General features: G+C 42.5%; 2 protein-coding genes across 2 annotated transcripts; both read right to left on the bottom strand.

Annotated features, from left to right (window-relative positions):
• Nucleotides 1-434: 434 nt before the first annotated feature.
• ccm2l (CCM2 like scaffold protein) lies at nt 435-23,374 on the bottom strand. The gene is given in 12 exon segments (XM_039801845.1): nt 435-939; nt 1,822-1,969; nt 7,963-8,101; nt 8,782-8,938; nt 10,507-10,570; nt 11,647-11,776; nt 15,060-15,256; nt 15,259-15,690; nt 17,025-17,208; nt 18,001-18,084; nt 19,487-19,654; nt 23,110-23,374. Coding segments are annotated over 12 exon segments (1,866 nt in total). The 5' UTR covers nt 23,140-23,374; the 3' UTR covers nt 435-806.
• Nucleotides 23,375-37,455: 14,081 nt separating this feature from the next.
• On the bottom strand, nt 37,456-142,181 carry xkr7 (XK, Kell blood group complex subunit-related family, member 7). Its single transcript, XM_039802013.1, has 4 exons — nt 141,542-142,181; nt 46,837-47,036; nt 40,467-40,686; nt 37,456-39,011 (listed from the first exon to the last, which is right to left on the bottom strand). Exons 1-4 carry the CDS (start codon nt 142,144-142,146, stop codon nt 38,204-38,206), a joined length of 1,833 nt encoding a protein of 610 aa, XP_039657947.1. The 5' UTR covers nt 142,147-142,181; the 3' UTR covers nt 37,456-38,203.
• Between the last annotated feature and the right edge of the window lie 1,998 nt (nt 142,182-144,179).

The raw sequence follows: 144,179 nt of genomic DNA, 5'->3' as shown, positions 1-144,179 counted from the left end.
AGTAGGTGTCACATAGATTCTATGCTGCACTGATCGTTATACAACACACTACATTACAAAACAATTACACAACTCAATATAATACTTAACAGTTTTGTACAATATAATTACTGTACGATACTAAACCAATGTGTAATGCTGGGATCTTATAGTGGTGAGTCCCTCAGGTTGTGGCAGGCAGATACATATTCAGCTGCCAGTGTGGAGCTGCTGTCCTTTCTCCTAGGAGAACGTCCAGCTTCTCTTCTCTTAATATTGGGAAATTTGCTTTTTTGTGAGCTATTTTTCCAAAGTGTAAATCCCTTTTTTTCACAGTGGAGGAGTCTTCCAGTCTCCACTGAGCCTGTATATAGTCAGTTTTCTTTTTTTTTTTTTTTTTTTTTTTTTTTTTTTTTTTTTTTTTTTTTTTTTTTTTTTTTTTTTTTTTTTCTCTGTTTCCCTTTTTCCTCTTATCTCTCCATCAAGGCAAGGCAGCTTTATTTGTATAGCACAAGGCAATTCCAAGTGCTTTACATAAAACATGAAATAGCAGTTAAAACAATTAAAATCATAAAAGAAAGTTAACATTAAATAAGACAGATATGAAATACAAGAATGAAAGTTACAGTGTGGTGTTATAAAGTCTTCCAGCCTGATTTAAAAAGAACTGAGCGTTGCGGCCGACCTGCAGTTTTCTGGGAGATTGTTCCAGATATGTGGAGCGTAAAAACTGAACGCTGCTTCCCCATGATTGGTTCTGACTCTGGGGGGTGAACAGGATGCAGAGCTGTGAACAGGACGCAGAGCTGTCCCAGACCACAGAGATATCAGAGGTAGTAGTCTTCCTCCTCAATGTCTCCGTGTGTGTCCTGGAAGCCCAGCGCCTGGATGTCGTGTGTGATGTCAGTCATGCGTCGGTTGAATTCCTGCGATCCTGAGGCCAGAGAGCCGTTATCGTACCTGCTGGGGGGGGGGGTTAAAATGTTACCTCATCTTTCTGACTGCCTGCTTATTAAAATGTCCAGGTGAGAATGAAGCAATTTTACAGGAAATGCACACTTATTTTACACAAAGAAATGATTTTTGTGTGAAACCATGACACGAATGCTTTTAGTTCTATTTAGAACAGAACATGGGCTATGCTGGTGCACTTCAGCCTCTTGTGGCCGAAATTAGTATTACATCAACAAAACACTTGCGGGCTGCCGAAGACGATTGTGATTGGTTTAAAGAATTGTCAATAAACCAGAGCACGTTTTTCTCCCATCCCAGAATGCTGTGTGGACTAGCCAGACCTTCCTCCGCGGCGCTGTGGAGGAAGGTCTGGCAAAGCGAGACTATCAGGACAAAAATAAATAGTTTTTACCTGTTCTTAAGTCGAAAACCCAGGAGAGACAACAATAATAATATCATTTATAATAATAATTTGCTTTTTCAAATAGAAATGCAAAAACTTTCTATATCAGAACTATGACGAAAAAACGCTAAACAAAAGTGACAACAAAAACCCATCAAAAACATCGCCAAACGTGACAAAAACTTGTTAAAAAAAATGTGACAGAAAAAATGGAAAAAAGTGAGAAAAAAATATCGGAAAAAGTGACAAAAATGTACAAAAACATAATAAAAAATATGACAAAAAAAAGTGACAAAAATATTGGAATAAAATCGACAAAATGTTGAGATTTCGACCCAGAAAAACACAAAGTTGCATGGTCGACTGGAAGACAGCACAAGGGTTAGAAACAACATGGCCTCACAGACCAATCAGAACTGAGTTTCAAACCGAGCATTGAGACAATCACAAATCAGGAGCCCCGCCTCCTGACCTACGGTACCTACCCCCTCATGGCCGTAGCCGACGTGCTGCTCATGCTGCGTTTGATGCGTCCAAAGCTGTCGGTTAAAATGCCTCCCTCCCGGATCCCGATGCTCTCCAGGAAACTCTCAAACACCCCGACGTCCTTGTCTGGGATGAACGGACGCATGCCTGGGAAACAAAGATAACCAGTCAGCTATTCATCATAATTACATCATGACCTTAGTTGCTTGTTTTTTTCAGTTTTTGCCCTTTTTTATAATTATAAGTAAGCAAAATGGTAATATTAAAGTGCCCATATAATGCTCATTTTAAGGTTCATAATTGTATTTAGAGGATGTACCAGAATAGGTTTACATGGTTTAATTTTCAAAAAACACCATATTTTAGTTGTACTGCACATTGCTGCAGCTCCTCTTTTCACCCTGTGTGTTGAGCTCTCTGTTTTAGCTACAGAGTGAGACATCTCACTCTGAGAACAGACTTCTGTTCCATCTTTGTTGGGAGTCGCACGTGTGCAGTAGCTAGGTAAGGACTACTAGCCAGTCAGAAGCAGAGTATGAGGCAGAGGCGATTTCTTTAAGACTGCAAGGGAAGCTCAGCTTCCCCTAAAATGTAAGATATGTACTATTGTGTTAAAATTGTATTGACTAAAAATGCGTTAGAACACGTCCATCTCAATGACGAGTTAGTTCAGAGTCAGCTACAGGTCGGCTGACTCGATTTCCTTCTCATACATTCCCGTAGCGTCTCAGTGCATTTCCCCGTTGAAGCCTAGCGTCCGTTGACTTCAATGGGGCTGCTTTGAGCAGTTTTTTTCAGTGCTTCGAAACTAGACGGTCATTGGATAAATGCTGCGATTATGTCCCGCCCACGGACGCTCAGCGTCTCTGGGGGTCAATGGAGCAGTGGGCTGGGCTGGACGCTGGGCTTCTGCGTCGTGATTGGAGGGTCTTTCGAAAGACTGCATCTCCTTTTGATTGACAGCGATTTTGTACAATAAAAACTCGCTGAAGCTCTTCGAGCAGTGTTGTCAATTTGCCGAGTTTGTCGCTATACTTAGCCAGTCGCGACTTTTCAGACCCCCTAGCGACTCTTTAAAAAAAAAAAAAAAAAAACGACTAGCGACTTTTTATGGTGTTATTGGAGACTTTTGCAGAATTGTTCTTACTCTCTTCAACGAGCAGCTGCCGTGGGCTACTCCTACCACATCTGAAAGCACTACATGCGCACACAGCAGTTCCTTCCAGCTACAGCCAGAGCAGGAGACGTTAACCCCTCCGCGACCAGACTGAAAATGAATCGCGCATGCGCGTCCAGGAAATCCCGCCCAAAATGTTAAATGTAAAAGTTCTTTGTCTAAAATAAATCACTGCAAAAAAATAAATCACTGTCTGACTCTGACTGCAATTCGAGCTCAGTCCCATCGCGGATTTTGCAAGTGTAGTCGAAAGACAAACTGCTGCAACATATTTCTTGGTATTTGGCAAAATTGCTACCCAATTTTCATCATACATTTCATAGAATTATACACCACATTCCTTGTTTCAGTTTAACCTAATTCCCACATTTCTTCTGTTGAGTTTAATATCGTTTTGTTAGATTGTTTGTTCATTCATACAGTAGGCTAGGCTAGTGTTGTAGGGGTGAACTAGCCAGCTAGCAAACTGCACACAATGGCAGACAATGCTAATATTGTCGACCTGATTTTGGCAAAGCCATTTGAAAGTCTTCCTTACGAGGAGAAACTTAAAATTAAACAGCAGGGCAGATCAACACCTAAGGTTGATTTAGTGCAAAAGATCGGGAAAAGTAACAGGTCTTTTCAGCTCTCCTGGTATGATAAAGTTAGCTGGCTGACTGGAAGTGCTGTGACCAAGAAAATGTACTGCTGGCCATGCCTCTTGATGAAACCTTCTCACGGATGTGTTGTTTGGTCAAAGGTGGGGTTTGGAGATCTGTCTAACTTTGACAGGGCATATAAAAGGCATGAAAAGAGCAATGAACATGTAAGTGCATGTGCAAGATTAAGTTGCATGGGCAAGATCAGGGTTGAGCATGCGATCAATGAAGGTGCTTGCATTCAAGTGGCTAAACATAATGAAACAGTCAAACAAAACAGGGCCTTCCTAAACCGCCTTATTGATGTGACATCCTTGCTTGGCCGGCAGGAGCTGTCATTTAGGGGACATGATGAGAGTAGTGAATCATCCAACAAGGGGAATTTCAGGGAGTTCACAGAAACATTAGCTAAATATGACTCTGTCCTGTCCACACAATTCGAGTCCTCAACGGTGTTTTCTGGTATGTCCCATACTATTCAAAATGACTTGATTTCTGCTCTTGCAGCCACAGTTTCTGATCAGATCAGAGATGAAATTCAGGATGCTCCCTTTTTTGGATGGCAGGTGGATGAAACAACTGATATATCCTGCCGTGCCCAACTCTCTGTCATTGTTCGCTATGTGGATAGTGCAGGTAAAATTCAGGAGCGCTTTATTGGATTTTTTTTAATGTTTCTGGGGGGTGAGATGCTCAGTCTGTTTTTGATGTATTAAATGAGAACATGCAGGGCTACAATTTTAAGGATAAGCTTGTGGCACAGACCTATGATGGGGCTGCTGTCATGGCTTCAGCGCTCAATGGTCTGCAGGCCAAAGTGAAAGCAATAGCCCCCAGTGCAATGTTTGTGCATTGCTATGCACACAGACTGAATCTGGTGATGTCACAGGGGGCTAAATGCGTGCCTGAGTGCAGAATTTGTTTTGCATCACTCTCTGGGTTTGCCACATTTTTTTCAAAATCCACAAAGAGGACGTCTTTTCTGGAGTCTGCAGGCTGTTCAAGGTTGCCCAGAAACGCTCCTACTCGATGGAATTTCACATCACGGATAGTGAGCACTGTGGCAAACAATTATGATGGCCTCCTGCAGACATTTGATAACATCATTGCAGATACGGCAATGGATGATGACACACTGGATTGTGCCAAAGGCTTTGTGAGGAAACTGGAGGATTTTGAGTTTGTGTTCATGTTGTACACATATGAACAAATCTTCTCTGAGACTGATGTGGTCTTTGATATTGTCCAACAGAGGGCGATGGATGTTCTTTACTGCAAGAAAAGAATTGAGTCTCTTCTTGCATTTGTCAAAGAGAAGAGGTCAGAGGTGGCTTTCCAAGCTGTTTATGCCAAAGCAGCAGATCTCACATCAGACCCACAAGATGAGCCCATGAGAAAGCGCCGTCTGACCCAATTGCAGGATCCCCAAGAGCGCTACAGAAATCTGTACATGGCCATCCTTGACAACATCTTGGAGCAGATTCCTCGACGTTTTGCAAATTTGGAAAGTATGCTCTTCTTAGAATTAGTCAATCCAGGTAAATTTGATGACATGAAACAAGTATTTCCAGAGGAGGCCTTCCAAAGCGTCCTGAAAAGTTATGGCCATCACTTTGATTCAGAGAGACTGAGGTCTGAACTTCAAGTCCTGTATTCAGATCAGGACTTGCAGGGTAACAGGGGAAAGCTGTGTGATTATTTGTTGTTCCTTAAAGACATGGAGTTGGACAATGCAATGCCTCAGCTTTACAAACTGTTCTCATTAGTGGCAACAATTGGAGCTACATCTGCAGGTGTAGAAAGGAGCTTCTCCTGTTTAAAGCGGCTCAAGTCCTACACCCGTAACACAATGGGCCAAGGCCGTTTAAGCAGCCTAGCTCTGCTGGCCATTGAGAGGACACTGGTCAAGTCACTGGAAAAGATGCCTAGTTGGTACGACAGGGTCACAGAGCATTTTCTTCAGAAGGAACGTAGAGCAGAATTTACGTATAAATAAATGGACAATTTTCATGATGTAGACCGAAAATGAGCTTCCCCTCTTTCAAAGACCAGCAGCCGCCACTGGTATGAGGGCGTGCCACGCTAGCAGCTAGGCGAGCATTATAACGTGTGTTACAAAGTGACCACGTTTGTCTCTGAAGTAAAGGCTGGACTACAATAGAGCTGTTTGGAGCAGTTGGTGAACAGTGTTTTCTGTTGGAGATGGTAAGTCCCTTTGGGGGGGACTTTGGGCTTTTTCACTTTGTACACCTATAACATGCATACAAAAGATACACTGTATAACACAATAAAGGAAAGGGAAAAAGCCAAAAAGCATAATATGAGCACTTTATTGAAATAGGGCTGCCCCCTCTCAGTCGAGAGGGGTCTTTGTGGAGAAACTAAGTTTTACAGATCTGTCCGTTAAATCAACTTATTGATTAGTCTGCAAAATCATATGAGTGTTAGTCGACTAAGAGTGTATTTATTAGAGGACAGCCCTAAAATGAAGGATGGAAAGGGAAATCATTACAAGATAACTAATGTATATTTTTAGACCACCTGAACTACAATTTGGTTAAATGTGAGGGAGTCTGTGGACACAGGAGCCACAAAACATAAAAAAATAAATTGTGTGAGGCAAAAACAGGGGATATCTGTAGCCTATTTAATTAATACCAATGAAATATCTTTGTAATAACATTGACAGCAATTAAGTGATCCCTTTTGTTAGAGAGTTTTATATATATGTGTGTGGTAATGTGTGTGATCACTTTGCTTATAATAAGGTTTAACAGTAGAAGGCTAGGCAATTTAAAAACACACTGTAGTGATGGGATCGGCTACCTGCATCAATTATGTGACCCCCCAATCATTCATGATGTGTGTGCAATGCATTGTGGGAGGGACTTGGAGGACTGAGACAGAGAATATAACCTTACATTTTATTTACGAATCTGCTCTTAGGAGACAATGTGTGATAAGTGACCACTAAACCACTATGTGTAGGAATTGAACATTTCTGACAGTGGCGACCTCCTAATGGGGATATATGAAAAAGGTCCCATGTGGCTGACAGGAACACATGCTGCTCCATTCATTTTCAAAAGAATTGTCCAATTTTTCTAACAAACAGAAACGTTAGTTCCAACTTGAATATCCCTCTCATGGCATGTTCAAACTCATGCACTCTGAAAAAAAGAGAAATTGTATAAAATCAAGGACTACTCGGCAGTTAAACAGCTTCTTTCCCACAGCGATCGGATTGCCTAACCAGAGCATGTGAACTGCTCCTCTAAAATATTTGCTCAAACTACTACTTTTATTGTATTTTAGCCTAATCTTAGTTTGTTTAAGTGCTTTTTATGTATTCATGATCTTAGGATGTAGGCCATTCTGATAGATACAGCTGACAGAATGAGTTACCCTACATTTAACTACATTTCTAAAGGATGTAGGCCAGTCTGATAGATTCCTATCCGACTTTAAACTTGATTTATGTGGACGCTAGGGCATTCTAAAATAGATATTTACCACCTGACAAAATGAGCTACCCTACTTTTAACTACATTTATAGAGGAGGTATGCCATTCTGATAGATATTTACCACCTGACAGAAAGATCTACCCTACTTTAAAGAAAGTAGTGGGGAACATTGAAGAAATAAAAGAAGTGTGGATAGACTGTACACATATTAGGTTTGGAGTCCTTTTCAGTCAGGTAATTCATTATTTTTTGTCAGATTTTGTGCAAGTATATGAAATGAATGACAGAAAAAAAGGTTTTCACTGACTGCAATGCTATTTAAATGTGATTTACAGTTTAATAAGTCCAATATCAGTATAACATAATAAGGGAAGACACAGAAGGACATCTATGGGAACCTGCACAAACTCTGTCTGTTGTTTGATGTATGTCTGGTTGCTTCGTCCTATCCCGTTCATAATCATAATCGTGATTATACTGCAGCACGCTGAGCATGACAGGGCGTGTGGAGAAAAACACCCCTCTGTCTCTCCCTCGCCCTCACTCACGAACAGGAAGTTGTGGTTTCCTCAGTGGAAGTGGGGTCGGAGCTGAATGTGTTGCGGTAAACACACACATTCTAAAGACACTCACACATACAGTAAACTCGTCCGCACGCACACACGCATGCGCACACTCGCACACACACACGTCTATATAAAGGTCACGCACAGTTTACCACAATACCAGCATAAATAGTAGGTCATGGGTTCCTGCAGAGTTTCAGTTAGTTACAGTAATGAGCTATGTGTGTGTGTGTGTGTGTGTGTGTGTGTGTGTGTGTGTGTTGTGTGTGTGTGTGTCTGTGTGTGTCTCACCCATCAGCAGGAACTTGCGGTTGTCACCATACAGTTGCAGCAGCTCGGAGCAGAAGTGGTCGATGTTTGATCCCAGTCTGTATTCTCTCAGCAACACGGCAAAGTGCTGCAACTCCACCGGAATCAGCTTGTTACGCAGCTAAACACGCACGCACACACACACACACACACACACGCACACACACACGCACACACACAATATTTTTGTCTTCATTCGTTTTGATGCAGACTGTCAATAAAATGTCGCTAACTGATTGTTCCTGCCAACCAAACTCACAGGCCATGGCATAGTAACTCTACTTTAAAGTCAGGGAGAATCGACAAAACAACAACAAAGAAAGATAGCCTGTACAATTTTCATTTAATATTTTTATTATTATACCAATTGGTACGTCTGATAAATGACAGTGCAACATTACCACCAGTCTTTTGGTTTTCCGTGTACCGTGTACCTTGGTCTCTTGTTCTGTTATGCCACCAACAGAAGCTGAAGCATACAACTTTGCAACCCCACTTGCTGACTTAAGTACCTGTTCTTTGGCATGATGCCCTTTGCTTTTAACAATAATAATAATTTAGCCACAAATTGGCTATATTACTAAATTACCTTTTGAAGTTGATTTCTCTTGTGACTGAATGCGCTGGATTTAATCAGCAGAATACTGGGAGTGAACATCTACTCTGCTGTTTCCTCTGTTGTGGATAATGAACACTATTGATTATTGGCTACCGAAGCGGTGCGCACACACACACACACACACACACACACACACACACACACACACACACACACACACACACACACACACACACACTCACCGTGATCATGTACTCCTGCATCAGCAGCAGGGCGGGGTTACTGTCTCCTCCGTCACTGGCTGAAGCCAGACTGCGATGGGAGTCCTGCAGCGAGAGAGACGAGCTCTCACTGTACGTCTCACTGTAGTAGAGCTCAAAGGCATCCTGGGAGCCATCACTGAGAGAGAGACAGAGAGAGAGAGAGAGAGAGAGACAGACAGAGAGAGAGAGACAGACAGAGAGACAGACACTCTATTATCACATCATGGACAGAATCTCACTATGACCTGACATTGACAGAGTAATAGATAGATGGCGATCCAAGGTCAATCACTCAGTAACACCCCCTTTCCCACCGAGGGCTCAGTCAGGGTTATACCCAGGTCGACTGGGTGTTTGAAAGGGTTAACCCTCTTTAGAACCCTATTTTATTTTACGTGTGTGTGTGTGTGTGTGTGGGGTGGGTGGGTGGGTGTGGGTCGATAAAATCAATAAGGATTGAGTGAAGTATACTATATCAAAAATAGAGATGAAATTTTGACGAAACTGTTTTTGATGAAATTTTGAAATCTGTCTTTATTGATTTATTTTCTTTTTTGTTTATTTTTTTTATTTGTTGTTTCGCCTTGTTTGATGTATTTCCTGGAACCGGGTTATGGTGACCCACAGAAATGAATAAAAATAAATTCTAAAAAAAAAGAAAAAAGAAAAAAAGGAAAGGGTCAACCAAGGGGGTAAGCGAGCGTCTGGAATGCGTAGCTCCTATGGCGCCATTTTGATGCTAACAAGAGATCACCCGCCGTTAGCATTCCATTGACTGCCATTCATTTTGACGTCACTTTGACAGCGAATAACTTTACATCTGAAGCGTTTAAAGACTCCATTTGTCCATTGTTTATTTCTAAAGAAACACGACAATGAATAAAAGGCTCCATTACCTTGTACCTCACGTTATGGCTCCGTAGCAGACGGTTTTGTAAAAATAGGCTAACGATTGTATCATAACCATGCGACTTACTGTTGCATAGTAGAGGAATTACCGTATAGTACAGGAGAAGGTTGCAGGCAGTTTGGACTTACATTAGCTGTTTAAGTTTAATTACTAATGTTAACTAGCATGTTAGTTAGCAATAATTAGCCTGTGCCCATGTTATCTCCTTTCCTACGCTCTCCGTCTCTGTAAGATTGGGAATGATTGAGATTTCTCTTGGCACAGCTACCAGAAGACTTCCAACTTTCAGACAGGTTGCTCACGTCACATCTACGTTGTCTCTCTCAGTTGGAGGCTGCTCAGTAAAGCAAGAGATCACCGGAAAAGTGCTTCTAATAGCCTTCACTGGTCTCCGTCCAGAGCAACGGGGTCTGTTGGTCCAGTTTATATACTGTCTATGGGGTCAACCCTCCTCGGTCGACTCGGCTTCGCGACCCAGGTGCGTCCGACAAGCTTCAGGACGTAATCGCCGCAAAAACAATCATAAAATAAGCTTGATTCATCTCTCCCTACTGCCCAATGACCAATTCACGTAGCTACAAAGCAGCGGTTCGGCTGGTGTACAGGTGGACCGGAGTATGTGATGTTAGCTGTTCACTGACTAAGACGTGGAGGCCCCGCCCATTTCTAGAACTTAAAGTAATTGTTGTGCGTTGGTCCCGGGTTGTCCCAGGTGACCTCTGAATTGTCGTGTCCAGGGATGTACCCGTGCCAGTGTGTTAATGTGGAGACAGTCAGGGTCAGATGGTACTCACTAGGAGCTGCAGCAGCTAAACTCTGGATCATAGCCATAGGACATGTCAGTCAGACAGCTGTCACCTGCACAGAGACAGACAGAGACAGGCAGAGACAGACAGACACACAGAGACAGACAGAGACATGGCACAGGCAGAGACAGACAGAGACAGGCAGAGACAGGCAGAGACAGACAGACAGACAGGCACACAGAGACAGACAGAGACATGGCACAGACAGGCAGACAGACACAGGCAGAGACAGGCAGAGACATGGCAGAGACAGACAGACAGACGAGCATACAGAGACAGATAGAGACATGGCAGAGACAGGCAGACAGACACAGGCAGAGACAGGCAGAGACAGACAGACAGACAGAGACAGACAGAGACAGGCAGAGACAGGCAGAGACAGGCAGACAGACAGAGACAGGCAGACAGACAGACAGAGACAGGCAGAGACAGACAGACAGACAGACAGAGACAGAGCACACAGAGACAGATAGACAGACAGAGACAGGCAGAGTCAGACAGAGACAGACAGACAGAGACAGACAGACAAACAGAGCACACAGAGACAGACAGACAGACAGACAGACAGAGACAGACAGACAGAGACATGGCAGAGACAGGCAGACAGACAGAGACAGACAGACAGACAGACAGAGACAGAGCACACAGAGACAGATAGACAGACAGAGACAGGCAGAGTCAGACAGAGACAGACAGACAGAGACAGACAGACAAACAGAGCACACAGAGACAGACAGACAGACAGATAGAGACAGACAGACAGACAGACAGACAGAGACAGACAGAGACAGGCAGAGACAGACAGAGACAGAAAGACGAGCACACAGAGACAGACAGAGACAGGCAGACAGACAGAAAGAGCACACAGAGACAGACAGACAGACAGTGAGAGACAGACAGCGCATACAGAGACAGACAGAGATAAAGACAGACAGAGAGAGTGTGATGAGCTGTTGCGTGTAGTTTCTGTGAAAGTCAAATCAGAGTATCTGAAAAAGAATCAACGTCTAGCAGAGATTAGATTGAAATCACTCATATGGTTCATGAAAATGAAAAAAAAAAAATAATTGAATTTGAATTTGTTCTTTGCTCTACCTCTGACATACAAAAAGCCTACGTGTCACTCACTCCTCTGCAGCCAATAGCGGTCCGGCATGGAGTGATGAAACCCCGCTCTGTCCACACACTCGATGGTCTGATGGCCGTAAATGATCTGGAACATCTGACAGATCAGGGAACAGTACTCCTCTGCGGCATCCTGCACACACACGCACGCACACACACACACACACACACACACACACACACACACACACACACACACACACACACACACACACACACACACACACACACAACGAGGCTATCATCACACTGAACTAGTTAGCACATCAATTATATCTGTGACCTCCGCTGAAATTTTTCTTAATCTTTTCACTGCTCTATGTTGCATGCGTTAGCGCCTTGTTCAAGGGCACATGTTCAGTAATAAGTGTAAGGATTTGAACCGGAAACCACCTAAAGGCAAAGCCAGCAGTCTGTTGTTGAGAGGAGACAGGACTGGAGTCTGTGAGCTTCATCTCAGCCAGTTAAACGATGACACAACAGTGATGCCAATCGGCACACAACTATCGCTCCGGGGACAGACAGAAGATAACAATGACTGAGGATACACACACACACACACACACACACACACACACACACACACACACACACACACACACACACACACAAAAAAAAAAAACACAAAAAAAAAAAAGAAAGCTAATCTCGATAAATATGTAATTTTTTTGAATGCACACTCTGCACTGGTTTATTTCCTGTCACTGTTATTTTCTGTTATGTCCACAGGGATATTTTTTAAGTTCTCAACTATGAGCGCGCACACACACACACACACACACACACACACACACACACACACACACACACACACACACACACTAACTGTTTTTTGTCTCGTGCAGCCCAGCTCCAGGGATTGGGACTTCAGATGGTACAACATTTGAGTCCAGAGTCCACATTTTGTCAAATGTGTGTATTAGCTAGTTATATAGTATTAGTTAGTAAAGTAACTGTAAGCAGACCAGAGCTGTTTTATAAACTGTTCCCAATCATAGTAATAGTCCACTATGTGGTGTTCCAATTCATTCACTACATAGTCACTATAAAATACCCACAATGCGCAACTAATTTGAGTGTACATACGATGTACCCTACATTTTACTCCCCGTATACCCACAATGCAATGCGGCCGTGTTTTCCCGAAGGAGAAGAAGAAGCAGAAGCACCCGCAAAAAACTGAAAAGGAAAAAAATGGAGCAGGCTTTGGTTTCTAAACCGTAGAAATGTAACACGCAACATACAGTATATAAAACCTTTGACTATTCTCTAGTGCTCGGTTAGTTTCAGGGACGTATTAGAAGTATTTCTGTTTCGGTTTGTTTACATGATGCTGGGCGTGCCTAGCCTGGATAACCGCCAAATTTAGCCCCGCCCACAACATTTGAGGTCGGGAAGTTCGGTCTGGACTTGATCCGTTGTGGAGCGACTATTCTCCAACCAGAGCTGTTTGGACCAATCAAATTGTCAGGGTGGGCTTTATACGATAATGGACAGATGATCAACAGTAACGTAATCCACCCCGTCACCAAAGAGCGCTCGGGTTGAGTTTTGTTTTTGTTTCAGGCAAAAATCCTTGATTATGCGGCACGTTTTCTTAAAAAATGCAATGGAATATGCAAGATATTTATGCAATTTAATGCGATGAAATTGCGGGAACTTGCAAAAACTGTGGTTTGATGAAAAAGAGAAAAAAAAGTGATTCCCCCCCCAACACCCTGCTTTTCGATGATGTTCACGTCGCGTCATTACGTCACTTCACAACGTTCCCATGGCAACAGGGTAAAATGGCTGCTCTTGTGTGAAGTAAACGCAACATTTTTCAACTTTCTGCTAAGATATATGTGACTTTTCTTGCAACGAAAATGTTGGGGATTATGAAATCATGCATCCCCGCATATTTTGCGCAGAAATCGGCAATTTATGCGGCGAAAGTGCGGCGTACTTGAAAAAATGTGGACTTTGGCTGATTATGCATTAAATTATGCGATCGCATAATTGCGTTTTTCTGGAGGGACTGGTTATAGCGTGCGTGCAGTTCTGTTGACAACTATGCGTCGCTCAACATCCGTTGCATCTGATTGAGTGCAGAAGCATTTTCTTTCCCGGTTCGGTTGAAACACGCCCCATAATAACAGCCCAATGGAGCAATATCAGACTCAGATTCAGAATCTGAGTCTGACCATGTCAGGCTAGGGCGCGCTCGCCTCCGTCACACAAATAACCGGCGCATCTACTGACGCAGCCATGTTTTCAGTGAAAATCAAGCTTGGTCGTTCCCTATATAGTTCACTATTTAAAGGTCCCATGACATGGTGCTCTTTGGATGCTATGGATACTTCTATCTGAAGTCTCTTTTATATAGACCTTAGTGGTCCCCTAATACTGTATCTGAAGTCTCTTTTATATAGACCTTAGTGGTCCCCTAATACTGTATCTGAAGACTCTTTTATATAGGCCTTAGTGGTCCCCTAATACTGTATCTGAAGACTCTTTTATATAGGCCTTAGTGGTCCCCTAATACTGTATCTGAAGACTCTTTTATATAGACCTTAGTGGTCCCCTAATACTGTATCTGAAGTCTCTTTTATATAGACCTTAGTGGTCCCCTAATACTCTATCTGAAGTCTCTTTTATATAGACCTTAGTGGTCCCCTAATACTGTATCTGAAGACTCTTTTATATAGACCTTAGTGGTCCCCTAATACTGTATCTGAAGACTCTTTTATATAGGCCTTAGTGGTCCCCTAATACTGTATCTGAAGACTCTTTTATATAGACCTTAGTGGTCCCCTAATACTGTATCTGAAGTCTCTTTTATATAGACCTTAGTGGTCCCCTAATACTCTATCTGAAGTCTCTTTTATATAGACCTTAGTGGTCCCCTAATACTGTATCTGAAGTCTCTTTCCTGAAATTCAGCCTTGGTGCAGAATTACAGCCACTAGAGCCAGTCCCACAATGAGCTTTCCTTAGGATGTGCCATTTCTGTATCTGTAGCTATTGAGGAGGAGAGAGGGGTGGTGTGGCCTTGACCAACTGCCACTTTGCTCGTTTGAAAGCCATGATGTCTCTCTTCATGGGTTGACCAAATTCTCTGGACGGGCAAAGCAGAGAAAGGGGAGGTAACCTTGCTCCTTAAGACCTCATAAGGAGAAGATTCCTGATCGGCCCATCTGAGCTTTCATTTTCTCAAAGGCAGAGCAGGATACCCAGGGCTCGGTTTACACCTATCACCATTTCTAGCCACTGGGGGACCATAGGCAGGCTGGGGGAACTCATATTAATGCTAAAAAACCTCATGAAGTGACATTTTCATGCCATGGGACCTTTAATACACACTGCATAGGGAGTAGTGAGTGAGTGAGTGAGTGAGGGAATGAGGGAATGGTTCCAACACAGCTCAGGGGTCCCACCCTGTTCTCCACGGCCAGGATGACCAGGTTGCAGTAGGCGTCGGGGCAGGGCGTGGGCTCCAGCGGGTTGTGGTTCCTCCTCTCCCAGCTGCCGTAGCTCTTCCCCCGTTCCCAGCTTCCTGTGCAGGCTTGCCGCCGCTCCCAGCTCCCACCGCCGCCGCCACCACCTCCTCCCCTCCTCTCCCAGCTCCCCCTCCCCCACCTCCCCCGTGCCTCCTCTCCCAGCTCCCTCCACCGCCACCCCCTCCCACCCCTACCCCCCAGCTCCCGCTCATGGGTCTCGCTCTGCGGTTTTCCCAGCTCCCTCCTGTTTTGCGCGTTTGCTGCCTCCTCTCCCAGCTCCCTCCCACCCTCTTCCTCTCTAAACTGCCTCCTCCTCCTCTCTCCCCCCCGCCTCTCTCTCCTCCTCCTCCTCCTTCCCTCCTCTCCACATTCTGGTTTTTGTCGTGGCTGCTGCGGGACAGCGAGGGCCTCCAGTCGACTCCGCAGATGGTGTGCCGCCGCTCCATGGTGCCCCCTGCGGGCCGGGGGTCGGCATTGCAGCTCATGGTTTGACGTCGGCCGTCTATGCCCGTTGGCTTCTTCCGGTCCAGGCTGTCGTCCCCGGCAACCACTGTATCCACATTCAGACCTGTGGAACGAGGGTTCAAAAATGTATACACTATCTTTTTCATAGTAGAAGAGACGGTCAATCCTATCTCATGTCACAGATACAGAGCAATGTGTGAATGGAACTTTCTCCCAAATACTACCAAACCAGAAGTCCAAGAGCAAAGATTAAGGAATGGATTTATCTTGCGATAAATTTGCAATAGACCAGACAGGCCGAAACTTTTCCCTAACCCTAACCCTAACCCTGACCATTGCCTAATCCTAGTTCTTTCCAGGCAGCGCTGCCTGGAAGCTCATATTATGCTTCTTGGCTTTTTCCCTTTCCTTTATTGTGTTACATATCTGTTTTTGTGCACGTTATAGGTTTACAAAGTGAAAAAGCCCAAAGCCCCCCCCCCCCCCAAAGGGACTTACCATCTCCAACAGAAAACACTGTTCACAAACTGCTCCAAACAGCTCTATTGTAGTCCAGCCTTTACTTCAGAGACAAACGTGGGTCACTTTGTAACACAACGTTATAATGCTCGCCTAGCTGCTAGCGTGGCGTGCCCTCATACTCTGCTTCTGACTGGCTAGTAGTCCTTACCTAGGTACTGTCAGAGCACGCCCTCATACTCTGCTTCTGACTGGCTAGTAGTCCTTACCTAGGTACTGTCAGAGCACGCCCTCATACTCTGCTTCTGACTAGCTAGTAGTCCTTACCTAGGTACTGCGGATGTGCGACTCCCAACAAAGACGGAACAGAAGCGCGATGCCTCACTCTGTAGCTAAAATAGAGAGCTCAACACACAGGGTGAAAAGAGGAGCCACAACAATGTGTAGTACAACTAAACAGTCAGAACTAAACAGGGAGAAGCAGCATGCTCCACATATCTGGAACAAACTACCAGAAAAGTGCAGGTCCGCCCCCGACTCTCCTTTCTTTTTGATGATGCTTTTCGTTAAATTTTTATACTGAACAGTGAATTTTAGTCTTGTATTTTATCTTGTATTAAATTTTAATACGGAACTGTAAATTTAATTCTTGGATTTTTATTCTCGTATTAATTGTTCTACTGAACTATGATTTTTATTTATGTATCTTATATGGTATTAAATTTGTATTCGTTAATATTTTTATTTTTAATCTCTATTTTGCTCTTTGCTTTTTAATGTTTGATGTTTTGTGTAAAGCACTTTGAGTTGCCTTGTGCTGAAATGTGCTATATAAATAAATAAAAATATGGTGTTTTTTGAAAATTAAACCATGTAAACCTATTCTGATATAACCTCTAGATACCATTATGAACCTGAAAATGAGCATAATATGAGCACTTAAATGCCCGGCACACTTCCTGGGGGCCCGGTCCTCACCTGTCTTGAGGACCAGCAGGTGCAGCGCGTCGTCTCTCAGGTAGGAGGCAGCAGCGATCTCGTGTGTGGGAATCCTCACCAGCAGCTTCTCGTTGTCTCTCCACGTCAGCAGCAGACAGCGAGCGGACAGACTCAGAATGCAGTCCTGGTCCACGCTGGTCTTCAACGGCAGCACCTTCAACTGCTACTGACCAACAGGGACACCGATTCAACATGAGTGATTATTGATTAGCAGTTTTAGAATGTCATTAACCCTTTTGTTGTCTTCCTGTCGACCATGCAACTTTTAGTTCTTTTTCGCCATTTGTCACTTTTCCTGGCCTTTTTTGCGTTGTTTTTTTTCCAAGTTTATTGTCACTTTTTACGATGTTTTTTTCGCCACTTTATTGATGTTTTTCGCTGCATTTCTGGAGCTTTTATCTGGAAAAGTTCTTTTGTCATTTTTCTTTTCAAATGCTATAAAATTGAACAAAACACCCAAATTCAATGAACGTAGTGAACTGATCATTTGTTTTACTTCTGAAGAGCGTTGTAGGGAAGCATCCACGTTATTTTCTTTGACAATTTGGTTGAAAGAAACACACATTTCTGATGTAGAAACTTTTTGAAAATGGTTCAAATTATACCCGAGGATAACAGGAGGGTTAAGTACATCTACTCAAGAACTGTACTTTAATGTTGAGGTACTTGTACTTTACTTTTTTTTTCATGCCACTTTCTACTTTTACTGCGCTACATTTCAGGCATATCAAAATGTTACTTTAAATGTTTACTAGCAGTAAAAAGACATTTTTGAATGAGGCTGCTCGCAACACATGCAAAAAAAAGGGAGCAGCATTCTAAACTAAAAATTATAGCCTAAATAATAAATATCTAATAGAAAAAGGTGTAGGTTGTCTAACCTTACAGTTAGTAGTTACAGTGAATGCTTATTATGACTGACGTGTGATGTGAATACTAGTTATTGATCACTAACCCTGGCTGTGTCCAGCAGCTGCAGCAGCTCGTCTCGGCTGGAGGGGTTCAGGGAAACCGACACCCAGGTCAGGTGACCGAGGAACTGAGGGGAGAGGTGAAAGGTCAACTAACTGTTGTCATCAGGTCACTGGTGACTTTAGTACAGAGATCTTCAACAGGGGGTCCGGGATAATTAATCTTTTGAATGTTTTTCTCAAAATTAGAAATGTCTAAGTGGTAAAAACCCCAAGAGGGGACAGGACTGTCTTGGAGAGGGATAGCAAAGGTGCAATTCTTATTTTTTCTTCTCGTATTTATGCGTATTAATGGCTTTGCTGGAGGTGCCATGCATTGTTCTGTACATGTGATACTGTCTAGCTCTTATAGTGTAACAGATGTTTAAATAAAAGTTGTAATGTGCTACCTATAAGTGAGAAAGAGAAAGAAATAAATGTCGGTAACACTTTACTTGAAGGTATCTACATAAGAGTGACATGACTCAGTCATGACACATGAACCCTAATCCTAACCATAACCCTAACCCTAAACATAACCATTTTATTTATATTGGGACACCAGGCTTTTTATATTTTTATAATTTTATTTATTACACAACTGTATATATGTATGTAGGCATGTGGGTGTTTTTTATTTTATTTATTTTTTTATTATAAAAAATCTTTTTTACCTTGATATTTCTCTGGGAGAGACACCGGAGTAGTTGTGGAGTTGACCTTTTATTTAAAGTTTAAAATTCCTGCTGTCCTTCCTTTCCAGTGGTTCTTTTAACCTCCTTTTAATATGTGGCCGTTTTTTAAACAGCCCCGTCTTTTTTATTTTTTAACCGAACCTGGTTTTTAAGGAGTTCTTTAAAGTGTTTTATCCACACCAGTGGTCCCCTTGTGCCCGTGCGCTGCGTTTGAACCCAAACCTAAACATAACCATAACCATAACCATAACTTGTCATAACAAAAACCGAATGACACTTACTAAAAGCAGCGTTATGTCATAAACGTTTATGACTTGTTTATAATGGTTATGACACGTTCATGACAGTGTCATGTGTTCATGACAGTGTCATGTCACTCTTATGTAGATACCTTCAAGTAAAGTGTAACCAAAAGGCTTTTACATGAATCCAGCATATTATTAGCAAATATAAACCAGCCTACTTTGTGAAAAGACATTGTTTGCTGGCCCTTTAAGAGACGTGGTCACTAAGGTAGCAATCCACACATAAAGTTCATCCTAAGGATTCCATGTGCCACATGTAACATTAAAACAGAATTTTATAAAATCATGCCAACAATTATTGTTTTATTCTACGCACTAAAAATGTTATGTTATTGTAGGCCCAGTTTAATATGCCACTTCATTTCAGAAATGTATGTAGTAGGGGGTCCCTGCTCCGTCTCTCTTTCAGATTAGGGGTCCTCGGCTTAAAAAACGTTGAAGGCCCCTGGTTTAGTATATTTGGTTGCATTATTGTGTATTTCAGGTTCTACCTTGACCTCCTTCTCTACGTAGTCGAAGATGAGTCTCTCCGGGTGGATGAGGTAGTCGGGGGGGTAGAGAGGGACGGTGTGCAGCGGGCGCCGGTAAACGCTGCCTCGATCCACCGGCCGGCGAGTCGATTTTGACCACACCAGCCGCTTGATAGGAGAGACAAAACTCTGGGGAGAAGGAGGCACAGGGGTAGGCATGGGGCCGGAAGATATACGACATTAATAATAAGACATCTTTTTATGTCCCCCGCACAGTACATTTTCAGGTGACCCATCTGTCGATCCAATTCTTTGGTTCATAAAAAGGTATCTGAAGGTTTTAATGTTGTGTGTATATTTATGACCCTGAGAGGATGAAGAGTTTGCTGCCTATAGCCCCACCGTTGGGCCAAAAAAGGGACCATATATCTTGAGCACATTCTTACTCCCGAAGGATGAAACCTACCGATTGTAAAGACCCAAGGATCTTTCTTCTAGCCACAAGGCAAAGAAGAGATAGTTCAGATATTTTAAAGTGTGGTTGTATGAGCTACTTCTTCATAGTCACTGTAGCTAACTCGAAGAATGACTAAATCATTAGTATGTCGTTTATTTTGTCCATCGCTTTAGTATTGTGGCTGTAATTATCACAGCAGTCTCTAGCCAGTGGTGGGGTGTTTGGGGTTTGAATTTGAACTAGAATATTATAGAAGACGGTTCATTTGTGCGTGCATGCCTCAGTGTGTGTGTGTGTGTGTGCGTGTGTGTGTGTGTGTTAATTCAGTACATCCCCTTGGCTGTTCAAACAGTGATTGACAGGTGAGCAGTGATCTCTGACAGCTCCCTGCTGACACTCACTGTCAACACAGCACACACTGTTAGACACCCACTGACACGCACACACACGCACGCACACACACACACACACACACACACACACACACACACACACACACACACACACACACACATGCACACAAGCAAGCAAGCACGCACGCAGGCACGCACACTAATATACTGTGGATGGAAGGCATGGCTGTTTTAATGCAAACACACACACACACATGCAGGTACATGCAGGTACGCAAGCAGGCACGCACACTAATATAGAAGGCATGGACGTTTTAACGCACACACACACACACACACACACACACACACACACACACACACACACATGCAGGCAAGCACGCACACTAATATACTGTGGATGGAAGGCATGGACGTTTTAACACACACACACGCGCACACACACAGCGAATAGAGAGAGGGGAAATTAGCTTTTTTTAGAGTCAGAAACTTTTCCTTTCTGTCTTTCTGAAGGAAACAAGGACAGATTTCTCCGTAGCGGGTGTCTGATGAACATCTGTGTAGTCAGCTGAAATTAATCGTAAGACAGAGGACGGTTTAATGAGTTTTGGTCTGCGTCTTGTTCCACTGTTTCTTTGAGGAGAAATAGGGAAATAACTGGATTTTGTAATGAATGTAACAAGTTGTCCAGGTCAGACCTATTTAAGAAATATGTTTTCTTATGCTGTGTTATTCTGAGTTTTAGAATCTATGGAAGCCGTCTACAATATGCTCCTTATTAGTGAGAGCATGCTTTTAACCCTTGTGTTGTCTTCCCATTGGTTGACCATGCAGCTTTTTTTTTTACTTATTTGTCACTTTTTCCAACGTTTTTGAAGCTTTTTTCAACGTTTTTTGTCATATTTTCCCCACGTTTTTTTGTCACTTTTTCCGATGTTATTGTCGATTTTCCCGCTGCTTTCTTTGACGTTCATGTTGTGTTCTTTTTACAACTTTTTTGATGCTTTTTTTTACAACGTTCTTTATTCAAATGCTATAAAATTTAATAAAACACCCAAATTCAATGAAAGTAGTGAACTGATCATTTATTCTACTTGTGAAGAGCGTTGCATGGAACCATCCACGTTTTGTTTTTTTTGAGTATTTGTTTGAAAGAAACCCACATTTCTGATATAGAAACTTATTGAAAATGGGTCAAATTCGACCTGAGGACAACAGTAGGGTTAAAGAATGAGGTGAATCTCCAGGTGGTTTTGTGTTGGAGCCACGGTCGCCACCAGAACGATGCACGGAGAAGTTTATCCGTGTGTGTCCTCAGGAAATGCAGCTAATGATTAACAGACAAACCAGGAACGTACTAGTGCTTATCAGTCACACTAGCTCTGAGGGGTAATTTCTATTTCCCCTTTACTATGCTGCTCACTATATCAACTAAGGGGAAAACAGCTCTTTAAGCTATAGCCAGACTGCTAACTGTCGGTTAGTTAGGCCTACAGTTAGTTAGCTCCTTAGCATGGTCACTTTAGGGACAATAAATTCACAGGCTATTCCAGAGTGATATCATCATCTCCTGTCTTACAGCTGACTGGAAACCATTCCTCTTTTGTGGTGGATGAATAAAACTGCATGGTGCAAGTAACGATTGTGTCCTCCATTTTAGACTCTCTAGTCTCGCTTTGTCCGGCTAGTCCACACAGCATTCCGGGATGGGAGAAAAATGTGCTCTGGTTTATTGGCATTTCTTTAAACCAATCACATTAGTCTTGGGCAGCGATAAGCGCCAGACGGAGCCACGGTGCCTCTGCAAAATAGCCTCGGGAAGGAACTTGTTTTGGTGGAACGTGTACGTTCAAAGGTTGTTTTAGTCGTGCAACAGAAAACTCTGATTGGACAGATAGTCTAGCTAGCTGTCTGGATTTACCCTGCAGAGATCTGAGGAGCAGTTAACCATAGTCCTCAGAAATCCACCGGAGGTTAGAACGCCAACACAAAGGAAGAGGAAGGTAACGGACATCCTGGCGAAAAGACACGCATCTGGCAGAATTTCCTGCGGCACCGGAGCAATCCCGGAAGTGGACAGCGTGATTGTAGACTATGAACTCTGCAGATCACATGTGTCAAACTTAAGGCCCTTGCAAATTTTGATCCGGCCCACATTTCAATTTAGGTTCACAGCAAATTTTTGCCCGAATAGTTGTGCACCACAACAACAAAAAAGTCAGGGAACTGTTTTTCACACAGTAATTATGTGACACTCAAAGCAGATTTTGACAGATTTGCCGATTTGAGCCTCAGAAATTCCCACACAACCAGAGAGTTTACATATTCAGGATGGGAAACAGGTTGTTGCGAGTCGGTTGTGTGGTAGGCTGCTTTTAAAAATGTTATCTTTGTTTTTTATGATTTGCTAAATTCTACGATGGCTAACAAACTTTTGTTGCCGACTTTTATAGGGCTTTATGTTGACCAAACTGTATGGGAGAAAGCTATATGAGACATGCACTAATACAAAGATGTTTGACTTTTTCAGTTAAATAAAAGCATGTCAATATACATTATACTATCCAGTGCTAGCCCCCTGCTCTAGATCTTGTCATATTCCTTTTAAAGATCAGCCTGTCAAGAGAGACAGTTTGCTATTGGTCAACAGTATAAATATGCTTCAAAAGATTCACACTGACTTACTTCACGCCCACAAGTGAATTCCCAACTCTTATCTCGGATGATAAAATATGAGAAAATGTGTTCTGGAGAAAGTTCGGGGAACAAATCAATCCCAGTCCAAATGTCTTGAACAAAATCGAAACTCGGAGACAGAACACAAGCTACTCTACCTTCCTGGACTTCTTGGGTTCATAGTCCATCGTGGGTAAGTCTCCCTCTGTAATTGTCCTGTTCTGGGTCAGATGGGTCCTTGTCCTGGCCACTCGTTGCTGAATGGGATTTTAGTTTTGTTTCAGTTTGTCTTTTTTTGTCTTTTTGTCTGTCTTACAGTTGTTTTTTCCCATCGTTCCTTCTTTGTCGCCGTCTCTCTCGGTTGGAGTTATTTCAGCTTCTGTCCAGGCTGCTCCATTCTTGTTCCTTTTGTTTCCACACTGATTGTCAGACCTCTCCTGACACACACACACACACACACACACACACACACACACACACACACACACACACACACACACACACACACACACACACACAAACACCTACACACACACAGAGACGAGAACAGGAAGCAGAGGAAGCCCACTTCCTGTCCAAGAGGAAACTCCACCAGAGACTGATAAGGCCCATTCTCTCTGCACTGATTAGACAGACTCCAACCTGCATTTAAACCTACATTTTACCCTTCATTTTGAGTGATTTACACTTAAGAAAGTTCTTTTTCACAATCCTGGTTTTCAAATTTGGTTTGGGAGTTCAAGCGTCTTCGACCAACTGTACTTACAATCGACAATCCTTAATCTTGGACTGTTGATTGTTGACTGTTGATTAGTTTGCAACATAAAATTTGAGAACCCGAGAGGAAATACTAAATTGTCTAACGTGCCAAAGATAAACATTGCTTCAAGGAAGACTGGGAATATGCAGATTACCAGTGTGTGGAAGAAGTACTCAAATCTTTTACTGAGTAGAAGTAGCAATCCCACAGAGTAGAATATTTTGTTAGAGGCAAAAGTCCTGTATTCTAAAGTTTACTGAACTAAAAGTCCAAAAGTGTTTGTGTCAAAAAATATACCTTAAGTACCAAAAGTAAAAGTATTTATTATGCAGAATGGCTAATTTTTATGCACTATGCATGTTACATCTGATAAAGGTGGATCTTATTTGAATTACTTTATACACTGCCAGCTTGCTGTACTTGAGTAAATGTACTTAGTTACTTTCCACCACTGCAGATTACAGTGTACTGTAATGTGTCTGCTGTCTGCGGCGCTGATTGAAAAAAGGGTCACATTTAGAGGGAAATCATGAGTTCAGACAATAGCAGTCTTGAATTTATTTTCCTCAGTTTTCAGGGGCACAGGGGACTTCAATTAGACAGCTGTACTAACTGCTCTCTGAGAGGAAAAAAAGGTCATACTTCTGTAGAAACGTTTCATTTCTGGTCACACCACGGTCAGCGACGTTGTCATCCTCTGTGATTCACAGATGGCTGGTTTACTCTTTGGAACTAATGGAGTCAAAATTATTTAGGACTTGTCTTCTGTTGCAGTGAACGGGTTGGACCACAGTGAGGCAGCGCTGTTACAAAGACCAACTGGAGGAAGGAGGAGACACACACACACACACATAAATGCACACACACACACATGTACGCACACACGCACACACACACACACACCTATTGTCAGGGTAACCACTCCATGGTGACCAGAGGACTAATGGCTCAACGATCGTCCAGTTACCTAGGCAACGGGAGACAAAGATGGGGCATTTATCTTTTGAGTGCTTTTTTTCTTGTCCTTTCTCTCTCTCTCTCTCTCTCTCTCTCTCTCTCTCTCTCTCTGTCTCTCTCTCCTTCTCTTTCTCTCCCTCTCTCTCTCTCTCTCTTTCTGTGTCTTCCTCTCTCAGCCCTGAGAAACTTGACATAACTGTATCAAAATGAACAGAGCATAAATCAAAAGACACAAGCAAAGTGATAGATCAACGTGATAGATTTTTCAAAAATCAATTTCATTCTCAAAGAAAAATACATAACTCAGTCACTGGATCCCAAGACTGAGAAAAGTTAGACTTTTTGCAACAATTTCTAATAAAAAAATAAATAAATGGATCAAACTATTTCTGGGCTTCTTTCTGATAACGCTGTCTAAACCTCTGAGCCTCATGAGGGTGGCGTTTCCCACGGCAACAGTTGACTGACATCTGACAGCCAACGTTGCTAGGAAACGTTCCTGCGGTGCACTACTGACTGGAGAACATGAAAATGTATAGACTGTTGCTTTTTCTCTTTTACAACAAGTCAAGGTTGCATTTCAGAGAGAGAGAGAGAGAGGGAAGCCAGTTAGCCTGCACAAAAAACACATGTAGTTTATAAAATCTGATGTTCAATTATAATGAAACTAGCCGACAATATAATGGCCAGCTGAACTGATTAGTCTGTTTGGATCCTTTTCCAGTTTAGAAAATGGAAGGATTGTTCTTTTACTTTTAAAGGGATGATAGAATGATTATATAGGGTATTTCACACTGTTCCTTATGGTCTCCTAATGGGGTATGTAACATTAGTTGGGCTGAAAATGGCCTGGTTGATATTTTATTGGCCCTTATGCATCCCTGTGTTTTGGCCCTATCTGTAACAAGAGCTTTTCTTCCAAATATGGTATGGTCATGAATATTTAGATGAGCTGTGCGCTGCTTGGATGAGCCTGTTCCCCGTACACACACGTAGAGACGCGTGCTGATTGGTTGAGCGAATACACAATACACAATACATTCTATCACACACAGAGACGCGACAGAATCTCATATTCCAGACACTGCAATGTTTCCTTACCAAATTCACTTCTGAGACTTTTTTATGCGAGAAATCACCTATATAAAGCTCAAATATGGGCCATTTTATGAAAATGGATGGCTAATTGCAAATTTGGTAAAACTGTGTGTCGGAGTTGAGCGGCCGGTGCTGCCTGTGTTGCTGCCTCGCCGCCCGGCCAGACTTCCTCCACAGACCCCGGCTTGCTGTGAGCTCGATTGAGCTCCGGCACGGCTGCTGCAGCCCACAGCACCTCATACCTGCGCAAAGTCACCGTTTGGGCTAATGGACTACTACCAAACGCCGCTGTCCTGACAGAGCTCCAGGGCCTGCATCTCCTCTCTTCCTGCTAGCTAAATGGCCCGTGTGTGAGAGTGAGAGCACGGTCAGCGAGCTTGTTACACCAGCAATCTCTTACCACATGTTACACACATGTCACACCACTTATACAACATCTAACTAAATGTCTTATAAAGCTAACAACGGTGTCCGATTTCAAGTTAATGAATATTTGTGAAGACTAAGTGTTTCGTTAGCTGCGACTGTCCCTTCAATCCTATCTATGTGTAGCTACAAATCACGGATAGTTAAAAAAAAGAAACTACTGAGAAAGCATATCTGTTTGTGTTTATTAATATTGCCGTTATGGGGGTTTGGAACATTATAAGATCTTATTTCCCCCTCTGAACTGTAAGGGGTTCATTAGCTGCAACTGTCCCTTCAATCCTAGCTGTATGTAGCTACAAATCACGGATAGTTAGCTTCATTTTCGCCGTAATTTGAGTATATTTACAGTTTGAATTTCGTCACGCCACATATACAACATCTAACTAAATGTCTTATAAACCTAACAACGGTGTCCGATTTCAAGTTAATGAATTTTTGTGAACTGTAAGGGTTTCGTTAGCTGCGACTGTCCCTTCAATCCTATTTGTACAGATTGCGGCTAGTTAGCTTCATTTTTGGTCGTAATTCGAGTATATTTACAGTTTGAATTTCGTCACGCCACTTATACAACATCTAACTAAATGCCTTGTAAAGCTAACAACGGTGTCCGATTTCAAGTTAATGAATATTTGTGAACTGTAAGGGGTTCGTTAGCTGCAACTGTCCCTTCAATCCTAGCTGTATGTAGCTACAAATCACGGATAGTTAGCTTCATTTTCGGCGTAATTCGAGTATATTTAAAGTTTGAATTTCGTCACGCCACATATACAACATCTAACTAAATGTCTTATAAAGCTAACAACGGTGTCCGATTTCAAGTTAATGAATTTTTGTGAATTCCAGAGGAATTCTAAGAGGAGACTAGCTAGCTCTCATTGATAGAGCTCCATCCAGCCGCAGGCTCTATCAATGAGACTCATGGACAAGCGGCGTTTATTTCCCCAATCGTTTGTTTAAATAACTCAACACATTATAATTACACACATTAAAAGAGTAACTGGAACCTGTGGTAAGAGAATGCTGGCGTAACAAGCTCGCTGACCGCGCTTTCACTCACATACACCGGGCATTTAGCTAGCAGGACAGCCCAGTCTCACTGAAAAGCGTACAAATACCACGGGTTTCCACCTGTGAAATACGTGCAATGTGTACGCGAAATTGAAATTGTGCGTACAGCAGATACGCGGAGCGCTCCAATTACAGTAATGGAAACCACTGCGTTTATAGTATGAAGGGACGTGTGGCCGCGTAAGGAGGTTGGTTGGGGTGGTGGATGGGTAAAACACAGGACTTTCACCCAGGAGACCGGGGTTCGCGTCCCGTGTTTGGCGATTTTAGGCCGTTTATTAGCGTGTTTATGTGGCGCCTTTTTGCGACTTTGTAGTGTTTTTTTGTTAAGCCTTTCCCAATGTTTCTTCCCTAAACCCAACCGTTTATTAGTGTGTTTTTGGCGCGTTTTTGCGACTTTGTAGTGTTTTTTTGTTAAGCCTTTCCCAATGTTTCTTCCCTAAACCCAACCGTTTATTAGTGTGTTTTTGTGATTTTCTTGTGTTATTAAAGCCTTTCCCTGCATTCTTTCTCTAAACCCAACCATATCTATGTTTTTGTGTGTGATGCTGTTCTCGCGATAACACACAACGTGGAGCCGCGAGCTGCGTGCATATAAAACGCACCGGTCCCCATGACTTCAATTGGAGCGCTCCGCGTATGTAATGCACGTAGAATTTCACTTTCTCGTACACATTGCACGGTAGAAACCCGTGTTATTTGTACGCTTTTGAGTGAGATCGGGTTGAGCAGGAAGAGGGGAGTTGGAGGCCCTGGAGCTCTGTCAGAGCAGCGGCGTTTCGAGTCCATTAGCCCAAAACGGTGACTTTGCGCGGGTATGGAGTGCTGTGGGTTGCCAGCCGTGACTGAGCTCCATCTACCTCACAACAGGCCGGGGTCTGTGAAGGAAGACAGGCCAGGCAGCGAGGCAGCTACACAGGCAGCACCGGCCTCTGAACTCCGACACACAGTCGGACAAAATTTGCAATTAGACATACATTTTCGTAAAACGGTCCATATTTGACCTCTACATAGTTGATTTCTTGCATAAAAAATTCTCAGAAGTGAATTTAATGGTAAAGTAGCAGATGAACAATTTATACAATTTCTGAGATCTGCACGACCTAGATTCAGAAGACTAACTGATCTCAGGTCAGTTGTGTAGCCTATGCAAATGTTGGGGCGTGACAAACACAGACTAGAGCCAAATTAGGAGGAGCCGAAATAGTTGACGTCAACTATTGCGGCTCGTTGAGATTCGCCCGTTTTCAGAGGCAGTTTCAAATAGTGAGATTTGCAGAGAAAAGAGATGTCAATGGGATTTAGAGGTTCTATGTATGTCCTAGTTACCCACTAAACTGTCATTATTCAACTATGACAAGGTAAAATCAGTTTTGCATTCTATCACCCCTTTAATACTTTAAGTACATTTTCCTGATGATGCTTACATACTTTTACTTAAGTAGCATTTTCAATGCAGGCCTTTGACTTGTAACAGAGTATTTTTATAGTGTGGTGTTAGTACTTTTACTTGAGTAAAGGATCTGAATACTTCTTCCACTACTGATCCTGCGTTCTACAAAGGTGGAGATCTACCTAGTTAAGGCCTGGTCACACATTTCAAATCATGGCAGTGGTATAGCAAAGCAGTTCATTTAAAAAAATGTTACCTGGATTTTAATTCACAAACACATGTACGCAGGCAGGCCAGGCAGGGACTCGAGCGTGCACGGACGCACACGCACGCACGCACGCACGCACACACACACACACACACACAGACCTGCTCTTGATGTTCGCTTTCTCTTTGACACACACTTTCACAAGCATACATCAATCACTGAACTTCAAAGTGCGTCATACTTTGACATGTTTTGGTGCTGCATCAACTCTATATATGTGTGTGAATTTATGCATGTACATCTGTGTGTGTGTGTGTGTGTGTGTGTGTGTGTGTGTGTGTGTGTGCATCAGCGACATCAAAGAATCAGCATCCTTAAAACACCCCACGCTTCAAAATCACACATGAGGTCTGACACAAGACGAGAGGAAAAAAATGAAGAGAGGAAGAGGGATGGACAAAAAGGTGAAAGATGTAGCTCAAGGATGTGGAAAGAAAGTGGAAAGTAGAAGAGGGTAGAAGAGGAGATTAAGGTCAAAGATGAGGGGACGAGGCAGACAGGTGTGAAAGGAAGGAAAGGAAGAAGAGGAAGTAGGGTAAAAAGGAAGGAAGGAAGGGAAAAAAAGGGAAAAAATAAAGGCAGGAAGACAGGAGAAAAGATTAAGAAAAAGGATGAGGAAAATAAGAAAAAAATGTAAAAAGAAAAGAAAAGGGAGAAAAAGGGATAACTATCAGCTTTATCCATCCGGCATCTGACTTCTGCGAAGTAAAAAAAAAAAAAAAAAAAAAAAAAAAAAAAAAAAAAAAAAACAAAGGGGGAGAAAGAGGAGACGGAAAACTGAAAGCAAAAAAAAAAAAAAAAAAAAAAAAAAAAAAAAAAAAAAAAAAAAAAAAAAAAATGTTTGGTCGCTGGATCTCCCGAGACGCCGACCAAACAAAAACCAAATCCTCAAGATGGAGGGATGCCGATGCAAGGGAGAGATCAAAGGAAGTTGGTTTTAGGGAGAGAGTTTGCGCTGTCGCCTCAAGAGGGAAGACAGAGGAGAGCTGAGAGGAAACGAGAAAAACAGGTAGAGGAGAGGTTGGTGGAGCTCCAGAGCAACCGTGGTCGGTAAGAATCAGCCAATCAGATGGTTGAGATTCTGTCCCAGTGGAGCTAATGGCAGAATTAAGGCTACATTTGCATTGCTACTGTAGAAGCTAAGCCCAAGCTTTAAGCCCCTGAGGTGCTGTTCCACGGGTAGAGTAATTGACCCCCTTTTTACCTTTTTGATCAATGAAAGTCTGAGTCGTATTTGCAGTTAAAACCTTTGGTTCCATTTATTATGAGATCTTAATTGGGTTTCCAGACAAATCAGTGCTTGTATGTATGCCTATGTAGTGTTATGTAGCTCATCGTAAGTTCTTACAAGAAGACTTCAAATTTCTTCTTTCATCACTCCTAATTGATCAGCTGTTCCGTGGCATTCGCTTGTCAGCAGACAATCGGATTCAGCGGTGTCATTGTTAGTTAAACCAATCAGATTCAGCCATGTATCACAAGCCAATCACAGCATGACATCCTGTTTTAAATCTTCTTGTCAGTTGTCGTTTCAGGAATAGAGTGCGTCCCACCTCCTCCCCTTCATCCACCGGTCGTCTCACCCACGTACTCAGTGGATCGTCAGCTGAATGGCAATCTTGATTGGTTCCTGGGCGCCTTCATCACCGCCACCACCAGTGTCTGGACTCCATCGGGGGATGTGTTTGGGTTCACTACCCCTTTTATAACATATGGATTCGATGGAGTCTAATCTCCAGAGACTTTGCACATTTCATTTTCATATTCTGCCTTGTACAATAAACACGTTCATAATTGCAAGGCAGTCTCTCCTGATTTAAGTGGTGTTGGTGTGCGTGTGGTCAAAAACTGTATGTGCTTCCGTGCTGCACACAAGGAATTTTCAAAGATTGGTTCCTATTTATACCAAGGGCACTAATTGGCTGTTACAGCTACCTTTTGCTTTGAAAACGATTATCTTTTGCTACGTTTAAACCTCACATTCCCCCTGCTCTGGCGTTTCTGAGCCCCTAAACCGGAGACATTTGAAAACACTTCTGACCCGTTTTGGTTTGGAATCAGCGGGGTTGTGTTGCAGTCCCAACGGCTGCAAACGGAGACCTTTGGCAACACCGACACTGACGCCAATGTTTCGCCGCCTGATTGGGTCTTATCGGGCATGACGTCTCTTTCTCTGAGACTAAGCTACTACCATTACCATGGCAACTACCAGCCTCCTGTGAATGCCCAGTATACGAGAATGATTGAGATGAGATGTGCGGTTTGGGCGTGTTAGTTTCAACGGAGATTAGTTCTTCTACTAAAAACCCTTGTGTGCACGAAGATCGCTTTTGGCTCAAAACTCTGCTTAAAAACGAAAACGTAGCAATGTAAATGTAGCCTTTTGTTAGAGGTTTTGTTTAAGTTGTTGGATAAATTCAAAAGTCAAATAAAAAACTAAATTTAGCAGCTGTGGTGCAGTGTTGCTGAATTTGTGTGATTGTAACACAGGGCTGTTGAGGCCTGTGGGTACTGTAGTATTTAGAGTCATTCAACACAAACTGACGATTCTTGACTAATTGTTACGACCAAAGGCTAATTTGAAAACATTATATTGAGCTATTAACCTTAGGCATAGCCCTATTCACACAGGACTAGTGACCTGGGGAACTGTAGTAATTTGCAATAATTACGGAGGTCATCTGTGAACTAAATCCCGTGCGAATCTGGCATGTCTGCAATTTGTCAAGTAAAGATTCCACAGCAAATTACCCACCATATTTCACCAAACACTGAGGTTGTGTGATAATATAAGTCCCGTGTGAATCAACGTCTGTGATTTGGCAGGGTCGTATATCCGTTTTTAAGGTTTTTGTATCCTGTGCGCCTTTTCATCATTCTGGTGAAGACGGATATGGGATCGTGAGGGGCTGCGGACACCACCTTTCATGACGAACTTAGCCTGGACCGCTGTCTGACAGGAGACCCCTCGGAAAACCTCCGTCCCCATGTCTTCGCACTCCCTGTGGCTTCATCCGAGGGCTGACAGTGATGCTGTGTGGGAGCCGCCGTGGCGGGGATAGGGTAGGCGCCTCTGATAACCTCTACCGGGCCTGGCCTAAGAAGATACAGAACCCCAACCCAAGTGCGTTGCGGCGGCCTCGCCTCTAGCAGTCCTCCTCGCGCCTCCAGGTACCCAACTCTCGGAGTACACATAAATCAGTAAATTCAAGTAAAAAGCAGGCTTGGCTTATCCCATGTGAATGCGCCACACGAAACTCAGATGTGTGGGGCGCGGGAATTTTAAAATCACACGAGGTCCCCAGATGATACTAATCCTGTGTGAATAGGGCTTTTGTAATTCAGGGTCGTATTGGCTGCCTTGGCAATTATAAATAAGCCTTGCCAACTTATCTGGGGGATAATGTCCGTAAATTTGAGTAAAATACAGACTTGCTTATTCCCTGCGAATGTGCTGCACGGAACAAAGACATTGGGGGGTCACTTCTAAATCACATAGGGCCCTGTGGTAACACTAGTCCCATGCAAATATGGCTGAAGTAAGATGAAATGTTAAATATTTGTAAAAGCCACAGACAGACATAAAGGTTGACCAATTAAAAAAAGTTAAAATTACGAAATATGGAGATACTAGATTTCTGCCCGACAGGGACGATATGTTAGTAAATAGTTACTTTCTAGCTCTAACGGCGTAATAGAAAACCCAGACACAGCAGTGTATTTGGCCGGCTGTTCAGCCATGTTTACTACAGTATTGGTTCCATCTACAGTTATCAGCACAGCTTGTTGAGCTCTTTTTTAAACAGCGTCATAGATATTTTCACCACTGTTTTTATTTTTCTGCTCGTTCACTCGGAGGATGTTTAAGCAGCATTATCAAAAGTTAACCCTTACATACATACTGTACATACAATATACACATACAAACCAAAGCACACATACTCATACATACACGTCCTAGTATAGCGCCACTCTGGTATATACAGATATATAGAATGATTAAAAAAAAATCTATTTTCAGTTTTTACATCTTAATATAAGAGTCATACCAAAGACATGGCCACCGAGTGAGTAAACAATAGATAAATAGATATAAAACAAATACAAAAATAAATAAACATAAATACTTGCATTAATTAATAAAAGATGATTTGAGTTTTTAAACTCAGTTACTTTTTCACGTTTTTGTTCATGTCGATATATAACCAGCGCACCACTTTAAACTGTTATTTTACCTCAACGACAAAGGACTGATTCATTGCCCGAAAAAGCTTCGCCCTTGGCCCACAATTGGGTGCTTGACATATGCATTATCTGTACATATCATGTTCAACATGACATAACCATTGTTGACTTAGAGTTGTTGTTTTCAGCACCATTAGCATCGCAGTGACTGACACCACTGTACCGACATCCAGAAGTTCAGGTAGGACACAACACCGTCAGGCTAATACAACTGTTATTACCAAGTTATTACCAATATTCCTTTTTTTCAATTTGTATTCCTGATTTTTGATCTTTCCATTTCGACCTACCAGAGTAAATTGACACAAGAGTTTCCCTGCAGAGGAGACACACATACGTCCAAAGAGCGCTTATATGGACACTTTTGTTATTAGTGTCTTCATTGGGAATGAACCACAAACCCTATGAAGGTCAGAGTGCTTATGTACTTGATTTTAACAATGAATATGCATGTGCATGATAGCCACGCTGGGTACCCAGTCAACGAATTCTCATACATCGTTTCGTATGATATGCTACGAAAACGTATGTGCAACGTTTCGTACTACATCTTACGAAATATGACCATTCTATTTAACCGGTAAGTGACTGTGATGTTTTATGATGAGTAAGTTAGTTAAGGTTAGAAAAAAAGGATCGTCCCTAGTACAAACAGTGAATGAGGACAGCATGACCCAGTGATCCTACAGAGTGTTAATTGTTCATGCCATCAGAAAAGAATGCAACTCATCTGCAAGACGCAACTAGAAACATTAACAGGGTGTTGTCTGACACCCTCTGAACAAATGATAGCAACAATGTCGGAGTAGCTTCCTCGATTGTTGCCATTTTCTATTTTTACTTTATATAAATTAGACATTTTCAAAGACAATATTCTGGTGTCAGCCAGGGTTGATTATGCCCTGATCTGCCCCCTAGTGGATACACTTTTTATTCCTCCAGGTAGACACAAAGTATGTGGGCAGGTATATGAACAATGCTGCTTGCATCTCAGCCACTTATCTATGTGGACACATTGTTAAAAAGCCAATATATAAGCACTCTTAGTGACTTGCTCTACCCATCGACGTAAAGAACACAAGGTTGGAAATGCTTCCCAGAAGTCCATTCAACACTTCAGAATATACGCATGCATCATCAGCATAGAGGAGATAATTGCACCCGCACAGGATAATGCAACAACAAACACATTTTTGTTGGCCCCAGGTGGCAGCAGGAGAGAACTGTTTGAATTTTTCTACCCAAAAAAGTCAACAGTACATTGCTCCAATCTACAGTAAATGTTTTCTTCTGAATGTGCGTGAGTGGGGATGGTGAACAGGTTCATACATGTTGAACAGCTTTCTCTGGATGAAAAACTTGTTAAGTAGATATTCTTTTTTACACTATTAACATTTTGACGTAAAATGTTGATGTTAATACAACTGCACCCGCTTAAAAAAGGGCAAGGGAGGTGCCAAAATGAAAGTTGAGATGTCATTTTTAGTCACCCAAAGCTGCTGCTTGTCTTGCTTGGTAAAAACTAGAATCTAAATAGCTTTGAAACAAGTTCATAGCAGTTTAATATGAGTTTTACTCTTCAATAATATTTTGGTTTTTGTGCTCGTGTCAGTCAACCATGAATTGGTGACCCCCTGAACATTGGCATCTTCTAAATGCCAATTGGGTTGTAATGTAAAATTCTTGGTATTACAGGTACTAAGATTAAGTAAAAACAAACAGTATCGTAACCTGGGAGTCTTTATCACTTCACAGTATCTCAAATGCATCTTCAAATGGGTTTTGATGAACATGCTTTTTTGAGATGAATCAGGGTCACATAGGGAATGAAATGTGTTCAAGAGAAATGCATTTAAGTGCATTGCTTAAAATTCTTATACTGTCTGCTGCCTTTATCTAAAACAATCACAACATTGGTTTAAATGTTTCTGGGATGGACTTAAAGAACTCCCACTTCATAACAAATCACAAGTCACCTTAAATGCACGGACTAACCCTAAAGGCTCTTAACGAAAGTAAATGTATTTTAGAAGAACTTCAAAGATAGACTGACATATGAGAGAGGACAGAAGTTAGCTTTGATGCTAGTGTTTTTTTTTTTTTTAAACTGTTCTTCAGGTACTGTTCTTCAGGTACCATGCGCGACTTTCTCAGCATCCATCCAGCTGCTCTCTAATTGATAGTTACACATTCACACCTGGGAGCTGCTGCGTTTAAACTTGGACCTCTGAAGTTAGTTCAGCTCTGCAGAATTTGTTCAAGTCGTAGGTCCTTGCTTAACGTCCTCACAACAGCAGCTTTCAAGAAGCAAAGACCATTTCATTTTTTTCTGTCAGTTTTTTCTGATGATGGCACTCAGTCTAAACCTGAATCTGCCAATATCTAATTTGAATCAAAGGCCTGTACATGGTTTGTAAACAACGCCACCTTTTGAAAAGTCCAAACCCCTGTCAACCTCCTATCTGTGTCAAGAAACAGCAGCTTTTGCTGCAAGTCGCCGCCTGAAACTGCCTCAAAAAATTTTTTTTTTTTTCTTTTTTTTTTTTTTTTTTTTTTTTTTTTTTTTTTTTTTTTACAAAAAACCTGATACTTTGCATTTTTTGGTTTTGTTTTTTTTTTTTTTTTCTATATTTTTTTTTTTTTTTTCTTATTACTCTCCTGGATGCATTATAGTGTTTTCACATTCCAACAAACTTTCTTTAAGGTCTGTTGACAGGATGAAGAGAGATTTCTCTTTAGCTACTGTTCTCTCCACAAACCCTCAAAAAACACTGCAAAATGTTTTCACAGCATAGTGAACCCCTATTATTTTATGTATTCCAAGACAGATGGATGACATTTAGACTCATATGAGTAAATGAAGCTTCTTCATCCAAAAGTCATTCATCAATTAACTACAGCTTATTATAATAGCTTATATCGGACATCTGCATTTATTCGGCTGTACATCACAGGCCTGTTTGTGGTGACTTACAGATGCAATATGGTGGTAGCCATTGCAGAAGTCGTCCCCCTTACACCCTTACATCCAGTCCTGATTGATTTTTCCAAACAAGTCCGTTCTCAGGTGGAATGTAAACAGTGGGACTTTTGCTATGGCTGTTTTTGTATCACATATGGATGGGTGACTGCTGTCACTTGTATGTCAGGCTTACATTTCAGAAACCATCTGGAGTTGTGAGTCTACATTTGGCGCGTCCTTGTGTTGTCATGACTGACTGGAGCCCAATGTATGAGATTATATTTCTCTTTAGACGCCACGGACAGAATGCTTACAGCTACCAAAGCTTGTGAGGGACATGCAATCTTCTGGAAGCATTATAAGTACCTTTTCCACTGTTATCATCACTGTCTCATTGCTAAAACAAATTACCTCATATTTACTGTATGTGTACGCTGCATCATTGCATTTCTTACATTATGAAAAATACTTAATTAGCATCAAATTGATGATTTGGAGGTAAAAATAAAATCTAGATGTCTTGATTAAAACTGGGTTAAATGTGGTTAAAAGTGAGTTATCTACCTTATAAACAGACATTTTTTCATTGTCCTTCACTGAAATATATTAATTTCAGTGCTGTTGAAACATCATATTAACCTTTTTATACTTAACCATGGGCGATTTTAGACCCTTTTTAGGGGGGCTCATGTTTGTGCTTCTAGATAGTTTTCAAACTTGTCTGTAAGTGACAGAGGACAAACAAGTACAGGTTCAAAGAGCTTGAAACAGGTTTAATATCCTGTGTCACTGTAGCCAATGCTATCCACCTGTAACCCAGTTAAGGAAATGGTTAACAGAAACGTAGTTTTGGCCAATTGGAGGTGGTTCTTAGCCTGGTTGACACCAGACCCTTCTCAGTTGTAACTGAGAGTGGGTATGGGCAAGCTTCATTGACAGCCCATTTCCAAAGGGGCGTCACCAACGGACGCCGCTCAAATGCCTCTGGGCGCAATTGGTTAGACCTAAAACCAATCAGACCAACGATCCGGGTGAAGTAGCAGCGACAGCGGCATCGACATGTTTCTGCGCTTCGGTGGCCGTCTTGTTGAATGTAAACAAAAAGCTGCTTGCTGTCGCTGCGCTATCGTCATTGTGTAAAGCCCGCGTCAATGATTGTTATTGGTACGTTGATTTGGAAAAATTGGAAATGGACTTGAATGGGCTCTTGGTCAGACTGACTTTCAGAGCAAATCTCAAATTTGCCGGAAGTTTTTCAGGGTTTTCCCAGGCTAGGTGGTTGGTAGGTGGGGGGGTTAACACTTTTGCAAGGCACTGTATCCGTGTCACATTCTCATTAGGGGCTGAGTCCCCCTAAAGGTCTGATCCTAGAATCGCCCCTGTATGTAATCTAGATTTAAAAACCAACAAAAACATCATTTTTCAGCCAAATTTAACTCAGTTTTAACTGAGGCATCAAGTTATTTTTTGCCCTCAAAAGAAAATCCCTTATGCAATATTTATTAGATAGTCTCCATTCTCTGCAGTGTCTAATTTGCTACCAAACCAAAAGATTGCATGTCCCGTGCAAACTCCAGTCTTTAAAAGTTCCCTGTTAAGTCTTTGTTGAGTCTCCGGGGTCCAAGTCTCAAGTTCATGCAGCAGACTGTTTCTCAATTATCTCAAACTCCGCGACTTCCTCGCTCTCAAATCCTTTTACTTCCTGTTCTGACCATGCAGGATGAAACTAAATCTAACACTCCTTGGTCCCAGGATGAGAAATTACATTTCTCAGCTCCAAGCATTTTAGAAAAGACGAAGATTATCCCAGTTCAGTGTTACTCCATTAACTTCCCACGGCTCATTCATGCTACGTACTCCTGGACTGCGCCCTAAGGGGAGAGCTTTGGTCCCAGATTGCGCTTCACATTTTACAATCAAGTTTTGACAACCTCGTTTTTTTTTAGAGTTGGCTGACACTCGGTGTCTCCTTTCCATGTTTCTCCTGGCGTAGGTAGTCCTGGGATGAGAACTGATCTCAGGCTGAGCCTTGGTTCCAGACTGCACCTTTAAATTTAAAATCCCTTTTTGGCTTAGACAGTTGTTTCATATTCTAATACCTCTTTGCTGCCCATCATGCTACTCCTGTACTGAATCCTGGGGCTGACGGCTGACGTGGTCTCCAGAAGCAGAATGGTCTTGCGGAGGCGGCGATCGATAAAGTGCGCATCCCAGGCTGGGTATCGCTTCCTCGGCAGGTCGATCCGGATCACTGGGCCCTCCTGTGCGCGGGATGACGATGAGGTCCTGTGAAGGAATGCAGGTGAGGATGAAGGAGAGGGACGAACCTGGAACACGGGCAGGCAACTGTCCCTGTCTCTGTCCTTGTCTCGCTCCCCGGGAACCGGCTCCCCCGTGTCTTTAGTCCTGGGGAGAGTCCTCGGAGGGCTGGTAATGACCATGTCCGTTTGGGACCCTTGGGATGGAGTGAGGCAAGCGTCAATCACTCCCACTACCCCTCCCGCACCCACCACACCCTCATCCACACAGCCTCCCCACTGTGAGCCCAGAACCGGCCCGTCAGGGTGCAGCCAGCAGTAGTACACCAGCATGAAGAAGGTTCCCAGGGCAAAGCTGCAGGCCACCAGGCACACCACCACTACGGCGTAGGAGTCGGAGGTGGGCGGGCCGCGGTAGGTGTACCAGGCGGCGGTCAGCGCCACGTTCTCGGCCAGTGTCACGGAGTAGTAGACGGTCATGCGGAAACGGCTGGGGCCCTCCTTGACATTGAACCAGCAGAAGATGTAGATGATGCCCACCACCATGTTGTAGATGATCTCCTCCCACTTGGACATGCAGAAGTCGGTCTCACCTTGGATGATCCAGAATGTCATGACACACCTGAAAGACAATAAAAAGTTAGTAACAATACTATGCCTCCTGTGAATTTTATGATGACTGGTACTAAGAAGAATGTGGTGACTCATGAGGTAACTTTTTTTTCAACCTGGACAATATTTCCATGAATGCTATTTGTACCCCGGTGCACACAGCAATGTGTTCTATTAATACCCCGTCTGGTACAGATATCAATGTATTCTATTTGCACCCCTGTACATTTACCCTGGCATAATAATCACACAATGTAATAAAAAAAAATAAAAACAATATCCATACTACTCATGTATTACACTTTTTTGGAATATTGCTCTGTGGCCTAAATAAAATCGTTGCAGTGTCCAATATTTATTCATCAGGCAAATTAATGCACACAAAACATGCATTTTCCTGATCAAGTTCTAGTACCAATATGTTGCCAAAGTCAGACAGTGTGAGGGAGTTTGTTTGCAACTTTTGTGTGAGTGTGTGTGCAATCACGGATAGCTTGTATCACGTGGAGGCGCCGACAGTTTTGTCGTCATTACTTAGAATTCCTCATGGGGGAGAGAGAGACTACGCACTATAGCTTTAAATCAAAGATCTGGCTATAAAGGGATATTTCACTTAAAACATTTTAAAAAACGACAAATGGATGCAAAAATGACCCAAAGTCAAATCATGACAAGTTAAGACATCGATATTGAATCTCTGAGACCACGTCCTTTTTGCACCAATGTCATCAATCTATAAATAATCAGAATTAAAAGTGTCCCGCCTTGGTGGAAAGAACCAGCAAAGTGCAGAGAAAGCTGTTTTTTTTTAACCACATGGTGTGATTTAATACAGCTAAAAAGTTTGTTGCTGATGAAGTCTCCTTTAGCGTCTACTCTAGTCCTTTAGATGCGTTTGGTCGGGACTCTTGGCATCTGCCATTTTTTGACGATCTGGGTCAGGAACGCTTTTCCGTCATTTTTCAACATGCAGGGTTAGTTAGGGTTAGGAAAAGATCGTAGGTGGGGTTAGAAAATAAATGTTTAACTGACATGTGGCACAAGAATGGGAAATTTAGGTTTAGGAATAGATGGTGGGTGGGGTTACAAAATGAACGTTTCAGTGACACGCGGGAGGAGAACGGGACACGAACCCCGGTCTCCTGGGTGAAAGTCCTTGTGTTGTTTGACCCTCCATCCCCCCCCAACCTGCCACCTTACGTGGATTTTCATACTACTCTCTACAGTTGTCTCTCTTAAAACTACTTCATCTTACAGTGCTGCTGCTCTGCCCGGTGCGTTCCACACAGACGCTGAAGGGGGATTGTTGCGTCCGTATCTGACGCTGAGAACCACTGACCAAGCGGCAGTATTTGACAACTTGGGAAAAAGAACGGGCTGAAAACTATTATTAAAAAATCAAATTTTCAAATGCTAAGCTTGTGATTGTGGAGCCAGCCTCTTTGCAGCAGGCGATGTGGCACACCAGTGGCTGACGATGAATATGCCGAAGTAGAGCTGGAAGACGGAGGCGAAGAGGGCAAAGGCCACGGTCCGCGCCCCGATGGTGAAGAAGTGCCACAGCATCTGGGTGATCACGGCCTTGTAGGACATGGGCAGCTTGTCGTCGCGGGAGTCCCGGAGAACCTTCTGGTAGGAGGCGATCATCCAGGCAAGAGAGACCAGGGAGGCCGAGGCCGAGAGACCTGGAGGGACAGAGGAAGAGAGAGAGACAGAGAGAAAATATAAGAGGAAGTGGAAGGAAGAGGCACAAATAGAAAAACATTTGGGTGATGAAAATGAAAGAAAGGGAGATGAGTGGCTACAATAAAGTCTACAATAACAAACTGACATTAAACACCAAGAAAGAGTTCAACAGTGTGGTTCTGAAAGTAATCATCCCGTTCATTTTCTTCATAAGGATTTTGATTATTAGCCATAATGTTTAAACCATCCTGAGCTGAGATTGTGAAACAAAAGGTTTCTGCCCCTGTAGAAGCCACAAGTCTGTATGAAATTAACCTTATTTTAAGAAAAACATAAAACAAACGTTTTATTCACAATTGTATGGAGAAGTACTACACCACCCACAATCCTCAGCACTCCAGCAACGTCTCTGGTTGCTGGAGCTCGCTGTTACCATAGAAATCTTTACAGAACCCGCAAACGGCTAGTGAGCTGTTACCACTGAAGTCTAGTTTCTGTACGCAGTCTTATACCTTTGCCTGTTTTGCGGTATTCAAAATGTTCTTATGGGTGGCATCCAATGTTTTACAGTAACTGTTCATCTTGTAGCTGGTTGGCTTTGTTCCAGGCCCACAACTCTTCATATAAGCATTTAATGAAACGTCAATGGAGACATTGAACGGGGAAAGTCACTTCTGGAACCAGAGCCCTTCAAAAAGTGGGCGGTCACTGTTGACTCTATTACAGTCAAATCAACTTGAACTTTGGTTGCACAAGTGTCTCCAACGTGGAATCGATTGATGGGCTCTCAACTCACAACAGTGATATTGTAAGACTCAATTATAATCCACCCCTCCAACGTATTGCAGATATATCAGTAAAGAATGTACTAATATATCTGCAATATATATATTCAAATCTATGTACATTATTGTCCACTGCATCCTTTGACAGCTTACCCTCCATCAAACATCGTTGGGAGAGGGACTTGGGCATATCTCTGACTAATGTAAAGTGGGAGATGGTTACTAGAAACACAACAGCTTTATCTAAATGTGTAAGATAGAAAATTCTTCAAATTAAAGTACTACACAGAGCGTATGTAACCCCAAGCAGACTTAACAAAATGGACAACTACCTCTCACATCTATGTTGGCATGGTTGCAGTGAGACAGGGACACTGTTACACCTCACGTGACAGTGCCCCGCAGTGAAGAGTTTTTTTGGAAAGAAGTTATATCTAGATTGTCTTCCATTCTAAATGTAAAAATACCACTCTGCCCACTTATCTGCCTTCTAGGCAGTAAGGTAGATAATATACAGTCACAGCCCACACAACGCATTATCGCTTTGGCCTTTTTGTCTGTAAAGCAAACTATTATGATGAACTGGAAAACTCATAAACCCAATTGCTTTTACACAGACAATTGGTTAAAAGAATTTCTAGACTTGCTGTCAATGGAAGGGGCCTGCATTAGGGGCTGTGGCTCAGTGGTAGAGCGGTCGCCTGCCAATCGGAAGGTTGGTGGTTCGATGCAGTCCGAAGTGTCCTTGGGCAAAACACTGAACCCCGAGTTACCCCCGATGCTGTACATCGGAGTGTAAATGTGTGTTTATGTGAATGTTTATCTGATGAGCAGGTGGCACCTTGCATGGCAGCCTTGGCCACAGCGTGTGAATGTGTGTGAATGGTGAATAGTTCCTGTACTATGTTAAAGCGCTTTGAGTAGTCGTTAAGACTAGAAAAGCGCTATATAAAAACAGTCCATTTACATTTACATTAGCCCTCTATGAATTTGACCGAGGAGAAGGACCCTGGATCTCTATAAGGCTGTACTTGGAAAAACTGGACATATAAATGAATGCCCCCCTCACCACCCCTGTCTGTTGTACGTTGAATTGTAATTTTTTATGAGTTTGTGGTCTTGTGTTGAATGTGTATGTGGTCTGTGATTGTTTTGTCAGAAAAGAAAAAAAAATATATTGATGTACTGTATATGTACCAATCCACCGATTAGGTAAATAACTAATTGCAGTATAGAAATACCGAATGTATTTTTAAGGTAGAGCATGAAAGGAAAAAGTAGTATGAGAAATAATCTTAACTTAACCTTCACTTACTTTAGTGTAAAGCTTTTAACCATACCTCACAACAAACATTTGGTAGAAAGCTTTAAAAAGAAAGCAAGTAAGTCGCCCTTGACTTATGTTGTTTTTTTGTTAAATGTTTAAGGTAGTTCAGAAACAGTGACTGACAAGTTTATTTCTAAATTGTACGTCCCACTGAGTACTGTTTACAAGGACCACTAAAAACATAAAAAATCATTTTCTGGGGATCATGAATATTTATATCAAATGTAATGGCCAGTACCAAATTTGGCAGGTATTTGTTAAGATGTATTTTTCCTGGACCACAACAAATTAATCAATTGCTAGTGAAAATCACACAATGGGACCATTACTTATGTGATCCTCCAGTGCAGACAATAGATGGCGTCATGTCTCAAAATGATTGAATTACTAAAATGCCATTATGTAGCACCTTTAATTGTTTTTCCCAATAGCTCATTCATGTGGACCAGAATCAGTTTCTTCTGAAGTCAAACTATGTAACTGTGAGGCACACAGCGAGCCGCCCCGAGCGTAGTTTGAACACATTAAACATTCATGTGTGTTAATCATGCAGTCTTGTCTCAAATTACCCATGAATCACACTGAGAGGGCATTAAAATTTGAGCAGAGAGAGAACTTCTCCGAACATTTTAATGGCATCGATGTGACCAACTTGCACATTCCTCTCATGTAGAAACGTACTGCTGTTTGAGTTAGATATTTACAAAACTACAGTAATATTAGTGCTGTTAGAAAAAAACTATCTGCTTTGAAGATGACTCAGAGTTGCAGTTTTTAGGTCCATACGGTCACTGTTAAAGGGACAGTCTGCTTCAGTATGTTCCGAAAAAACAACACAGGTAACTAGATCAGCCACAAGGGGCGAATGTAGTCTTCCACAATGCAAAACTGCATTTGGGAGGACATCATTCTCCAATGTGGCACTAAATCAGTGGAATACTCTTCCTACAGAGCTAATTTCATGCACAAACTTGCATCATTGGTTGTTAACAAAGCAGACTTGATCCCACCATTGAACTGATTAAAATAATGTATGACGATGTATCTGTATGTAAAAACTTTTTTTTTGTGCACTGTCCCTGTTCAAATAAATAAATTACAATTACAATCCCTCTGCAGCATGGTACAACCCTTTTAATCCTTTTATAAAATCAGAAAACTTGTCATATTTTTTTTCATTTTCCTCTTAAATCAACTATCAGTCTCACTTGTATCAAATGGCTTCAAAATAATGCAAGACTTTGTGCTTCATTACATTCACATTGTACTCAATTGCTATGCTGATTGCTGTGTTTTTATTCTAATCCACTTTTGTGTTTGTTGTAGTTGAAACACCTTGAACGCCAGCTCATGGTCTTCAACAATAAAATAACAACAATGATAACTGTTGTGGCAACAAAACACAAAAGATACAAAGTGAGAATGTTAACTTGAGTTCTTCAGTTGTGGAATTCCCTCAGTGGCGGTTCTAGACCATTTCAAATGGAGGGGCCAGGCTGGGGCCACATGGGATTTTAGGGGTACCAAATATATTAAGCCCAAGTGTTACTATAGCACCAACCCTCCATAGGTTTGCTTCTACAAAAGACTAAAGATATCCATATAACAAGAAACACAAGAATACTCATTCAGTGTCAACCTCCATTTATCTATCACTGCACATGGACAATATCCCCTCTTTGGGGATGAAGGTGGGGTAACAAATATTTGAAAATATTTGCCACAGTTAAGCGTCAGGTAAAGTCAAGCGTGACACCGTGCGCAGGCCGCCGTAGATGGCGCGCACGCTACAAGCACTCATGTAACGTGCGGTAGTTTGAATGGTTGTCGTAAAAGTTTTCTGCTGAGAAGATTCAAGATGGCTGACGCTCGTTTCGCTTCGGAATTCTTCGGAGAAAGACAACAGTCCAACCCCCTGTGGGCGGGTTGAAAACATGCGGAAGTAGCTCCTACTATTGGCTGTAGTCCATTGCCTCTGGGCAAAAAATCTTCCGATGATGCAAAAATTGTCGTTTTACGTCAGATTTTTTTTTCAGAGCCACAATACAGAGATCTCTCGTCTCAGGGGGACATGAGACGGGAAGTGTGTTTCTACTGATACAAAGCTTAATGCTAAATCGGTGAAGTATCCCTTTAAATTCAGTGTGTTTTGAGAAGTGTTTTTTTTCTTGGTTGTATGTTTTACAGTGCATTTTAGCTGCAGGAGAGGTTTTCTGAATGTTTTTCATACCAACATCCTTTACTTGATACATTTTGTCCTTTTATAAAAACAAAATTGAATGCGAGATGAACCCAAGCTGACCACAGCCGTGACCTAAGGAACAACCACCTCGGGCTGATATTGGAGTTTACAAGTCAGACCAATGACATGGCATTTCCTGGAATGCAGCTTAAGAAAAAAAGACCAAAGCAGCTGCAGAAGAAATGAACCCAAAACAAAGGGGACTATGGGTAGAAAGAGACAGATGCCGTTTGGGAAGCCCAGGAAATCCCATACATTTGCGAATGTTCGGGGAGTTGTACTTAACAGATGACTCGAATGATTAATTGGCAGCACTGACAGCTGATCAGTTTGATTGGTTGGCTGATGGATGAATCAATAAGCTCTATCAGAACAAATGTGAGCGGCAGAGTCTGGTATGCATAAGTGGCCACATTTAAAAACATGAATGCCTATTAGCAGACGGTAGGTTACCCAAAATAGACAGAAGAGTATGTGTGTGTGTGTGTGTGGGTGTTCTGATATTTGCATCTTTATGAGGACTTTAAACTTTGAGAGAGAGAGAGAGGACATTTTGTCTGCTCCTTTACTTCCAAACACCATGCACAAACACATGTGCGGGACTTGAACCGGCCACCCTTGGGTTCCCTAGCCCAGTCCATGCGCACTGAGCTGATGCTGACCAAAAGATAAACTAATTAAGACCGGCTAGGTAACGGAGGCCGGCAGGTAGATGCCGTTGGACATGAATAAGAGATGACTTTCTCGTCTCTGGCATCAAACACAACACAAGATATTCAGACCTTCAGGGTGATGTTGACTTTACCACGATTAACTATAGCAGCAGGGCTACGACTGTGTGCTGGCTTTCCCTGTCACACACGCCTCACACGTCGCAGGCCGCGCACCAAGATGCGATCAAATTCATAATCTTGTCTTTCCAGCAGAGAAACTGAGAGCCAGGCACGTCTTTCACTGTCCTGTGTCCCGTCATAGAATTTGAGTGTGGACTAACTTGCAAATTTGGGAATGTACATCACTTTCTTGTTTGTCATTTTTTTTGTTGGTCACGTGTGTGTGTGTGTGTGTTCTTAGGTTACATGTGTGTCCCACGACTGTGTTTTTTCAAACATGTGTCTGACTTCGCCTCTGTGTCGCCTGTTGTGTGTGAATGCTGAGAGTGTGCAATGTGTGTGTGTATCTGAGTCTGAGTAAGTGAGTGAGTGAGTGTGTGTGTGTGTGTGTGTGTGTGTGTGTGTGTGCAAGAGAGAGTTTTGTTTTATTCATCAAAGGCCAATCTGCTTCTTGTAAGAGGTGCATGAATAAAGCATAGATTCTCCTATTGATATCTGCCCTCAACACACACACACACACACACACACACACACACACACACACACACACACACACACACACACACACACACACACACACACACACACACACACACTTATTTAAACCTTACTCTCTCTCTGCAGTAGCCTTTGTAACGATTGATAAAAGCCAATGAAATAAAATAAAGTCCAAGTCCAAATGATAATTCTAATTAAATCTTATTTTCATAGAGTTCTGTCTTCATTGCATTGTTTCAATCAGTAATAAAAAAAAACATTGTACTCAAAAAGTTTACTGTGGTAAATGATCTGGCTTGTTTACAACCCTTCTTGCTCAGTCTTGCTGAGTCATAATAGCGATATTGCTGTGTCCCAAACGTTTTGCACATAACTTGGTGGGTACAATGTTATAATATTAATCAAAGGCAATCTGTCAGTCAAACTTTAGAAAATGGTTGAAGCCGGAGGTTGATCTCACTCACCCTGCAGAGGGAGGACGGTGTTTCCGTGGATCATGATGCTCAGCTGGAGGACGAGCTGCGGGGCCGACTTCAAGAAGGCCTCCAGGAGGCGCAGCATGGTGATGTCAGCGCTCTCAAACATCAGCCGCCAGTGGAAGTGGCGACGGGGCCCGTTGCTATGCAAACGGCTCTGGGCGCCCAGGTAGAGGGCGTGGATGTACCTGCAGACGAGAGGCACAGCAATTTAGAATATTGATTTTTGTTGTTTAATCCATCTTTTTCTTCTTCTTCATTTTTAATTAAAATTGCCATTTGTTCTTGCTCCCACAATGTTTATTATTTATATTTCCTGTTGCTGTGCGTTATTTCAACCAATCGTATCTTCTTCAGGCACAACATGATATTATACAGTACATATCTCAAAATGATGGCAATCTGCAGCAGGCGACCAAACTGAAAAGCCATTGGCAACCACACATGCATCTTCAGAAAGCAATGAAGTGATCAATCATCACAGGTTTCAAGACAACATGATAAACAGCCAGATACTGTGTAACCTCTGTGGGGCTTGGCCAACGCCCAAATACAATGGAGGTGAACATGATTCTGTTTCGTACTCTTGAATGATGATGTCCTGCATGGTGTCTATAAACCAGCGCTGTCCTGATGACTCTGGATAATCCACAGCAGTGATCTCACATACGCAGATAAAACAACAAACAGTGTGTAAAAGAAAAGAACAATTTAATGTTTAATGTTCTAGGATGTTTAACAATGTTTTTTCTCATTTGGCAAATCGACATCTTACTCTCCTTTAAAAAATTACATCAAGTGTGCACACTATGCTGTATGTCATCACTCACATTCAAATGTGTAAAACAGGATATCAGTCAGCGATGCTTTCCGTTCACACTGGAGTGTTTTTTTTGGGGGGGGGGAGGCAGTAATCGCACCGCTTCCCAGCATTGGACGTTTGATGGGCTTGCAGGCAGTTATACATTTTTTCTTCAATGACCACTGACAGGCAAAGAAAACACGCTACACCATCTTACAACCGCGATGGCTGCACCTGATTGGACGAATGCTTTAATCGTTGGGCTTGTCTGCTTCCCGATTTCTAACCGGACCAACATGGCGGCTCGTTTGGAAACTTTCTCTTACTTTACGAAAATAGTTCCCTGACATGTTTCTGAAAACATTTAGGCTATAAACTACGCAACTGCTCAATCTGTCTTCCTTTTAGATCGACAACACTCAGTTGAAAAGATTTTCGGGAGTTTCAGGAGTTTCGAGAGGCGGAGATTCGCAGTGAGGCCCCTGATTTGCATTAAAGTAGCCTAGACCTCCACTTCATGCAAACGAAGGAGGGTGCAACTCGACACCCTGTCTCTCGAAACTCCAGAATGCATTGCGCGGCTGCCTACATACACAGACAAATGAATGGGTAGCATGGAAATGATGCTTCTGTGGACAGGTGTTGGGGTATTAGGCGGCTGCATATATGAAAAAAACCCACCTAACCCTAAAAAAATTCTAACAAAAGGTTTCTCAGCTGTTTTTTGTAGTATTAGGTGTCCTTAATAACATACTAAAAGTTTACCAAAGTTTGACCACTATAAAAGTGTAATTTTCAAGATGGCGTCCAAGATTGGCAGGAAGCCCTCAAAATATCCTAACTCCTTCATTATTTTACCCAGCCAAGTAATCTTGGTGTCAAACCCCCTGTTTTCTGGGTCTATGAATCCATTGGACTTGTCTAAATTGCACTGACATGATGACATACTTATGGAATACATTTTTTGAGATTACTGTAAGGTTTTATGTTTTTTGGGGTGAACCAGAGATGTTAACAATTTAGCCGATGTCATGTAACTCCTATTCAGTACACGTTTTTGGACACATAGCCTACCCTTTCTTTGCTAAAACATAGACTTAACATTCAATGTAAAAGTTATTCCACCCAAAAGTAACTTAAATTACTTTTACCACCACCACACCAAGGGCTGGGCGATATGGAGAAAATCAGATATCATGATATTCTTGACCAAATACCTCGATATCGATATTGAGGCAATATTCTAGGGTCGACAATTGGTGCTTTAACAAAATATCTTCACACTTAGATTTTAGATAAATATCATCAGTAATGTTGACATAATGTCTAAGTGGGGAAAAGGCAAATAATAGAACAGCTACAACAGTCTGGTAAGTTCAGAAAATGACATCACTTTACTCTAATGCAGCCTTTAAAACAAGGAAAACACAACACTTATGCCATATTACGATATCCAAAATCTAAGACAATATCAAGTCTCATATCATGATATCGATATAATATCGATATATTGCCCAGCCCTAACCACACCCCCTGTCTCAATGGTACCTGAACCTTCAGAACTCCTATATTACGTGTGGTGGGTAAAAAAAAAAAGAAAAAAAAAATATACACTACCGGGCAAAAGTTTTAGAACACCTCAATTTTCCCAGGTTTTTATTGAAATTCATGCAGTTCAATGTCTTATCGTACTCTGAAAATGAAAGAATAGAAAAATTAACAATTCAAGTTAAAAGAGAAATCATGGAATCAATTAATAAACCTAAATGTATTCTACATTTTTGACTCATCAAAGTAGCCCCCTTTGGCAGATATAACAGCTGAACACACTCATGGCATTCTTTCTACAATGGAAATCAAATATTCTTCAGACAGTTCTTCCCAACTCTGTTGCAGAAGTTCCCATAAATGTGTGGCACTTGTAGGTTGCTTTGCTTTCACTTTTCTGTCCAGTTCATCCCAAACAAGCTCAATGGGGTTTAAGTCTGGTGACTGTGCTGGCCACTCCATGTTTTTAAGCTTACCATCTTGTTCTTTTTTGCTAAGGTAGTTCTGGCATACCTTGGACTTCTGTTTTGGGTCATTATCTTGCTCTAGGATGAACCCCTGACCAACTAGGCGCATACCAGGGGTACTGCATGGCGCTGCAAAATGCTGTGGTAGCCGTTTTGGTTCAGGGTGCCTTTCACTCTGAACAAATCACCGACCCTGGATCCAGCAAAACAACCCCAGACCATCATGCTTCCTCCTCCATGTTTGACAGTTGATGTCACACACTGAGGAACCATCCTTTTGCCTACTTGACGGCATAAAAAAATCCTGTGTGATGAACCGAAGATTTCAAATTTTGATTCATCAGTCCATAGCACCTTCTTCCAGTCTTCAGTAGTCCATTGACAATGTTGACAATCTTTTTCTTATTCTGACGTTTTTAGCAATAGCTTTCTTGCTGCAACTCGACCCATCAAACCTGCAGCTCGAAGTCTTCTCTTTACAGTTAAAACTGAGACTTGCTTATTACGACCACTATTAAGCTGTGCTTGAAGCTGTTGTCCTGTGAGCCGCCTATCACGCAAGCTGTTGACTCTCAGAAACTTGTCTTCTGATTCTGTTGTGGCTTTGGCTCTGCCAGACCTCTTCCTGTCAGAGTTTCCCCCAGTTTCTAAGTGCCTTTTGATGGTGAAGAATACTGTACTCACTGACACCTTGACTTTCTTCACAATTTCTCTGTAGGAAAGACCAACATTCTTAAGTGTTATGATGGTCTGTCTCTCTTCCATTGTTAATTGCCTTTTTCCTGCCATTTTTATAGCAACACACTACTTTCTGCATTACAATGCTGTTCATATAATGCTCACAAGGGTACGGTACCACAGTGTGTTCCAACAATACTTTTATACAAACAGAGGGGGTTGTAATCCAGACAAGTTGGAACACCTGTGGGAATTGGTAGCACCAACTTTCAAAGCTTGATCAACCTCCATTGCTGCAGAACAGCTTTACGTTGGTAACCCATTTCTTGTTCCCTGAAAAAGGCCTTTTTGTAAAATTCTGAAATGTACATTATTTTTCAGTTTTGGGTAACCTTACTTTTTTTAACCTCAGGCACTTCACCATTTACCTTTGTACCATTTCAAGCTATTCATTGGACTTGAACTGCTAAAATTTCAATAAAAAACTAAAAAGATTGGGGTGTTCTAAAACCTTTGACCGGTAGTGTATATTACAGCACAAATCTCTTATTCTCAGACACATGATCAGTGTCATTTTATGGGGGTGTCAAAAGAACATTAGAAAGATTTCTAACACATGACAAAGGCCAACAATGTGAGTCTTTTAAGAGAGGATGACATTGTTGGATTAGCTTGAGGAAAAAGTACACTCCAAATGCAAATTTGACCATGAGTCATATTGTTGTAAACCAAGAAACTTGCCCCATTTGCTGTAAAAACTTAAGAGATGGCTCTGATGTGGTAGCGGTTCATCAGAAGGGAGCTGATGGACAGAAACCACCAACACTAGGCAAAACGATATGAGAAATATGCAATTACTTAAGGGAAATTTTATTATTAAATTGTAATTGTATTTGCCCTTATTTTTTGCATAAATATGCTTGTAACCAATTGCTTTAATATATATAATTGTGCTTGTAATCAGTTATTTATCATACAAATATGCTAATTAAGATTATTACATGGCTAAAACATGTATAAGGTACCAGTATTCATGGTGTAATAGGAATACAAAGGAGTAATGGTCTTTTTAAGGACCTGGCGGCCGCCATTTTGAAAATGGGGCCTTTCTTGAAGTCAAACTTTGGTAAACTTTTAGTATGTTTTTAAGTACATCTGATACTACTGTAAACCACTGAAATTTTTTTGGGGTCAAGCCATATTTGCAGCTGACTATATAATGAATTGGGTTGGGTATCGTTTGGATTATTATGATTCCGATGACAAACCGGTACTTTTAAAACGATTCCGATTCCTAAAGCGATTCTTGAAAAACTGAAAAATGACATCAAAGAAAGGCTCTTTTATAGAGTTTGTTTTAATTGAAAATTATTTAAAGGTCCCTTGGCATGAAAATGTCACTTTATGAGTTTTTTTTAACATTAATATGCGTTCCCCCAGCCTGCCTATGGTCCCCCAGTGGCTAGCAATGGTGATAGGTGTAAACCGAGCCCTGGGTATCCTGCTCTACCTTTGACAAAATGAAAGCTCAGATGGGCCAATCTGGAATCTTCTCCTTATGAGGTCATAAGGAGCAAGGTTACCTCCCCTTTCTCTGCTTTGCCCGCCCAGAGAATTTAGCCCACCCATGAGAGAGAGACATCATGGCAAAGTGGCAGTTGGTCAAGGCCACACCCCCACCCTCCACCTTGACCCCCCCCCCCCTCTCCTCCTCAATAGCTACAGACACAGAAATGGCACATCCTAAGGAAAGCTCCTTGTGGGACTGGCTCTAGTGGCTGTAATTCTGCACCAAGGCTGGATTTCGGGAAAGAGACTTCAGATACAGTATTAGGGGACCACTAAGGTCTATATAAAAGAGACTTCAGATACAGTATTAGGGGACCACTAAGGCCTATATAAAAGAGACTTCAGATACAGTATTAGGGGACCACTGAGGTCTATATAAAAGAGACTTCAGATACAGAATTAGGGGACCACTAAGGCCTATATAAAAGAGACTTCAGATACAGTATTAGGGGACCACTAAGGCCCATATAAAAGCATCCAAAGAGCACCATGTCATGGGACCTTTAAATTTAAAAATATATCAATGTTTGAAAGTACTTTCCCAGAAGGAAAATATGGCATTTTAAAAGTAGCCTACATTTACGGAAGCTAGCTATGGGTAGACTACAGAGAAAGTGTGATATTTTTACATCCGTTTCAGAGCAACAGAGGGAAAATATTTCAGTCGACACATTAAGTGGAACCGAACTGAGGAACCGAAATTTGCGTTCTAATCCGGTCCGATTCCTACCGGTTGCGTAGGAACCGGTTCCATAGTGGAACTGGGTTTCGGTACCCAACCCCAAAAATGAAGGCAGTTAATAATGCTAAAATAACTCAGTTTTGCTTCCAAATTTAAGAGCAGCAGTCTTCATTTAAACACAAGCAAGTACAAAGGTATAACAGTATAAAAAAACCTAAATGACATCTTCCAGGAGACAAATGTGAACCCCTCAGCACGCTGTTCTCCCGGGAAATAGACACCTCAGAGTGTTTACCCTCACCTGTCACTGTTCAACTGGGAATGTGCTTTTGTGTTAGCTGTTTCTCCGTGTCAGTGATGGTATTGGTCGCCAGGTTGCAGCGGGTCAGCTGGCGCACGCCGGAGAGTAGCAGAGACATATTGATGTGAGGGGAGGAGGGTGCCGAGCTGTTCAGCGATCAGAAATGCTTCTGTTTGCCGGAGGTTTTATTTTCACCTGCTGGTGCAGCACGAGGTCTGCATTAAAGAGACTCCGCTGTCAGCCGGGAACAGGGCTGGAGTGTGACGGAAAAACAGAAGATAACTTTTTTGGAAAACAGGTTTCTATTATGATTCAGCGAAGTTAGAAGGCAGACGCTGTTTTGTGCTGACGGGGAAAGTGAACACAAAGTGTACTGTATTTTGCCGTTGTGCATCCAATGATAAATGCTGACAGCAAAATACAGCATCGTTTATGTACATAAGTGGAAATCCTTATTTTATTTGTGTGTTCAGTTTATAGTGAGTGGTGCTGCTTAAAACAGAACTATATCTGTTGGCCCTTGATACATTACAGTTCTTAAAAATCTTGAGTCAAATGATCACGCTACTTGCGGATTCCTGCATGTGTTTTAGTATAAGATGGAGATTTGCAACACTGATGATCAAAGTTTTATGCTAGAAAATGATGTTTTTTAAAACTCAAAAAGGGGGTACTTTCACATCTTCAGGATTCTAGAAATCACGGAGGTAATATTCTGTGACGAGGGGGTCACATCTTAGATGGATTGGGTATGGGAGGAAGGAGTGATGCATCATGGGAGAGAAGCGGATGGCAGACAGTCGTAGTAGTGCAGCAGGACGGACGAGATGTGGAGGAGAAATGGAGCTCGCTTGAGGAAAAGTGAGACGACACTCACTTCCTGCGCTTCTGCATCCCCAAGCAGATTTTAAATAGAGAGGTAAAAATAACCCAGACGTGTATGCGCACGCACGCACGCACGTCAGCCCATATGATGCTGTTCAAAATACAGACTAGCATGGATACGTGTGTGTGCACGGCACACGGCATTTCTACACATGTAAATACAGACACACCTACGATATGTCTCACACACACTCACACACACACACACACACACACACATACACACACACACACACGTCAGCATATATGATGCTGTTCTGTTTAAGCCTGCAAAATATAGACTAGCATGGATACATGTGTGTGTGTGTTAGATGCACACAGCATTTCTACACATGTAAATACAGACACACATACGATATGTCTCACACACACACACACACACACACACACACACACACACACACACACACACAAACACACACACAGAGACAGACAGGCAGGAAGGCCAGCGAGGCAGCCTGCTGGAAATCTGTAGCTCTGCAAATAATTTGCTGTCCAAGCACTGCTGGCACTCTTCCATTCAATCCTTTAGTCTCTCGGTCTCTCTCTCTCCATCTCCACCTCTGTGACTCTCTATTTGTCTGTGTCTGTTTTTTTTTTTTGCATTTCACTCTTTTATCTCTTTTATATCTGATCTCTTTATTGATCTTCTCCTTTCTGCTGTTTCTTTTAGCAGGGTTTGGGACGGCAGCGTTGGTGGCTCAGTGGGGCAATCCCTTTGCTCCAGACGGAAATAACTCAACAACTATTTGATGGATTGCCATGACATTTTATACAGACATTCATGTCCCCCTCAGGGTGAATAACAATGCTTTAATGTTTCATCTTGCGCCATTTTCCCCTCAAATTTTTCATTTGTCCAACACTTTAGGACCAAACACCTGCAAAATAATTATTATATAGGCTATTTCACACTGTCCCTTAAGGTCTGAAAATGGGCTAAAAATGGCCTCGGTGCCGTTCTATGCGCCCTAATGCAACCCTGTGAATTAGCCCTAGAATGAAACGAGAGGTTTTCTCCCTTTTATGCTCATGGATAGTTAGATTAGCTGCGCGCTGATTGGTTGGTTTACAACGAGTGAAGCTGGAGACATTAGGCGTTAAATCGTATATGTTTGAGCCTGAATCAGAGGAAGAATCTGATGTAGAGGAGCAACCAGTCGCCCATAGATTGGAAATAACTACGTCAGAGTGGTACGTTTTGTCATTTAGCATTTACTTGCACCACGACCACGAGTGGCAGCTCACGGTGCTCTGTACCCAGCGCACAGTCACCTTTTCTGGGGTAACTAGACCACCAACTATACTGCTGACCTGACGGAGCTCCACGACCGGCAGCTCGCGATGAAATGTGAAAAGTGTTAGCCTTCCCTGTATAGCCTGGAACACCGCATTTTACGACCGTGGTTCATTTTCAATATCCTTGAAAAACTTCCAAACTTTTTTCTTTGTAATTCCCGCGGAAGTACACAGACCAGCACGCAGCTAAACTAGTGTCTGAGATCTACGCTCACAGGTACAGACCAGAGCCAAATAAGGTACAGCCACCGAGTTGACTTCAACTATTAGCTTCGTTGGGATTCGCCCGTTTTCAGCGGCAGTTTCAAATTGTAAGATTTGCATAGGAATGCAAGTCAATGGGACTTTGAGGTTCTCTGTATGTCCATTTTACCCACCAAACTGTCGTTATTCAACTATGACAAGGTAAACTCGGTTTTGCATTCTATCACCCCTTTAATGAATTAATGCAATTAAGGTATTTCAAACATCATGAGTTCTGATTCATTCATGATGTTCACGTCTTCTTCATTGCGTCACCTTCCTAAAATAATTGCCTAAGTCATATTTTCATGTTTTTCAGAAAACACAAAAAATAAAACTGCCTAAGTCACATGTTTGACATAGGCAATTATACTAAAGGTGTAGAATCACATGACCTGTTCAACTGAGGATTTAGTCAATTTTACCAGAGATGGCCAGCACCATGAGGAGATGATTTAGGCAACAAAATCATTTTTGTTAAAAGTCATTTTTTCAGGTTTTTCGGAAAACAAAAAAATTAAGCGGCCTAAGTCACATGCTTGACATAGGCAATTATACCAAAGTTGTAGAATCACATGACCTGTTCAACTGAGGATTTAGGCAATTTTACCAGAGGTGGCCAGCACCATGAGGAGATGATTTAGGCAACAAAATCAATTTTGTTAAAAAATGACTTAGGCAATTATTTTAAGAAGGTGACGATTGGTAAGTCTGTATAAAGTGACAGGCTAAAGAAACCATCATGAAATCATGATTTACTAAACATTGCTTCTTCATGACCATCATGTTTGTGGCTGACCTGGTCCATCTTGAACATTGATACATAAGACGCATAAAGCCATGCATGAATTCATGATAATTCATGTACCATTATTATAGAGTGTTACCCACGTCGTTAACGTTGAAAAACAGCTGCAGTCTGGTCAGCTTTAGGCACCAAAACTACTTAGTTAAGTTTAGAAAGAGATCAGGGTTTGGGTTCAAATCAGTATATGTGTTACGTTATGTTACCTAACTCTAAAGACCCCCCCCCCACCCCTACCCTCCAGGCCTTGGGCCCCCCTCCCCCTCTGATGCGCGGACCTGCCTCTGGCTATTTATCTGTTTTCTCTTTTTTCTCTCACTTGTCATCTGTCACAGTTGTTGAGTATCTTTCATCCTCTATCTTTCTTTCAGTGTTTTATTTTTCTCTCTCTCAATTTATCTTCATCTGTCTGTTTTTTCTGCCTCCTTTCCTTTGCTTGTTATCTCTCATTTTGTTTCTCTCTCAATCCAATTTCATGCAGCTATTGTCTCTCTCTTTCTCTCCATCCAATTTATTTTCCTCTTCCCTCAGGCGTTCTCTCTGCCTCGAGCCTCCAATCTATAAAATCTATATGAATCCTCTCCTCTCCACTCTACTCTTTCCTCCGTTACTCCTCTTTACTCCTCCGCTGTATTCTTACTTTATCCTTCTCTACGGCCCAAAGTCTACTATCTACAAGGCCACAGTTGGACCGCTGAGACCCTGAACATTTGTGAAAAGAGCTGAAGTGTGTGTGTGTGTGTGTGTGTGTTGTGTGTGTGTGTGTGTGTGTGTGTGTGTGTGTGTGTGTGTGTGTGCAGAGAATTGCTGCCAAATGTGATGGTGTGCCAAGAATGAACCCGAGGAGAGAGAGAGTCACACACAGAAGAAATTAAACTGTTACACACACTGCATTTTAATCCTCTTTTAATGACTATTACAGGTCAAAAGTGGAAACACAGCGATCAGCAGCGAAAAAGGAGACAGAGTCAGAGATTTGTAATTTGACTGAAATCCCCGGAAGTATAGCAGCGCTTTCACCATCAGCGCAGTCCAATCGAGCAAGCTGTGGGATTATTGCGTCCCTAAAATGAAACTATTTGCAGCATTATTTCAGAACATCTGAAGATCTGGAGCGTTAACTATGTACATTTACTCAAGAACTGTACTGTACTGTACTGTTGGTTGGACAAAACAAACATTGTGAAGGTGTCACTTTGGGCTCTGGATAGTCTCGCATTGCCAGATCTTCCTCCACAGCGCTGCGGAGGAGGGTCTGGCTAGTCCAAAGAGAATTCCAGGATGGGAGAAAAACCTGCTCTGGTTTATTGCCATTTCTTTAAACCAATCACAATCATCTTGGGCGGCTCTAAGCAGCGGTGCCTCTGCAAAATAGCCTCAGGAAGGAACTTGGGGAGGGTCTGGCAATGCGAGACTACCCAGAGTCCAAAGTGACACCTTCACAATGTTGGTTTTATCCAACTGACAGTCCAAACCTCAACACGATTAAAACATAAATTGAAATGAATGCTGTGTGGACTAGCCCCAACTTCCTCCGCAGCGCTGTGGAGGAAGGAACGGCAATGGGACACTATAGTGCAAACCGTGCGACTGACCCAACAGATTCTCACGAACGGATTCGTATGACATCGTACGAAAACATATGCACAATAATTCGTATGATATCCAACGAAACTACCGCTACAGTCGGCTGGTCACGTCGGTCACATGACAGTTAACGTTTATATGTCAGATGTCAGAAGTGAGCGTCATGCAGCGGCGCCGGTTAAGTTTAGGCAGCAAACGACTAGCTCAGAGTAGAAGGAAATTTGTGGTTTGGATTAAAACACCGGACCCCTTGAATAGTGGAGAATGAACGCCCGTTTTCTGGGTGAAAGTCTTGTGCTTTCCCCTTAACTTCTTTCAGGGCATGAAATCCGCGCCCCCTGCTTGAAAGACCTGTGCTTTATGACTCACCAATCCGCCCTGGCCTGCTCCCTATGCAGACCACAGCCAGTTAGCACAGGCCAACTGTTATACAGCAGCAGGCAATGCGCTGCATGCTTCAATAAATACATGGAATGCATACGGATTACAGTGCTTTACTTTTTGTAGCTATATGTATGGATAGTTCCTGAGTACAGCCTGGGCTGTCACCCGAGGGGAGCGCTGTTTGTTTCCTACCAGCAGTAAACACTGTTTCCTTTCACCATGACGACGATGATTCACTCGAGCAGGGACTCTGCTGTCCGGAGACCCTCCCCCCCCCAGGGTGCCGTGAAAAGCTTTCAGATTCATTCATTTAGATGATCTTTTTTGAAAGTCAAAACAACCTAAAAAGAGGCCATCCGGCTGTAAATGGTTCGGAAGGTATTTGTCGTTTCTGTTAACAGACTTACATTTGAATGACGACTAAGCATGCACTTCCGTTTCATAATTACCGTCATTATAATAATAATTATCGTCACTGCTAAGGCATCAATTCACAGGCGGCAGATTTCTCATCATTCCGGCTCATTGACTTGAAATTGATCAGCAGGCGTACACAGCGAGAGGCGGTAAACAGAAGGTCAGGAAACAGATTTTAGAGTCAGGAGTAATTAATGATCCGTTTTTACCTGGAGGAAACAAACCAAACTAATAATAACTATGATGAAAATAGAAGTGGATAGTTGCCACCAGGAGGCTGTAATAACTGTTAATTCACTCTATTATTTCCTAACGAGTCATTTGATCTGCTGCGAACAGGACGAATGACATCTCCGTAGGGTTTCATGATGTCATAACGCTGCGTCTTAACCACGGTGACATCACTGACAGCGCGGCCACGACTGTGGGGGAGGGAATAGAAACAGAAGCTGTGTTCGAAAAACAATTCCGTTTTCCAGTCAATGCCCTTGATCAGATCTGGAGTTGGTCCCCGGGCGTTGGAAATGGCTGCCCACTGCTCCCTTGAGGGATGGGTTAAATGCAGAGAATTCGAATGAATTTTGCTACATATATGTGTATGTGACAATGAAGTACCTTTACCTTATGTAGTGTGTATTAAATAGTGAACTATACGACCAAACCAGATTTCGGACACTCACTGAAAACATGGTTGCGTCAGGAGATACGCCGGTTGTTTGTGTGATGGAGGCGGGCGCGCCCTGACCTGACTCCGCCAGATGGATCGCTTTGCATTTGCTCGGCGTATCCATCTGGGAACTTTCCGTTGGACAACTTTTGGGAAGGGGCGAAAATCCTGGTTAGCTGATTGGATAAACCATCTGTCTATCACCACATATGTTTGTGACAGACGGGCCAAATCAACCAATCAGATCAAACTCCTGCTGAAACCAGTCGGGAGAAGAGCAAAAACATCTTTTCCTCCGAGAAAAGCCTCCAGTGCCGTTTTTTTGCTCTTCTTTCAATGAAGGAATACTTTCGAATTTGGATAAAACTTGCGCGATAGCTACGCTCATCTCATCCGTGGAAGCCGCCATGTTGTTTAGACTGACAATAAAGTACCTTTACATTATGCAGTGTGTATTAAATAAATTAACTATATAGGGACTGACCAAACCAGATTTCGGAAACACTCACTGAAAACATGGTTGCATCAGGAGATGCGCCGGTTGTTTGTGTGACTGAGGCGGGCGCACCCAGTATCATGTAAACAAACCGAAACAGAAAGACTTCTAATACGTCCCTGAAACAAACCGAGCACTCAGGAGAATAGTAAAAGGTTGTATCTTCGGCTGTGGCTCGGGTGGTAGAGCGGTCGTCTACCAATCGGAAGGTTGGTGGTTCGATCCCTGGCCCTGCAGTCCCATGTCGAAGTGTCCTTGGGCAAGACACTGAACCCTGAGTTGCTCCCGATGCTGCGTCATCAGCAGGTGCAGCACCTTGTACCGCAGCCTCGGCCACAGTGTATGAATGCGTGTGAATGGTACTTTGAGTAGTCGTTAAGACTCTGCTTCTGCTTCTTCGTCTCCTCCGGGAAAACACAGCTGCGTTGCATTGTGGTATACAGGAGTAAAACGTAGGGTACATTGAATGTACACTCAAATTAGCTGTGCATTGTGGGTATTTTATAGTGGACTATATAGTGAATGAAATTAACCGGGGAGAATTGGAACACTACAATTGGCGAACACACTACATAGTGGACTATTTCTGTGATAGGGAATGGTTTCCAACACAGTTAGAGAGAGAGAGAGAGATAGAGATGGGAGTTTATTAATAACTCGTCCCTGCAGTTGATCAAAGACTCGACTGGAGTTCTGACCCGCCCCCTCGTCAGTCTCCACGGTGATAAATTGGGACCATCAGCAGGCTTTTAACGAGCCGGCGGCCGCTGATCTATTAGCTCGACTCACACATTCCCCATTTCTCCACGTCTATCAAACACATCAAATCCTTTCAGCCCAAAACCCTCTGTTCATGCCAATAAAGCAAATTTGAATTGAATTGAGAATCGACAGAGATAGAGACATGAGAGAGCATCGACCAAAACAAATTTGAAACTAAATTAAAAAATGAATATGCAGAACAATGGCGAAATGAAAATAAATTACAACACAAACAACTCTGTTATCAATCCCTGAACAGAGATATTCCAATTGGCAGAATAACTCAACAAAAAATCCATATGAAAAGTCAAATTTAACAAAATACAGTGTCAGTGACCAGGAGCTGGAAATTGAAAGAGGTCACCATTTCAAATTGTGGAGACCAAGAGAGGAACCTGTCTGTACACACTGCCACTAGGACATCCAAACAGAATTATATTTCTTATGTTCTTGTCCCATATATACATAGATATAAAAACCAAATATTTTCAAAAAATTAAAAAATGCATACCAGGCTTCAATACCTACACTGAGGAAAAAAAGGTTCCATTTTTATTAGGGGAAGACAGAAGTAGCAGCAAAATATGTCTTCTCAAGCCACAAAATATGAGGCAAAATAAGTAGAGAATTGTGTATATTATTATTATCATTATAAAGCAATGTTTAGTTAATCATGATTTCAGAACTACAATTCAGTTTCATTAGCCTGTCACTTTAAACAGACTTACCAATGAAGAAGACATGAACATCATCAATGAATCAGAATTCATGATGTTTGAAATACCTTAATTGCATTATTTTTAGTATAGTTTTTACTTTTATTATTATTTCAACACACCTTTTGAGGGACATGCACAGTATTTGTTTATTATGTGCAATTATATCATACTTATCCTGTTCACGTGTATTATTATATCAGATGTATTTACTCTTTGTTGTTGTTTATATGTATGTTTGTTCTTATGCTTTGGCAACACAGATGTATTGATATTATCACGCCATTGAAGCAAATTTGAATTTAAATTGAAAATTGAGAGAGAGCAACAGAGAGAGAGAGACAGAGAGAGAAGAGAGAACAAAAATCAAGAATGTAATCTTCCAAAAGAAGGCCAGAACCAGGCAACACCTTTTCACTCTAGGAAACACGGTTCTAGAGCATTCACAATGTTACGATTACCTAGGCCTGAAACTCAGTGCCTCAGGAAGCTTTGACCTTGCCGTGAATGCGCTAAAAGAGGAAGCTCGCAGAGCTCTCTATGCCATCAAAAGGAATTTTAGTAAAATACAAATTCCAATTAACATCTGGTGCAAAATTTTTGACAGTGTCATCACGCCAATTGCACTGTCTGGATGTCAGATACGGGGACCACTCTGTAAGCTTGACTAGACTACATAGATGGGATAAACACCCCATAGAATCCCTGCATGCAGCCTTATTAAGGAATATTCTCAGGGTCCAAAGGAAAACACCCACAAATGCATGCAGGGCAAAATTAGGCAGATTCCCATTGGCTTTAAATGTACAAAAAAGATCATTAAAATTCTGGATACATCTGAAATCCAGTGCAGAAAATACCATAAAGTTTCAAGCAATCAAAACCCAAGAGGTCAGCCCTGAAACCAGCCCCCTCTGTCAGCTGGTTCAGAAGTTAACTAATACACTAACCCATCCATCTCAGACCAGCGCTGCTTTCCAAAATCAGATCAAAGTCAAACAAATTATGAATCAAAGTAAGAAAAAAATATCTGGAACATCGGGATGATTAAACAAAATCACAATCCAAATTAGAACGCTACTTGTCACTAAAAAGAAATTATGAATTGGCAGAGTACCTCTCCACCGTCAAAGCAGAGACAGATTCTTACCGAGTACAGGCTCAGTGACCACAGCCTCGCCGTAGAGAAAGGCCGCTACAAACAAACATGGCTTCCAAAAGAGCAGCGGATCTGTGGTCACTGTACGACTGCTGAGGTTGAGACAGAGATGCACTTTCTACTATACTGTCCAAAGTTTGAACAGATAAGAAAAGGATATTTTTTTACAATTCTCAAACAAAATTCAAAATTTTGAGCTCCCTTAAAGACTGATAAACTGGCCCACCTGCTAGGAGAAGGACTGACCGCTCCACTGGCTGCCAAATATGTCACAGCTTGCCATGACATGAGGGAGTGAGTTGGATACCTTACCACAATGCCCGACCTAATGTCTGTACTTAATCCAATGAATTGTAAATGCGTAGAATGTGTGTGTGTGTGTGTGTGCGAAAGAGAGAGAGAAAGTGAGTGTGTACACGTAAGTTTTACCGTTTCCCTTAATGCTGTCAATGTTCTAATTGTTACTGTAAAAAAATAATTGTTATGCTGTTTTGCTTGTGCTTTGGCAACACTGTACCTACAGTCATGTTAATAAAGCAACATAGAATTGAATTGAATTGAGAGAGAAGAGAGATAGAGAGAGGAAGAGAGTGAGAGAGATATGAAATGTTCATTCTACTGTTTATTGTGTTCTGTCCGTGTATTTGGACAAATTGTATGTTGATGCTTTGGCAACCATGTTATTAAAACTTTATTGCCAATAAAGCCCCTTTGAGAAATAGAGCTTTTTTTAACCTTCATCACTTGTCTGAAGAGACTCTCAACCTGCCTATTATCATGCCAGCAATCAGAGGCAATTTATTACCTCTCTACATGTGTGTATTTATGTGTGTGTGTGTACACATTTACAAACTCCATGATCAAACGTCTTTTATGAAACACGTCTTTTATGTGCACTTCTGATTGGCTGATTCACATTGGAAGCTCTTGCGCAATAGCTAAAAAAGAACCTGTATAAATAAATGCTGCAGTGTGATTGGCGACTGGAGGATGTGGCGTTTTAGTTTGACATCCTTCCATCAGAGTGCGGTCTCAGACCAGCAGCTTGCTCGGGGTGATATGGTGCCATGGTCGGTCTGCTGCACCGATGCTGCTGCTGAACTGAAGTTATATTACAAATAGACATGCACGGATAGACCGGCCGGTGACCGGAATTGGCCGGTTTCCACGTGCTTCGGGCCATGACCGGCGACCGGCAGGTCAGTCTGACATATGCTGATTTCATGCCGGTCAACGCTACAATTAACTGACAACAGAAGTTATACGAGTTACAGTTCTCAAGGACGCACGCACACACTCTCTCAACTTTTCGCCGTTGGTCGCGTGTTGGCGCTATTCTCGCACACGTAGGGAACCTCATGAATTAACCTGCAACATGTCAGCTGTTTGGGGATTCTTCAGTGTGTGTGCAGAAGATAACAAGTTATGCAACACCTGCAAGGAAAAAGTAGGGCGTGGAGGGACGACACCAAAATCCCAAATCACATTTTTTTAGTTGGATATTGGATGTGAAAAGAAGGAAATGGTTGCATTGCACTTTAGATGTGTGTGAATTTCCCACACCAGGAGTAATTTATATAGTTCTATTAGATGGTGATCCATTATCTGTTCAAAACATGTTCTATGTTCTGTGCAAAATGTTCTATTAAAGAAAAGATAGAAAATAAATATTTGTGTGTGCTGTAAAGTGGTTAGAAAAAATGAAATCGGAATCGACTAAAATCGGTATCGGCTGGCCTAACTCAAAGAAAATCGGAAATCGGCCTAGAAAGCTGTAATCGGTGCATCTCTAACTATAACGTTTTCTCACTGTCAATTTATGGTTATTTTTGGAAGTTGGGAATCTAAGAAGATAGGAATTGCGATTCTTACATGCTTGTCAAAGCTATACATAGGTAGAAAGTGCCGTTACAGTCCTCCCCGGCTGCAATGACGGTGGAGAGATGCTGAGAGAGCAGAAGCAGAAGACCCGAAAACACTGACCAATCAGAGCAGACTGGGCTTTTTCCTGGAAGGGCGCTTAGAGAGACTGTCTAGGGCATGCTTCAAACTCATAGTGTGAGAAGTACCGGAGTGAAATTGGAGCGGGATGGAGCGGAAAATAAGGCGATGATCCAACTTTTTTTTTTTTTATCTGCTCTAAGCTTCTTCAAAAATCCTCCAGCTCACACTCTGCTGCTCTGCCCTATTAACTGTTACACTGCCAAACGGCATGCTGGGTACAACTCGCTTGCTCGCTACAGTACATTCGAGAACAGATGACCAGATGTGTTGCATTGTAGCAAACTCAAACAATTCAAGCATCAGCGATCTAGCTTTTAGATTGAGCGCTTTTTGTTCCCAGAAATAGCCTGCTCCCAAATAGCTGTTAGCAAATGATGCGTGTGCTCTAGCATTGCTAGGGGACGCAGCTATGTCCTGGCAGGTTTGTTGCTCAGCGTCCGAGGAAGCGCAGGGTCGAGTGTGAAGCTGTTAGGATGAGGGCTTCTCCAGAAGGCTGCAAGCAGCGATACCGAAGGGCCAAGCAATCGGCCAACCTGTTCCCAACAGGCACTGCAGCAGTATTTTAAAAATGCGGCGTTGATATGGAGCCACACAGGCATACGTTACTGTATCAACATCATGGCAGAGCACGAGCAGATACCCCCCCCCACACACACACACACACTCCCCCCACCCGGGAGAGATGAAAAAAAGCTCCCTGCAGTGGGTGGATGGAGGTTAGAACAGTCAACCTCCTGCTAGGCTGGGAATAATGCAGCTGTCAAAAATCTCAAATTAAATACACACAGGACAGCCCTGGGCTCTGCAGCACACACACAAAACACACACACACACACACACACAACCACACACACACACACACACACACACACACACACACACACACACACACACACACACACACATATGTTTACATGCAGGCAGACACACACAGCCAGCTATAATCCCACACAGGCCCATTTACACATGGAGTAAATATAAACACTCACACATACAGCACTAAAAGCAGTGCAAAGTGCATTTATTTGGTGTTTTAACACTTTTAACTTTATTTCCTGGATCACCAAAATTAGGATGATGATCTTGAGTGATTTTAAGGGCTCATACGCATCTTCAATTTAGAATCAACCACTTAAATGCAGACTTTTCCCCGCCACAGATCATGTGCATAAGAGACCCTGTAAAAGCTACTTTCATGTTGAGTGGTAGACATGTTGGCTGCTCAAACCGGGAATTTGAAATGTTGGTGTTAAAGATGCAGTAGGTAAGCCTTATAAAACTAACTTTCTGTCATATTTGATGTAACTGACCCTATGTTCCAGTACAACTACATGAAGCAGGTCATTTAAAAAAATCTGGCTCCTCTGGCACCTACAGCCTGTAGTGCGATTTGCAAAAATCCACCCGCTCCCTGTTCAGATGCACCAATCAGGGCCAGGAAGGGTGTCTAACTGCGTGTCAATCACTGCTCATGCACATGCATTCATTCTCCCTTGTGGGGGGAGGGGCTTAGGAGACCGTTTTGGGTGTTAGCGGAAAGGGGGGGAGGGACTGAGAAGTTGTTGATATTCAAACATTTTTGGCTAAGTCCTGGATCTTCACAGTCCTACCTACGGCACCTTTAAGTACTCTCGCGCAGTGGTTCTCAACCTTTTTGAGTCGCGACCCCCCCAGAATAATGAGGAAGGTGTTCACGACCCCCCCCCCCCACACACACACACCCCCTCGACAAAGAGAGAAAGGGAGCTGCAAACCACTGAAACAGCTGTTTCTACGCGCCTCCCCCTGCTGGTTTTGAGTGATTATTAGGAATGCTTTGATTAATACATGTAAACAAACCACGCTTTGCTTTAATAATTTAGTTTTAATTTTTAGCAGCTTAGCACCTAGCCTTGTCCAATGTGCGCCAGGCTCTGTGGATTTTTGGAGTACAATCTTGCTCAGAATGCATTTAGAAAAGCTTTTTTGGGGACTTTGGGGACTCTCTAAGATGCTGTGTTACTTATACTGAGCTACAAGTAAACTGTGCTTAAATAGGTCACAGATAAACATTTCACTGGTCTCAGTACAAGATTCTTTTTCAGAACTAGCACTCTGCCCAGTAGCAATGTTAGATTTTTTTTAGTCCTATATGGGAAATAGAAATTCTCACTCGACATTAAAGCAATTGACTTAAAAGGAACTGCATTCATTTTACACATCAAAGTGTGTTTACAGGTTTTGGGGAGTAGTAGTGCATGTGCAATAAAAGTTGTATAAAGTTACCTCATGTTTGCTTATATGCTAATGTAATGTAGCCACCACGTTTTGAAAAAGAAGTCCATCTTGAGTCAAACATGTTATAGATGTGTGCAATGCTAAACTGGTGGAGTACTTTTTATAAGATATTTTTGAAAACGGATATTTTCCTCCACTCGTGCACACGCAAACCGAGATTTCTAAGTGAGAACGCCTCCTAAGTTGCTGATTTTGTGTTTCCGCGTGGACACGTAAAATGGAGTTTTTAGGAAACGATAACATCATAATTTGCGCATTGTCCATTGTTGCTTTGTGTAACGAGCATGAGCAAGCAACTCCACTCCACTCTTCATCCGTCCACACGAGTCACATTTCGGTTTTACCACAGCACCTTAGGCCGAGATGTTCGATAAATAGGTATCAAAAATGTATGAATAAAGAAATAATTAATAATTCCTACTATTGTTTCACTATTGTTAGACTTGTTAATGCATGCCAAAGGGGGAAAAAAGCTCACTAGGCATGCTCCGGCTTTTTGTGCTATTCGAAGCATCATTGACATATCTTTTATTGCCACCTACTGGCTCTGTGCGCGCTTGGAGTCGTTTTTGCGTTCTAGTGTGGGCAGAGATATTTTGTAAAATGAAGGTTGTATTTTGAAAGTATCTGTTTTAAAAAATATATAGTTGCGGGTTGACAGGGCCTAAAAGAGTCCTGAAAACTAAAATGTACAGTTTTTACAGTTCTTTTGTTTGCTAAACGACAGTGGGCACAACTGGAGTCGCAAAACTAACTCCCGTCTGCACAGCAGCAGTTCATGTGGATCAAACTCTAGTTCGTTTTTCATTGCCTGACACAGTTTTCAAAACTCTACACACTTATCCCATGACTTTAACAACAACCTGCACAACACTGTAGATTTACAGCACTTTGTTCAAATGCTAACACACTGCTGTCCAAACTGTTAACCACACACTCAAAACAGAATGGATTTCAGTCTGGTGCCTATCAAACACTGCTGATTGGAATTTTAGCTGAACTCCTAAGAGGTGTCTTGTTTTAGACTAGTTAGTGAACATATATAGTATTTATACAGAGAAAGCTCAGAAAGCCTTTTTTTGTATACAAACACCAAATAAGAATGAAACAGTTATACACTGTACCGTTTGAGATTACAATTTGTTACAGTTGCTAGGACGCATTTCTCAATACTTGGGTCACTTTGTCAAAACTCTTCACACAGTGAGCACAACAGAAGTATATGTGGGCTAAACTGTGGATCATTTATCATTGCTTGGGCACAAAATGCATTCAATGACTACATCTTTCTAATGACATTCATTCTTTTCTCACTTCAACACAACCACCGCCAAAACTCTATGTACCTACAGGCCAATTTGCACATGCTAACATACTGTTTTCAAAACTGTTAAACTTACAATAACATAATAGAAAACTGAATAAGACAGCAATTTGTTACATTTCTACAGTACTATTGTAATGAAATATATTTTGAATTGAAAAATTAAATGCTATGTAAACAATTGGACAATTGGACCAACCACAGCTGATTGTTGATCGATCATTATGGCTGAACACCTACACAGGTGTTACTCTTTCAATTTCATTACAAAAGGAGACAACCTCAGAATACTTTTGCATTGTGACGTAAACATGGAGCCAGCCAGAGATGGAGAATTATTGTTGAATATTGTTAAGAGTTTTCCGGCAAACCGACAGGTAACTTGTATTCTGCGTGGCATCTGACTGAGCTGCACATTACAGAAGTAAATAGAGCAAAGCCTGCAAACCCACTTGTGTGTAATTGCTTTTGCTTTTCTGCTCAGGACTCAACGGCTACCTCACACAGGTGGGAGACGTATAGGATGTTCACCGATGTGCAGGAAACTGCCATTGTTGATATGGTCATCAGAGACAACGGCATAAAACTCACTGAGATTCGCGCCAGTCTTGGCAGACAACGTTACTTTTGAAAATATTCACAGTGTAAGGATAACAACTATTTCTAGAGTCCTGAAAAACCATCAGGTCAGGATGAAGCAGTTGTATACTGTGCCTTTTGAGAGGAACTCTGAATGTGTCAGGCATGTCCAGGTAAGATCACAACACTGTAAAATGCAGAACTGTTTTTGAACAAAACCAAACCCCATTTTAGGTAATGTATACTACTGCAATAGCCTAACTCTTATGTTGCCTTGTGGATTGATTTTAGAGAGTCATGGAGATTGAAGGCAGGCAAACACCCCACATTTTCATCTTTGTGGATGAGGCGGGTTTCAACTTGGCCAAAACACGGCGACGAGGAAGGAATGTGATTGGGAAGAGAGCCACAGTGGATGTCCCGGGGCCAGAGGGGTGCCAACATCACAATGTGCGCAGCAATATCCACTGATGGACTGCTGCTACAAAAACCACTAATTGGGCCGTACAACACTGAGAGTCTCCTTGCATTCCTGCATGAATGCATGCTGGATGCCTGGACATATCAGCAGAAGATTGCCAGAGATGGATCAGGCATGCCAGAAGATTTCTTTCCTAGGTGTATTGCCCTAGATCAGGGGTGTCAAACTCATTTTAGCTCAGGGGCCACATGGAGGAAAATCTATTCCCAAGTGGGCCGGACCGGTAAAATCATGGTATATATAACTTAAAAACAACAACTTCAGATTGTTTTCTTTGTTTTAACGATCAACATAAAACATAAAGCTAGAGCCTGAGGACAGTGTGTCCAAAATAGTACAAGCACAACATCACTATTAATCATAAAACACCTCAAGTTTATTTGAAAATTCTAAAGAAAAAGAACGCACAAACACACAATGCCTCAGTGATTCACAGAACTGTTTCACAGATCACAGAACTATATCAAGGTGTCATTTCTCAGGCAGAAATGTAGATACAAATAATGAAATCCTGTTCCCCAAACAAGTGCAAGAACCACAGAGTCAAGAATAGGTTAAATATACAAATCAAATAAAATCAATTAAAAACAATAGCACATCAACATAAAAACATTTAAACATAAAGCTGGAGCCTGAGGACAGTGTGTCCAAAAGCACAACATCACTATTAATCATAAAACACTTCAAGTTATTTGAAAATTCTGAGGACAAAGAACATACAAACACACAATACCTCAGTGATTCACAGAAGTATATCACAGATCTATATCAGGGTGTCTCAAGCAGCACTTTAAGTGGGGTTGCATAGTTTATTTGACTCCTGATACCTGGCATCTTTTAGCTTTCACCAGCGCATCAATATCAGGCGTTACATCCTGAGTGGCAGCCAACTTCAGGATGTGATTCAAGTGCTTGTGCGTGAGTCTTGAGCGCAGCTTTGTTTTATTTATGCTCATTACAGAGAAAACTTGCTCACAAAGATATGTGGTTCCAAACATGCACAACAGTTTTGCAGCGAGGGCTGTCAAGTTGGGGTAACCTGGCAAGAGATTCTGATAAAATGTGTCCAAGCCAGCTGCGGCAAATTTACCCTTCAAATCCGAGTCGCACTGCAAGTCTATTATTTCAAGTTGGATGCTGACGGGCAGATCAGAGGGATTCACGGTGAATGGCGGGCGGAAAAAACTTTGAAGTCTTTCTCCAGTTCACCAAAAATCTGAAAGCGTTGCTCAAACTCCCGTAACAGTCCCGTTATTTTATCTTTGAACCGCTTCATGTCTGCGAAATGTTGGGCCGTGCACACATTTTTCAGACAGGGGAAGTGAGCTGCATCACCACCGGCGAGTTGCGTCTCCCACAATGACAGCTTCAACTTGAAAGAACGTATGCTGTCATAATACTGCGTGACAACTTTGTTGCGCCCTTGCAGCTGTTTGTTCAAGTTATTCAGGTGCTCTGTAACATCCACCATAAATGCAAGGTCCTGCATCCATTCTGGCGGAATGAAATTCTAACACTGGTTTGCCCTTTTCTTCCATGAACTGTTCAATTTCTTCTCAAATCAAAGAAACGCCTCAGCACAGCACCTCGGCTTAACCATCTTACCTCAGTGTGGTATGGCAGGCTATAGATGTGGTCTTTCTCTCTGAGAAGGCTGTCAAACTGACGGTGATTCAGGCTTCTGGATCGGATGAAATTAACAGTTTGGATGACCACCTTCATGACGTTATCCATCTTTAATGACTTGCAACACAAAGCCTCCTGGTGCAAAATACAGTGAAAAGTCCAAAAATCACGTCCTCCATTTGCAGATTGCACTTTCTCTCTGAACTTTGTCACAACGCCAGCTTTTTTCCCGATCATTGAGGGCGCACCATCTGTAGCCAGGCTGACAGCGCGGGACCAGTCCACTCCAACCCTGTCCAGCGCGCCGACGAGTGTGGTGAAAATATCAGCTGCTGTCGTCGTATCTGTCATCGGCACCAACTCCACAAACTCCTCGGTGACGGTCAATGTGTCATCAACTCCGCGGATGAAAATGGCCAGTTGTGCAACATCTGTAATGTCCGTGCTTTCATCAATTGCAACTGAAAACGCAATAAATGACTTTACTTTTTGCTTAAACTGGCTGTCCAAATCCACTGAAAGATCGGAAATCCTGTCTGCAACTGTGTTTCTTGTCAGGCTGATATTTGCAAAAACCCCGGGCGCTTTTCAGGGGCACACACATTCCTGCCTTCATCATGCATGTTTTTACAAATTCACCCTCACTGAATGGTTTTGAAGCCACTGCGATTTCATTAGCAATGAGGTAGCTAGCTTTCACTGCAGCGTCACTGACGTCTCGGCTGTGAGTAAACACAGACTGCTGTTTCTTCAGACCCGCCAACAGTTCATTCACCTTCTCTCTTCTCCGCTGTCCTTGAAAGTTGTCATATTTGTCGGCATGAAGACTCACATAGTGGCGACGAAGGTTATATTCTTTTAGCACTGCAACATGCTGTGAACACACCAAACACACAGCTTTCCCATTCACTTCTGTGAATAAATAGGAGGATGACCATTTTTCTTGGAACGCTCTGCACTCTGCGTCCACTTTTCTCTTTTTTGACAAAGACATATTGGGGCAATGAGGGTGCCAAAGCACATAATGTTAAAAGTAGAAGCCGCAATAAATTTCGCGGGACTGGCTGCACTTGCTTGACCTACTTGCTCTGCCCGATATAAACAGTTTGCTTGCTTAACACAATTGCTATTGCGCCATCCAGTGGACGCAATTGGAACAGCAGTTTCTTTTATTGAAAAATTGCAGCTCATTTTTATACTTTACAAAATCATCTCGCGGGCCGGATTAAACCCATTTGCGGGCCTGATCCGGCCCGCGGGCCGTACGTTTGACACCCCTGCCCTAGATGTTATAAGATGTGATGTGGATGAGAACCTGTGGCCAAATGCAGAAGACCGAGTAGATTAGCATTCCTATTGTATCTGTATCAGTAGATGGTGTGTATACAAATTCTTGTATTTTGGAATTAATCCATGCAAATAAAAAACATACAATATTTGAAGCGTACTGCATCATGTCTGATTCATTCCAGTAACATACACTCACCTTAAAGATTATTAGGAACACCTGTAAGATTTCTCGTTAATGCAATTATCTAATCAACCAATCACATGGCAGCTGCTTCAATGTATTTAGGGGTGTCGTCCAGGTCTAGACAATCTCCTGAACTCCAAACTGAATATCAGAATGGGAAAGAAAGGTGATCTAAGCAACTTTGAGCGTGGCATGGTTGTTGTTGCCAGACGGGCTGGTCTGAGTATTTCACAATCTGCTCAGTTACTGGGATTCTCACCCACAACCATTTCTAGGGTTTACAAAGAATGGTCTGGAAAACATCCAGGATGCTGCAGTCCTAGGGGGGCGAAAATGCCTTGTTGATGCTGGAGGTCAGACGAGAATGGGCCGACTGATTCCAGATGATAGAAGATCTACTTTGACTCAAATAACCCCTCGTTACAACCGAGGTATGCAGCAAAGCTTTTATGAAGCCACAACACGAACAACCTTGAGGCGGATGGGCTACACCAGCAGAAGACCCCACTGGGTACCACTCATCTCCACTAAAAATAGGAAAAAGGGGCTACAATTTGCACAAGCTCAACAAAATTGGACAATTGAAGACTGGAAAAATGTTGCCTGGTCTGATGAGTCTCGATGTCTGTTGAGACATTCAGATGGTAGAGTCAGAATTTGGCGTCAACAGAATGAGAACATGGATCCGTCATGCCGTGTTACCACTGGGCAGGCTGCTGGTGGTGGTGATGTAATGGTGTGGGGAATGTTTTCTTGGCACACTTTAGGCCCCGTAGTACCAATTGGACATTGTTTAAATGCCACAGCCTACCTGAGCATTGTTTCTGACCATGTCCATCCTTTTATGACCACCATGTACCCATCCTCTGATGGCTACTTCCAGCAGGATAATGCACCATGTCACAAAGCTCGAATCATTTCAAATTGATTTCTTGAACAGGACAATGAGTTCACTGTACTAAAATGGCCCCCACAGTCACCAGATCTCAACCCAATAGAACATCCTTGGGATGTGGTGGAACGGGAGCTTCGTGCCCTGGATGTGCATCCCACAAATCTCCATCAACTGCAAGATGCTATCCTATCAATATGGGCCAACATTTCTAAAGAATGCTTCCAGCACCTTGTTGAATCAATGCTACGGATAATTAAGGCAGTTCTGAAGGCGAAAGGGGGTCAATCACGGTCTTAGTAGGGTGTTCCTAATAATCCTTTAGGTGAGTGTATATTGCAGTGCATTCTAAACAGAGAGGTGTCCTTGTTTTACATAAGAAAACATTGTATAATGATACCTGTTGTTAGTGTATTCTAGGTCATTGTTTTGTGGGTGACAAAGTGTGTTTGTTGGCTGTCAACCTTTGCTAGTGTTATGGGAGAAGGAGTTGATTTGAGACATGTATGAAGTGCGTTTTTTTGCGTCAGTAACAAACGCCTAGGGCACCTGACCAAGCATCACTTTTTGACGTGCTGGGAGTTAGGATGTGTTGGACGTGGACAGGTAGAGCACAGTAACGCACTGTGTATGTGACATTAGAATAAACAAATAATCTCAACTCCCCAACAGGCATGGATAGGTCCTTTTGGGTCCCAGCTGATTGGGTCCCAACGTCAAGACCTGTAGAGTTCACACTGATGTGGAGCCAGGGAGGACTGCAGTGCAAAGCGTTGACCTGGTATCCAGTTCATAGGGTCCTGTGGTTTTCGGGGATTTCGATCTGTAGAGCGAGAGCAGTGAGTTTGAGCCACTGACGGTGAGTGAGTGTTTGTATGGAAGCCCACACAGAGCAGAAATAATGTCTCCTCTCTATCTGTGTAGAGCTCAGCTGTCAACACCGACCTACTTAGACTGGCACAGTGAGAAAGCCAGCACAGAGAAAGGGGGGGACGGGAGATTATGGAGAGGAGAAGGAGAAGAACTGAGGTTATGAGATTATGTGAGAGTGTGATGGTAGCACAGAAAAAGAAAAGGCAAAGAGGGGTTGAAAGATGGAAAAATGCAAAAGGAGGAAAAAGTGAAATGAAATGGAGGAGAGAGACACAGAGACAGCAAGGGAGGACATGATGTATGTGGGTATGTTTCTGTGTGTGTGTGTGTATGTGTGTGTGTGTGTGTTTATGTGTGTGTGTGTGTGTGTTTGTGTGTGTGTGTGTGTGTGTGTGTATAACAGAGGTGAACGAGCATAGATTGCTGCTGCCAAAGCTGCTGAGCTGGTGATCAGATAAGATCACGTCGATCGCTGAAGTGTTTAATTGGGAATTGTGTGTGTTTGTGTGTGTGTGTGTGTGTGTGTGTGTGTGTGTGTGTGTGTGTGTGTGTGCGCGCGTGTGTGTGTATATAACAGAGGTGAACGAGCTGCCAAAGCTGCTGAGCTGGTGATCAGATAAGATCACGTTGAGCACCGAAGTGTTTAATTGGGAATTGTGTGTGTGTGTGTGTGTGTGTGTGTTTTTGTGTGTGTGTGTGTTTGTGAGTGTGTGTGTGTGAAGCGGGTGATGCTATCACTTAACTCAAAGGCTCAAGTTTGATCTTTTATCTCTCTCTCTCTCTCTCTCTCTCTCTCTCTCTCTCTCTCTCTCTCTCTCTCTCTCTCTCTCTCTCTCTCTCTCTCTCTCTCTCTCTCTCTCTCTATCTGTCAGGAGTTTCAGAGCCGTCGTTCTGCTGTGTGACGACTTCAAGGAGAAAACGCGAGAGAGAGAGAGAGAGAGAGGTAACAACAGCAGAGGGGAGGAGGGAGAGATATGCAGGTTCTAGGGAAACGTCATCGAACGAGGTTAATGAGGAGAAAAGAAACGAGAATGTGGAAAGGAGGAGAAGAAGAAAGTAAAAAGGAGAGCAGAGCTGCGAATATAAAAGAAGAGGTGTAATAACGAGAGAGAGAGAGAAATGCAAGAAATAAAAGGAAATAAAGAAATAGGAATGAAAAGGGGAAAGAAAAAGCAGAGGGTGCAGTAAGGAGAGAAAGGAGAGAAAGGAAGGACAGATAAAGGAATCATAGAATGGAGGAAATCCAAATGACAGGGAAGGGGAATTCAATGAAGCCAAAGCAAAGCAAAGGGAATAAATGAAAGGGAAAGGAAGGAAAGAAAGGGGAGGGGAAAAGGAAACAAAAGAGGAAAGTAGACGACAGATAGGAAAAAAAGAGGCTGAAGAAAGGACAAAGGAAACGGAAAAAGAATCAAAAAGGTTAGCCCAGAAATTCAAAAATGAAAGAAAGAAAAGGGAAAGAAAGTAGGAAGAAGAGAGATGACAAGAAGTCAAGGAAGAGTCTGAAGAGAGGAAAGGAGGGAGGGGGAAAAGGATGAAGGGACAAGGTATGTACACACAAAAAGGCCGGATAAAGAAAGAGGTGAAGAGGTGATAAAGAGAGGTGAAAGGAGTTGAAGAGGGAACAGAAGGGAGAGACAGAGAGACGGGGAGGAGAGGGGGAGAGGGGAGATTTATGGCGTGAAGAAGAGGTAATGAAGGGAGAGAAGAAAAGGTAATGGAGGGAGAGAGAAAAGAGGAATGGAGGAGGAGATGATCGGTGAGCTGCTGCCTGCGCTGATCAATCACTGTTTATGGAATGATCAGAGAGAAAGAGAGAGAGAGACAAAGAGGGAGAGATAGATGGAGGGAGAGACAAAGAGGTAGAGAGGGAGAGATGTGGAGGGAGAGGGAGGGAGAGAGAGAGCGAGAGGGAGAGGAGGACGGATGGAAAGATATTTATTACAGAGAGAGAAATAAACGATAATGGGGCAGTTAAAGGGAGATGAATGTCGGCGAGTCAAATTCTTATTTCTTTCCCTCTTTGCTTCTTTGCGTTTTTCTTCTTCCTCCTTTATCCTTTCTACCTCTCGTTCATCTTTGCGCGTGTCTCTCGCTCCTTTCTCTCTCAGCCGTTCCAGCTTTCTTTCGGCCGGATCTCAGAACATGTTTCAAATAAGTCTGGTGTTGTGCCTAATGACGGCTGTTTTCCCAGAATGGGAGAATAACCAGCGAGCCAACCACAGTAACCTGACTCCGCCAGATAGCTGGTGATAGACAGGCCCAATCAACCAATCAGATCAAACTCTTATACTTTCTAATTCGAGGATAAAACTTGCCGGCATGTTGTATAGACTGAACGGCCGCTTCTCATTGCGTCACACCTAAACCCGCCCGAGATGCCAGACTGACCTGCGAGTGGTAAAACTGGAGCTCGCCAGATCAGGACGGTCTCACGAGGCCATGACCCCAGCTCTGCAGACGTGAATACGAAACGGAGACGCTGGAGAAATGATGGCGCTAAGGGTGGGTGACGCAGACGCAACTCTTAAACCCACACATCTTCAATCAGTTAAACGTGTTACAGGTCCCATGACATGGTGCTCTTTGGATGCTTTCATATAGACCTTAGTGGTCCCCTAATACTGTATCTGAAGTCTCTTTTATATAGACCTTAGTGGTCCCCTAATACTGTATATGAAGTCTCTTTTATATAGACCTTAGTGGTCCCCTAATACTGTATCTGAAGTCTCTTTCCTGAAATTCAGCCTTGGTGCAGAATTACAGCCACTAGAGCCAGTCCCACAATGAGCTTTCTTTAGGATGTGCCATTTCTGTGTCTGTAGCTATTGAGGAGGAGAGAGGGGGGGCAAGGTGGAGGGTGGGGGTGTGGCCTTGACCAACTGCCACTTTGCTCGTTTGAAAGCCATGATGTCTCTCTCTCTCTCATGGGTGGGCCAAATTCTCTGGGCGGGCAAAGCAGAGAAAGGGGAGGTAACCTTGCTCCTTATGACCTCATAAGGAGAAGATTCCTGATTGGCCCATCTGAGCTTTCATTTTCTCAAAGGCAGAGCAGGATACCCAGGGCTCGGTTTACACCTATCACCATTTCTAGCCACTGGGGGACCATAGGCAGGCTGGGGGAACTCATTGAAGTGACATTTTCATGCCATGGGACCTTTAAGTTAAAGGGCACTCCAGCTACGACACGTCCATAAAGCATGGCTGTTTTGCATCTCCTTAAAAAATTGAACTACCCGTGGGGGGGCCACACATGCACATTCTTTACATCGTCTACATCATTATGTACACTGTACTCTCTGGCACACAAAGGAACTACACAAAGGAACTTTCATTTAGTTTCTTCTCTGTTTCTTTCATTCTTCCCTTCAGATCATTCTTCCCTTCAGATCATTCTTCCTTCCTTCCTTCCTTCCTTCCACCATCTCTTTCCCCTCCTTAATTCTTTCCTTCCTCACATAAATAACTAGCCTGACGTGGTCAAAGTCAGATTCTAGTCAGAATAGGAGTCTGATTCTGCTCCATTGGGCTGTGATTATGGGGCGTGTTTCAACTGAAAAAGGAAATAAAATGCCTCTGCACTCAATTGGCTAGACCTACAACCAATCAGAGCAACGGAATTGTAAACAAATTCAACCCGAGAGCTCTTTGGTGACGTGGTTGATTACGTTACTGTTGATCATCTGTCCATCATCGTATAAAGCCCGACCTGACAATTTGATTGGTCCGAACAGCTCTGGTTGGAGTCCAGACCTCAAATGTTGTGGGCGGGGCTAAATTCGGCTGGCATCCAGGCTAATGAATAACACAAAGTAACCAAACAAAGGGACTTTTATTTTGTTTCTTCTCTGTTTCTTCCATTCTTCCTTCCTTCCTTCCATCCTTCCTTCCCTCCCTCTCTGTCCTTCCTTCCTATCTATACTATTCCTTCCTTCCTTCCGTCCTTCTTTCCTTCCTTCCTTCCTTCCTTATTCCTTTTTTTCTTCCATTCTTCACATTCATCCTTCCTTCCAACCTCTCTTCCCCCCACTCATTCTTTCCTTCTTCACATTTTTTTGTTCATTCCTTTGTTCCTTCCTTCCTTCCTTCCCTCTGTCCTTCCTTCCTATCTTTTTTTTCTCTTTCCTTCTTTCCATTCATTCTTTACATTCCTTCCTTCCTTCCTTCCTTCCAACCTGTCCTTCTTTTCCGTCCTCACATTGTTTTGTTCCTTCGTTCCTTCCTTCTTCACCTTCCTTCCTTCCTTTCTCATATTCTTTCCTTCCTATTTCTCCTTCCTTCTACCCTCTCTGTCCTCCTCTTCTTCCTTCCTTCCTTCTGTCCTTCCTCCCTCTCCTCCTCCTCCTTCCTTCCCGTTCAGTATTTCCTTTCTTTCTTTCTTTCTGTCATCTTTCACCACTTTGCTTCAGGATCAAGAAGGTAACTCTGAGATGTAATACTGAGTGGACTAGGGCTCTCTTCTCCTCTCCTCTCCTCCGCTCCACAGATTTGGAAGGTTATTACGTTCAGAACATTAAATCAGTATGAAACATTTCAGCAGTCAGTCCCAGTTCCTTTCCACCCGGCCAGCCTTCCTCTACAGCTCCATGAGGTCCTTTTGCTTTTTAATCACATTCATCTAAAAACTGCTTGTACAAACCGCCTTACATGAAACGAGCAGGAATGGAATAAAATAAATTTAATTAATCTCACAAGGGCCCAAAAGAATTAAAAAGATAACGCGTTAAATTAAGAGAACGAGAAAGCAAGAAGGACAAATGACTTTACCTAAAAAAAAAAAAACGCTGGCTTTAAAGTCTTAAGAAAAGATTTGAAACCATGATGCTCACAACCAGAGCTTTAATACTGAAGCTGTTGTGTAGGATTATGTAATCCCTGCAATCATATTTATACTATTTTCTTCTCTACAATGATAATCACCAAACTTCGTCATTTCGGGATGCATCTCGCTTGTTGAGAGCTGGTAATACTTTTGGGAAAATGCGTGTTGCCTAGCTCAGCGGTACAAAACGACAGATCAGTCAGCGTCACATACCGACGCAAAAATCACCTTTCATCGTCTGTATGGATGACGCAGTATTAAGAGAGACAACGGTAGGAGTGCCAAGTCAAACTGGAGCAAAGACTGTTTAAATCCCAAGCAGCTGTTTAAAGCGTACAATTGTCAATGTGGGCGGAACCAATGTGCCCTGCCGAGTTTCTGCCCCCGGGGCTTTAACCCCCTGACGCCTGAATTTATTCACAATTATATAAACAAAATATTATGTGTGTTTCTGGCTCCAAGCTGATGCTAAATTAAGTTGAGATTGTTAATTTGTCTATAGCATATGGAATAGATATAAATTTAGGTATGATGCAAATTAGCGACAACAGGCATTATAGTAAAATTCTTTACAAAATGGTAAAATTAATACAACACATAGTAGATTTTATTCATGTCACAAAGTTGTTAGAACTTCTAAACTGTAATTGACAAATACATGGATCTTGACAACGGCAAGAAAGAAAACACTCTCCTACTCCCTAACATTGACAGTAGTTTCTTTAGGGTTAGGGTTAGAGTTAGGTGTAGGGGCAGGGTTAGGGTTAGGGTTAGGTTTAGGGTTAGGGTTAATTTCGCTTCCGTGAACCGGATGTATCTCCCACTCCGACCGGTCCTACGAGAAACCAGTGCATGCAAAAGGCTCCGAGGTATGTATCGCATGTAAACCAACCGGCATTGGGGGGAATACACACGCTATCTCGCCTGCAGTTGGAATGGAAGGGGTTTGATGCAAATTAGCGACAGTCGGCGTTAAGGGGTTAAAAAGGAGACTTCGGATGTAAATAGGAACATGAGTTGACGAGCGGCAAACGGCAAGAGTTGAAAAGAAGAGACCGTTCAAAAAGCTGCCGCGATCGCCAGCAAAAGCACGCGGAACTGATGACCTGCAACACCCGAATGGCAGCCGGTAAGAACCCGAGCTCTAAATGAACTGAGACTGCCGATAACCGCTTCTGTATATGATAACAATGTGTACATTTTCTTCCCTTGTGTTTAGAGGTTTTTCACCTGCTACTGCTACTGCAGCTGCTACTGCTAGGAAAGACTTAACTGTTAAGCATCTTAAAGACCTACAAAAATCCAAATGCCTTCTTTTGTTGGTTGAAGCAATAATTCAAATGGAACTGTCAAGTTGAACTGCCGAAGTGTGTTGAATTGAGTGAAAATGCAGTTCTTTATTTCGGGGTGGATGCATCAAATCCCTTTCAAGTGGGGAAGCTGCACAAAAATCAGAAGAGACTTGACAGTAGAGAGCAGTGTGAAAGACATGAAATGCCGCGTGGGGAGGCAGGTTGGGGTGGTGGATGGGTCAAACGACACAGGACTTCTTTGACCCGTTCTTGTCCCGCATTTTACGTCCCGATCCAGAGCGTCAAAAAGTGACAACAAGAGTCCCGGCGCTACAAGGAGACTTTTAGTGTGAATAACAAACGCTAAAAAACTAGGGTGACCAGATGACAATGGGTCAAATTCGGGACGAGACCGGGATTTATTGGAATTATTAATTATTTTTATTCAGGAATTCAACTGACTGTCATGTCTGCTCTTTAACATCAGCAACATCCAATCCAATCACTCCTTCTCGTGACTGCCTGCACTTAACATGAATTTCAAAACGCCGCACCAAAATTATTTATTATTTTTATTCAGAAACTCAACTGTCTTGTCTTGTAAAGCCGAAAATACAAATAAAAAATCATTAAAATCATGAACTCAAGTGGTGACGGGAGCTGCAGCTGCAGGACGACTCAATTAAAAACCACCATGGACAGTTTTTAATGTTCAATCGGACTATAACTATACTCGATAGTCTGCTCTTGAGACTTTTTTTCTAATTTTCGGGGACAATTACGCCAGGATTCGGGATTCGGGACAACTGCTTGGATTTCGGGACTGTCCCGAATTTTTCGGGACGTCTGGTCACCCTATAAATAAAACATGAGCAAGCGTCCGTATTTGACGCGATGGGAGAGTGAGAATTGCGTTGCTCCTTCACAAGCAGCGGCAGGTCAAACGGTAGATTTCTGCAGCGGCGAATCATTTGTGCCGACAGCAACGAGACCGCACAAAGAAAGACTGAAACTGGCTCTCACACCGCATCTTTGCACAACAATGTAACTCGCTCTCTCTGGCCATTTCATTTCTCTCTTTAGTGCTGTTGTTTTTGATACTATTTTTATTGTTCGTTTTTAATGAGGTTATGAATTGCTCATTGTTTTTATGTGTGTGTTGTGCTGTGCGTTCTGACCATATTTTAAAGTTTTTATTTTTTCTTTCAAGGAGATGTGTAAGACCACATGACTTCCCCTCTTGCGGGATAATGAAGTTTACTTGGACTTTTGTGACGGCAGAAATGTTTCAGCGATCGGTAAACAATCATCAAACCAACGGTAAGCGTCGGTGGTGTCAAGTCACTCGGAGTCAGAGCTGCTTTTTATGAAACACCAAATGCATTACATGCACGGAAAAAAACCATGTATTTCACATCCTCCGTTGTCTGTAATAATAATAATATATATATTTTTAAGAGAGTTGGGGTTTTCTCATTCACTTCAATATATTCCATGTTTTCTTGGAGCAACATCTAGTGGCCATTAGAGGAACTGCGGTGAGACACTTGAGCGCAGGTGTCTACATCCATCCATCCATGGCGGTTACTGCACACTGGGAGTTTGTCGTTGTCGATAAGATTATGCTAAAATATAAAAAAACTTCATGTGTTTAAAATGGAATGAGTGCAGGTTGAAGCAGTTTGAACTGCTTCTGTGCGTCACCTTCAGCAGACAGACAGAAGAAAAAACAAAAGGGGTGGGTTGTGTGTGTGTGTGTGTGTGTGTGTGTGTGTGTGTGTGTGTGTGTGTGTGTGTGTGAGTGTGTGTGGTGTCTAGGACTTGCTGTCCAATATAGCTTTTCCCAGCACACCGCTACCATGGTTACGCAGGGATATGAGGCACCACGGAAACCAACAGAGACTTTTGAACACGCCGGTGCTGATCACCGTGGCTGGCTCTCTCACACGCACAAAGCGCGTTCGTACGCGCACGACAGCACACAAACACACACACAACAACAACAACACACACACACACACACACACACACACACTCGCTATAAATATCCATGTGCCACTCAAAGTGAATCAGTTGTCTATCCCGAAGCTGCTGTCCCACATAGCCACTCAACTGAGCTGTGTGTGTGTGTGTGTGATACAAGGCGTGTGTGTGTGTGTGTGTGTGTGTGTGTGAGTGAGAGAGAGAGAGAGAGAGAGAGAGAGAAATAATTATTTTAAGCTATGTGTTTGACAGACAAAACGATTGAAGAAGAAAGAGAGAGTGATCGTGTGCGTTAGTTTTGTGTGTGTGTGTGTGTGTGTGTGTGTGTGTGTGTGTGTGTGTGTGTGTGTGTGTGTGTGTGTGTGTGTGTGTGTGTGTGTGTGTGTGTGTGTGCGTGTGTCAGAGTAAACATTTCATCCCCCTGCCAATGATGCAGGCACCCCCTCGGCCAATCCGTAATGAGTAAACAGACGCGGCGCCCCCCCCCTCTCCCCCTCAGGCCAATCACAGCAGCTTTAGGAACGCCAGAAGGAAGTGAGAACAAGGCTGAAGAGGCTCTGAAGTTTCACATCAACCGCTCGACGTAACGGCAATTAAACTGTCGATTGTGGCGCCCCCTCAGGCCAATCGGTGCAATATTTGAAAAAGCTGCAATGGAAAGAAAGATTGCATCATTTCCCAGAATGTTAAGTCCAAAAAATCCTACAGTAATACTGCAAAAAAGGGCAAATATTTCTCTCCCTATACAAAGCTCTTTTACTTTCTGATCTGTCCTGTTTGGTCAACTGTCGAGCACACGAGAAGGAATGAATGTTCTCTTTCTTTTTATTCTAGCATAAACCTGAGCCTTTTTCGTTTTTCTTTGATCCGTAATCTTTAAAATAATCAGGTTGTCACTATTCTACGGTACGTTTTTCTGTTCTATGTCAACAAGTCCTGTAAAAAACACCGAAAACCAACAACGTGTTGGTGCGTCTCTCAGTACCTTCTGACTTCCTGTCTGTGGCTCTCGGCTCTAAGCATAGAGACAGACGTCTTTGAAAACAAGTCGCAAATATGTACAGTTGTTTTAATTTTTCAAACAAGGCTCACTACACAAATGCCGCTGAACAGGAGGAAATGGTGCATTTGTCGGGGACTACTTTTTAGCAGCGGATTAATTCAAACTTGATGCTCTAGTGAGTAGCAGGATGGTGTATGTGGCACTGGCCTCTTTAGGTTTACATACAGCTAATTAACAACACACACATTTAGAAAGACACTCCCTGACTCATGAAGAATGATGAAGAATGATGAAGAGTTTGTATGGTTATGTTTTATGTTCAGGCACTCCAGGCACTACGGTTAGGGAGAACATTGCCATCCTTGATAAACATCGAAAAAGCACGAGACAGGTTGTGTTGACTTTCATAACATTTAATTGAAAATATAAGTTGTGCCGACAGAGTCTGTGGTGCCTTCAAGTGCTGGTAGGAAGCTCTGGACTTCCAAAAGTCAGCAGCCAAACACTTTGGCTGAATCTCGCCGTTATCTTATATGATATCTCCTCTCTCCCCTGCTCGAACCGGAAGTTGTTCTGGCCCTCCTTTGTGAAGGCCCTCTGAGGAGCTCTTATTCCTGCCCCGCGGAGCGAGGATGGAGGATGGATCTCTGAGGAGCTATGAGCGAGGAAACACGAGAACAGCCTTCCCGGGAAGCAAATGTACGAATACTACTATGGCCACGCCAAGAACCGCCCTATGAAGCAGCTCGATTGGTTGGGGTTAGGCATTTGACCTCGAGTGGTTAAGATTAGGATAGCTGATTGGTCAGGAGATAGGACCTGTACCAATGGGGTTATGTTACCTTGCGTAAGCATGGACGCATGGCCAATAAATGCTACTGAACAGTAGTAGGATTCATAAATTCGCTTCCCGGAAGCCATGCAGCTGAAAGCCGTTGCTAATTCCACCCCTCCCCACTATAAAACACATTTCCTCATTTTCACTCTCCTCGCATGGTTTCGCGAGGAAGGGAAGCAAGTGAAGGAAACATGGAGGCAATTTAAGGACCTGGGATGCAGCCCGTCACTGCAGTAGACCGAGGAAACAAAAACAGGCCAACCCTCTGAGAAGCATTGTAGAAATGTGCTGGCCTCTTCAGATTTTTCTTTGGAATATCTACTGTATATCACCACAGCACATGAATGCATCGCAGCACAACAACAGGTGTCAGCTGCAATCACACAGCCAGCCTGAAGCAGACTTTTCAAAGGAAACCTAGTAAAGAGATTAAACTTTAAAAAAGAAACACTGCTGTGAGTCTCGAATAAGGTTATGAAAGAGTGAAGAACAGGGAATTTATCGTTCTGAAGCCGAGAGCTCAGCAGCACCGGAGGGAGGCGGTGTAAAACAGATGGTTGATGTGTTAAGTATCTAAGTATACACTCAGGAACAAAGTAGTATTCAAGCAGTAGTCGTATTTAATGTAGAAGTCTATTATCTCTTCACTGGTGAAACCTTGGAGATGCTTGAAAAAAGCAGAGGCTACAACACGCACACACACACACACACACACACACACACACACACACACACACACCTGCAGCGTGCTGATATGATATTTAGACGCTGCAGAGATCCTCGTACACAGAAAATCAAACTCACACCCACAGTTCAGCATATAATGCTTTAAGCATCACAAAATGTCATCCCCCCCCCTCCCAAACAGTCGCCATGGATACTGACCCACATTTAAGCCAACATGGAGATCTTCTTCTCATTTACATTCTCCTCAGATAAATCCTCATCGGCCAACCTGAAGCTGCGGCGCCACTCCGAAGTCGTAAAATACGGACGTTTGGACGGTGGCTGTCGGCGTCTGAAGCGACCCAAAAAAAGCGCCCCTCCAGTGTGTTTGTATAGCGTAGCGGAGAGAGCAGGCAGCTGCACGGGGTTTAGCGAGCAGTATGTAAGGCCGAAATTTCGCGGTTTGGAGCGAATAAACCAGGCTGCGGTGTAGTTTGGTCAGAAGTTGGCGCTCTAGGCTTACGCATGGCTGTCATCAGCCAGTAAACAGAGTAGAAGAAGGTGCCTTCGCCATCTAACCATCAACGCGAGAAAAAACTTAAGGGAGGTCTTCAGGAATTTGGTTGGATTGAGCAAGTTTTTTATTGATTTCATGTCAGCGAGTGTGGGCCGTGTTCCATGCTGTCCGGAGACGAAGACGCTTTATGGGAATATCCAGGATGACGCTGACAGGAAACAGCTGATGAGTCCTGTGAGTTAAATGTTCACTACGTCAGGGCGACAACACGTAGCAACACGTTGTTTCAAACTGAAACGGGGGGTGCGTTGAACACCCTGTTTCAATTTCAATTTCATTTATAGTATCAAATCATAACAAGAGTTATCTTAAGACACTTTACAGATAGAGTAGGTCTAGACCACACTCTATAATTTCCAAAGACCCAACAATTCCAGTAATTCCCCCGTTGTGTGCACAAAGCGTTCTGCCTTTTTATCACCACGTGTTTAGAGACCCGTCTCTGCTGATTGGGCAGAGTCACCTGTGACACAGCCAATAAACGAGAGACACACCCACCAAACGAGAGAAAACAGATCTCAAAGCAGTTGCACACAGTTTCACGCTGTTCCGAGGAAACATGTCGGTGTACACCGTTTTGAGATTGAACGTGCCCCAGAACTTATTCATCTTTGCAAATTTTCCACTCAGCGGCAACAGTTATTTTGTGTGTATGTATTTGTTTTTCTGTATTTATTGTATGTGCTATATTAAAGTTCTCATATTATGCTCATTTTCAGGTTCATAATTGTATTTAGAGGTTGTAACAGGATAGGTGTACATGGTTTAATTTAAAAAATATATATATATTTTTGTTGTACTGCAGATTGTTGCAGCTCCTCTTTTCACCCTATGTGTTGAGCTCTCTGTTTTAGCTACAGAGTGAGGCATCGCACTTCTGTTCCATCTTTGTTGGGAGTCGCACATGCTCAGTACCTAGGTAAGGACTACTAGACAGTCAGAAGCAGAGTATGAGGGCGTGCCACGCTAGCTGCTAGGCGAGCATTATAACGTTGTGTTACAAAGTGACCCACGTTTGTCTCTGAAGTAAAGGCTGGACTACAATAGAGCTGTTTGGAGCAGTTTGTGAACAGTGTTTTCTGTTGGAGATGGTAAGTCCCTTTGGTGGGGGACTTTGGGCTTTTTCACTCTGTAAACCTATAACGTGCACAAAAAAAAGATATATAACACAATAAAGGAAAGGGAAAAAGCATAATATGAGCACTTTAATGTTTAATGTGTTGATACACAAGTGTACTTATTGTGGCAATAAAACCTTTTCTGATTCTGATTCGATAGGGAGAGAGAGCGACAGGAAAGGAAGGGGAGAGAGAGAGGGGAAGACATGCAGCCCTGGGTCGGACTTGAACCAGGGCCGCTGCCCTAAGCACTCAGCCTTCGTGATACATAGATGTCATGTTTTCTTGTTTTTCAACAATTATTTAAAGTAGATTTATTGTAGCTTTTTGTTTTTTACACTGATCAACAGGGAAATGTCACGTAACCTCTACATAGTTATCACATTCAATTACAGATATACTGTAAAAAGGGTAATGTAATGTTTTGATTGATTTGCATTCAATTTTTGTGCTTTAGTGGTGGTAATGCACTTTTGTAGGCTGCATCAACTTGCATGTACAGCCGGTCCCTTTAACATAGTATTCTTGCTGTAGTAAAAGTAGGGTTGGGTACCGTTTGGATTGTTACGATTCCGATGCCGAACCGGTACTTTTAAAACGATTCCGATTCCTAACCGATTCTTGAAAAACAGAATAACATCAAAGAAAGGCTTTTTTTTTTTATTGAAAATTATTTAAATTTAACAATATATTAAGTACTTAAATATATAATAAGTAAACCTAAGTCACCTAACACATAACTACAATAATACAAAACCAGCTTCAAACTTTAGCTTTTAACTTTTAGTTCTTTTGTAGGGTAAAGTACCATATTTGCCTTCTCTGGCAAGATAGGACACCTCTCCTGACTTATGGCATGTCCTGCACAGGAGAAAAATTCAGATGGTGTCCAAGAGGCCTGTACACACCCAGGTATGAGTTCGAAAGGGCAGACAATTTGGGGAGGCTGTCCCGCTTCCCCCACCACCAGGCTACAGGGTCTCGTCCTAAACGATAGACTAGCAGGGGAACAACTAGCAGTGAATGGTTAATGTGCTTTTACGTCCGTTTCGGTGAGCCCAGAGGGAAAACATGGCATTTTAAAAAGTAGCCTACATTTACAATAACGTGATATCGAAATTTGCGTTCTAATCTGGTCCGAATACTACCGTTTGCATAAGAACCGGTTCCATAGTGGAACCGGGTTTCGGTACCCAACCGTAAGTAAAAGTGGGTGAGTTCAGTTCATGGGTTAAGCTTCCCTTTGTATACGTTGCGTCTGACGTCTTTGCCCTGGAGTTGAGCCGCTGGGGTTTTTGGACTGTCTTTGACCCGGCGCTAAAACGATAAGTCATATATTGTGCTTATATAATGCATTTTATTCAAAATGAAATGAACTCACCCATGTAGTCCATTTAACTTGAGCCGTCAATGTGTTATATTCAGGTGGTCTGATATCAGTATTTACTTTTTGAATCAGTTTGTACTGTTGTAATTCTGCTTATTTATTATTTTATGGTGACATTTTTGGGTCTGTCTTTGAACATCTTGGGACCATGTGAGAAGTTCTCTCATTTGAACATGGTATCTCTTGGTATTCAGTGTGATTTGTAAATTCATAAATAAAGCTAATTTCACACCCCCTTTACGTGTGACCGAACAAAAAAGCTGTTCCTGTAAGTTTTGTTGTTTCTTACAGCAGGTGTTGCTGCTTTCAAACCGCGGCGATTTCATTTTGGAAACAAACTTGCGAAATGTTCAGCCAGGATTGGTGGAGGCGTTCTGGTGGCTTCAGAGTGATTTGGTTGTTAAAAAAAAAAATATATATATATATATAGGAGCGGCAGAAGCTACACCGACTGACGGGGACAGATTCATTCTTTAATTTCAAACCGGAGACACACTGAGATGAGAAACGGCACATTCACTTTGACATCCTTGGATCAAACACAGCGCACTTCTTTACACACACACACACACACTACAATTAGCTGCAGCACTAGACACGGTCCAGTGATATAAGATGCCATTAAACCATTAGCAGCCTGCTGATTATCTCTGCTCATCTCCTCTGTTGTTCCGCCTCAGTCTGAATGTTTGTTCATGTTTGTTCCGCCGTGTGAAAATGAAGTGCGTCGGCTGTGTCTTTACGTTGCATATTGTGCCACACTTGCACCGGTTCCAGTATCAGTTACCAAAACAATCAACCCCATCAGGTATGTGCCTGCCTCTCACCCTCCCACGGCCGCTATTGAAAAAAATCACAGGGCCGTGTGCAAGTATACTGTCTCAAACCATCACTTTTCATCCACTGTTGCTCTAATTTTTCCTCACATTGTTCTTGAGGTTTGGTGAAAACGCAAACCAAAGTCGCTTATGAACTCTTCTGTATCAGGTCAGGAAATACTCTGTTTGGTTTAGGCGAGGGGTGGCGTCTGGGTAGAGTTACGCGGATTACACCAACAATTTCGTTGAATGGAGGTGGAAGCGATGGAAACGCCACATTTATTTGTATTCATAGATGATGCAGGCGCGTGGCAACGTGGTGATGATGAAAACTGGTCGCATGACGCTGAAGAGAGGCAGGATTAGTCACAGTATTCTTTGTTACTATTACATACCTTTAGTTTGTAACTTTTGTCCTAGTTATTATGTTAATGACTACAGACAAAATAAAAATACATATCAGAAGCAAACTGCTGATTTTCGTCCCTTCTTCTGTACCTTAAAAACTGGTTATGTGAAATTATAAAATAAATCCATGTGAAAAAATGTCACTCTTTAAAGAAACTATTGAGTATTGTGAAGTCACTCAAATTTTCAAACTGTAAAGATGAAAAGTTTGTAAGTTGTGTAGGTGTTTGATGCTAGTGTTTTTACTCTCAGTGTGTTCTGAGTGACAGTGTGTGTTATCTCAGTGAGGCCTGTTCTGAGTGTTTGGCTGCACTGAGCCTGTTTTGAGACGTGTGTTAAGAGTTGTGTTGCTTTGAGTGAGTTTTGCAGCTGATGTGAACTGTTTAGCTCAGGTGACGGTTGGTAATGCAGACTGTAGTTTGAGTTTTGCAGATGTGGCTTCAGTTGTAACCACTGTCATTCAATCAGAAAAAAACCCTGTAATACTACGTCATCTTGCAGCGCCGCAGTCGTGCTGCTGCTCTGCCCGGTGCGTTCCATACCACGGAGCCCCAGACATGACATCAGGAAAAAAATTTTGAAATTGTGGCCACGAAATGCTAATGTGTGACCTTAAGCACGTGTAAATCTTGCTGCTTCTACCGGTGTCCAGGTAATTCACAGCCTCGTGAGACCGCCCTGATCTGGCGAGCTCCAGTTTTCTACTCGCGGATCAGTCTGGCATCTTGAGATAGAGAAAATTTCGAGCCGTTCGCCAAACGACCGACCGATCAGCGTTGGTTCTCAGGCGGGTTTAGGTGTGACGCAACGAGAAGCGACTGTTCAGTCTATACAACATGGCGGCTTCCACGGATGAGATGAGCGTAGCTATCGCAGCAAGTTTTATCCGAATTAGAAAGTATTCCTTCAATGAAAGAAGAGCAAAAAAACAGCACTGGAGGCTTTTTTTCAGAGGAAAAGATGTTTTTGCTCTTCTCCCGACTGGTTTCGCTGAGAGTTTGATCTGATTGGTTGATTTGGCCCGTCTATCACCATCATAGGTGGTGATAGACAGATGGTTTATCTAATCAGCTAACCAGGATTTTCGCCCCTTCCCAAAAGTTCTCCAACGGAAAGTTCCCAGATGGATACGCCGAGCAAATGCGAAGCGATCCATCTAGCGGAGTCAGGTTAGGTAATTCAGGCATGATATTAAAACAAACCACAAATTTGTATTTTGTGCGCACGTTATACCTATTTCATGGGCACAATATAGGTATAATGTGCACACAAAATACTATTTTGTGGCCAAAATTAGTATGTTGTGGCCACAAATTAGTATTTCGTGCATACATTATACCTATATTGTGGCCACAATTTATTTATTTTTCCCACGTCATGTGTGGGGCTGCGTACCATACAGACGCTGAAGGGTGATTTTTGCGTCGGTCTCTGACGTTGAGAGCCACTGACCGAGCGTCAGTGGTATTGGTATCAGTTGGTATTCCACGGACAATGAGCTGCTCTATTCACACATTGGCTCAATCGGACATTACACACACACCTTGTACTGACAATGCATTTGCTCTCGCAAACATAGTTAAAAAGCTAAGCCACCGCAACAGCAGCACAAGTGGGAAGAGTCACGAAGTCAGCCAACTTCGTCAGTAATGTTCCTGAGGTTTCCTGAACTTTTGCTAACATTAGCCACCATGAGCTAGTGGACATACCAGACCAAGTGTGTTGTGTGTCACTGTGTTGAATTGCGCAACGGTGCATTTTGTTGCTCATGAATTCAACTTTTCATTGGTAAGAGGAAGAACGTTGCACAGTCTGGCTTTGAAAGATGATTCTGATTCGATAAATCACCCAAGATTTGGAGGGGAGATGGGAAGTGGGGCACGTGTCTGAAGGAAGGAGCAGTAACTCAGCTATTATTTTGATGAATGCAATGTTATCATAGCCGAAGACCAAAGAAGAAGAAGAAGAGCCCAGAGGTGCACATCAGTTGGAACCCCCACTGACTGTTTCCGCGCTGCAACTTCTTCCCGACCACGAGGGCGTCTCTGTGCCAGATCGCAGCTGGAGGTAAACGCTGTCTAACCGGAAAAATACGGAATCGGATTTTTACAAGGAGAGATAAAAGGATGGATGAAGGCAGGAAGGGGAGAAGGGAGGGGAAATGGGGCACGTGTCTTGAAGGAAGGAGTGTAGCGAGGAGGAGGTGGGTTTCTAATTAAAGAGGCGAAATAAACGGGAAGGGATCGTGTGGAGATACAGGTGAAGAAAACGCAATGAGAACATGACTCGCTGGAAAAACAGACAGTTGCGGAGGAATGCGAGAGAACGAGTGATAATGAACCATATGCATTGTTCTCTCGCTCCCTTTTCTCAGCCTGGATTTTCCTATGCACCTTCGCACACATTTTCCGCACCTTTTCTCTCCATCCACCCACTTGCACAAAAAATACCCCCCAAACTCGTCCGTCTTGCCTTGATCACACACAAACACAAAAAATGCACACACACACACACACACACTTGTGTCATGGGTGAGTGAATGAGCCGAATAGAGTCCTTATCGCTGCAGCAGCTGCCAGTCCATTCATATCATTAAACTAACTCTGAAGGATGCTAATGAGGAATACACACCATGAATAGACCAGGATGAGACTCTCTGCATGTGTGTGTGTGTATGTGTGTGTGTGTGTGTGTGTGTGTGTGTGTGTGTGTGTGTGTATAATAACATAATAAATAGGCCAGGATTGAATGCTGTAAATATGTGTTTGTATGTGCATGCAAGTTCGACATGATGTGTTTTTGATGAGTGTGTGTGTGTGTGTGTGTGTGTGTGTGTGTGTGTGTGTGCGGTGCGTGTGTTCCTGTATGAATAAACACAAGTAATCACAGAAAAGACAGAGAGGATGAGTCAAAAGAAAAAGGGGAGAGAGACTGAAATTGACTTTGCAGGAAACTCGCTTTACATCTGGGGGGGAAAGAAATCCCAAAAGCACCTATTGATTTGAACAACTCTAAATATATCATTGACCTGTTATGTAAGAGACCAATTAAAAAAGTGAAAAACTCTGAATGCAAAGATGCACAATCACATCACACAATACAAACAAACGACTGAGAAGAAGTGGGTCTGATTTTATCAAGGAGTCAACCCGACCAGTCAGTGACATCCACCCCCGATCCGACATGAGATTTAAAAGGGACTTTTCCGTCAAAGGATTCTGGTGGCGTTGAAGAGAGCAGAGATAACGGCTTCAGTTCCCCGTCGTAAAAGGGCCGTCTCACAGCGAGTAAAGCCGTGAAAATATTCGAAATATAGCGTCCGCTTAATCTACCGTAGCTAACACACCGACTGTTGCGGCTGTAAGCAGTTCGGCAAACTGCCGCCGCGATGGACTAAACACTGAGATGCAATTGCACCCTGTGACGTGCTCGAGATTGTATTGCAGTGATTTTATTCTTCTTCTTCCACACGCGAAATACAATTAGCACTGCAGCTACCAAATGTACAGTTACCTGGTGAGTAGAAATAATTGCGTTAGTGCGGCGGTCAACCCCCTCCATCCCGTCAAAAACTCAGGTGCACAGGTGAAGCAAACAGACATATCATCACTTCCGCTCAAACCCCCCAACAGTCGGCTCCTACACCGACTATGGAGAAGTAGCTCATACAAACACACTTCAAAATATACAGTCATTTTACCTCGCAGGACCCAGGAGTTAGCTGGTGCTACTGTGTGATAATGGTGACTCCAAACCATCCCCTTAAGGGCGCTTTCACACCTACAGTTTGGTAGACTCGGTTCGATTCGGGGGCGACATTGCAACATTGTTGCGTTTTTTCATTTGGTTTCGGTTTGCTTTTCACTTTGTCAAACACAACAAACACTGTAAACACACGTCACACGATCGAAAACCATCGCTTGGTTATTGGTAGGGTTGGGCATCGTTCGGATTTGAACAATTCTGATTCCAATTCCGATTCTTCCTTTCGATTCCGGTTGTTATCGATTCTCGATTCCGATTCTTTGAGGGGTGGAGTTGAAACGGGTCACATGCCTTTTTTTCACAAATAAAAGGGAACGTTTTATTCTGATTGGTGGTTAGCAGTTTTACAGGGCTTTTTCAATGTAAAATACACAAGAAGCGCCTGGTCGCTTCGGAAACCAAAAGTTGTGCATCTTAAAAGGTCCAATGTGTAGGAATTTCTCCCATCTAGCGTTGAGATCGTATGTCACAATCAACTCTCTCGTTAAAAGTACGTATTACAGCTACGGTAGCCTTCACGCTTAAAAAAAACGGTCTCTTGCTCTTTTCAATATCCTTTTTCTTTTTCGGGACGAAGAAGAAGAAAACTCCTCTTCCTGAAATTTGGATTTTGAATACGTGTGGTCCTCCGTGTTTCCTTCCTCAAACTTGCCAGGGGCCGGGAAGCTACGATACCCATTAGCAGCATTAGCAGCACCTGGGAGTTTATCGTTAAAAAACCTCATAAAGTGACATTTTCATGCCATGGGACCTTTAACACCATAGTCACACCATAACACGGACAAACTAACTGATGGAGGCAGCGGTAGACCTGCAACTCCTGTGTTCTGCGAATGACAGTTTTTGTCAAAGCAGTCTCGTGGCTTTGAAGAGAGCAGTTCCCAGTCTGAAAGGGCTATCTGATGGATAGGTAAAGATTTGTTTAGTTTTGGGGGCATTTTAGGCCTTCATAAGACAGGACAGCTAAAGACAGGAAAGGGGGAGAGAGAGAGAGAGAGGGGGAGTGTCATGTAGCAAAGGGCCACGGGTCAGGAATCAAACCCGCGGCCGATGCGGTATGGAGTGAGCCGCTGTACATGGGGGCGCACACTCAAACAGATGGGCTAGCCATGCAGGGCTTGACATTAACTTTTTGAGGCACTTGTCCTTCGGACAAGTACATTTACGTTTCACTTGTCCATGCATAAAAGTCACTTGTCCGGGTAAAGATTCATCATTTTATAAAAAAAATTGTGTTTTGCTAATGCAGAATTTGAACAAACTGTTGAAAGCATCCAAACACTATCAACATTAATAAAATTCAGTTGAAACAGTAGAAACAAACGTGTCCCAACAATAGATTTCCCCTTCAACAAGAAAAAAGGATCTCCAGCCTCCATAATACAAAGTAATATGTTGCACGCCGGCGTGCAGAAGTTAATATATTGAGATTCTAAGTCAGTATTTTAAAGTTTGTCATTACTTTCAGATTCCTAGTCAATATTCTAAGTTACTTAGTCAATATATTGAGATACTAAGTCGATACTTTGAGATATTGAGTCAATATATTGAGATTGTAAGTCAATATTTTAAATGTTCTTATTGGTTTGAGATTCTTTGTCAATATTCTGAGTTACTAAGTCAATATATTGAGATACTAAGTCAATATTTTGAGATAAGTCAATATATTTAGATACTAAGTCAATATTTTGAGATAAATCAATATATTGAGATACTGAACAATATAGTGAGATATTTGGTCAATATTGAGATACTAAGTCAATATTTCGAGGTAAATTAATATATTGAGATACTAAGCCAATATTTTGACCAGAGGTAGTGGTGACTTGAACTTCTACTATATCTAAAATAATTTTGTAGACATACAATGGATTTTGCCACTAAATGTTGGTGTTAACTTTTTTTATGCAATTTCACAAATTTCTACCCGGCAGAGGCTGATTTACCGAAAGGATCCTTTTAAAAAGGTGTAGCTACTTTACAGTTGATTATTACCTGATATTTAATCTGCATATATCATTTTTTTTTTTTCAAAAAGGAGCAAAAAAAAACGACATTATAGAACGGCTTGTTTATTGCTAAGGCAAAATTAAATGATTTATTAAAAATCTAACAACAATAACAACCACTGGATAGGAAAAGGGTATTTTACAACAACTTTGAATGCAGCACAACGCTGGCGGGGCGAATTTCAAGTGAACGCAACATCTGTGTTTTTCCGACAACAGTAGCGGCACACTGTCATATGTTCCTCTCCAGTGAAATACAGACAGACACACTTTTACACCGTTTAGCTGTCAGCATTTTAACTGTTTACTCTAGCTGCTAGCTAACGATAGGCTAACATTGCTTGCGTTGAGTGTAGTGTTAACTAGCGTAACGTGCGGCGATGTTTAGGTTGCCTCTAACGTCCGTTTTGAGCATCCGCGAGAAGCGCAGGCATTTCAGTGGGCACCGTGGTACATTCGGTCCGGTAGATAACGGTCGTTAAGGCACCGGTGCCGTATTAGCACCGTCTCTCCTTTTCTGTCAACGATGTGGCGACAAGCGATATGGAGTTAGCGCGCCAACGTTAGCTAACTAAAACCGGCAGGTTCACGCGTGCTTTCATGCTGCATTGCTTCCAGAGAACGAGCTGAACAGGGGCTGGGTCTAACGTTACGGTCCGCTGACCGGTATTGCGGGGGAAAGAAATTATCGTTTCAAATCTGTAACATAGACGTAAGGAGTGGCACATGATGTGAACTTACATGGCATTTTAGTTTGTTTGAGTTTTAACTTGTCCAGTCGGACAAGTAAATTTCTCTTCCACTTGCCCTACAAAAAATCCACTTGTCCCGGACAAGCGGACAAGCCTTAATGTCGAGCCCTGCCATGCGCCCCACGGTGAAAATGTTCAAAATATAGCGTCCACTTAAAGTAATATAGATATTTTTAGGTGTCGAAAATGCGTTTAGCTTCCATACACAGGCACTCTGCCTAAAGGGTGTATTGCCTCCACACTACTTTGGGAGCACCATACCAAGGTGAAATCCTAAATCCTCTGGAGGTAATTCTAGCTCCGAGCCAACACGGCTAAAAGTTCTGCTTCTGACTGCTTTTCTGAGCCTCGGTCATCACACTGGCAAAGTTCCTCTCATTGCTCATCTCTTTTTTTTAGGAAACAGCACGCGCTGCCTTGGTTATCAGGCGTTTCTGTGGGGTTTGACTTTCACCCGGCTGACAACGCAATCGCACAGAACCCAGAGGAGAAAGACTGACGCCTGTGAGCTACAAACAGGATGATGCAAACCGAGAGAAAGAAGACGACGAGCTGATAAAATAGAAGATTCACAGACAATACCTGGTGGACGATACTAAAGAAGATGGATCGAGTGGAAAGAACTTTGTGGTAAATAAATGGGTGAAAATGGCTTTTATCATCTTCAGTCAGAGGAAATACACACTCCAACAACATCAAACATGTAATTCCCCTATGGGTGTGTGTGCTTGTCTTTCTGTGTGTGTGTGTGTGTGTGTGTGTGTGTGTGTGTGTGTGTGTGTGTGTGTGTGTGTGTGTGTGTGTGTGTGTGTGTGTGTGTGTGTAGGGTTTTTCTGGCTGTGTTCCCAGGAAGCAAACTGTGGTCAAGCGAAGGTAATTAAAAAGAAAAACTCGTTAAAAGCGAGACACGCCCACTGGATTTCAGTCTCTCTCTCTCTCACACACACACACACACACACACACACACACACACACACACACACACACACACACACACACACACACACACACACACACACACACACACACTTCTGCCTCACTTTGCAATTCTTCATCTGTCATACTCACTTGTATGGATGTAACATGTCTCTCTCTCACACGAACACACACACACACACACACAGTTCATTGATTTTCATTGTTTCATCCATCCATCTTTCTGACAGTCACTCCTCCCCTCCTATGACTCAACTCCCTGATGTGTTTGTGTGTGAGTGTTTGTGTGTGAGTGTGTGTGTGTGTGGGTGTGTGTGTACATTTGTATATCCGAGGCGTCCTGTTTGTTCAGACTTTCTAACACAGTGAAATGGGTTGAGTGTCTTTGCGATGGCTGACAGATTGATGGGCAGGTTGGTGTGTGAGGGAGCTGCAGTTGTATCTGAATAAATGTGTTTACAATGAGTTGACATGGAATAATGTTGCTCTTACACAGTGGTAGCGTAGTGGTCCAACAATCAATACTTTTAGTATTTTATTTAATTATTTTAGCAATGAATCAAATGACTACAGTATATTATTGTCAAGCTCACGTAGCAAATAAACCACAGGTAATTCTCTCCACCTCTGCAGCGCTGTGGAGCTTTGTTTTAGCCTCTTTTAGCTTGATGTTTTGGTTGGATAATCACCTGCACTTTACGTCACTGATGGCCATTTTACAAATCAGTTTTTTGATTGATCCCCACTCCTTTCAGGTTCCTTCTGTTGAATTTCCATGAAAATCAGCTTGCACAGACTTTTAACTTTCTGCGGTGTGATAATCAGTCAACATCCATTCACGTTCAGTTTTTACTTAAAAATTGAATTAAAAAAAGTCTTTTTTCAATTGAGTATAGTAGTCTATAACAATGACGATTCGCCCGGAAGATCCGCCGGATGTCTCTCATTTTCGGCCGGGTGTCCGTCACCTTCCTCCTTCTCTGTGTTGGCGTTCTAACCTGCGGTGGATTCATGAGGACTATGGTTAACTGCTCCTCAGATCTCTGCAGGGTAAATCCAGACAGCTAGCTAGACTATCTGTCCAATCAGAGTTTTCTGTTACACGACTAAAACAACCTTTGAACTTATACATGTTCCGCCCAAGACGATTGTGATTGGTTTAAAGAAATGCCAATAAACCAGAGCACGTTTTTCTCCCATCCCGGAATGCTGTGTGGACTAGCCAGACCTTCCTTTGCAGCGCTGTGGAGGAAGGTCCGATGCAATGCAAAACTATTTATAAATAAAATAAATTATTGAAAACACTTTACATTGTAATGCAACCCAACACAGCAGATATAGATGTACCAACGCTGTGAGGATCATGTGTATGTGTGTCACAGAGTAGCCAGGAGTCACATCCTCACTGGAAATGTCACTCTGTGTGTGTGTGTGTGTGTGTGTGTGTGTGTGTGTGTGTGTGTGTGTGTGTGTGTGTGTGTGTGTGTGTGTGTGTGTGCATGTGTGTTTGTGAGTGTGTTCCAGGGTCAGAGTTAATATTACAGTACACATGCTCATATACAGAATTTATAGACACACACTCCCTCCATCACTCTACTATCGACCATATCTTTTATTTACCTCTCTATCTTTTTCATATTCTACCCACCACTCTACTTTTTTCATCTCTTCTCTCACACACACACACACACACACACACACACACACACACACACACACACACACACACACACACACACACACACACACACACTTCTGCACTCTCCTTTTTTTATAGTCCATCATCCTGCACTATTTTCTTTTCCTGACTTTATCTCTGCATCTCTCTTTTCACTTGTCTACCTCTTCACTTCCTCCTTTTGCTGTCACTCTGTGAATCACGTACACTCGTTTCCCATCTCGCTCCTTCGCTGTCCTTTTATTTGTCTTCCTGTTTGATCTCCAGCTTTGTATTCTGCATGGATCTCTTTCTAAATCTTCTTTTCCAGCCCCCTCCGTCTGGCTCTCTTTCTCTATAATTTCTCAGTCTCTTTCAGCCGCTCTCTCTTTCTCACTGTTATTTCACTCTTCATCTTCGTCATTTTGCCCTCTCATCAGCGAGCAGACGGCTGGGTTTGATGAGGGAGATGTAAATGTCAGGTTGTGTTTCTGCAGGGGAAGATGGCCTTCAGAGCGAACATGGCGATGCTGGCTTTAATAACGCCTCAGGCCAGAATCAAACGGGGTTTCCTCGGGCTCCTCTCAGGGCTTCCAACCAAAAAGAAAAGTCACTCTGCTCACATCACATCATATTAAGAAGAACTAAGTAGCCTACCTGAAAGTCCGATTAAATTTCTGTTAAATTGGGCCCTATTGGTAGACTCAAAACATTTGCTGAATATTGCTTAATTATGCATATTCTTCTGAACAAAGTATGCATCTGCAGCGGGCTCTCTTGTGGACTTAATGAATTGAGGATTTGGACAGACTGAGGCAGTCCAGACTTCACGGTTACTAACCCAGAAAGTCAGCGAGTCTACGAATGTGTGACGGTGCGGACAAGTGGATCGAGCCCTGTTACCCTGGAGCGGGAACTAAATGGAGACCTCAGTTCCTCCGGTGAAAAGAGAAGTAAAGTTCCTAAAAAAGGATCCTGGATTTTTTGGTGGGGAGGTTCAGTCTCCACTTCACACTGTTTCGAGAGAACCCTGTCTCCTGAAAGATTACGTTCCCATACAACTAAACTGCATTCTCAGTTACGTTTCGTGGGAAACGTATCTTCTCGTCCTCGTTACACGTCCTCCTACCATCGACAGGCGCACGTTGCGTTGTCTCGCCGTTGACTTTTTCCGACGTTTTTGTTGCGTTATTCAACGTATATTTTACTCATGATCAATAAACCTAATTTATATGACATTATACCTAACTTTGAGTTAAAAAAAAGTAATTATTTTATTATATTTTATTGACTAATAGTTAAGATCAGAGGATGTTGAGTGGATCACATGCTGGGTTATGTCAAAGTTAAGTCAGGATGCTGTTCTGAAACCACATGCCAAATGCTATAAAATTGAATAATGCACCCAAAATTCAATGGAAGTAGTCATTAATTTTACCTGTGATAAAGTACATCTATGCATCCATGTTATTTTTGGGCAATTTGGTTCAAAGAAACCCATATTTGTGACATAAAAAACTTGACCTGAGGATAACATGCAGCTTCATGGTTCATGTTGTGAATTGAAACAAAAAGGACTTTGTTAGGTTAAGCAAAAGATCACGTTGTGGTTTAAAATAAGTAAAGCAAAACAAAGTCTCTGTGACAAATAGGGATGCACCGAAATGAAAATTCTTGGCCGAAACCGAAAAACGAAAAAAGAGGAAACCAAGACCGAAAACCGAAACACCGAAAGAGATTATGCCAATTATTAGTACCATTGCATTTATGGCTATGACTGTGTACTAACTTTACTAAAATCAAGGTATTGCAATTGTATAAATTAATATTAAAGTTTCAATGAATAAATCAATTACAAATTATGCAAATATTTATTTAGCACATTGCAACAACTAACGTTAGCTTAACTGTGGAGGCTGACGGCAGACTGCAACAATCAGCTAGCGGTTAGCCAAATTAACCGTTAGCTAAACTAACGTTAGCTGGAGGCTAGCGTGGGAACAGATCGGGTAGTGTCGTAAATCCTCGTACCACAGCGTAGAACGGATCGTGCAGGTGGAATGGATCGGGTACTGACACACGTGCAGGTAGCGGTTTTTGTTTGCGTCATCACAACATTTCGGCCGTATTGTTTCGGTGATAACAGTATATATAAAATTTTTGGTGGCCGAATATTCGGTGCATCCCTAGTGACAAAGTGTAATAATTTAAATGAAATGAGCTGGTTTGACCGCGGAGATGGAAGAAAGATGCACTAGTCCAGAACCAAAGACCTTCTTCCTGTATTTACTTTCTGGCTCCCGCCCCACACACATCTAACCAATAAGCTCTTCTTACGTGGTTTGTAATGACGCATTCTGGTACACTTGGATTTTTCCAGGTGTGAAACCAAACCGAACCAAGGGGAAACCGCTCCAAGTTTCCAAACTCATCGACTGATTGACTGAAAGCAAATAAACTGTAGGTGTGAAAACACCCAGGGACTTTCAGCGGAGGTGCGACTTGACTTTTTCCTGATAGTTTAACATTAATATAGAACGTTTAAATCACAAATCAATTCTTTTTTTCAGGGATATAATGGTTCATTTCTGCTTGGTGCAATGATGTTTTGGAGTCGCTGTTGTCGTGCCTCAGCCAAAACTTTGTGTATTATTAATTCTGGTTTCAGTGGAGAGTTTTAGTGGCACATGGTCTCCGTGGTGATTTCAGATTTAGTAGTAAAAAGTTTCACTGGAGCTTCATAATTCTGGACCGAAGAATGGGCAGAATACAATTTCCATAAAAGTCAACTCCTAAAAGTGATTTAGAGCCTCACAATGATTCTCAATACTACTATAGAAAGGGTTGCCCCAACAAGTAGAACTATACACTTGAATTAACTCTCATTTTATGATATATTACTCTCTTTGAGTGCAGATTAATGGCTCACAGCTTGAGACTATTAAACTCCAAGTTTAACGTGATCATTAATTAACTTTAAACTGAGAGTTGAGGTAATTTCAATTTCTAATAATTTTGTGTTGAAGTGGATGGAACAAATTGTGCGAGATCCCAGAGGGGGGAAAAAAAACGTGATGAAAACTCAATTAGGCTTGACAAAAATTACGTTTTATCACAGTCCTATAGGAAGCAAAGAGACTTGAACGTCTCTGCTGAGCTTTGTAGTTGTTTCCCTCAAGTTTGGTGCAACATGTAGCGGAGTTTAAATTGAAGCTTGGCAGTCCAGACTTCACGGTTACTAACCCAGAAAGTCAGCGAGTCTACGAATGTGTGACAGTGCGGACAAGTGGATCGAGCCCTGTTACCCTGGAGCGGGAACTAAATGGAGACCTCAGTTCCTCCGGTGAAAAGAGAAGTAAAGTTCCTAAAAAAGCACCCTGGATTTTTGGTGGGGAGGTTCAGTCTCCACTTCACACTGTTTCGAGATAACCCTGTCTCCTGAAAGATTACGTTCCCATACAACTAAACTGCATTCTCAGTTACGTTTCGTGGGAAACGTATCTTCTCGTCGCTTCTTCTACAGGAACGTCTGTTTGTCTGTCTGTCTGTCTGTCTTTCTGTGTGTTATGCGCATATCTCTCGGACCGTTAGTCCCATGGATTTCAAACTTAACAAGTTTCTTGCTACAGGCACAAGTAAGTGCAGTGCCAAGTTTGACGTTGTTTGGATTAGAAATGCAAAAGATATTGTTAAATATATTAGGTAAACTCCACTCCCCCTCTCACACTGAGGACCAGAGACAAGACACTAGCTATGTTTCCATCGACACGTTTTTATCCGAATTAAGTGATATCGAATGAAAAATGCCTTATGGAAACAGTAAAATCTGACTGAATTTCATGAATATCGACTCAAAGAAAATACGTTCGGTCTCATCAGATTTTCTCTTGATCGATATACGGCTTATGCGATAAACGCTGATGGAAACGTTATTTGCCGAATAAATAATGAATTGCAATTAAGTTTTAGGTCATTTTATGGTTGCAACCCGCAATAAAACGAAGAAGAAGAAGTTTCAGTTCATTTCCGCCCAGTATTTCCGCTCTGTTTGCACACATGACAGCTGTCAACAAAAACAGATGTAAGCTGACAAACGAGGAGACGAGATACTTTTTTAATTTAATTTACCAGAAAAATATAACGGCTATTTTAGATAGCAAAAATCTAAGAAACGCCATCATTTATCAGGAGCTCGCGAAGGAAATGACCAACAAAGGTTACGACAGGGACATTCAAACGCTTAACGTGAAAAAGCGTAACGTGGTTTAATGTATCTAAACAACGATCAATCATCACCAGATTTATCAAGGTGATATCTTGTCATGAACACTTAAACCTGTCAAAAAAACTAAATCGAAATCCAACGATTATAGAAGTTATCTCACGTTAATGTTTTCTTCATCATTGCGCCCTTTGGCGAGGAAAAAGCTTTTTGGATTAATGTACCTAAACAATGATCAATGATTACCTAATTTCTCTCTCATATTGCTCCTCATAACCACTGACAACTGTCAAAAACTCGAACCCAAAGTCCAATTATTATGGACATTATCTGACATAAAGCGTTTCTGCTTCAGGGCAGCGGAGCGGCTGGGGGTTGACTCTCCACGGTTCTCATTGGCTTTATAAGTCCTAACGTGAAAAAAACGTAACGTGGTTTAATGTAGCTAAACAACGATCAATCATCACCAAAAAAATCCTCTAATACATTGCTCATCATAACCACTTAAAACGGTCAAATGTAACCCAATGTCCAAATATTATGGACGTTATCTGACACTATGATGAAGAAAACATTAACGTGAGATAACTTATAATCGTTGGATTTAGATTTAGTTTTTTTGACAGGCTTAAGTGTTCATGACAAGATATGACCATGATACATCTGGTGATGATTGATCGTTGTTTAGATACATTAAACCACGTTAAGCTTTTTCACGTTAAGCGTTTTAGAATGTCCCTTACGACAAGCCGTGGGACGTCCTGCGGAGTAAATGGAAGGCGATCAAACAGCGATACACGGCTCAAAAAAGAGAGTTGTCTTGCAGTGGTGCCGGAGGGAAAATAAAAGGCAAGTTCCACCTTTTTGATAAGCTGGATCAGATCCTCGGTCAAAGGCCCATTGGAGCTTATAGCTTGGCTTCTAATATTAACAAAAAGTACCACTTTTGTCTAGCAAAACTTTGTTCGCAAAAGTTCGCTTGAATGTTGTCTGATTCAGTGCAAAAATGAATGGAAACACCATAAAATGTCTCAAATCAATTCGATATACCAATTTAATCGCAAAACAGCATGTGACGTCATTACGCACAGGTTTTAATTCGCTTTAGAGCTGTTTGATGGAAACACATTTTCACCAGCTTTATTCGCATGAGTTTTTTTACCGAACTTCAGATAATTTGATTGACAAGTGGATGGAAACTTAGCAAGAGACCAGGGGAGCTTTGGCAGCTCAGACCCACAAAACTGTGCAAAGTTGCACTACTTTGGACTGTCTTTGACTTTGAATAAACAAACGACAATTCACGAATTTAAGGATGTTTCAGAATCACTCACATGTAAAGCACAGCCAGCTACAGACAAGTGGCAGCGAGACGTATCTGTATATGTGTGTCCGTGTTTGGGGGCGTGCTTGGGGGGGGAGGTAACCTGCACATCACACGCAGATGCCACATGTAGAACGCTTTACAACAGTGGAGGGGGACTCTTTTCCTGCTATTGTATGGAATTTTCACAGCAGACATTTTGACTTGTCATAGTAGGAAAAGCACAGCTAAAACTGATAACCTTAACGATGGCTCAATTCCATCAAGTGTCCCAGTAAGCTATTTCAGTGAGTCAGCATGCACAATACCTGGGCCTCTCCTAAGTGGAATGCAGCCATCATTAATGGTTTGGAATACACCTGTGCTTTTCCTACCATGACATGTCAACATGTCTGCCATGAAAAAGGTCTATTAAATTGCTGTGAGCTGGCAGAACATAACGTAATCTCAGAGATTATTCCTTCACAGCGCTGTGCAATGCGAGAAAATCTCAGAGCTGAACCGGGCAGACACAGCAGTTTTCATCAGACTCGCCCTGGGTCGGGTTAATTACTACTACTGCTGCTAACTTACAACACTAATAACATTACCGTCGCTAAAACACCCCAGCGAACCAAATCCCCTACTTCACCGTTAACCGTCAAGTCACTAAACCTGTATGGAAAATTAACACCACTGCTGAAGTGTTAAATTCGTTAACGATCATACGACACGATGGGTAGCGCACTGCCATGAGTCCATGACGCTAATGTCTGATTACTCCACATTTTCATTGTGATATTTTGTGATCAAATTCTGAATCTGCCCCGTTCTCTGTCAGGTAAATATAGAAGCACAACGTCTTCCTCTGATGTAGACGTAGCCTACACTATAAGTCAGTAGTAGGTATAGTGTATTTGGTAGCGATGGGGTAATGCTGTGTGGTGAGGAATCCGCTGACACTGTTTCTTGATTATAAAGGTTTATTTACATCAAAGGAATTCAGCATCAATTTACAAGCCCTGCAGAGCTCGGAGAGCGACAGCTTCCCAGATTCTCAAAAGTCACTCTGGCTTTCTTTGTTTGAACATGGTATATATTCTACACCGTGTGTAACATAGATGGGGGAGGAAACAATACTTTGACCAATGGCTACAAGCCAACTGGCCTTATTTTGGAGGGCCCAGATGTTTCCTATGGCCGTTTCCTGTGGAACTGGGCTAAAGTTCATCTGGGTTTCTTTGTTACCAAAAACTTAAGACAAAGTTTATAAAAAGTCCGTTAGAAGTCCAGATACTACATAGGCTATACAGTGGAGGTGCATATTAAGTGGTTTGGGGTCCTTCTTTAAGTAATTTTGGTTGTACAATTTGGTTTTAAAGAATTCTACAAGCAGCAAGACCACAGGCCAAGCAATCGCCCGTTCCAAACAGGCACATTTTCAACGGGCACTGCACTAGTTACTTAGAATTCCTCATGGAGGAGACAGCAACTACGCACCATAGCTTTAACTAAGGACTCAACTTGACTTGACATAACCTGTTACTTGACTTTACTTGCCCCCCACCAAAAAATAACTTGCTTGAGACTTGGACCAAATGACTTGAGACTTACTTGGGACTTGCAAAAAGCACATTTCCTTGTGCTACAGTGCATCCTTGTTTTCCTTACATGCTTTTCATGAGTAAAATGTCCTGAAATGAACTTTTTCTAAATGCTGTCAGTTCTTCCCAGAGGAGAACAGCATTGCAAGGTTGTGTCTTTATGAAATCTAGCGTCTTATTCAGTTGGCATCACTTCATAAGGACTTTAATCCCTAACAACTTAAACATTTAGGCTACAGCTCGCCGCCATTTGAACGTCCACAAAGCTGTACAGCCCAAAGTTCAACATCACTTTAATTGTCCTTCTCCGGGGGCAGGAACCCAGCGTTACTCCTCCTTCTTCCCAGCGCCGCTCTGAGGATTGGAACCTGTGACCCTGACCTTTGGGCTGCTGTCGCCCTCAGTTCCAGGCTGCAGGCTCATGCTGCTCTGTTATCTCTGCTCTGAGTGAACACGGGAAAAAGAAAAAATGGGAACATTGTGACCCGCAGAAGAGAGACCAAAGTCTTACTGGCTCGTATCACTCTGTGGGCACTTACTCACAACTGCAAGGGAATGTGGGAAATTGGGACATTTTATTGTTTCTGCTCCAATCATCTCTATCTGCTCGCCTTTTCTCACACTCCTGTCCTTACTCTTGTTTTCTCTTCGTCTCTCATCGCTCATCTTTTCTTCCTTTTGCCCCATTACTCTCTTTTCTACCCGTGTTAATTATTTTCCCATTTCCCCTTCTCTCCGTCTTTCTCTCTCCCCTTCATCTGTCTCGCTCACCTCCTCATCCTCAACGCCATCCCTGGCTTCCTATCTTAATTGCTCTGCCCACAGGAGGACACAGTCAGGCCGAACTCCCTGGCGGCTGTATTGTCAGCACCAGTTTTATTGAAAGGAGCCAATATATAAAGAGAACAGAGAGAGAAAAAAGAGAACACTGTGGAGACCTTTGTTTCCCTTTCAGCGTGGTCTCCCATCAGAGTCCAGTCCTACCGACAGCTAGTGCAGCGAGCAAAAGAAAAGAATCTTTGCTTAATGCCTCCCATTTTGAGCTGCTCACGTTTGAAGAACATTCAACTCGTGGTGCGGTAGGGGTTACGCAGTCGGGGACATTCGCTGACACAAAATGACACAGGACGTGTAATGACGTTTTATGACAAAGGATGTCAGAAAATGAAAAGGTACATGCTTTTAAAATTTACATTTTGAAAAGAAAAGTAAATGCATATCCACACTCTCTCTTGGTAAAGTTGTGGAGCCAATTTTTTTCCAAAATTGGGGACTGATCCAGCACACACACCTACAGATTTCTTCCAAAAGACGGACCCATTGTTGGGGTACGACGTGCATCACAACACCCTCCCCTATTGTGCTCTCTGTCACTGTTTAGTGTAAAGACGCATGTCATTACGGATTAACTCATGTAGCCGGGTCAAAAACCCGTCACTGTACTATTTCCCCATCCTGATGTACGTTGACGCTCCAGAAAAGCAGCAATATTAGCAGCTAGTGCGTTAGCACACCACGCTACTTTACCTCAACCTGTACGTCAGTCTTTACAGTGTGTCAATACAACACTATGCATCAGGTGTGCAGTGTTGAACTGTTTGTGTGTTAAGCTGGATTTATAGTTGCGCATAAATCGTTATAGCGTAGCCAGTAGCCTGTAGCTCAGGCGCTTAACCAGTAATGGGCCAGAAAAAAGAAGTAGTAACAGAACTAGCTGTGTGTGTTTAATGTGTCTTCTCTTCTGATTAAAAACCAAACAGTTTAAACCACAGAATAAGGATCAACCAATTAGGACGCCTTGGAACGTATAGGTGGTTGCTACGGTAACAACGGGCAGACTCTCCAGGCTGCCTCCAGCAGCTAACGTTAGCTAGGTGGCTGTTTAGACAACGGAGCTACCATGGATGTGTTAAGCAATGTACTGTTAAAAGTTACCGCGCAACAACGGCTTCTCTTTAAAGTGGTATGGACAGTTTTCTTGGATGAAGTCCAGTGGAAATAAGGACGAGCTTTTCTGCAGCATGTCCAGACATTTCCCTAGCGGAGCTGACAGCCCCCCCCCCCCAGCCAGAGAGGAGGCCCTCACACAGGTAATATTATATTAAGTAGTCAAACGGGTTTCATGCTTCTTGTGTTATTATTTTAGTAACCTAGTAACCTTCCTATTTAGTAAGAAATGGTGAACACTGATGATGGCTTCTAGCTGAAACCCGTTTGTGTTTTGCCCACATTAAATAAGAAGAGAACTTCTCTGTGAGTGACCTAGCTAGTTTTTAGTTTTCTTTGAGCCTGTTACTGCCGTGGACTCGATACACTGTCTAAGCCTTGCTGGCCACTTTTCAGTATATCTTTCATAATTCAAACAATGCTGGGCTGGAAGTTTTCATTCTTTGATTTTCTTTTACTGCTGTTAGCTACTCATGATCTGACCATATAGTCCTGAAGCATATGAATAGGAATGTTTACATGTGCGATTTTTGTCTGATGTAGGCTATTCAATGTCATGCAGTATGTAATTTAGATGCCTTCTCTGCTGTGTGGGTTCATGTTTAGTTGCCACTTTGTGTAATAAAATGATTAATTTTATAACAGTGCTGTGCAGAGCCAATGCTGCTTGTTCTGCCTGTGCAAATATATTTTAGCCTGAATAGGTTCAAATCGACAGGTTTTTGTCTATTGTTGTGTACAAACTTTTTAGACTGAGTTTTGGTGGTAGAGCATGTTGGAGACAGTACTATTGCCGTTGTAATGCAGTATGTTGGAAGGTCAAATTGTTGCTGTTTTTTTCAGATTGTCCTTTTTGCTACTTCTACATCGTTTTGAAAGTGGCCCACTCACTTTTGTACTGGCCCGCCCAAAATACTATTTCTGCCTACGCCACTGCTGTAGCTACTGTGTGTAGCCAACGTATCAAACAGTGTTGCAGTCGAGACCACCCAAACCGAGACCAAGTCAACACCATGACCGGAGTGTATCGAGATCAAGACAAGACCAAGACTTTGAGGGGTTGAGACCAAGATCACAACAAACAACTGGCAAACAACTGGAACTAGATCCCTGAAACATGCAGTGTATACACAACTAGCTAATATGCATGGCTAATATTCGCTAAATCGCTTTGGGAGAGGGGTAGTCTATATCGACGATGTTTGATATCCGGCCAATGCCAATGAACCAGAGCGAGTTTTTCTTCCATCCCAGAATGCTGTGTGGACTAGCCAGACCCTCCTCCGCAGCGCTGTGGAGGAAGGTCTGGAAATGCGAGACTAGATGAGGGGTGGGGGAAGAGATTTCTAGCTTCGCTAGCTTTATTCATGCTTCCTTTCTAAATGCCGATAAAAATTTGAGATGGTCCCAGCTGTCTGAGTCAGCATTACATTGCAGAATTTACACACTGCTTTTCTTTTAGAGGTTGTTTTGCAAGTGAACTCCTTCCGGTTTAGGTAGTCCGATTGTATTACCGAGGATTTGGCTGACTGCCACACAGCCAGAGCTTCTTCTCCTGTCCCCCGCGTTCACTTTCTTTGGAGTGAATGTTAAAGGGGGCCGGGAGAAGGGGTTAACAGTAACACATTTCAAACTAGAAAGGAGTCAAGTTATTGGTTGCATTTGAAGCAGGAAGTTTTACATCCAATCACATTAATGATGTTAACACATAAATCAGACAATGCCCAGGCAATTTATCCCTGCAGTTGTGGACTTGACTGGTGTCTTTGGGTCAAATTTGTCCCGTTTTTTAAAATGTCTATATCAGAAATATGGGTTCCTTTTTAACCATATTTTAATTACCCAAAAATAACATGGATGATTTCATATATCGCGCTTCGCAAGTACAAGAAAAGCTAAGATCTCTACTTTCACTGAATTGTGGGTATTTTATGAAAAATTTTAAATTGCATTTGAAAAAAAAAAGTTTAACATTGACTGAACATTGACATATACCCTTCTGTAATAATCCTTGCTTTAATATGAGTGTAAATAATTCATAATTTCGGTATTAGGTATAATTTCCTATAAATGAGGTTTATTGACCATGATTTCCAAAAATGAGTGTAACCCTTGTAATAAGTTGGTGTTAGTGGTGTTTGTACATGGTAGTGAAAAGAAGCATCAAGACGTCAAAAAAAAGAGCCAAAAACATTGAAAAAAAAAAGAGAGAAAAGTGTCGATAAAAGAGATGAAAACGTCAGAAAAAGTGTTGATTTTTCAGGACGACAAGTACGTGGGCGAACGGAAGACAACACAAGGGTTAAAATAAAATCCAGAGTCCTCTCCGAGACCGAGACAAGAGAGTAAAAATGTTGTCCATTCCGAGACCGAGACCTTCAGAAAGTCTTGAGACCAAGACCGGTCTCGAGTACTACAACGCTGGTATGACATAATTAACATCTATGTTAATTTTAAACAACGTAACAATATAAAAAAAAAATCAGAGCTATAATAGATTAATCACTCGTGAAAAAATTCATTGGTTGCATCCTAATTAATAAACAGTGACTCACTGACAATACAAAATGGTGCACATCTGATTTTCATTCTGAACTCAGGACGCAAGGATGTTCAGCTCTGCTGTTACAATCAACTCCCGCTGCACATTTTATTGCCGTTGGTGTTTTCCAGCTGTAATTGTTTGCAGCATTTTGAGCTAAAAGCCCCATTCGCAGAGATTCTCTTCAGATACAATGTGGTGTTGATATTATATTCAGTTCTCTGTCATTTTTAATCTTCTTTCGCATTTGTTTCTTTGTTTCCCCCTTATAAATTACATTTATTTCATTGTTTTTCTTTGGATTCACTGGATTTGGTTTCATTTCTTGACGCGTTTTCAGGTTTGTAGGATGGACACTGTTCTGTTTGTTGGTTTGAAGAAGTGAGCCTTTAATTCATCACGCACCTGTCTCTGTTTGTGTTCTAATTTGATTTAGGGGATTATGGGTGTGTGTGTGTGTGTTTGTAGTCTGTATTTATGAGACTCAATGTTACAGGTCAGCAGGTTTACATTAACCTGTGTGTGTGTGTGTGTGTGTGTGTGTGTGTGTGTGTGTGTGTGTGTGTGTGTTCCCAATTACTGCATGGATCAGTGGGTATGTATGCATTCAGGTGTACTTTAAAATAATTGAGATTTTTTTTCTGTGTGTACATAATGGACTGACCACTGCATGTAACACACACACATGTACATACGCACACACACACACACACACACACACACACACACACACACACACACACACACACACACACAAGCCCCCTCCTCAACATTTTTCCTTGTTTCTGCGCAAACTTCCCTGCAGACAGAAGTTAGAAACAACAAGAGGACAAACTACAAGAAGACCAAAACAAATCAAGGCAACAGGAAAAAAAGAGAGCAGATATGAAATATTGATGGAACAGGAGGGAGAAGGAAAGGTGAGAAGAGCAAGGAAGCTCAGGGCTATTTCTCATTGTTTTTGTCCCTGGTGAGAGAGAGGGAGGGGAAGGAGAGAGATGACAAAAGGGAAAAGAAATGTGCAAAAAAAAATAATCTGCGAGCAGAAGAGAGGAGAGAAAAGAAGACGAGGGCGGGAAGATACATATTCTTTGGATGATATGTGTGAGACCTGAGTCAAACCTGAGCACATGACAGACAGCAATCAGAAACCTGCGTCACATTCATAACGAGCAGCTTTAGTTCTGTGTGACGACTGCAGAAGTAGAACTTACTGCTCACCGGCTCGTGCCAGCTCCGTATTAAAAAAAAGAAGAAAAGGAGAAAGAAAAAGAAAATCCTGCAAGTTAACCACTGACAAACTGCCACTTTGCTCGTTTGAAAGCCATGATTTAATTTCTAGCCCCTGGGGGACCATAGGCAGGCTGGGGGAACGCATATTAATGTTTAAAAAACCTCATAAAGTGAAATGTTCATGCCATGGGACCTTTAACATAAGTTCAAAGGTAAAACTTGTTCCATAGGCGTGCGCAACAACACATGGAGGCAGCGACTGAGCCGTGATCCACATGTCCACATCCATCATGTTACACGCATTAGGAGATAAGGCTCGCATGATCGGTGGACTCTTTTAAATCACTTCTCAAAACTAATTTTTTATAGACTTGCTTTAATGTGATGTCTCTTTTTACTCTCTGTTTATTCCCTTTTCAGTGTCTCATGTTATTGTTCCCTTTGATCTTTATCTGTTATTGGTACTGATCTCCATCTATATAGTATAGACCAGAGATCTTCAACAGGGGGGTCCGGGACCCCTAAGGGGGTCCTCAGAGTTACTGCGTGGGGTGGGCCACCAAATTATTGTTCATTTTGACGATCTTTTCCTAAATCTAAAGGAGACTTTTAGCGCCAATAACAACGCCAAAGGCGCCTGACCAAGCTTCCGTATTTTACGTGATGGGAGGGGGAATGTGTTGACTAAGAACACCTTTTTCAAGTGGACTTGGGCACAGATCAATGTTCACCCTAATCAAACGAACTGGACTTGGGGTCAAGTGGACTCGGTATCCGGCCCAAGTCCCTGATGTAAATGCCCCCTCACTGCCATATTACATTATATTTGAATATTTTGAATATTCCCCTGTATTTTACTTCACATCAATGAAGATGAGATGTCAGTGGTCAGATGGGCTGATAGTCAGGTAGGGCTAGTAATTCACCCCATCCCTCTTACAGTCAGCTTGTCAGGGCTGTTGTTCATTTGACCCCCTCCTCATTGCTCAGCTTGGGAGAAGGTTAATAAGCAACTTATTAACCTTATTTGCGCAAAGAATAAATACATAAAAGACTTTTATGACCAAATCTTTATTTCAGATCTTACCCTATGTAGTAGAGTTTCCACCACAGATGTTTTCCACCATAAATTGGTGCATAACCATGTATCAGAATGCAGGAAATGAAATGTTTGACGCTTAAAACTTTCCTGAGGGAGTAGCCTACCCCCCTACCCCCAACTTAATGTGTCCCCCAAAAGGCTCATTCTGAGACAGAAAACCTCACTGCCCCCGCCCCCGCCCCCCCACATCTGGCTGATGTTTTGCCTGATATAAACTTAAAACAAAATGTAAGGATATTTGTGTTTGGTAGATTATTTCTCTGTGGTAACAGTGCTTTTTGGCAATAAATCTTATACTGTTGGAAAGCCTGTTTAGTTCCCTTTCAAATGGTGCCCCACTTGTAAGGAACATGCATTTGTGGGATGAGTCGCAGCGCTGAGTATGTCGGTTGCTCTCATGAAAAATTTGCCAACTCTTCTCTGCCAATGCCAAACAGCTTATTCTGCCATTGACTCGTTTGGTGGATTGGATGATTGATGTTTGAAGAAACAAGACATATTGGCAATTTAACAATTTATTAATTTCACAAACAGGAGCCTCAGTAGCATGTGGAAGAACCATACACAGCCACGACAGCCTGGCACCTCCTCCTCATGCTGGTCACCAGCATGGTCACACACTGCTGTGGGATGGCATCCCATTCTTCAACCAGCATTTGTCGCAAGTCAGCCAACATGGTTGTGTTGGTCACTCTGGCACAAACAGCACGCCCAAGCTGATCCCACAAGTGTTCAATGGGGTTGAGGTCAGGACTGCTGGCAGGCCATTCCATCCTCTCCATTCCCACATTCTGGAGGGAGTCTCTGATAAACCCTGCCCTGTGGGGGCGAGCATTGTCATCTTGGAGGATAGAGCTCAAAACAAGTCAATAGCAACAGCAAAGAAAAGCTGTTTGGCATTGTCAGACACGATTTGGCAAATTTTTCATGGGTGCAACCCACATACTGAGCTCTGCTGCTCATCCCACAAATGCATGTTCCTTACAAATGGGGCACCATTTGAAAGGGAACTAAACAGGCTTTCCAACGGTATAACATTTATTGCTAAATAGCATTGTTACCACAGAGAAATAATCTATCAAACACAAATTTCCTTACTTTTTGTTTTAAGTTATTTATATCAGTTGTTGTTTCATGTTTTTTCATGTACTTTGTGTTTTGTGTGTATGTGTGGCTGTACTGCTACTGGTCTTGACCAGCATACATTAGCCATAGCCGTATATATCCATCTCGTCTTTTTATTCCCTACCCGATGGTCCCTTAATGGCTCCTCTTTTTAGCCTCATATCCATCCTCTCTTCAATCCCAGAGAGAGAAAGAGACAGAGATGAATATGCATCAGGGTTAAGCTCTCAGTTGGAGGTATTCTCCTCTTTTCTTGCTGTCTCATTACTCCTTTGCCTTTTCCTCCAATCCCTTTGTTCCCTTTCTATCCTTCCCATCTCTCTCTCTCTCTCTCTCTCTCTCTGTTAATGAAACATTGTTTCTCAGCTCTCTCTCTCTCATCTTTTTTTGTACTATATTGTGCTCTTTTCATTGCGCCAGTCTCTCTCACGATTGATTATGAGCATTTTCTCTTTCTGTTCGCCCTCATAGTCAAAGCGTTAACACGCGGCTTCATTAGCGACACACTCATTCTTTTACTTCTCCTCAGAGAAGTAAAAGAGAGGCGACTGAAATCGCGCGTGCACGCACACAAGGACGCCTCCACAGAAGTATTTTGTCTGTCAATTGCAGACATGTCTCCTCTCTCGCTCTCTCTTTCACCCAGCGGAGTGCAAAACACGAGGAAACAAAGAGAGAAAAGTGGAGAGGGTGGAATGGGTGAAAGAAAGAGAGACAGCTGGACATGTAGAGAGAAAGAGAGAGACAGAGAACAAAACAGAATGAAAATGTCAGATTTGATGTTATTGTCCGCATGTCAGGATTTGCAATCTGCAGCGGGTTTGATTGACAGAAGGGGAGGGCGGGACTTGTTTTTTTAACAGCCAAAAGAACAGAAACTAGAGAGCAGAGAGCTAAACCTTCACTGAGACGGCACAATCATTAACACTTGTTCTTATTGATAGAAATGTTGTTAATCTGACACACTTCAATACTTTAGGTCAGACTTCTGTCCATTGAGTTATAACCAATCAAATGTACTATACAGCCAAAGTAATTAGAAGTCATTATTATCCACCGCTCTTCTGGTTTCAGGCTTTCCACCAGATTACAGTGAAAGATCACGTTGGGTAAGATTTCCCTTCAGTGGGGGCCTTGCTCAAACCATGAAAACCAGCCCAGACCAAAAGTAGAAAGTATTAGGGCTGCACGATATAAAATATCTAATTGTGATTATTATGACTGTTACTGCGATTGCAATATGATTCACGATATTAGAGGGAATGATCATTTTTGTATCGTTATTCTCATTTTCATAGAAAAATTATAAAATAAAAATAAAATGATTATAGTGTGATCATTTTCTTTAGTCTGTACGATACAATTTGTAGTTTGACACATATTTTGCTTTTAACACATATTGGGCCCCCCTGCAATATGGATATTGCACTAGTCCATATTGCGATTTCGATAAAATTGTGATTAATTGTGCAGCCCTAGAGAGTATAATTCAATTCAATTCTATTTATAGTATGAAATCATAACTCTGGAGTTATGTTGCCAGAGTGCCAAAGATTAATTTTCAGTGTATGTACATTCAGTTGACCATAAAGTTTTTATTTATCTATCTATCTATCTATCTATCTATCTATCTCAAGACACTTTACAGATAGTATAGTTACTATAATTTACAAAGACTCAACAATTCCAGTAATTGTATAGTATATATCCGCATACTTGCAGCCATATAGTGCGTCACCTGTCTGTAGCATGACATGCCATAAAAGTTGTAGAATTTCTCAAAGATTTCCTGCAAACAGGTCACCACTATTTGGTGCAAAAAGTGTTTAAGAATTAGAGTAATTCAACTACAATCAGCTACAATACACTATTTGGCATGTTGTTATAGGTTATAAGTTGTTATTGTGCTATTTAAATACTTTGGGTACCCATATTTGGTGACCATTGGACAATATTTTGTTAAATTCCAAATAGATGACCCTCACCTGTGTTTGAGGGGGAGGGGGGGGGGGCACATGTTGTTGGGACATTTTATGTACAACAAGTAGAGCTTCAAACCACATGTGCACCCATTGGAATTGGGATGGTATCAGTATGTATTTAGAAGTATTTTTAGTAACTGAACTGTAAAAAATGTCAGCTTTTGTGAGTTTTATGAGCATCCAAACATCTGGCTTGGAATAAAGAAAGTCTGTCTCGTTGAACTTAAACTGTGAATGCAGTTAAACTGTGTCATGCTTTTATTCGTAACATAAGAGTCAACTGAGCTTGAAACTAAATAAATCCATTAAACAATAAAGCCAAACACATTGAAGAATCCACAATATCCCAAAACTCAAAGAGCTCAGAAGTCAAACCTGAGGCGAGAATTTCCCTCTGAAGAGGGTTTCAAAAGCTTGATTCCAAAATAAAAGCTCCAACCTTTGGAAAAATGTGACAATTGACAAATAATCAAGGTACTTTTAAAAATAAAAGTCTGAAAACTTGTGTCCTTGTTTGACCGAGGTGACCGACTTTACACACAGGATCATACCGTAATTCCTCAAATAAAAACCGGTAGTCAATTAAAAGCCGAGCCTCTGATAGTGGCTGGAGGGCGTGGTCAACACGGACAAATTAGTGTGGATAATCTCCTAAGTGCCTTTCATATATTATTAAGTAAAAATAAAATTCAAGTTCATCGTAATGTACATTTCTGCCAATTTAATTCAACAGATTCATCAATATATTATTGCTTTTTTACCACATTTAGTTTTTCTGGATTATGGTAGTATTATTGTCCTACCAGTATTTTAGTCAATGCGGCTGTATGTGTAACTCAGCCAAGTGTAGTTTGCAGTAATGTACAGGTGCCAGTAGATGGCAGTAGCTACATTGGATGTAACACGGGTCTCATTTAGTGCTAGCAGAGAATGACGTGCTCTGGTGCTAGCGACGGACTTTTCAACAACAAAACGAAAAGAGTTTTAAAGTATGCGGAGGAAAACTCGGGTGAAAAAGCTGCGAGACATTTCGACGTTGACCCCAGGAGAATCCGATACTGGAAGAAACAGAAGGAGGAGCTGACGAGATTAGCCGACAAGAGCAGAGCACGGCTAGCTAGCTGGAGGTGGGAGGAGAAAAGTTAGCCTGGTGCTAGAAACAAAGCTAGCTAGCTACCGTCTGTAACGTTAATCAGATACTGGTGTGCTGCAAACCAGCAATGTATTTAAAAAAAAACTACTGTGTGCTCTTATTGTAATCTACCAGCAATACCGTAGTACCTGTATTTGAAATAAATACCCCGTACATTTACAGGGTTCAAACTGACACAGTGGTGGGGTTTGATTCATTCTGACCCAAATTTGCTAGTACTTCTGCTGGTGATATTTTTGCAAATGTTTCTTAAAAAATGAATGATCTTTGTCCACTGGAACGCTATGGCTTTACATTTAAAACAGTTTATTTAAAACAATTATTCTTACGGTATCAAACAGATGGAATTAGAAATAAAGGCAGTAGTGTTTTTTGGCACGGGGCGGCATTTTTTCATGACACATGGGGGGGGTTGCACGAGTACTTTCAAGTGGTTTCATCGAGTTGATAGGCATGGATGTAATTTAATTCAATGTAGAACCGCCACTGCTTCCACTAAAAGCCTGGTACCTTCTGCAGTTCAAGTAAATAAAGGCCTTGGTTTTTATTTGAGGAATTACCGTATTTACTTCTGAGACTCACTGTATGACTGTTTTCCTCCAGAATGGAAAGAAGAAAGGGTTTCAAATTCAACTTACTTTTCTTTAAATTGACTACTGAGCATTTCCATTATTTCTCTATTAGATTGGACAGAATATGTGAGGAGGAGTGGACAGCTTTAATCCAAATACTGGAGCTTTCTGAAAAAAACTCACACCCACAATGAAGGTGTAAATTAGGCCTGTAACAATTATTACATAATTGCTATATTGTCAATTTTACGTAATCATGGTTTCTTTGTTTAACCGCAAGTAATTGCTAACATTAGCTAATGTACTATGGTATGACTGCTGATGGTAATTGTTGATTTTGTTTAGATGTGCCAAATTGTCTTATATAAATGATTATTGGTCGGACTGTTGAGCTAAAGCTATGCTAGTTGTTGGCGCTTGACCCTGTTCACGTTCATAACAACAACAATGATGAGGGGGGGACAGTTAGAAAGACGTTTTATGATAATAAAGAGGCGTGGTTTACTTCATAGGCTATGTATTTGTCTTATTACATAATCTGGGTCACATGACAGTGATATATAACCAATAGTTTAATAAAAAAAAAAAACAGGTGTCTAAATTTGACTGAAAGACACAATTATATTGTTGCTCACAATTACTTCTGAGACAATTCATCGTAGAGCAAAATTTGGAATTGTTACAGCTCTAGGTGTAATGAATAAAATGGGTCTTCTACAAGCTTATTTCAATATTTTCTCTCCTGAAGACAAAAAGCTTCCAAAAACTATACACTAGACTTTCCTCACGCTGGAGGCGAACGGAGAGCAGGGTGAAGCCCGGTGAGTCGAGTCCAGAGAGGAACGAAACCGTGGGCAGCTCGGTGATTGATTTATCAGGCCTGTTCCTTCAGAGCCTCGTTTCTCACTCCAAACAGGAGAGCGCTGGTCAGACCTGGGTGTAAATCACCAACACAAACACAACCACGCACAGTTCAAATGGCTGTAAGGCTGAAATAGCTGTACTTGTGAACAGCCTGACAGTGTGCTGCCTTTAGCAGCTTATCCAATTATTGATGAAGTATGTTTTATGTTTCGTGTCTCTCAGAGTCGCTGCCAACGTTTCGGGATTTGTTCATCGTTTCAAACAGGTCTGATAAACAGCATGCATTTCAGGGTTGGAGGTGCTGGCTACTGCGAGATAAACACGTAATCAGACAAAACCAAAGTGTTTGTGAGATGGCACACGTAACCCACTGACCCATTCTCACTCCCAACTCAGTCAGCATCTCTCAGCGTCAGATACCGACGCAAAACTCCCCCCTTCAGCGTCTGTATGGAACGCACCGGGCGGAGCGGCAGCTCCACCGCGGTGCTGTGAGATGACGTAGTATTAAGAGAGACAACGGTAGAGAGTAGTATGTAACCGAAAATCAGCGCAAGGAGGCAGGTTGGGGGTGGTGGATGGGTCGATCAACGTAAGACTTTCACCCAGGAGATTGGGGTTCGTGTCCCGTTCTTGTCCCGCGCGTCACTGAAACGTATATTTTTTGTAACCCCCCAAAAAGCGATGCTAAGAGTCCCGACCAAGCACGTCTAAATATGACGGAAGGAGACTTATTTGTGTCAATAACAAACGCCAAAGGCCTCTGACCAAGCGTGGCTTTTTGATGCGATAGGAGTGAGAATGCGTTGACCCCACGGGAAAACAGTCAAGGATCTTTTATTAACACAGACAGGAGCAGGGCGTTTCAGTGCTTCATCAGGCTCGTGGGAATGTGCAGCTTGTCTGAGGTTTAAAGCTATAGTGCTGGGGTGTTGTACCTACAAATATTCTTGTTCTCATGCTTTTTGCCAGACTAAAGGAATAATTTTTACTGAACAATGTAGCCTATGGTACGTAGAGATGTTCCGATACCAGTGTCAGATTCGGCTCCGATAGTGCCTAAAATGCTGGTATCGGTATCGGGAAGTACTGGAGTTTATGCATGAAATAATATCACATTCATACAGGGATAGTAGTATACAGTTGTTAAAACATAACAAAATATAGGACACACTGGTATCGGATCGGTACTCAGTATTGGCCGATACTCAAGTTCAGGTATCGGATTCGGTATCGGGAAGCAAAAAATGGTATCGGGCCATCTCTAATGGTAGGGGTGCATAATATATCGAATCAATATCGTTATCACGATATCACATTGCGCAATATTATATCGAAAGTGTCAATAAGTATGCAGTATTTTATTTATTTTTTTGTAATGTTTCTAATATGTCCTGTTCTGTAGACATGGTCATTAGTTATTGTTTTTACACTGTGCAACCAGTAAAACATGTCCTGTTCTGTAGACATGGTCATTAGTTATTGTTTTTACACTGTCCAACCAGTAAAACATGTCCTGTGCTGTAGACATGGTCATTAGTTATTGTTTTTACACTGTCCAACCAGTAAAACATGTCCTGTGCTGTAGACATGGTCATTAATTATTTATTCATGTTTTACCAGTCCAATATGACTTGAAATAACCCTTGTGTTGTAAGAAAACTTGTTTAATTTGTTATGAATCTATTTTGATGCGTTTTCCCATAACCTTTGTAATTTTACATATGTTTAAAAATATCGAAATTAATATCGATATCGCAATATTCATAATCAATATCGCAATATCACATTTTGTCAATATCGCGCAACCCTAGCCTACGGTGTTCTCAGGTTTACAGTAACATGTTTTGGGGATGCCCTTTACAATAAAAACGACAGAACATTGTTTCCTTATGTCTTTCAGGTTGCTTTGGTAAAGTTTTTTGGTAAAATCAAAAATACAGTGTCTATATTGAAAAAACTATGATGAATGGAAAAACAAAGTGCCATCAGCTGTTGTAGCTGTAAGGGGGAGTTGTTTATTTTTTTCTTTTAAGTTCATGTCTTTCTTTTCCATCTGAAGTGTTTCACACATGGCATCCATTTCTCCATCTGTAAAGGGCTTTTCATCTCGTCCTAAAATCCACTGTATTCTCAGCGGACGCTCACATGCCCCCTGTGAGGGGGGGCGAGCGCACTTCTTCGTCTGCTCATCTCGGAAGACTCGGTTTTCAGTGTCCGCTTAAGTCCAAATGTTGAGGTACTTGTACTTTCCTTGAGTCTTTTCTTTTCATGTCCCTTTCTACTTCTACTCCCGCTACATTTCGGAGAGAAATTTTGTACTTTTTACTCCACTACAAACTAAACTAGCCAACACTATAACGACCTACAAGTCCAGCTGAAATGATTACTTAAAGAACTGTTGGGAGAGTTTCCAGTTTCTTCATAATACTTTTAATACTTTAACATTTTCCTGATGATACTCTTAGTAATGATACTTTTAGTTAAGCAACATTTTCAAACCAGGACTTTTACTTGTAACAGAGTATTTTCACACTGTGGTATTAGTACTTTTACTTTAGTAAAGGATCTGAATACTTCTTCCACCACTGCTGTTGCAACCGACCCTCGTGAGACCGCCCTGATCTGGCGAGCTCCAGTTTTCTACTCACAGATCAGTCTGGCATCTTGAGCTAGAGAAAATTTGGAGCCATTCGCCAAACGACCGACCGATCAGCGTTGGTTTTGAGGCGGGTTTAGGTGTGACGCAACGAGAAGCGACTGTTCAGTCTAAACAACATGGCGGCTTCCACGGACAAGATGAGCGTAGCTATCGCGCAAGTTCTATCCGAATTAGAAAGTATTCCTTCATTGAAAGAAGAGCAAAAAACGGCACTGGAGGCTTTTCTCGGAGGAAAAGATGTTTTTGCTCTTCTCCCGACTGGTTTCGGCAAGAGTTTGATCTGATTGGTTGATTTGGCCCGTCTATTACCAACATAGGTGGTGATAGACAGATGATTTATCCAATCAGCTAACCAGTATTTTCGCCCCTTCCCAAAAGTTCTCCAACGGAAAGTTCCCAGGTGGATATGCCGAGCAAATGCGAAGCAATCCATCTGGCGGAGTCAAGTTAATGGCAACCTAGCAATACACAGTCGCAGGACCCACACAGCTCTGACAGAGCTGGCCTCGTTCTGCCCGTTAAAAATTCCTTTACTGACAAAATAAATAGGGCCTATTATATATACTGTAAAAAAGCTTTGCTGTCCGCCAGTTGGTGACCACTGCTACAGTGCGTAGTTTCTGTCTCCCCCATGAGGAATTCTAAGTAACGACAACAAAACTGTTGGCGTGTCCACATGATATAGAGAACCCCCCTCACACACACACACACACACACACACACACACACACACACACACACACACACACACACACTCACTCACCCCCACCCCTCCTCCACACAGTTGCTAGTAGCCAAGGAGGACACGGAGGATTAAACAAAAACATGAGGGACCCTTCAGAAGAGGTCATTATCTTATCGTGTTATGTCCTCTTTGTCTCCAAAGCTGAACGCTGCTGTTGTCCTTTCTCAGCTGTGACGTAAAACGCCGGACCACACCATTTTTCTGAACATAGCCGTACTGAGAACCACAGAGAGAGTTGTGTGGAGCCGGTAGTCTTAATTAGCTTTGTAGCAACTCGTTTGGCAGCGGCTTGAATGTAACGGACGTTCATTAATATCAGAAATAGCCACGCACTGTAGCTTTAAACACGCACCCACGTTTGTGTAAAATATGCTTGATGACCTCAGACAATCAATATAGGTTCAAAGGTCATAAAACATGCAGAAAGATAACACAGAGCATTACACGTAGGAAAAAACTGGGGGGGATTCCGACAGCGAGATACACAGATGTTTTCTTTCTCCTAAACATTTACAAAATTAGTATACATCTGTCCGAGGTTTGTCTAGACAGTTTAGAATTTGCTCAAAGACTCGGGGGCAACCACTTGAGTCACAATGTCAGATATTGCATCATAAAGATTTTTGATTGGGATCATGTTTTTGGAATAGATGGCTGTCCAAGTAGAAGGGTTCCACAGGTTCCCAGGGTAGTACCGGCTGCAGAACTCTGTTACTTCACAGTGGACCTGGCCGTAAACAAGCGATATGCAACAGAATGGTTCAAACTGTTTCCGAGCTGCTGCTGCTGCTGCTGCTGCGTGGCTCGTTGTGATGACGAGATGGCGTCTATGCCGGACAGCGAATTAGTAGCAACGAAATCGACTGCAACTGTTGGACCTGGACGCCTACCGTTTATCTCTATCCTAATCTATATTGTTCTTCTGGAGTCAATTGGCTCTGAATAAAACTATATATTATATACTATATTTCGTACGCTAACAATGGCTCAATTGACTGTGTGATGTGAAAGGCGTTGCTTTTAGGGTCATCCACAGAGAGTTTCTTTTTTACAAATGAAGATTTCTGCACACAAAACACACCTAACACAAGGTTTTATTATGAATGAAACTAGCCGACAACATAACGGCCTACGAGTCCAGCTGAAATGATTAGACCATTAAACACACAACAAAAATGGGAGGTGTTTTCTGCAGTGACTTTACGTTTAATACTTTAAGTACGTTTTCCTGATGATACTAGAGTATTTTTACAGTGTGGTATCAGTACTTTTACCTAAGAAATGATCTGAGTACTTCTTCCACCACTGACACACACACACAGACACACAAAGACACACACACACTTACACACAGACACACACACACACACACACACACACACAGAAAGGAGACAGATCAGAGAGTGTGTGAGTTCAGAGAGCTCAGAGAGAGAACTAGAATTCACAGCGATACAAATGTTCCTCTGGGCTTGGAACATAAAGTTCACACATTGAAGAGAACGTTTCTGAATGTGTTTGTATGAACGATAGCAAGAGAGAGAGAGAGAGACCAAAAGAGAAAGGCAAATCTGCAAAGTGTGTGCGTGTGTGTGTGTGTGTGCACCTGCAGGGTACACGCTAATAGCATGCATCACTGAAGCGCACACAGGGATAAACTAACAAACCCCGTGCAGGCCCGAGTCCATGTTCTGTCCTAGATTACACCATCTATCTATATCTAGCTAATATATCTATCCATCTATCTGCATCCACCCCTCCATCCCTCCGTCACCAGTTTCCTGCTGTTAATTTACTTACTGAAACCGTGAGGAGAATATGAAGGTCAACATAAAACTGGTAAATCTGAAAACTCCAAACAGAAACGGAAAATGTTCTGAGGCCACGACTGAACTTTATGCATCAGTAACTCACTGATGACATGTATTTCGCTGCCATTTAGCTGGTACGACTAGTGGAGTTTGGACTGACCAATATGAATTATAAGACTTAATATGGCTGATTGACTTTGTTGGCTTATTTATTTCACAGGACGGTCGCCATATGCCACATATTGCTGCTGCACTCTCAATCATATGAGAGTCGTTGTCGCACTCTGTGGGCCCGATTTTAACGATCTAAGAGCAAGGTGGGAAGCGCCTGGCGCAGGTGCGTTTAGGGCGTGTACGAATACACTTTTGCTAGTTTGACAGCGGAAAAAAGGCTCCGTGTGCATGGTTCAAAAAGGGTTGTACTTAGTGTCTTCATTAATTCATAGGTGTGTTTTGGGCGGAACGTGCATTAAACCAATCAGAGATCATCTCCCATTCCCATCAAAAGCCAAGCGCGTTTGTACCTTGGTATACTGCTATTATGATGATGGATTTTCTAAGCGGGAAGGAGAGCTTTTCAGGAGAAGAAACTGATAATTTCATATACAGTATATATTATGATATGATCTGCTCGCGTGCTTTCGCTTCACACACAAGCAGATCACTTCGACATGAAACTGCAGGGCCAGGGATCGAACCACCAACCTTCCGAATGGTAGACGACCTCTACCACCTGAGCCACAGCCGCCCGCACAGTCAGGTGTTCGTTTAACCACATTGTTGACTGTATTCCATTGTATTTTATGTTTTACTATGATTTACTGTGATTTATTTTGCTCTTTATGATTATCGATTTGTTATAATGTATTAATTTATAAGGCCTGTGAAGCACTTTGCGACTCTGTCTGTGATAAGTGCTATATATATATAAACTTTTCCTTACTTTACTTAAATATGCAAACGATAGCTGCAGATTCTTGTTACTCTGATTGTTTGTTGCTGGTTGAATACACAAACCTGAGTTCACCACAGTGTCTTTGCACATCTGCACATTGCACATTGACAGCGTGGCATTTCCAGAGATGGAACGAGACTCTATTACTGCAATATAACCAGCATACAACCTCGCCAGACAAGAACATTGATATTAGATGATTCTGCGAAACCCCAAATAAAGTTCAATGCCAACATTCTTGAAATCTTTTCTTTCTGCAGTATCTGTGCATGGCAACTATCGTGACGGTTGGGGAAAGATCAGTTAAAACCACAAAAAAAGGACACAAACACCCATCCGCCACTACGACCGCAACACCCGCATTTTCCATCTTGCTACATAAAGGACACTCTACTTTGTTTGCCACTGAATGTTGACATTGGACATAAATCACGAGGTCCAGAATCATTCGATATCACACAGACCAGGAGCCAACCATGAGCCAGGATTTATATATATATATATATATATATATATATATACACACACAGGCCAAAAGTCTGGACACACCTTCTCATTCATTGCGTTTCTTTTATTTTCATGACTATTTACATTGTAGATTCTCACTGAAGGCATCAAAACTATGAATGAACACATATGGAATTATGTACTTCACAAAAAAGTGTGAAATAACTGAAAACATGTACAACAAAGTAGCCACCCTTTGCTCTGATTACTGCTTTGCACACTCTTGGCATTCTCTTGATGAGCTTCAAGAGGTAGTCACCTGAAATGGTTTTCCAACAGTCTTGAAGGAGTTCCCAGAGATGCTTAGCACTTGTTGGCCCTTTTGACTTCACTCTGTGGTCCAGCTCACCCCAAACCATCTTGATTAGGTTCAGGTCCGGTGACTGTGGAGGCCAGGTCATCTGGCGCAGCACTCCATCACTCTCCTTCTTGGTCAAATAGCCCTTACACAGCCTGGAGGTGTGTTTGGGGTCATTGTCCTGTTGAAAAATAAATGATGGTCCTGTTGAAAAATAAATGATGGTCCAACAAAACGCAAACCGGATGAGATGGCATGTCGCTGCAGGATGCTGTGGTTGCCATGCTGGTTGCAGTATGCCTTCAATTTTGAATAAATCCCCAACAGTATCACCAGCAAAGCACCCCCACACCATCAGACCTCCTCCTCCATGCTTCACGATGGGAACCTGGCATGTAGAATCCATTTTTCTGCGTCGCACAAAGACACGGCGGTTGGAACCAAAGATCTCAAATTTGGACTCATCAGACCAAAGCACAGATTTCCACTGGTCTCATGTCCATTCCTTGTGTTTCTTGGCCCAAACAAATCTCTTCTGCTTGTTGCCTCTCCTTAGCAGTGGTTTCCCAGCAGCTACTTGACCATGAAGGCCTGATTCGTGCAGTCTCCTCTTAACAGTTGTTCTAAAGATGTATCAGCTGCTAGAACTGTGTGGCATTCATCTGGTGTCTAATCTGAGCTGCTGTTAACTTGCGATTTCTGAGGCTGGTGACTCGGATGAACTTATCATCAGCAGCAGAGGTGACTCTTGGTCTTCCTTTCCTGGGGCGGTCCTCATGTGAGCTAGTTTCGTTGTAGCGCTTGCTGGGTTTTGCGACTGCAGTTGGGAACACATTCAAAGTTTTCGCAATTTTCCGGACTGACTGACCTTCATTTGTTAAAGTAATGATGGCCACTCGTTTCTCTTTACTTAGCTGATTGGTTCTTGCCATAATATGAATTCTAACAGTTGTCCAATAGGACTGTCGGCCGTGTATCAACCTGACTTCTGCACAACACAACTGATGGTCCCAACCCCATTAATAAGGGAAAAAATTCCACTAAATAACCCTGACAAGGCACACCTGTGAAGTGAAAACCATTTCAGGTGACTACCTCATGAAGCTCATTGAGAGAACACCAAGGGTTTGCAGCGCTATCAAAAAACTACTTTGAGGAATCTAAAATATAACATGTTTTCAGTTATTTCACACTTTTTTGTTAAGTACATAATTCCATATGTGTTCATTTATAGTTTTGATGCCTTTAGTGAGAATCTACAATGTAAATAGTCATGAAAATAAAGAAAATGCATTGAATGAGAAGGTGTGTCCAAACTTTTGGCCTGTACTGTATATGTGAATATATATATATATATATATATATATATATATATATATATATATCAATATTATAACAACATTGATATATGAGGCTAGATATTGTCTTAAATTTTGGCAATCGTAATATGTCTTTTCCTGGTTTTAAAGGCTGCATTACAGTCAAGTAATGTCATTTTTGAACTTACCAGACTGTTGTAGCTGTTCTGTTATTTGGCTTAACACCCTTAGTCAGTGTAGCCACATTACTGATGATTATTTATCAAAACTCTCATTGCGTTAATATTTTGGGAACGCACCAATAGTCAACCCGACAATATCGAAATCGATGTATTTGGTCAAAAATATCGTGTTTTTTTACGTTTTCCATATCGCCTAGGTCTACATAAAACCAGCCATTCAAAATGTTAAATATACAGTTCCCGGTCCATCACCTGATAATGATCACATTCAAATGGGGAAATGGAGATATTCTGACTGAGCAGTTAATTTGGAGCAAAGGGGCTTTAAAACGAGACAAACTTTCTTGATCCCTTTGGGAGAAACTGGGTCACTACCGCGGCGCTGCATGAGGCTCGGAGCGAGCAGCGAGGTGCTTCACTGTTCGGGAGGCTGAGGATGTTTATACGCAGAACACTGTGCTGTTCCACTTGAAATTATGTGGATTGGATTTGTGTTGTATGTATGTACCATGTGTGTCATCATCTATCCATCCATCCATCCATCCAGATGGGGGGGAAAGATGTGCACTGAAAGAATGTCAGGAAAATGCCTAAAATACGACAGTATTGTTTTGCTTCATGTATGACTGCATACAGTTAGAGACGTGAAAAGGTTCCGTGATGACAGGATTGCTTTAAACACACACAGGTCAGTTAGCTTTGCACCCAAGTCTGCTTTTGATTGCTTTTCAGACTTAACTAAAAAGAACCAAGCAATTCTAAATTTATAACTGTGCCTGCTCCTGCTCAGCCTTAATGAGTTATCAGCTGACGTCTTTGGTTTCCACAGCAATAGGCCGTGTGTTCTCAGCAGTGGTGACTGCGGTTTCCAGCGGTTGCATTGCACAATTACAAAACAAATAACTGATGATATATCATGAAATTAGAATGAACATAGTCAAAATTGCCAATTATTTCACAATGAATTAATTAGTATGTAGGCTGCGGTTTGGAATCTATATTTAATTTAGCGCTGATGCTGGAACCTCACAATCTGTAAATTTAACGGCTGCAGGTAAGGTTTTGGAACTGATGAAATGTTCGCTGGCTGAGGAACCAAAATTATATATGAAGCTTTGGTGTGTGTTGGTGTGCCTGCATGCTTTCATTTGTCTCTGAATTCATTATGTATGCATAGTGGCATACTTCGATGTGTGTGTGTGTGTGTGTTCACCTGCAGGGCACATGCTTATATCATGCATCACTGCAGCACACACATTAACTTAATATGTGCAAACTTTGTGAACTGTCCTACATACAACCCACATACACACACACACACACACACACACACACACCTGTTCAGAGTATGGTGAAGGGGTTGATGAGACGCTCGTGTCAGACTTTTCAAACTTTTAAAAGCGACATCCTTCCACCCCTCCAACGCAACCCACCTCCATTTTAAGTGAACAACTGAAAGCAAAAGCAGGAAGACAGAGACTGTAAACAGAGACAGAGAGCGAGAGCAAGTGACAGAGACAGATTGGATGACAGGGGTAGCTAGCAGGAAATGCTATATCCCTTCACACACACACACACACACACACACACACACACACCCACACACACACACACACACACACACACACACACACACACACACACACACACACACACACACACACACACACACACACACACACACAGGACATGTGATTGACAGCTCCCTCAAGGCCTGTAGTGAATTATTCAGCACAGTCTGACGGGCCGACAGACAGGAGAGCATACAGAGAGACAGAACATCAGTCAGAGACACAGTCAGAGAGGAGGACAGACAGATTGTGAGTGAGACAGGCAGACACAGAGAGACATACAAACAGATAGGCAGGAAGCCAGAAGGCTGTGGATCATCAAAACCACCCTCCAGGCAGAGCTTTATTCATAATCGATACCTCTATTGAATTTTACATAAACCTATGGGCATGTTTACAGTGCCAGGATTTTAAATTCTTAAAGAGACACTTTTTGAAATTTAACGTGTTCCGTTCACACGCTGCTGTAAAACCACGAGGGAGAAAAGCCACAACCCCAAACATCAACAACAACAAAAACTCGTACTCTAACGCATCACGGCTAATAGCAAAGGCCAGCCAATCAGCTTTCAGCTAACAAGTGCCAGTTAGCCTCAGGCAGATTCAGTACATCGCTTTACAGAGTCTGAATCACGTCCTGCTGCTGCAATTTCCTTTGTTAGATACAGTAAAATGGATAAGAACGAGGCCAGAGGATAAGACGGACCCTCCAGCCTGTTTGGCTTGGACCTCTGCAACCTTCCATGGACCTGCTAACATTTTTCCTTTTTATGGTCATTCTTCTGACTCCAATCTCCTGTTTCCTAGGGCAACCAGCGTTTTAAAGAGTCTCTGAGTGACAGGCCCCGGAATTAAAATGAAAAGTAAGAGCAATAATCACAGAGAGTCACTTCATTTGTGAATGAACAGTGAATGAATGTGAATAACCCTAACCAGGCATGAGACCGACAGTCGACAAGTACCTCAAGGGAAAGTTGAAAAGAACTTTGAAGATAGGGACGCACACGCACACACACACACACACACACACACACACACACACACACACACATTTGAATGATTCAGCGTATTGACAAGGAGGCTGCCAGTTAGCCACTCAGGCTGATTATTAGCCGCTGCCGGACGGACACGGTTAACGGTCAGTCCACCTCAGCTGAGTGACCATTTGGAACCGATTCAATAACGTGTGGGATTGATTGATCTGGTCTAGCACAGGCAGGAACCAATCGGATTGTCCTAAATACTGCAACGCTGGCCGAGTATTGAGCTCCAGGCTGCAGGCTGATGCTTTGTTAGTCTGTCCACCTGTCTGTCTGTCTGTATGGGCTCTATCTCCCTACCAGGCAGTCTGTCTGTCTGTCTGTCTGTTTGTATGGGCTCTCTCTCTCTACCAGGCTTTTTGTCTGTCTGTCTGTCTGGGCTCTGTCTCCCTACCAGGCTTTCTGTCTGTCTGTCTGTCTGTCTGTCTGTCTGTCTTTCTGTCTGTCTGTATGGGCTCTGTCTCTCTACCAGGCTTTCTGCCTGTCTGCCTGTCTGCCTGTCTGCCTGTCTGTCTGTCTGTCTGTCTGTCTGTCCGGGCTCTATCTCCCTACCAGGCTTTCTGTCTGTCTGTCTGTCTGTCCGGGTTCTGTCTCCCTACCAGGCTTTCTGTCTGTCTGTCTGTCTGTCTGTCTGTCTGTCTGTCTGTCTGTCTGCCTGTCTGCCTGTCCGGGCTCTGTCTCCCTACCAGGCTTTCTGTCTGTCTGTCTGTCTGGGCTCTGTCTCCCTACCAGGCTTTCTGTCTGTCTGTCTGTCTGTCTGTCTGTCTGTCTGTCTGGGCTCTGTCTCCCTACCAGGCTTTCTGTCTGTCTGTCTGTCTGTCTGTCCGGGCTCTGTCTCCCTACCAGTCTGTCTGTCTGTCTGTCTGTCCGGGCTCTGTCTCCCTACCAGGCTGTCTGTCTGTCTGTCTGTCTGTCTGTCTGTCTGGGCTCCGTCTCCCTACCAGGCTTTCTGTCTGTCTGTCTGTCTGTCTGTCTGTCTGGGCTCTGTCTCCCTACCAGGCTGTCTGTCTGTCTGTCTGTCTGTATGGGCTCTGTCTCCCTACCAGGCTTTCTGCCTGTCTGTCTGTCTGTCCGGGTTCTGTCTCCCTACCAGGCTTTCTGTCTGTCTGTCTGTCTGTCTGTCTGTCTGTCTGTCTGGGCTCTGTCTCCCTACCAGGAAAAGAGGACTGTCTGAATTGCATATCTTATAACAGATGGGGATGATGGGGATGTCACCTCTCTGTACAGTCGAATGCAATAAAGCTCAACACCACAAACTACATCCTTCAAAATACATTTTAAAGGGTTAAAATTCTTCTTTTTGGTAGTTATGATCAGGACTGATGTGGGTTAAAAGATTTAACTCTGTGAAAGTGGAAAATATTATTAATATATAATATTCTTGTCCTCTAAGGTCACAAGAGGGAGTTAAAAAAAAACACACAAAAAATGAATATGCATCAAAATGCATATTGCAACAAAGTTGTTGCTAATCATTGACTTACCCTAGACTGTAAAAGAAAAAAATTCCCCCTAGCAACCTTTGCGTATACAGAAAATAATAATTTTTTTGTGGGGTTTGTGGCTGGTGCGATAAACACATCTCGAAAGGCTGCGACATACGGCGAAAGACACTCGGGGCCAGATGTACTAACGCTTTGCGCCCACTTCAGGCGTATTTGTTTCGCAACGTGCGCGTAAAAGCATGGCGAGGTATGTACAAACAGACCGCGCTGAGGTAAAAGCACAGACTGCATTCACATGAGGGTCAAGGGGAAAGTGGGGGTTTCCCATGAAGAGATGGAGGGGATGCGTAAAGTGCGCCCAATTATGTATTCCGCGGTATTTACAAAAAAAACGCCCGTTCTCCGCCTCTTAAAAGCAGGTGTAAACCAGCCGCAAGCGGGTTTCCTTCGCATATGCCTCCTGGTGAAATGGCAGCAGCAATCCGAGCAAGACGAAGACATGGGCCAAGGAGACGAGCTGAAAAAGGATTTTTGCCACAAGGATCACACTTTTTCATTTGAGTGAACATGAAATCATTATGCGTTACAGATTAAGCAGCCATGCAGTATTAAGGTTACTGGAAGAAATCAAAGGTGACATCGAATCTCCGACTCAGCGTTCACATTCCATTCCAGCAGTTGTTAAGGTCCCATGACATGGTGCTCTTTGGATGCTTTTATATAGACCTTAGTGGTCCCCTAATACTGGATCTGAAGACTCTTTTATATAGACCTTAGTGGTCCCTTAATACTGTATCTGAAGTCTCTTTTATATAGACCTTAGTGGTCCCCTAATACTGGATCTGAAGTCTCTTTTATATAGACCTTAGTGGTCCCCTAATACTGGATCTGAAGTCTCTTTTATATAGACCTTAGTGGTCCCCTAATACTGGATCTGAAGTCTCTTTTATATAGACCTTAGTGGTCCCCTAATACTGGATCTGAAGTCTCTTTTATATAGACCTTAGTGGTCCCCTAATACTGGATCTGAAGTCTCTTTTATATAGACCTTAGTGGTCCCCTAATACTGGATCTGAAGTCTCTGAAGTGGCCTTGACCAACTGCCACTTTGCTCGTTTGAAAGCCATGATGTCTCTCTCTCTCTCATGGGTGGGCCAAATTCTCTGGGGGGGCAAAGCAGAGAAAGGGGAGGTAACCTTTCTCCTTATGACCTCATAAGGAGAAGATTCCTGATTGGTCCATCTGAGCTTTCATTTTCTCAAAGGCAGAGCAGGATACCCAGGGCTCGGTTTACACCTATCACCATTTCTAGCCACTGGGGGACCATAGGCAGGCTGGGGGAACTCATATTAACGTTAAAAAACCTCATAAAGTGAACTTGTCATGCTATGGGACCTTTAAAATAGGGCCCACAGTGTATTTGTAACCAGTTAAAAATCCTTTAAAATAACACATCAATTAATCCTTTTACACTGTATGACACTCAGCAAAATAAAGATGACTTGTGATTGGGTGCTAAATTCGCTTCCTGAGCGAACCCACGCTCTCTCAAAGTGCTTCATCTGTTTCCGCTTCAGTTAGAGATTTGCAACAATTCCCAGAATGCCTTTCAACAATCCTCCGATAAAGGGGATGTGACCTTGCTGCTTTTCAGCTGTGAATTTTAAATGGAGATGGAGGAAGCGATACCAACGGTGAGAGCGAGAGTCTCCGGCCGAGAAAAGGTGAGTCGACCTTGATTCAAGCATCAACCTATCTTCACGCTGCAGTGCATTATGGGCTCTGTCTTGCTCCCGCGGCTGTGCTCACATGCATCTCTTTTTGAGATGGACTAATCCCCTCCACCATTGCTTGATGGACAAAAAAACTCAATGTTTTACATTACTGAATAATGGTCTGCCCTCGCGCTGCCGGAAATGTCCTCTACAGGAAGTTTAATTATTGTAATATTCAGGTAAAAAATGTGTAATCATCACTCGCTGCTCTGTTTCCTTATCAGCATTTACATGGATTATCCTTTATTGACTCACTAAAAGATGCAAACTAAAGAACCAAATATAAAATTCAGCAAAATTAGTTTTTTTTTTTCCTTAATCCAGGGATTTCAATACTATAAAACAAGGGCTCAGGGCATGTTTACTGAAACCTCTCAAGGAAACGGATCTAACTTCAGTGTGGTTTTATGTTTTTTTAATCACAATTTAAATCCCAATATATGGCAAAATCCTCCAAGATTAATTTGAAGTCCACAGGGTCAGTTTTTTTCACTATAAAACAGGCGGCTATTAAAACATGTTTAGCCAGCAGGACAGAAACACAAGGCGCTGCTCATCTTCTCTGGGTGAATACAAGTTAAATAGAGAATACAGATGCATCCAGAGCCAATCTGCCCTATACGCTTACTACGCAAGCTGCGTGGGGCCCCGCAAATTACTCGAGGCCCCGCCTCCCCCACGTGTCATAGCGCGTCAATTAATGTTTACAACATCCATGACAAAAGGAAGCGAAACTATCCTTCTGGTCACGAAAAGAGGGGAAAAAAACACCATGAGAGTGAATTGCGGGAACAACAATCAGGTAAACTTGTGTTCTCTCCTCTCCAAGTTTGATGTCAGCAGAGTAAAGTTATGTTTATGTGCATTTCTATTGTGTTTTTTTTCGGTCTTGCTAACCTAGCTGGGCAGGCAGGCAGGCAGTGCATCTCTTGGTCTGTGTCTAGCTGCTAATGCCAGTCACTTCCGGGGCTGTGTTTTGTGACTTTGTGCCTGACAAAAGTGAGAGTAAAATACAATTATTTATTACGTTTGATAAACGACAAAGTGCAACGGTGCTTGTTTACTGCAGCTCGGAAAAGATAACCGCGTCGGGTGTGTTATCATGCGTTAGGCGCGTGCACGAAATGAAACGCGCATTTTTCAAGCAGAAATATATGTGAAGACCAGACAGACTGTAGGCTATGGGTTGTGAATGATGGCACTCCTCATCAAAGTACACATTATACATACTTTTAAGACACTGATATCTAGTCTCAGACAATGTGTAGTTAAAAACTCTAAACAACTGCACTAATTATGCAAGATGGAAAGCAATGTATTGACAATTTGACATTGATTTATAGGCTATATTGAATTTTAAATGTTGATTAGCTGGACATACTGGTCAATATGGATGCACATACCTCAGTAAATAATAACCATAAATCAAGAATTGCTTCAACATGCATAGGCTAATAATAAATAAATAAAAACTTTAACATGCTATGTCAAGCCATTTTAGCTTTTATTCATTCACAGTTTTTGCATTTTTTATATCAAGAATTAGAATTTTTTTACTATTTGCAATGTGAACTCTTGATTATTTTTACTAGTAGGGCCCCTTAGTAAATTTTTTACCTACCAATGTATATTTTTGATATCAGGAATTACATGTTCACTTGTACAAAAGTTAATTCTTGATATCACTCACAGGGATTATTGATATCTGCATCACTAGTTCACTATTTAAATATTACAAGAGCCAAGCCATAGTATAAATAGTATTTTATATTTGAAAATGTATAAAAGGAAATTGGGAGCCAGTTTAATTGGGTCTGATGCAGCTTATAAAAATGAGTTATCTATAATTTGCAGGTGCTATGCTTAAGTTTGTCAGTAGAGGAGATGCTGGATCATCAGCCAGTACAAGCACAGACTCAGCTGTTACACATCCAGCCTCCACAGCCAGCACTAGCACAGACCCAGTACAGCCAGCTACAGCAACAACAGCACAGCCGTCTTCAGCAAGTACTAGCAACACAGACCCAGGTGAACTGGTGACTGTGTGGCAATGGCAAATGGTTTACATAGCTCACGGCATCACGGGTCAGGTAGAGGGCCCCTTAGCAGAATTTTGCTTAGGGCCCCAGGGAGGTCAGGATCAGTACTGGATGCATCTAATACTTCCGACTATCTATCAACTTCACTAGATAGATAGATAGATAGATAGATAGATAGATAGATAGATAGATAGATAGATAGATAGATAGATAGATAGATTGATAGATACTTTATATATCCCCAAGGGGAAATTCAAGGTCCCAGTAGCTTAAAGACATCACACACAACATACACCCACCTTAAAGATTATTAGGAACACCTGTAAGATTTCTCATTAATGCAATTATCTAATCAACCAATCACATGGCAGCTGCTTCAATGCATTTAGGGGTGTGGTCCAGGTCTAGACAATCTCCGGAACTCCAAACTGAATGTCAGAATGACATCAACTGCAAGATGCTATCCTCCCAATATGGGCCAACATTTCTAAAGAATGCTTCCAGCACCTTGTTGAATCAATGCCACGGATAATTAAGGCAGTTCTGAAGGCGAAAGGTGGTCAATCACGGTTTTAGTAGGGTGTTCCTAATAATCCTTTAGGTGAGTGTACAAATACATCATAAACAGGATGATACAATAACAAATCCACATGAATAATATGGACAATAAAAGAAAACATGAAATAAAAAATCCACATGAATGTACTAAGCATGAGGCGCTTGCAGTGACGGGGCAGGGACTGACCCTGTGATTCAGTCTGCATGGTAAGGTCCTCTATGAGAGGGTGTGTCATGGTAGGTAGTGCAAATAAGTCCAATAGTGCAAGGATAAAGTCTAGAGACCAGCATTAAATATGGACAATATAAGAGAATAGTGTAGACATAGTCATATAAAAACTATAGCAGTGCAAGGATAAAGTTTAAAAAAAGACAGCATTAAATGTGGGCATTATAAGGGAATAAAGTGGACAGTAGGACGGACACAAATCAACAGTCAATATTAGAGGTGTTAAGTAATAGGGTTCGGCCATTGTTCAAGTATTAAGTTAGACCTCAGTCCATGCTGGGTGAAGGAGGGAGGGAGGGGTTGTGCATATGGGCTAATATAGCCAGTTAACAGTGTAAACAGTGTAAGCAATAAACAGTGGGCCAGTAGACAGTCAGTACATAACTGTTGTTATAGGAGGTAGCGGAAGTGGAGAGTACGGTGGCCGGAAGTGCAATGCAAATACAAAGAATGAACTTTACAAAGCTTGAACAAATTTTGAAACAAAATTTTGAAACTTTTTAGAAACAATTTAATTTTGAAAAATTATTTAAAAAAAATTTGAAAACAATAATTGAAAACAATTTTAGAAAACAATACTTTGAAAACAAAAATTTAAAAACAATTGAAACAAAAATTTAACAAATAAAAACAATATTGAACTAAACATAAACAATTAGAAATACAATCACTTACCACCCAAACAAATTTAATACAGACTTCAATACCGAGTAGATGTGGTGTGTAGGGAGGGGGATAGAACGAGGAAGGCGGTATGACTCTGACAGACGAAACATGTGAGGAGGGGATACCTCATAATAAAATTATTATGGGGTGGCGAACTTCTTTAAACATAAGGGTAGTGTACCAAGAAAAAAATTATAACACATAAATTGTTAAAAAACTAGAACATCGCATGGATTTGAGTAATTAAGCGCATGAAGTATATACGTTCCAAGCCTATAGTACCGTAGATCACCAAGGTGTACTCTGTTGTAATAAATATTTCATTTAATTTTCTATCACCTAATTCTCATTTCCAATTCCAAATTTCCAAAATTAGACTTTGTAATGTTGCATTGCACCTCCCGCCACCGGAGAGAGGGAGGAGAGGCAGACAGACTAAATAGAGAGTCTGAGGCAGACAGACAGACAGATTAAATCACATTTACACTGCAGAAACTAAGGACAAACTGCAACTAACAATTAGTTTTGTCTGCCCATTATTTTCTTAATTAATAGATTGGTCTATTAAATGTTGCCAAAATGTTCCCGCAACAGAGATATTAAGATTAAAACAATATAAAAGATTTAAAAAAAAAGACAGACAGCAAATACTCATATTGCAAAAGCTAGGACAACGTGTCCATTTATCTAAACAACAGCCTTGTAACTGAAAAAAACATTGAAATGCTAATTAGAAAAAGAGACACACACTGTAAAAGAGACAAAAACTTGGAAAAACATGGTAGAAAGAAGGAAGGAAGGCAAGAATAGGTCAAAATAGTATCAAAAACTTCAAAGAGAGTGACATAAGAAGATAAAAGCGAGAAACTTGTAAAAAGTAGAAGGACAGTAGAAGGAAGGAAGGCAAGATTAGGTCCAAAGAAGGCGACACAAATGTCACATTTTTGGTAGGAAAAAAAAAATTCTACATAAAGAGGAACAATGTTCTCTCTGTTCTTGTAACTATTAAACATTTTGTTAAATAGCTCACATACCCCCTGCAGTCCTCCAAAAGTACCCCTAGGGTTACACGTACCCCCATTTGAGAAACACTGCTTTACAATACTCAGCACGTTTTTGTTGAGGACTCACATGATTACACATTCGCATAATGAGATGCCCCACCGATGGGTGGAAAGTCACAACAAAAAAGGTATCCGAAATACCTGAGATCTCCTGTGTATTTTTTCATACTCTGCCGAGCTGCTACAACGCAAAACGATGCCAAATGTTCTTCGGTGACTGACCCGAGCTCACAAATTCCAGCTCTGAGAATTAAAACGCATTTCACGTCTCAGTTTCACGCTGCAAGATTTGATCCTGGAGTCCAGTTGAGAATCGAGAAAACGAGACCTCTTGCCGTTCACGTTGCTGAGCAGGTCAGATGGAGGGAGGAAAAAACTGCAATGAGAATGTTCAGCTGCAGGTAAAACTAAAATCTCAGCTCGCCACATTTAAAAACATGGAGTCGGACTCAAATCCCGGTCACCCTGAACACCGCCCCAACTCTCCCGGCAGCGACTATCGCATTAAAACCAACTCATTCTCATTCTCCAGCTCTCAGCAACTTACTGTCGTTCATTAATGCAGTTCATTACTGAGTCTGCATGCAATTATGGTGGTGTCAATACCCACATGCTCTATTTCTGTATATTTGATGTAACATCCCTTTTTAAAAAAAGCGTTTTCTTGTCTTCTTTCTCTACCATCACAGAGAGGTCAGAGGTCAGGGAGTTAACGGGCTCGAGGACACTTCAGCGGGGCGGGGGGCGGTTTCATTTACTCACCCTGACGCATTATCAGTTTTGGTTCACAATGCATTTTTATTTTATTTGACGTGCTAAAGTCTACGATGGCTGATCAAGTTTCTTGCTGACTTTTTTAGGGTTTTATGTCGAGCAAACTGTAAGTGAGAAGACTATATGAGCCATGCAAAAATACAATCAAAGACATTTGACTTTTACTCTGAAATAAAAGCATGTCAATTAACTCTACGTGTCTGGCCCTGGTTGTGATTCTCATTTTCTAGTGTGGCCCTTAGGGAAGTTGAGTTTGACACTCCTGCTCTAAGGGGTGGAAATCATTACAGTCAGTTACGGAGGAAGGTCTGGCTAGTCCACACAGCATTCCGGGATGGGAGTAAAAAACATGCTCTTTTTTGTTGGCATTTCTTTAAACCAATCACATTCGTCTTGGCCGGCGGTAAGCGCTGCACGGAGCCCCGGTGCCGCTGGAAAATAGCCTCGGGAAGGAACTTGTTTTGGTGGAACGTATGTACGTTCAAAAGTTGTTTTAGCGGTGCAACAGAAAACTCCAATCGGACAGATAGTCTAGCTAGTGGTCTGGATTTACCCTGCAGAGATCTGAGGAGCATTTAACCATAGTCCTCAGAAATCCACCGGAGGTTAAAACTCCAACACAAAAGGAACTGTAGGTAATGGAAATCATTTTATTTCCGGCTGCAACGGGGCAATCCCGGAAGTGGAAAGTCTTAGATATAGACTACAATGAGAGAAGTTTTATCCTTAAGGTTAAATGTTTTTGAACTTTAACCTCCCTGGTGAAGGGGCAAAAAGTTACGTTCAAAAAGGTCCCATTTCATAAACCATGCTCTGTTCCTTCCTTAAAGTTGACATAACTTGAAGGAACGATAAGACAAAACACGCAACTTCCTTTAACAGTTTTTCACATTGATACAACACAATCAAGCTAAACAAACACTTGATATTCAAGATCAATGTTTTATCGTTACTGAAACGTAACTACTTGATGGCTATTTGTGTGTTTTTGAAAGCTACTGCAGAACGTTACATCGTTTGTAACGCTTGTGGTGCCGCGTGACTCAAGTCTGGTCCGGGTCTCGTGTCCTTTCTGTTCTCTCAGACTTGTCTCCGTCTCTAGGGTTATGGGGTCAGCCCTATGGTCCCACAGCCCAATGGTCCCACAGCCCTATGGTCCCACAGCCCTATGGTCCCACAGCCCTATGGTCCCACAGCCCTATGGTCCCACAGCCCAATGGTCCCACAGCCCTATGGTCCCACGCCCAATGGTCCCACAGCCCTATGGTCCCACAGCCCTATGTTCCCACAGCCCTATGGTCCCACAGCCCTATTGTCCCACAGCCCAATGGTCCCACAGCCCAATGGTCCCACAGCCCTATGTTCCCACAGCCCAATGGTCCCACAGCCCAATGGTCCCACAGCCCTATGTTCCCACAGCCCAATGGTCCCACAGCCCTATGTTCCCACAGCCCAATGGTCCCACAACCCTATGGTCCCACAGCCCAATGGTCCCACAGCCCTATGTTCCCACAGCCCTATGGTCCCACAGCCCTATGTTCCCACAGCCCTATGTTCCCACAGCCCTATGGTCCCACAGCCCTATTGTCCCACAGCCCTATGGTCCCACAGCCCAATGGTCCCACAGCCCTATGTTCCCACAGCCCAATGGTCCCACAGCCCTATGTTCCCACAGCCCAATGTTCCCACAGCCCTATGTTCCCACAGCCCAATGGTCCCACAGCCCAATGGTCCCACAGCCCAATGGTCCCACAGCCCTATGTTCCCACAGCCCAATGGTCCCACAGCCCTATGTTCCCACAGCCCTATGTTCCCACAGCCCAATGGTCCCACAGCCCTATGTTCCCACAGCCCAATGGTCCCACAGCCCAATGGTCCCACAGCCCAACAGTCCCACAGCCCTATGTTCCCACAGCCCTATGTTCCCACAGCCCAATGGTCCCACAGCCCTATGTTCCCACAGCCCAATGGTCCCACAGCCCTATGTTCCCTACAGCCCTATGTTCCCAGCCCAATGGTCCCACAGCCCTATGTTCCCACAGCCCAATGGTCCCACAGCCCTATGTTCCCAAGAGCCCCATGTTCCCACAGCCCAATGGTCCCACAGCCCAACAGTCCCACAGCCCTATGTTCCCACAGCCCTATGTTCCCACAGCCCAATGGTCCCACAGCCCTATGTTCCCACAGCCCAATGGTCCCACAGCCCTATGTTCCCACAGCCCTATGTTCCCACAGCCCAATGGTCCCACAGCCCTATGTTCCCACAGCCCAATGGTCCCACAGCCCTATGTTCCCGAGCCCAATGGTCCCACAGCCCTATGTTCCCACAGCCCAATGGTCCCACAGCCCTATGTTCCCACAGCCCAATGGTCCCACAGCCCTATGTTCCCAAGCCCAATGGTCCCACAGCCCTATGTTCCATGGTAGCTTACCATGGTCCCACAGCCCAACAGTCCCACAGCCCTATGTTCCCAGCGCCCAATGGTCCCACAGCCCTATGTTCCCACAGCCCAATGGTCCCACAGCCCTATGTTCCCACAGCCCAATGGTCCCACAGCCCTATGTTCCCACAGCCCAATGGTCCCACAGCCCAATGGTCCCACAGCCCTATGTTCCCACAGCCCAAGGGCCTAATTTTCAGTGAAAAAATAAATTCTTAGAAATGTTTAAATTCCATACAACGTACAGTACATCCATGTGATTTTGGGGCAATTTGGTTCAAAGAAACCCATATTTCTGATATTAAAAACTTTGAAAACGGGTCAACTTCGACCCGAGGACAACACAAGGGTTAAACATGTGTTGCTCCCTTGTTCCTTTTACAAACACTCTTTCAAACTATTCTAAATCCAAAAGGACTGAACTTGTTTCAAACTATTCTAAATCAAAAGGACTGAACTTATATGACAGTTGAATCTCACTGAACGCTCGGTCTCGGTCTTGTCCCCCAGTGTGTTGAATCAGTCTCCAAACTGCTCAGAACTGACAGCCTGGGTGCTACATATAATACTTAATCCGTGTCATTACGGCAGGGCTGGCAATTATTGGAGGTTTTTTTAAATCGCTATTTCGGCTCCTAACAATCACAAAAACAATGTTCTTGTGTACAATACGTTTGGCAAGTAAACTCTTATTTTGTCTTGTGTTCTGAAGAGGAATTCAAAAAGTTCAAACAGGAAAAGCATGTAGGGACTATTCACATGTCCAGGTGTTTTCACTGTTGATTTGTTTCATTGTTGTGTAATCGTGTTAAACAATTAGGATTTCAATATGGACCGAAATAATTGTGATTGTGATGTTGTCCATAACCAAGCAGCCCTGCATTAACGCAAACATGAGTTTTTTGTTTGTACATCAAGTTGTAATTCCTATTTCTTTCATGTTATTGCTCATTAGAGATATTTCCTAGGGATTTTCATTGAAATGTAGACTGGATACGTTTCATACTGTACACAGCATGTGTTCCGAACTGACAACTTGATGACGTGTGAACCCGAAGTACAGTATATCCTGATAGTTAATTATGTTTCCCAATGTTTGAAAGAGTCAACACGTTGTCTCACATCAAGTGAACGTGGCTCTGGAGGAATGTGAATCAAAGCGGAGCACATATCTGACGAGGAGAGGACATTAGTTTGGATGGGTTTGGAGGGTGGAAGGCTGCTTTAAAGATTTTGCCCTGGCATCCTCTCATTTACATATATTCCATTTCACTGAGTGTGGAGGAAGAAAAAAGATTCAGTTTCAAGATCACTAACATGACCAGCAGCCATGGAGAGCAGAAGGAGAGCTTTGATAACATACCTGTCAGCTCGATTGAATGGATTTTATACAAAAAAAATAAACACTTGAAGAAAAAGCAAGAATAAGCTAAATAAATAAATACTGTTATCCGAAAAGGAGTAGGATGAAGCAAAATGCAATGTGGGTCCTAACCTTTTTGAAATGTCCGTACCTTTACATCTTTAATCACAAAAAAAGTAAGGAAGTAGAGAAATTCATATTTGTAGCCTACTATTACTGTTGTGTGAAAGTCTGTGCTACAAATTCAGCTCTGAAAAAAAAAGAATCGCACTCTTTCCTGGTCGATTTCTGCACATTTCTGTCACCAGTGTGGATGAGAAGGGCAGGTAATATTTCGGGGGGGTAGTCGCACACACACACACACACACATGCACATGAACGGGCATGGACGCACGCACACGCACACGTAGCGAGAACGTACACACACATCTCCAGCACTGTCCTGTTGGGAATGCTCGCATGTGCACCGTGCACGTATTGAACACACAGCAGCACGTATGCACACACGCGCTCACGCACGCACGCACCAAACGCACCCCAAACTCTTGTTCCCCACACCACACCAGCGGTCTTACCTCCACACTTGCCCCAGCTGCAGAACATGAAGCACGGTTTGAAAGACCCACATGCAGACGGTGCAGCACCTCCGGGGGGGCCCTACTCTCCCGACCGTCGCAGGCGGGGCAGAGGACGTGTAAACCGGGGTAGCATTCGCGGCGTTCCCCGTCGCCGCGCAGCCACCGCGCTGCTCGCTGTCCTTGGTGCTTAAAGTGTTGTCGCTCGCCGTGGTTGCTCCGCATGCCGCGCCTGCCGCCACCGCGCGGCTGCCGCTCGCTGCTCCGTCCCCGCAGCTCAGCTCCGAGTAGTCGTACACGAACCACCTGAAACTCAAGACCTGGACGACGGCGGAGGGCACCACGACGAAGACGAGCGTCAAGCCGAACCACCAGTAGTCGCCCCTCAGGTAGTAGTCGGCGGCCAGCCACAGGTCGGTCGCGCCGTCGGAGAAAAAGACGAGCAGGGCGCAGAGCACCCAGCAGCAGTCCAGCGGGGTGTAGGGCTTCCCGCCGCCGGCGGCGCTGCAGCGGGGCCGGGCGGCGGGGATCCCCGGCTCCGAGTGGCTCCTGGGCGTGTTGTCATCTTCCACAGACACCGCTGCTCCATCCGACTTAGCGGCCATGTTGGTTAGGATAGGAGAGAAAGACAGAGAAAGAGGTGGGGATAAGAGAGAGAGAGAGAGAGAGAGAGAGAGAGAGAGAGAGAGAGAGAGAGAGAGAGAGAGAGAGAGAGAAGGCAGGGCTCGCTGAGTGCAGGAGAGAGAGAGCGAGAGAGAGCGAGAGAGATTACATCATAAGTAACTCATCATCAGCCAATTAATTGCGAGCCATCGTTACTAACAGCGCTTTTAACACCATGACCCAAGCGCGATATGTTTCCAGGACAGATGGACAATTCTGCAAAGAATTCAGACCCGCAGGGTTTTCAGTTTTTTTGTTTGTTCCTGTCATTAAAAATTTCTCTCAGTTACATGACGCTGTCTCTGCAGCAGCACCAGCAGCAGCAGCACTCTGTGACACATGACAGGACTGTTGTTGGAAGGTGGTTTTATGCGCTCCTCATGCTGAGTATCAGTTTCTGACTGGTAGGCTACCTGTGCGTGTTCTGCATGTCCTCTCCACTGCTTTCTGTGCCGCTCCGGGCAATCTCCCCAGGACAATAAATGTTCTGTGCATTGACTCAAAAATCATGACCTTCCTGTAATCAATGAGAGACTGTGAGACAAAGCGCTCAGAGGTCTTTATAAAAGTAGCTCGAAGCGACATTATTTGGTTGTATTTGTCAAGAGAAAAATGTGTGCTGAGGTTTTGTCCTGCTTCACAATCAGACAGATGTTCAAATAAGCTCCTAACACCCCCCCACTACCTCCCCCCCAAGGGGTTTTTCCTCTCTTCTCTGTGCACACACTCTGCATACTTGTACATATCAATGTCTTCGTTTCGCTTGCCCCACGTTTTCCCCCCTCAGTACTGCTCTGTTTCATCCATGTCGCCAAGCTTTCAGAAAACATGCACAAACATGGACTAAATGAACGCAGAGTATGAACAGAAGGCTCCATCCATATTCATATCCATGTCTAATGTTGAGGATAAATACATTTTGAACAAATCAGGCAGAGTAAACCATAAGGTGTTTGTGGCCTATTTTGGGGCCAAATGACTTCCTCTTTAGGCTTAGGACTGTTTGAAAATACAAACAGATTTTACGTGGATAATTGCATTTCTAAGAATTGTGAAGGTGTCACATATGAAAGTTCATTGTGAGAAGACCAAAACCAACGACACTTTAGTCCATTTTAACTTTTCAACTATCCCTACCCAGCCCATTGGTTCCTAGTAAAACTTTTGGTTTCTCTGTTAAATTATTAGGAGCAACACTGGTCCCTGCTCCATTCAAACCAGGGGACCTGTGGTGTCTTAACCCCTAAGCCACCAGGGCACTCTAAAGTTAACTAAAATATTGAAAAAAATAAACAGTTTATATTAGGGATGTACCAAATAAGGCATGGATACCCGACCCGAGGCCGACGGGTCGGGCCGGGTTTGGACAGATATTTAGAAATTATGGTCGGGGTCGGGTCGGCTTGGTCATATCAGCGCGATAAGGCATTTGTTGTAAAATGGTGCTGCGGCTCCTTTTAAGAGAGCTCTGTGTGTGTGTGTGTGTGTGTGTGTGTGGGGTAAGTGGGCAGAAGAGAGATAGCGAAAGAGGAAGCAGACGTGTTGTAGATGCTACCGGAGCAGAGTTAGTGGTTATTCATTTTATAACGTGGACCCTGGAGGTAACCAGTCTCCCCTGGTTACCTGTGATCACGGTCGGAAACGAAGCGATCAGGAGAGGTTAACCCATTGAACATTTTAACAGCTGATTAACGTGCGCTTGTTGCCCCGTGTGCGCTGATGCGCTCATCTGTTGACATTTCCGTATACCTTCCTACAGTTGCTTAACAAAAACGGGCATTCCACACAAACAAACATAGCCTACATGTGTCATTAGTATGAGGAAGAAAAATTAGATTTTAACTGTGTCGGGCTCGGGTCGGGCTCGGACAGAAAAATTCGGCCCGATCCGGACTCTAGTACCAAACACCATTTTTTGAGCTTCTCAGCTTTTGTACTTATCAACAGTGAACATTCGAACAGTCACCTGTTGTTA

This window comes from Perca fluviatilis, chromosome 5, assembly GCF_010015445.1.
Source record: "Perca fluviatilis chromosome 5, GENO_Pfluv_1.0, whole genome shotgun sequence".
NCBI lineage: Eukaryota > Metazoa > Chordata > Actinopteri > Perciformes > Percidae > Perca > Perca fluviatilis.
This window is presented reverse-complemented; position numbering and strand designations above follow the sequence as displayed.

Coding starts and splice junctions, on each gene's coding strand:
- xkr7 (XM_039802013.1), bottom strand. CDS start 142,146: ATGGCCGCTAAGTCGGATGGAGCAGCGGTGTCTGTGGAAGATGACAAC. Junction 47,037..141,541: donor CAGCTGGGGCAAGTGTGGAG/GTAAGACCGCTG, acceptor TCTCGTCTGCAG/GTACATCCACGCCCTCTACC. Junction 40,687..46,836: donor CACCGTCCTCCCTCTGCAGG/GTGAGTGAGATC, acceptor CTGTCCCTCCAG/GTCTCTCGGCCTCGGCCTCC.